This window comes from Ceratotherium simum, chromosome 13 (assembly GCF_057802395.1).
Source record: "Ceratotherium simum simum isolate JZ-2026a chromosome 13, ASM5780239v1, whole genome shotgun sequence".
Classification (NCBI taxonomy): Eukaryota; Metazoa; Chordata; class Mammalia; order Perissodactyla; family Rhinocerotidae; genus Ceratotherium; species Ceratotherium simum.
In genome coordinates this window covers 23,933,632-24,050,446 of record NC_141912.1, presented here as the reverse complement: position 1 = coordinate 24,050,446, position 116,815 = coordinate 23,933,632, and the positions used below count along the sequence as shown (strand labels likewise).

The window sequence follows — 116,815 nt, the reverse complement described above, 5'->3', positions numbered from 1 at the left end:
TTTGTCTCTAGATAGAACACTCTGGCCCAATTCCAGAATCAGGAAGACTAGTTAAATGACCATCTGTGCAGTGGTCCACACAGCATTGGTAAGGACTTAACTAGCGTAGGAAGAGCTAAAATGGAGAGGAAGAGAGACATGAAAAATGTTTAAGAGGTAGAATTGAAAGATCATGGCATTTGGTTAGATGGATGCAGGAGAAGAAAGCAGTTAAGGAGTCTTGGGTCTCTAACCTGAGAGACTGGATAGAGAATGGTCTGAACAATTAAGCCAGATAATGCAGGAAGAGGCGTCCTTTTCAGAGAGAAGATAATGAGTTGACTTTGGGGCACATTGTGTTAGTGGTAACAGTAGGATTATCGAGTGGGCATGTCTATTAGTTTCCTGGGGCTGCCATAACAAAGTACCATAAACTGGTGGCTTAAACAACAGTAATTTTTGTCTCAGTTCTAGATGTCTGAAATCAAAATGTCAGCACAGTTGATTCCTTCTGAGGGCTGTGAGGGAGAATTTGTCCCATGTCTCACTTCTGGTAGCCTCAGGCATTCCTTAGCTTGTAGATGGCTTTCTCCCTGTTTCTTCATATCATCTTCCCTCTGTACATGTCTGTCTCTCTGTCAATGTTTCCCGTTTTTATAAAGATGCCAGTCGTATTGGATAAGGGCCCACCCTAATGACTCCATCTTAACTTGATCTTCTACAAAGGCCCTATTTCCAAATGAGGTGACATTCATAGGTACAAGGAGTTAGGACTTCAGCATCTTTTGGGGAGACACAATTCAACATAAAACAGCAAGCCCAACGAAGAGCCAGACCATAAATCTGAAACTTGTAGAAAGACACTGGGCAGGAGACAAAAATATAGAAGAAAAGTGCAGATGTTTATTACTAAAGACCGGAATGTTTAGTGCTCAGAGAGTCTGTGAATGGAAAAGCACCAGGCCAAAGACAGAATGCCAGCATTAAAGGAGTGAGAAGAATAAGAAATGCCCTCATATAGCAGAGATGAAGGGGTCTGGCTTATACATGTGAGGAACAACAGGAGGATACAATTACCATAGAAACTCATAAACATGGCCTTTAAGAAAGATGGAAGATCAGTGGACAGCCCCATGGTGTAGCGGTTAAGTGTGCGTGAGCTCTGCTGCTGGCGGCCCAGGTTCAGACCCTGGGCGTGCACCAATGCACTGCTTGTCAGGCCATGCTGTGGCAGCATCCCATATAAAGTGGAGGAAGATGGGAACAGATGTTAGCCCAGGGCCAGTCTTCCTCAGCAAAAAGAGGAGGATTGGCATGGATGTTAGCTCAGGACTGATCTTCCTCACAAAAAAAAAAGAAAGATGGAAGATCAGCAATAACAAGTATAGTGGAATTCAGTTAGATAAGGTCAGGAAAGGAACCCAGTCATCTTGTGATTAGTTCATTGGTGGCTTTTTCATGGCACATTTAGCATAGATGTGGGTTTGCAGGTCAGTTTGCAGTTTATTGGTGAATGAATAGGAATGAGAGAGCAGAGAAAGCAAGAGAAATATTTTCACAAAGTTTGGTTGGGAAGAGGAGGGGATGGGGATATAGCCAGAGAAGAATACAGGAAAAGGAAAAGTGACCGAAGGGGGAAAGGGACTGGCCCACAGGAGGCTTTGGGGAAGAAACAGTGGAGTGGGAGTGAAGTTATAGAAGGACAGGGCAAAGAGATGGAGCAAGGTCGTAGAGGAGGCAAAAAGGATTCAGATGCAGGAGTATAGAAAAAAATATAAAATCAGAAATGTAAATTTTCTCTTTAAGAAATAGACTCCAGAAAACCATCAACAAAATGAAAAGGCAACCTATGGAATGGGAGAAAATATTTGCAAACAATAAATCTAATAAGGGGCTGATATCCAAAATACATAAAGAACGCATACAACTCAATAGCAAAAAAATAAATAAAAAAAAATTTGATTACAAAATGGGCAGAAGAACTGAACAGATATTTTTCCAGAGAAGACATATAAATGGCCAACAGGTACATGAAAAGATGCTCAACATCACTAATAATCAGGGAAATGCAAATCAAAACCACAATAAGATATGACCTCACACCTGTTAGAATGGCTATCATCAAAGAGATAAGAAACAACAAGTGTTGGCGAGGATGTGGAGAAAAGGGAACACTTGCACACTGTTGGTGGGAATGTAAATTGGTGAAACCACTATGGAAAACAGTATGGAGATTCCTCAAAAAATTAAAAATAGAACTACCATTTGATCCAGCAATCCCAGTTCTGGGTATATATCCAAAGGAAATGAAAATAGGATCTTGAAGAGATATCTGCACACCTATGTTCATTGCAGCATTATTCACAATAGCCAACACATGGAAACAACCTAAGTTTCCGTCAACAATGAGTGGATAAAGAAAATGTGAGATATATATATATGTATCATGTGGAATATTATTCAGCCACGAGAAAGAAGGACATCCTGCCATTTGTACAACATGGATGGATCTTGAGAGCATTATGCTAAGTGAAATAAGTCAGACAGAGAAAGCCAAATACTGTATGATATCACTTACATGAGGAATCTGAGAAAGCCAAACTCATAGAAACAGAAATTAGAATGGTAGTTACCAGGGGTTGAGGGATAGGGAAAAAGGGGAGATGTTGGTCAAAGGGTACAAACTTCCAGTTGTAAGATGCTATACTAATGTATAGCATAGTGATTAATAGTTAATAATACTGTATTCTATACTTTAATGTTTCTAAGAGAGTAGATCTTAAATGTTCTTACCACAAAAAAGAAATGGTAATTATGTGACATGATGGAGGTGTTAGCTAACACTGTGGTGGTAATCATTTTGCAATTATATAAGTGTATCAAATCAACAGGTTGTACACCTTAAATGTACACAATGTTGTATATCAATTATATCTCAATAAAGCTGGAAAAATAAAAAAGGAAAGGGAATCCTTTTTGTTCTCAGTAAAATGCCTGCTGACTACACTTGTTAATCTAGATTGAGTTCCAAAGCAGATACATTTTTGTTTGATGAAACCTCTGTTCCCTATGATCTTGATGTCCCAAAAGAAAAAGAAAATTCATCTGGTGCTAATGAAACCTGTAAGTTTTCCCTGTTGTGCATTATAACCTAAAAGCTCCATATGCTTATATCAACTATAAGATCTTGATTATCAAATATATAATTAAAATGTCTACTGTGAAAAAGAAACATGATGGGCAAGGGAGCCTTCCCCTTCTGTTTTTTATATGTGCTCATCTTTATCATTTCTAAATTCTGCAGTTTGGGTCATTTGGCCAGAAGTGACCAGTTTCCTCTGTAAAGGATTCAGCCATATGGCCTCCCCGCTTGAGCACATATCTGACCAGAGATGCACTGACTTAGGATGAATTTCTGCTAGTTTTTCTTTTCTGTACCCTTGCCTTAAGTCTATATACTCTGATCTCCCTTCCCATGATTTTATGTGCAAGCAATTCATTACCAAGCATACACACAGCCTCTAGTACAACATATTTCATACACTAATTTTAGTGTAAATTTTTATAGACATAATCTACATGATACTGGAAGTGAGCTGTTTAACTGTAACTACTGAGCTATTTCATGAAGATAGGAAGTTTTCAGGTGATATTCAATAAATAAAGACATGAACTGTCATGTCATTATTTCAACTCTCATGAACTGTGAAACTTTTATTTCCCCAGGCAATACCAACCTGGGGTAGAAGTGGGGGGAAATGATTCACATTTACGGGGGAATAAATTGTGTTGATCTGACTCCAGCCACAACCTGCTCCTATCAAGCCTTCAGCCTCCAATAAAGCTCAAATATTTTGGGGAATCCCAATGAGGAACTTATGAGTTTTGTGTTATCATTGCAATGTCAATATTTTGTGTCAAATCAACAAGAAACTTAAAACGATTTCCAATATGGTCATTTTATTTCCTCCTTTTCATTATTTGGATATTCCATTACACATGTGAATAGGCACGGTAGATGATATAAGTATTTCAGGAAGCCGTTCCTGTACCAGGGTAGCTAGCAATAATTTAACTATACCTGTTACCGACCCAAACTACATAAATGTATTCTAATTTTTAGCCCAAACTATATTCCCACTTAAGCTTTGCCTTAGCTATATTAAAAAATTTCCTCCACCACTCCGTTACCCAAAACTAGAGGGAGTCCAACAGAATGCGGATAAATAGTGGCCTTACACAATTGTGGTTAAACAGTGGTTAAAATCATCAAACACATAAGATTATGTGAACACATTACTAATGTTCTCCCTCCACCCGGCCCTTGGAAATGGCCCATACTGTTGACAAGTTCTTAATCTTGCCACTGAGAGTACTAAATAAATATGACTGATGTGCTGAGCCCCTGACATTCCGAGGCTGTGCCATGCTTCTTTGAGTCTTCAGTGTATGCACTTAATAAATATCTAGTAAACTGAATTGAAGCACTGGTGTCTTCCAAATGTCCATTCTCAATTCATTGCATGAGTTTCCAAGACGAACTGCCTTGTCCACAACGTCTTAGAGAGATTTTGGTAGAACTGTCCGTTTTGTTTTCACCTGCAGGCCCCTCTCTCCTCTGAGGTCTTAGGGGCTGAATCACACTCACTTTTACTCTCCAATTAATTGCTTCTCTTCTCCATATACTGCACTGTTGTTACTGAATCAGCAATATTGATATTGTATGCCTGCCTCCATCAACCTTTTGGGTAAGGTTTTTTTTTTTTTTTTGGTTTTTCATCATTCCCAGGGGGTCTTTAGTCACTTATGAAGAGGTTTCTGGTGAAACCTATCCCATTGGATTCCTCCATAAACCAGGCATATCCAGATTTTACTGAATATTAGCGATTAAAAAAGTTTAGGTTCAACCTGAGACAACCCCCACCTTAGATAACCGTGTACAGATATACAGAAGTACAGGAAGAAATAAACCTAGGGATGATTTCCTATCAAAAATAAGAATCTTCAATTACATTCAGTAATTGCAATACACACCCTCAGTTCTGTGAAAATGAACAAAGGGAACCTAAATCAAAATGGAGCCATGAAGGGAGGACTCTCCTGCACGTCTAACTCACCACAGCTTACAGACCCCAGCAGGAAGAAAGATTTCCTTCTGACCCAGCAACAGCAAGCTGCCCACTGCTGCCAGCCAATGAAAAACCACCACGGCCCTCCCCAATTTCCTCCTAAAACCTAATAAAAGCTGACTTTCCCTTTGTCTCTTCAGACTTGCCTATGTCTCACCATAGTTTGTTTGTTCCAAATTGCAATTCATCTGCTATTCCCAAATAAACACACTTTGGCTAGCTAAAGACCCTGTTATTTCATTTTCATTTTTAAGGTTGACAGTTTCCTTTACCATTATGCTGCATACCAGTTCCTAGTGAGTTTTCATTCCCAACACCTGGAACCTATTTTTCCTTGCTTGACGGCTGCCCTTAGGCTAGAGGAGCCTGTTTTGCCTGCCAACATGGACTTGCCTGGGAATTTATGTCCTCCTGGGACATAAATTGGCTTGTAGCCAATAACTCATTGCTACAGAGATATAAATACTCCAGCTCCCTTGCTCCTGCCTGGGACAACTCTGAGGCAAAACCTACATTGTCTCCCAAACTCTGTAAGAATTGAGCTGGACCTTGCTTGATATCCCCTCCAGATCTTACATCTCTTCTCTGCCAGTTTCTCCTGGGAATGTGTCTAACAGATCATTTTCACAGGAATTCCCATCTCAGGATCTGCTTCTAAAGAATCTGATCTAAGACAGTTGTTTCTACAAGGGAACCTAAGATGCAGACTCTCAGGATAGACTTCTGGAGTTGGATCATTCACAAGCCAGAGGGCACAGGGACACACTTGATGTTAGTAAGAGCAGTGGTAATAACGCTGGCCTACTACAACCCTATGATTGCTAAGACTCTCTTCTGTGGAATATTGGAATGGCAAATGGGATACAGATGAAAGGGAGTGCACTGTCTTGGTCACTACTGCTAGCACTGATAGATATAGAGAAATGGCAGTTATAACAACTTTGAAGTTAGCTGTTTGTTTGTCAGTACCACTGAGGTGTTCAAACTAGAGAATTACATCATAGATGTATGAAAGTCAGAAAACTTGCCTGGCAGCATTTAAAGATATCATGATCTCCAATAGCCAGAGAGAAGACCTGTTTTGAAGATCAGACTCGGGATTTGATTATCAGAGTAGCAGAAACAAAAAGGAGGCTAGATTCAAAGGCACTACAAGTCTCTTATGCTAAAGTCAAGTCTTGGGTAGACCTGAAATTTTTCCTGCAGGGGTGGCCGATACCTGGTGCTGGTGGACAGCAGCCTCCTTTTACCTGAAGACTACTACACAGAAAGGACAGTTGTTACAAATGCCTTGCAAGAAAATATTTGCTTAGGTAAGTTCAATCTTCACTTCCTCTAATACTAGACAAATAACAAAATACTACACAAATAACTAGGTCAGGTCTTAGTATGCTCCACCTAGCATAGTGCTGGTCCTACTGAGGGAGGGAAGGGATTATTCACCAACGGCATGGTTGGGACAAGGAGAGCATGCCTGGAATAAAGGACCAGGGTTTTTTGGGTAGAATATAAGGCTGGATAAGGGACACTTTGCCAATATGGGGATACAATGCTGTGACTCAGGATTTAATATCATGTGAGCCTAAATGGGAACTTCTGAAATGGTCCACTCCTGCCAAATTAGTAATTCAGAAGCAACACTGCATCCCAGGTGGAATGGCAGAGAATGATGTCATTTTAAAAGACTTACAAGATGCTAGAATGATGGTCTCTATCATATTCCCATTCAACTCACCAGTGTGGCCCCAGCAAAAATAGATTGTAACAGATGATAGAGGCCTACAACAAACTTAACATGATGGTAGCCTTACTTACATATACTGTGCCAGATGGCATATCTTTAATAGAACAGACGAACACAGGCTCTGTTACTTGGTGTGCAAGTACTGATTTGGTGAAGGTGTTCTTTGGAATAGCCATCAGAAAGGAGGATCAGAAGCAATTTGCATTAACTTGGGATAGACAACAGTACACATTCATAGTCTTACTGAGGACTACGTTAACTTTCCAACCCCTTTCACAATATAATCTGAAGGGATCTTGATTATCTAAAACATCATATTGTTTCACTATATACATGAAATCATATTGAAAGTACCTGAATGGTAAGAAATGGTGAGGATTCTGGACGCCCTGTAAAGATATGCACACTCGAAAGGGAGGGAGAGAAAGTCTACAGAGTATCAAGGACTTGTCATATAAGTGAAGTTTTCAGGAATCCAGTGGTCTGGAATATGCCAGGATATCCTCTCCAAGTCAGAGGACAAGTTATTGTGTCTTGAAACTCCTACCACTAAGAAATAACCACACAAAGCTTGGTAGAAAAAAGGCATAAAATTCATCAGGTTTATGAGGCAAAATATACCACACTCAGGAAATACAATACTGTCCAATTTATCAGGTGACTCAGGAATGACGCCAGTTTTGAGTGGGGTCCAGAAAAATAAAGGGCTTACAGAGGAACTAGCTGTATCACAAGCAGTCTTGCTGCTTGGATCATATGGCCCAGCAGATCCCATGGTGCTATGTAGAGGCTCCATCAATTTCCAATAGGAGAATCATAGCTCAGATCCCAGAGATTCTGGAGCTAGATCATGACAACTGAAGCAAAGCACTATATTCTATTCAAAAAGAAGGTCCTGACGTGCTACTGGTAACGTGGAGCATCTGATGATGAGATCAAGTTACTCTGCAACTAGAGCTAGATGCTTTCATCAAGTCATATGAGTTCAAGCAGGCTCAGAAGCAATCCATTTTACAATGGAAGTAGTTCATCTGGAATCGGGCTTGAGCAAACTCAGAGGGCACAAAAACATTTCATGATCAGTTGGCCCGTTACCCACCACTGTTGCATCAGTGCTTGACAGGGGGTGATCTATGACCAACTAAGGGAGGAAGAAAATACTGAGGCTTGGTTCACAGATATGTTGGCTCAATATATTGATGCAAGCCAAAAGTGTACAGCTGCTGCACCACAGCTGCACTCAGGGAGTGACTTTGAAAGGAAGAGTAAGGGAAACTCTTCCCAATGAGCATAGGTTTAGTTGATGCAACTTATTATCTCTCCAACTTTGAACAGAGAGAGAGATGGCCTGAATTTAGGATACATCCAAACTCCTGGGGAGTGGCACATGTTTTGCTGGTTGGAGGAGCAAGACAGAGATCAATGACAGATCTGGAGAAGAAGTGTGTGGATGGAATTATGTTTGAGGAGCTTTGTATCACACGTTACTTTGTACCAGGGACCATCCTCTGCAGAAGAGGCATTAAACAATCAGAGGAATAGGATGACTCAGCCAGAAACATCAGCCACTCTCTGTCCTTGACCACTCCTGTGCTTGCAAATGGACTGCTGAAGAGATTAGCCTTGGTGGGCATGGGGGAGGCCATGAGTAAGCCCCAAATTCTGGGATTCTTCTCCCCAAGGCTAAACTAGCTATAGTCACTGCAGAATTTTCAAACTATAAGCAGTAGAGACTCCTGTTTAGTGTTCTATATAGCACCATCCCTGAAGAAGACCAACCAGCTATTTGTTGGCAAGTTGATTATACAGGGTAGCAATTTGCTGGAAATGGGTCTGCCATCCTTGCCCACAGTGCCTCAAACAGCACCACACTCTGAGTACTCAGAGTGTCTGAGTTATGGACATCAGATATGCACGACATTGCCTCAGACCAAGAGACTCATTTGACAGCAAATGAGCACTTGTTCATAGGATCCAATGGTCACTTCACATACTGCAACATGCTGAAACTGTAGACCTGACAAAATGTTCTTAAATGCCCCACTAAGGGCAACCACATTAATGTAATGGGCGTTACCTATTACAGCAACCACATCCAGACAAAAGCATGACCTCATGCGCAAGAGATGAATGATCGAGTCATCCCATTCTGCAGGCAACCCAAACCAGCAGAAATACCAAGGCCAAGAGAGAAGGACACCTGAAATAGGTGAAAGAAGAGAGATCGTGGATATCAATTAAGTGCTTCGGACTGACTACAACAGTAGGAATGTAAATGTTTCACTAACTCTCTCTTTTCCTTCTGAAGAATCAGTGCTATGAACCTAATGTGAAGAGAGAATGGAACTGAGCAGTGTGAAGAGTAACAGAAGCTATCAGTGTTCTGCTCATATCTGCTGGGATCCTTTATTTTTTGGTGCACATGAGCTCCCCTTGTGCTTTCACTGTCAAAAGCCAGCACACCTATCATTTGGTCTGAGGGCTGCTCTTGGGCTGCTGGAACCTACATTACGTGTGTTCACTGAGTGCCTGGGAACTCAGGACCTCCCTGAGGCAGCCCTCAGCCAGTGATCAATAGATGCTGGCATATAAATACTCTAATTTTTTTAGCTTTGGTTAGGACAACTCTGAGGTGTAGCCTACACTGTTCCCAGTGCTTCCTTGCAGAATTAACCCCAAATTACTTTCCTCCAGACTTAGCTTGTTACCACATTCTTTTTTGGTCTCCCTCCTTTCCCTGCCCACTTCCCCACTTCCCTACTGTTTTTATTGTTTTGCTTTGCTGAAAACACTATTAAATCACTTTTACAGAAATCTTAATCTCAAGGTCTGCTTCTAGGAGAGGTAGTAAATTTATTTTGGTAATAATATTAGTGTTATTTTGACATTAATATAGGTATATTATAATAAAGCAAAAAGTAATTATATTCATTAGAAACCAAGACATTCAACATAAGAGAAAAATGTAAGAGTATAAAATCAAAGAAGTTTTAAAAATTACTCTAACATTCAATTTGAATTAGAAATATCAGACAGAATTTATAATTATTTTTCTTAAAAAATACTTTTTTCAAATTCTTTCACTGAAAAGTACCTAGGAACAATGAGACCCAGGAGCAACGAGCACCCTAATGCCCAGAAGGTGGTCTCTAAATGTTGTTTTCTATTGAAAGGAACCAGCACTCCTTAAGAAAGTCCGGATCTGGGAACCAGAAATATATACTAGGAGCCTGAAAATTTTTTGGGTGTCCTAGAAAACAAAGCAGCTATCCAAGACCACTAGGGTCACATCATAATGATATAGGAGCCATCTTGAAGGAACTCCCACTGGACAGAGAAGAAACAATTTGAGCATCAAAAAAGAAAAAGGATTGTGACATTGAAACACATGAAACAAAATCCATAAGGTCATAATTTTACTTGGTCATCTCTGCTAAGGCACTAAATTATTGTATTACTCTGAAATTTTATAAAGTATTTATCCTAGCTTTTCTATTAAATCTGTATTTCTGGGTAACCAAATATTTGATTAGGTAAATTTCCTATTTTGTAGAAAATTACACCCCATAAATGAAGAAGGCATAATAGAATTAGAAAATCACCATTTTCAACTTCTAATGAAATAATGGGTCTAGGCAACATTACTAACAACTGCTATAAGCCATAGGTGAAAGGTTGATGAAAACTTTATTAGTGGGTAACTCAAGCTGAGAATATCTGAACCCACTGATCAATCTTACCTCAGTAAAAGTGAGACAACCTGCATCATGAAAGTATCCAGCACGCCTATGAAGTATTCTTGTCCTGAATCTAACCAAGCCTCTCTATATACCTAATAGTTTGCAAGATATAAGGGGATAAAGAAAAATATCAAATGACACTAAAAAGAAGCAATTAACCAAATCAATTATGAGAGTCACTCTACAAATGACCCTGTTTTGTTGTTATTATTGTTGTTGTTGTTTTTAAGTAACAGTAAGTATAAAATGGAGAAAGCAATTGTTATGAAATTAAAGAGATATGAGGGGCCGGCTCCGTGGCTTAGCGGTTAAGTGTGCGTGCTCCACTACTGGTGGCCCGGGTTCAGAACCCTGGACGCGCACCGTCGCACAGCTTGTCCTGCCATGCTGAGGTGGCATCCCACATACAGCAACTAAGAAGGATGTGCAACTATGACATACAACTATCTACTGGAGCTTTGGGGAGAAAAAGGGAAAAAAAGGAGGAGGATTGGCAATAGATGTTAGCTCAGGGCCGGTCTTCCTCAGCAAAAGGAGGAGGATTGGCATGGATGTTAGCTCAGGGCTGATCTTCCTCACAAAAAAAAAAAAAAGAAAGAAAAAAAGAGATATGAGAGTCATAACAATTAAGTGCCATATGTGAATCTTGTTTCAATCCTTGCTTAAATAAACCAAGTATAAAAGGATAACTTTGAAGCAATTGGGAAAATTTTCATAATGACTAGATATTAGATGATATTATGGATTATTGTTTATTTATAAGATGTGCTGATGGCATGTTAGTTATGCTTTTAAAAGTCTTAATTAATTATATATCCATGCTGTACTCTTTATAGGAGACATGACATAATGTCTGAGATTTACTTTAAAGTACTACAGAAAACAACCATTGGGTAAATGGAAACTCAGACGGCCAAATATTGAAAATTGTTGAAGCTGGTTAATGAATACATGGTTATATTAAACTCTTTTACTTTTTTTATATGTTTGAAAATTTCCATAATAAAATATTAAATTTAAAAACTCAATAGAGAAAACAGAGAATTCAAATGTAAAGAATTCAGAAGTGATTTCGGAGAGTATTACAGAGCAACATAGAGCTTTGAGGCCAGCAAACAGAAAGATGGTTCCTTCCTGGGTAATCAGTACCCAGAGCCTGGGACATTGACATCAGATGGCAATGTTGTTTATTTAAAACACAGGCATTAAATAACTGCTGACCTGGGTCTTTCAATCACTAACTGGGTCCTTGTACCAGAAAATGCCAGAAATTGCCAGCCTTGGTGCCAAACAGGACAAATAATACAAACATCTGAGAACAGCCAGAAGAGGATCAACAGAATCTGGACTTCTGAAGAAGAAAAAATCCAACTGAATATAACAACACATCAAAGCCTCTTGGGCAACAGATTAAAGATTTTCAACATTTATTTAGAGAGAAAATAATTGGTTCAACTTATAGAGCATCTACTATGTGCCAAACATTTATTAGGCATTTTAAAAGCATAATAAAAATTTAGAAAGCTAAAGTATATAACAAACTATCTATAGTGCAAAATCACTGATTTAAGGGCTTAGATGTTCCTTTCTATTTATTTTTTTCCCCCCAAAGCCCCAGTAGATAGTTGTGTGTCATAGCTGCACATCCTTCTAGTTGCTGTATGTGGGACGCGGCCTCAGCATGGCCAGAGAAGCAGCGCGTCAGTGCGAGCCCGGGATCCGAACCCGGGTCGCCAGCAGTGGAGCGCGCTCACTTAACCACTAAGCCACGGGGCCGGCCCCTAGATGTTCCTTTCTGATCAGTAAGTTGCCTTCAACAAGTACCAAGGTAAAATGCTCCCAGGTGTTGCTATAGACAGATGTCTGAACGAGGAGAACTTACAGTCACTGCAGGAGAGGCCATGAGGGAAGAGGGAAGTCACACCCTTTGGGGGACATGCCTTAATAAAATGTACTTCTCTCTGAGTATCTTGAATGTCAAACAGATGTGACCTTTGCAAGAGAGAGAGAGGAGAAGGGAAGGGAAGGGAAAGGAAGGGAAGGAAAGGGAAGGGAAGAGAAGAGAGGAGAGGAGAGGAGAGGAGGGAAGAGAAGAGGAGGCAAAGGAAGGGAGGGGGGAGAGGGGAGGAGCATAGAGAAGGGAAAGAAGGGAAGAAGAAAGAAGGGAGGAAAGAAGGAAGGAAGCAAGGAAAGAAGGAAAGGAAAGAGGGAGGGAGGGAGAGGGGAAGAAAGGTAGGGGGAAAAAAAGCCAATAGGGCATTTATAGGGCATTTAGAAAACCATAGCGTTCCTGTCAGAATAGTACTGTGTACCCAGAGCAATCCTCAATAAAAAAGTCCTGAGAGCACTGATGGAGCAGGCGGGTTCTACCTCCCAGCAGGGAAAGAGACTACCGATGTCTGTCTATTACGGTCATGAAATTACTAGCAGATTTCCAGCAGGTTTCTAGTTCATCGGATAATTTCTAAGACTCACACTCCTCCCCTGAAGATTCAAGGTAATGGTGAAAGTGAAGTTAAAAATTAAGCTTTTAGCTTCGTCATGGTGAGGTTGAAGGATTCGGTGAAGGATTTACAGGGCCAAAATTAGTAAATCCAAAAATACAGTATCTTTCCAAGTTGAGAGGCAAGTCTTCACAGAAAAAGAAAGAATCACTTTTCCGTCCTGAATCAGGTTAGTCTTACTCTTATACACTACTCATTTTATGAAATTAACAATCAATTAATTCCCCAGAGGCTGATAGAGGGGCCTTCTCTGTTAGAGATCCTATCAAAAATATTTAGCAATCTGGGGAAATGTTCGGGAAAACATATCTATTTTCACAGCTTTTTAATAAGAGAAAGAAAAAAGAACATATTCCTAGGGATGAGTGTGAGGTGGACAGTTGTGTGAATAGATAAGGGAAGAGAAGTATGTGTTGTGTGGTATAGGATGCTTGTGTATCTGTGAGTGATGTGGTGTGTCTGTGGTGTGTGTGGTGGAAGGTATGTATAAGTATGTTTGTAATGTGTGTGATGTGGTATGTGAATGTGTGGCTCGTATGTGTGTGGTATATGTGTGTGGTGTGTGTAGTTTGTGTGTACACGTTTGTATGGTGTTGAGATGTGTTTGTATGTGTGGCTTGTATGTGTGTGGAGTGTATTGTGTGGTGAGTATGAAAGGAGTTTGTGGTATATGTTTGTACTATAAGTGGTATATGTATATGTGTGGTGTGTATGTGTGTGTTTTGTGTGTAGTGTTGTGCTGTGTTTGTATATGTGGGTAAAGTGTATGTGTAGCAAGCACGAGGAGGGTTTGTGGTGTGTGTTTATGCTTTGTGTATGTGTGTAATGTGTGTGGTGTGTTTGTGTGTGTGTATTGAAATAAACAGCAGTCCCAGAAGATGTTCCAGTGTGTGATAAGGGTAGTTGACAAAATGCTCATTTAAAAATACTTTGCAAATCCAATCTTAGGAATTTCAAGTATCTTTTGAGTGTCTGGTGTCATATAAACTGATGTGGTCAAATCTCAAGATGTAAACCAGCACTTGACCAGAGCATGTTGGTGCTGAACTCCTATTGAAAAGGGCTGCCTGAAATGAGACTGCTTCCTTCAATTCACCCATTTTGCTGAGTTTCCCACCAGCAAATGTAGACCTGGCAGCAGTGGCCACTCTGTCCAGGGGAGGGGGGAGTGTGTGGAGAATGATCTGCCTATCTTCATGACAGTGATATTAATAATCAGATAGTTATCTTTCAGAGCTGTTATGATATAAGGAAAATAAAAGAATTTATTTTACCTTTATTTATTCCTTTTCTGACATTCTTTCTTTCTTTTTGTACATCCAAGTTTCTGATGTTTAGCAATCTCCTCCTGCCTGAAAAACTTTTAACATTCATTGCGGGGCAGGTCTACTGGCAATAAATTCCCTCAGTTTTTGTTTGTTTGATAAAGTCTTTATTTCTCTTTCGCTTTTGAGGGATATTTTCACTAGATACAGAATTACGGGTTGGAAGAGGTTTTTGTTTGTTTTCTATAGTTTTCAGGTTTTCTGTATATATTTTTTATTGATGTTTTAATAGTTTATAACATTGTGAAATTTTGGGTTGTACATTTTTGTTTGTCCATCACCATATATATGTCTCCCTTCACCCCTTGTGCCCATCCCCTACCCCCATTGCCCCTGGTAACCACAATACAGTTTTTTAATCAACCAACAAATCATTAAAGTGAAATGTCAGAGGAAGTGCATGATGGAGTTGAGTGGGTACTGGTGTGACGAAGCTCGTTTCCCTTTGACGCATGTTTTAAATCAGAGAGGACTACTAGGTGGTTTGGGGTCATTTCCTTCCCGTGTTATTCTGACATCAATATGTTTTGCACTTGCAGTGGATAGAGACCAAACCCTTCAGCAAGAAGAGAAGCATCAGGAACCCCTATGCAAATGGATAACAAGTTCCCTCCCAGGAAAGGTAGAAATTATTCTCTGTCCCATCACATAGGCTTTCTCCTTCTTAACTATGACACCATAGATTCCAGGTGAGAGGATTTTGCCATCAGGACATATAAGGCATCTTAGAAATGTTCAGGAAAGGAGGTGAAAAAAACGGTCTTGCTATGGTTTTCCATTAGAAAAACCCTAAATAAAAAGAATCCGTGTACCCTGGTTGTTCACACTTTAAGTAATTTAGTGAGACGCACTGCTTCTCCAGCCATGCTGAGGCCGCGTCCCACATACAGCAACTAGAAGGATGTGCAACTATGACATACAACTATCTACTGGGGCTTTGGGGAAAAAAAGGAGGAGGATTGGCAATGGATGTTAGCTCAGAGCTGGTCTTCCTCAGCAAAAAGAGGAGGATTAGCATGGATGTTAGCTCAGGGCTGATCTTCCGCACAAAAAAAATAAATAAATAAATAAATAAAAGAGGAGAAATTACAATGGATACCACAGAAATACAAGGGTTTAGAGAGAATACTATGAAAAACTATATACCAACAAATTGGAAACCTAGAAGAAATGGATAAATTCTTAGACTCATACCACCTCCCAAAACTGATTGAAGAAGAAATAGAGAATCTGAATAGACCAATCACAAGTAGAGAGATTGAAACAGTAGTCAAAAACCTCCCAAAAAACAAAAGTCCAGGACCTGATGGCTTCTCTGGAGAATTCTACCAAACATTCAAAGAAGATTTAATACCTATCCTTCTCGAACTATTCCAAAAAATTGAAGAAGATGGAACACTTCTTAACTCACTCTATCAGGCCAACATTACTCTATACCAAAACCAGACAAGGACAGCACAAAAAAGGAAGATTACAGGCCAATATTGCTGCTTAACGTAGATGCAAAATTCCTCAACAAAATATTGGCAAATCAAATACAGCAATACATTAAAAGGATCATATACCATGATCAAGTGGGATTTATACCAGGGATGCAGGGAAACTTCAACTTCCACAAATCAATCAATATGATACACCACATTAACAAAATGAGGCATAAAAATCACATGATTATCTCAATGGAGGCAGAGAAAACATTTGACAAGATCCAATATCCATTTATGATAAAAACTCTCAATAAAATGGGTCTAGAAAGAAAGTACCTAAACATAATAAAGGCCATATACGACAAACCCACAGCCAATCATACTTCACATGAAAAACTGAAAGCCGTCCCTCTGAGATCAGGAACAAGACAAGGTGGGAGCACTGGGGGCATATAACTTGTCTCTTTAGTTCCACAAGTCCACAGGTATAGAGATATTGTGCCCCAGGGTGGATTACTTCTAGGAATCTCATCCACACCTGTTTTAGATGATGTAGATGATGAGATTTTGATGACACTTTGGACTTGATACTGTAATGAGATAAGACTTTTAGGAACCTTGGAATGGGATGAATGTGTCTTGCATGTGGGATGAAAATGAATCTTTTGGGACCACAGGGTAGGCTGTGGTAGGCATAATTCTAAGATGGCCCCCAAGATTCTGGTCCCTGATGTACAGGCATCTTCCTCCATTATTTAAGCAAACACTAAGCTAGGCTCTGCTTGAAGGGAGTTTGCAGGTGTAATTTTGGTCCCAAATCAGCTGATCCTAAAAGAGGGAAATTATCCAGGTGGGACTGATCTAATCATACAAGACTTTAAATGAGTAGAGGTCAGAGACAGAGCAGTTAGAGAGATTCAAAGTGTGAGAGGGATTCAACATAAGGGGAGATTCCTCCTTGCTGGCTTTGGAGCTGAAGGGGGTCGTGTGGCAAGTAACATGTACAGCCTCTCAGAACTGTGAGCAGCCCCCAGCTGACAACCATGTTCATCCATTCCAAATATTCAGCTATTTTGAATAAAGCTGCTATAAACATTTCAGTACAAGTCTTTTTGTAAATATGTTTCTATGTCTCTTGGGAAAATGCCGTTTGTTGAAAAAGACTTTACTTTCCTCCATTGAATTGTATTAGTATGTTTATTTAAAAGCATTTGACCATATACATGCATCTGTTTCTGGACTCCCTACTTTCTTCCACTAATGAATTTGTTTGGCCTTACACCAACACTACACTGATTACTCTAGCTTGAAACTACTTCAATAAGTACATTACATACTTTTAAATGCAATTTTTCTCTGCAATGTGCATATATAAGTTTCTCAACCAGACTATTCATATAAGTTTGGAGAACAAAGCAGTTTCCTTGTCTTCGTTGTTATTAAGGGGACTTACTTCCAAGAGTAACCCAGACGGGCCAGCCCCGTGGCTTAGCGGTTAAGTGAGTGCGCTCCGCTGCTGGCGGCTGGGGTTCAGATCCCGGGCGCGCACCGAAGCACTGCTTCTCCGGCCATGCTGAGGCCGCATCCCACATACAGCAACTAGAAGGACGTGCAGCTATGACATACAACTATCTACTGGGGCTTTGGGGGAAAAAAATAAATTAATTAAAAAAAAAAAAAAAAACATGTCCATGATTAAAGTATGCCTCAATATTGTGAAAGGCTTCATTGTATGAATCCCTCTATGTGAAGAAGAATAAAAACCAAAAGTTATGGCCTCTTTAGAATTGAGAAGTTTTGACAAGACAAAAAAGGGAAAGCATTTTAAACTAGAAGTGAAAGTCAAGACACATTCTCAGGGTGGCCTGGTGGCGTAGCAGTCAAGTGCATGCACTCCACTGTGGCGACCCGAGGTTCGGATCCCAGGCACCGAACCACCGCTTGTCAGGCCATGCTGTGGCGGCATCCCATATAAAGCACGAGGAAGATGGGCACGGATGTTAGCTCAGGGCAATCTTCCTCTGCAAAAAGAGGAGGATTGGCATCAGTTGTTAGCTCAGGGCTAATCTTCCTCACAAAAAAAAAATAATAATAATAATTAATTAATTAATTTAAAAAAAATCAAGACACGTTCTCTTTTTTAAGTTTCTGAATATGCAGCATATTTACATGTTTAATTTCATCTCCAAAAGGTAATGAGTTGTTATCTGCCAGAAAATGTAGTCCAGGAAAAAATGGAAATGAGTGGGAAGAATACTTTTTCCCTTTACTCTTCCTATGTTCCTTTGTGAATGCACAGGCAAATATGAACATATTTCCTTCCTTTTTACATTAAAAATAACACTCTATATGCAATGTACTGCACTTTGACTTTTTTTTTACATAATCATCAGAACTAGGCTCACATATGACACATATGTAGGAATTCCCAGACAAGAAATTTAAAATAACTGTAATTAATATGTTAAGGGCTCTAATGGAAAAAGTTGGCAACATACAATACCAGATAGGTAATGTCAGTAGAGAGATTGAAACTATAAGATTTAAAAAGAAACATTAGAAATCAAGGCAATAGAAATGAAGAATGCCTTGACAGGCTCATAAGCAGTCTCAACACAGCTGAGGAGAGAATCAGTGAACTTGAATATAGGTCAATAGAAACTTCCCAAGTTGAAATAAAAGAGAATGAGAAAAAAAAAAATGCTTAACAGAACATCCCAGAACTGTGGACAATATCAAAATGTATAACATATGCATGGCTGGAATAGCAGAAAGAGAGAACGGGAAGAAGAAATATTTTTAAAATTAATGGCTAAGAACTTCCCAAAATTAATGGCAGACGCCAAATCACAAATCCAAGAAGCTCAGATAACAACAAACAAGATAAATACCAGAAAGAAAAATAATTAACAACAAGAAAAACCACCCAGACATACATATTTAAGCTGCAGAAAACCAAGACAAAAAGAACATCTTGACGAAGTCAGAGGAAAAAACAACCTTACCTACAGAGGAACAAGGATAAGAATTACAGAAGCCTTCTTATCAGAAATCATTCAAACAAGAAGAGAGAAACGAAATCTTTGAAGTGGTGAAAGTAAAAAAAAACAAAAAACCTGCCAACCTAGAATTCTATATCCAATGAAATTACTTCAAGAGTGAAAGAGAATAAAGAACTTTTCAGCCAAAAACAGAGGGAATTCATTGCCAGCAGGCCTGCTATGCAAGAAATGTTAAAAGATGGTAGATTTTAAGCCAACTATATCAATAATCACTTTAAATGTGAATAGTCTATACACACCAGTTAAAAGACAGAAATTGTCAGATTTGATAAGAACTAAAGAGCTCCAAATATGGGGTCTGTAAGAAATCCTCCCTAAATACATAGATTCAGATAGATTAAAAGTAAAGGGATGAAGAAAGATGCAAACATTATGCAACCATGCAAACACTAATCAAAATAAAATTGAAGAAGCTATATTAATTTCAGACTAAGCAGAATTTATAAGGAAGATTATCAGAGATAAAGAGAGCATTACTTAATGACAAAGAAGAAGACATAATAATCTCCAAGAAGACATAATAATCTTAAGCATGTATGTCCCTAATAACAGAGCATCAAAATATAGAAGGCAAAAACTGCTAGAACTGAAAAAAGAAAGAGACAAATATAAAATTGGTAACTGTTTTCTGTTTGTTACATTTGTTTCTAGTTTCCTTTCTTTTTTTCATTCCTTTTTTTGGCTCTTCTGAGTTTGAGTATTTTATATGATTAAATTTTATCTCTTCTTTTGATGTATCATTATACTTAAAAAAAACCTGATTTAGTAATTGCCTTAAGGTTTACAATATACGTTTTTTAAGAATCTAAATCCACCTTCAAATAACAGTATCCTGCTTCATGTGTAGTGCAGATACCTTAGAACATGGTATTCCCAATTCCTCTCTACCATCTCTGTGACACTGCTGTTATTCATTTCACTTATCCGTATGCTATAAATACCCAATACATAATTACATTATTGCTTTAAACAAATAGTTATCTTTATATCAATTCAAAATAAAATAATTTACACCTTCATTTATTCTTTTCTGTTGCTCTTCCTTTTTTATGTATATCTACATTTCTGAGCTATATCATTTTCTTTTTGCATGAAGAAATTCTATCAACATTTCTTTTGTAGGTTGTGCTTTTGTTTGTTACATCTAAGAAATTTTTGCAAAGCCCAAGGTAAAAAAAATTCAGCTATGTTTTCTTCTAGAAGTTTTATAATTTCAGGTTTTACATTTAAATATATAATTCATTTCAACTTAATTTTTGTATATATTGTGTTGAAGATCCTTTTTTACATATGGATATACAATTTTTCTAGCACCATTTGTTGAAAAGACTCTTCTACCTCTGCTGAATTGTCTTTGAATGTTTGTCAGAAAATCAGTAGTTGTAGGATTAACACGACCTACCTGATTTTAAGACTTGTCATAAAGTTGTAGCAATCAAGATGGTGTGGTAGTACCATAAAGACAGAAAAACAATCAATGAAATAAAGTTCAGAAATAGACTCGCACACATATGAACTACTGATTTTTTCATGATCCAGAAAAGAACAAACATAAAATTGGACTTCATCAACATTCAAAAGACACTGTTAAGGGAATGAAAATACAAACCAGAGGGGCCATCCTAGTGGCATAGCGGTTAAGTGTGCGCACTCTGCTTCGGTGGCCGGGGGTTCGCAGGTTCAGATCCCGGGCACTCACCCACGCACCGGTTGTCAAGCCATGCTGTGGCGGCGTCCCATATAAAGCGGATGAAGATGGTCACAGATGTTAGCCCAGGGCCGGTCTTCCTCCACAAAAAGAAGAGGATTGGCATCGGATGTTAGCTCAGGGCTGATCTTCCTCACAAAAATAAATGGAAGGAAGGAAGGAAGGAAGAGAGGAAGGAAGGAAGGAAGGAAGGAAGGAAGGAAGGAAGGAAGGAAGGAAGGAAGGAAGAAAGAAGGAAAGAAAAAGAAAAGACAAACCAGAAACAGGGGTAAATATTTGCAAATCATATCTAATAAAAGAATTCTATAAAAATAATACAAAATACAAAAATAATTTTAAAATGATAAAAAATAATACAAAAACAGAGAAAAGATGTGAACAGACACTTCATCAAAGAAGATATATGGATGGCAAACACTCACATGAGATGATGCTCCTAATCATTAGTCATTAGGGGCAAGCAAATTAAATCCACAAAGATTTATTCCAAAACACCAGTTCAAATGGCTAAAATTATAAAGACTGGACATACCAAGTGTTGACGAGAATGTGGAGGAACTGGAAGTCTCCTACACTGCTGGTGAGAATGCAAAATGGTATACCCACTTTAGTTAAGCATACACCTACCACATGATCCAGCCATTCCACTGCTAGATATTCACTGAAGAGAAATGAAAGCATACGTCCATACAGAGACTTGTACATAAATGCTCACAGTAGCTTTATTTGTAATCGTCCAAAACTGGAAACAACCTAAACATTCATCAATAGGTGAATGAATGTACAAACTATGAGACATCCATAAAATGGAGTACTACTTAGCACTAAAAAGAAATGAACTATTGATACACAGAACAACATGTATGAAACTCAAAATAATTATACTGAGTGGAATAAGCTAGACAAAATAAATAGTACATACAGTATGACTGCATTTATGTAAAACTTCTAGAAAATGAAAACTAAGTTATAGTAAGAAGCAGCAGCTCAGTGATGGGGAGGAGCAGGAAGCAGCAATTATAAAAGGATTAAGGAAACTTTTGGAGGTGAAGAGTATGTTTATCATCTTGATTGTGGTGATAGTTTCACGAGTCTACCTGTATTTAAAAATTTATCAAGTTGTATACTTTATGCCAAAGACTAAATGTGCAGTTTGTGTCAATTGTATCTCAAAAATCTGTTAAAATCTATATTATTCAAAAACTTTTTCCTGAATTGTATTCTTAAATATTTTAATAATCCATTGTTTTAGTTTAAATAATGAGAACCCCATTTTCTAGAGAAACGGCCACTCACAGGGGCTGTATTTTAGATCCTTCTCTGTAGCAAGAGCGGAGGAACCTCAAGCTGTGGAGCTTGGAACCTTTCTCTGGAACATTCACTCCCCTATGGAACCTCCTGCTATAATCCAGGAAAACTGATCTCCTTCAAATATGAGTCACAGAAGAGGAATTCTGTTTGCTGCTATACAAAGATACTAGATGAAGAAATAGAGCACATAAGTATTCTAAAATATGAAAACTTGTCAGAAAATTGTTTCCATGAAGCAGATCTAAATCATAACCTGAAATTACAAAATGAACCTAAAAGCTAGCAAAGCAATTATAGCTATGGAAGGAATACCACAGGGCAGCATATGCAGGAGCTCAAAGCAGAGATGGTCAGGCTATGCTCAGATGGAGGCTATGCTCAGACAGCAGATGAATGAAAAAAATGAAATTGACTGAACTCAGCAAAGGATTATGAAAAAAAAAAGACAGAACATTTTAGAAATGAAGACAACAGGGAAAACAAGAGAATAGAAACCACAGAGAGCACAGTAAGGGACACTAAGTATGGAAAAGGAAGGGAGATGAGAAAGAAGGTGATACACATGAATAAGGAATATTCTGTAATCAGGTTTCCCTCTGCCACAATAGCCAAGGAGTATGTATCATTATTCTATTTAAAATTTACCAATCTGATAGCTAGAAATTCTGCCACATCGTTAAAATAGTCTATTATTATTAATGGACTTGCACATTTTTATATTTCTGTGACCTATATTTATTGGTCATTTCCATTTTTTTATCTCATAATTTATCTATGGATACCCTTAGTCCATTTTACGTATTGGGGCATCATCTATTTGTTATTTATTTGTATGACTCATACAGATGTGTATATATATTTTTTCTTCCTTTTTTTTTTTTTGTGAGGAAGATTAGCCCTGAGCTAACATTTGTTGCCAACCTCCTCTTTTTTGCTGAGAAGGATTGGCCCTGGGCTAATATCCGTGCCCATCTTCCTCTATTTTATGTGGGACGCCTGCCACAGCATGGCTTGATAAGTGGTGCGTAGGTCCGCGCTTGGGACCCAAACCTGCAAATCCCAGGCCGCTGAAGCAGAGTGCGCAAACTTAACCACTACACCACACGGCTGGCCCCTAGATGTATATATATTTATTCCTAAGATTTATATGTATATATATTTATATGTGGAGTACTTTGTTTAATGACAACTAGTTAATGCATTAAATAAATGAAATATCAACTGAGGTTTTATCCTTCTGGTATGGAGAATTTCAGTCTGAGCTCAGTGGTTTTAATCCAACTATGGTGGGCTCTTTTTCTTCTTTCTCTAAGAAGAAAAGGAGTGATGGCTCAGAAAGAGGGATGGCTTTACACTATAAGAAAAACAACCCAAGATTTTGAGTGATCTCTTCACGTACACAGCGAAAGTTGAATACATGTGTGCTGGACCACCTGATGTAAGTAAGGGTGAGTATTGATTTCCTTGGTGCAGCTCCTGTGATTTTAAAAAACATGGCAGAGCATTCTCTTCCACCCTCTGGGTAGCCTCCCACCAAATATCTGGAGCTTCCATGCCCCTCCAGCTACTTTATGGATGCCTCTCCCTGTTATTATTCTGTATTCTCAGTCGTACTCCTATCAGAGCTCTCGTGAAAGCTTATTTCTCTCAGAGACATTACTCTCCAGAGGCCACAGCCACAGGATGACAGGGATTTGAGAAAGGGAGAAAAAAAGAGGAATGAGGGGGACAAGATAATACTGATGAGAGAACAAACACATAGATTCCTCCTATTTCCTTATTTCGTATTCAACCAAAAATACCACTTGGACCATTCACTCTTTATTCAACAAAATCCTTCATTACTTAATATATTCCTCCTAATTATGCAACTAGCAGAGAAAGTTTAGAGAAGGGGACTATCTTAGATGCTTCCAAAGAAGCTTTATCCTGCCCTCACCTACTACCATGAAAGTTTCTCCCTGTTCAGTGAGTCCAAAAGCATATGCAACCTCCTCCGCGTAGTCCCAACCATAAGTTCAATATTCAGAATTTCTTGTATCAACTTTAACAATGCAACAAAAGTACAGAAGGCTCTCTAACCTGGGAATTGACAGAGAAATCCACTCCCAGGAAAGACAACAAAACATGCCACATCTGGGGCTGGCCTGGTGGCTTAGTGGTTAAATTCGCACACTCTGCTTTGGCAGCCCGGGGTTCATGGGTTCAGATCTCGGGCATGGACCTATATACCGCTCATCAAGCCATGCGGTGGCAGCGTCCCTCATACAAAATACAGGAAGATTAGTTCAGCAACAATCTTCCTCAAGCAAAAAGAGGGAGATTGGCAATAGATGTTAGGTTAGGGCCAATCTGCCTCACAAAAAAAAAAATATCTATGCCACATCAAAGCCAAGCAAAGGAAGAGAAATGGCCTTTTTCTTTCACTGTCTCATCCAATTATTTCCACAGTTCAGCCTGAGAACTTCTCTTCATGATTTGATCTTCTCTCTATCACTATTTTTTTTCCTCTGGGAGCAGTGCATATGTGGGGAAATATTGTTTAAGTTAGTAGGCTAACTTAATGGAGGAGTTAGAAGAAGAGAAGAGGGAAGAGGAAACTAACAATTGCAGTAGATGTGTACCATGTAGCACTCTACAGAAGCATTTACACATAGTTTAGCAACATTCGAGAAACAAGTCTTAAATGTCTATGCTGTGACAGGTACTGGGGATACAGATGGTGCCCTTGGCTTGCAAGGACTTTACATATAGTTGAGGATACCAAAGATTAAATGTAACTACACACAGAAAATAATGTTATAAAGGAATAAAGAAGGTCCTGTGACAGAGAATATTAGGCTAAGGGGAGCTACTTGACACAGGGTGAGCTGGAAGACCAGTTTTACCACATCCCTGATTATCATAGTAAATCACCAACATTCAGAGTGGCTAAATGTGTCTCCTCTTTTCTTTCAGAATCCCATGTATAACTGGAGCCCTGAAATCCAGGGGATCATCTCCAGTTCTATCTTCTATGGTTCAGTTATCATCCAAATTCCTGCTGGATACTTATCTGGAATATATTCCGTAAAGAAAATTGTTGGATCTACATTATTGCTTGGCTCTCTTTTTAACCTGTTCATCCCACTGGCAGCTCAAGTCGGGGGAGAAACTTTGGTCATTGCATGCCGAGCAGACCAGGGAGTAGCCCAGGTATTAAGATAATGCAAAAACTGAACAGAGTTTAAATTCACAGAAAGTATCAGATATCAAATGTCCTAATCCTTCTCGTTTCGGGGAACAGTAGTGACAGCTCAGCAAGTAATATGGGTCAAGTGGGCTCCTTCCTTGGCCGGTCAAGAGGCCGACTTACCTCTATTAGTCTATCAGGTAATGATTTAGGGCCTAGGATGTTTGAATCCCATTGTCATTTCATTGTATCATGTTATTCCCTAGAGCCATAAGTGTTCTGAACTGTCAAGAGCTTTGGAAACCATCTATTCCAGCACCTTCACTTTAAGGATGTGGAAACTGTCTAGAATAGAGAAGAAACTTCCTTATCTCAAAAAGTAGAAAAGGAGGAAAAAAGCAAATGTTTTATTCCTTTCTTCTGCTCAATGTTGTGCTAAAACAAATTTATTTCACTGAAAATTGTTCATTGCTACCATGAGGCTACATTATGTCTACTTTCAGATACCTGCATTCATTAGGGATGTGCTTTCTGATTAGGATTTATGCTGGGACCCTTCATTATCATCCTTGTGACTGGATTCATCTGTAATTCTCTGGGCTGACCCATGGTCATCTATATTTTGGATGAGTCTCTTTCTATAAAATCCCAGTCATTATTCAGAACTTAAGAAAAAATTAAAAATAGAAACTGAATATAATGTAATAATTTATATAAAGTTAATGAAATTAAAAATCATGAATCCCATCGAAGAAAAGATATGTCAACATTCACTAATTTCTTATTACAAGCAAGGAATCATGCTCATAACTATACATGTATTATTGTATGTCACTTTCAAAATTCTATAATGTAGGTGCTACAGATCCATACCTCTTATATGAAACTCTTACACAAAAGGATGATCAGAGTAGATCACTTTTCAGATTTCAGAAAGACAATATGATAAGTATACTATTTATACTTAACACCCCAAGCATGATCTAAAGCACCATCTCATAATCAAACACATTGATCTCTGAAGTAAAACATGAAATTCTCACAAATTGGAATAAATAAACAGCTATAAAGAATTGGAGTTTCCAAATAAATTAGAAAATCACTTGTCACTTTCAGATCTTGGTTTCAGATTTATGGATAAGGGACTGTGGATGGGCGGTATTATGCCCATTTGATAGGTGAGGAAATTTATAGAGGCTTAATTCAGAAGGACTTATTTACAATGTGATTAATTAAAAAAGAAGGTAAGAGATACTGCAGAATCACAAGGATAATACAGTAATCTGGGGCTAGCAATGTGGAAGCTGTTACCATCCCCAGGTCCAAAGGTGAAAGCAAGGGAGTAGTTAATGAGAATCCATTAGGAGAGACTCCCATAGAGACGGCTGCCTTAAGAAGACTCATGATTTTTCATAAAAGGGCATATAGACTGAGGCAATGCTAGGAAGGTGATGACTAAGGGAAGAGACACACTAACCTCATTCAACTCTCTCTCTCACGTCTTCTGCTTGGGCTTTCTGTTGGCCAGGTCCATCTGGAAAGTAGAGGACTCGGGGGCCTGTTGATATTCATTCAAGTCAGCCATCTGTGGTCAAAGCAGGGTAAAGAAGGGTGGAGAGTGGATCTAGGGGGACAAACAGAATACACACAGTGAGCAAATGGCAGAGCCATAATGTGAAAACACGTCTTCCATCCTCAAAATTTCATTGCTCTTCATCACTGTGTTAGTCATCACTAGTAAGTGACGGTCGGTGTAGTGATGGTATGCAAACCCTGTATCAGGAAAGGGGCTGAAAAATCTGGAACTGTCTAGCCTGGTGAAAAGAAAACTTGAGAGACTATGCCTTGTAGGACTGTCATTTAAGAGAAATGCATACCTGCTCTGCATTACAAAACTAAAACTAATATGTAGAAATTATAGGGAGGTGAAGTTTCAGCCCCATGTAAGAAAAACTTTTTAATAATTAACGCTGCTCAACATTGCTGATCAAAGTTTGGATGAGCTCCAACATTCATATTGCATACATATTTCAATGTCATATACATGTGTACAGCAACATGTGTCATTTGCAGTTACCCTGAGTGGCTCCATGAACCTCAAAGAAAGGGTCTACACTTTATGATAGCAGCTTTACTGTGAATTGCCTCATACACTTTTTGAATAGAGGAAAAGTGCCATTACTTAAATGGCAGCGGTATAGATTTAAGTATCTTCCTCCACAATGAGTGTTTTTTTACTGCCTCAATCTGCCTCTCTTACAATGAGTCATACAATGCCCATAGATGTGAAATGACCTGCCCACGTTAGTGGCAGGATTATTTTTTTTTACTCTATTTAATGTTCTTCTTAATAAAGTTAAATAAATCTAAATGGATACTGTTTTAAAGAACAAAATATTGTCTGCCGTTTAGCAGCTGATAATTGCTGAAGAAAATTCCCAAACAGAGCAAATTGGATCACACATTCACATTTGCGCTTAAAATGGCCTGATTGTCCTGCTGTTTTTCTCCACAAAGACTATTTCAAACTTCTCAAAACTTCTCTCCTCTACTCAAATCTCTAAAATGGCTCCCTTTCCCCTGCCTGCTGTTTTAAGTCACCACCCTTTTTAACAGTCAAAATTATTGTACAACCTGTCTGTACCCACTGCCCCCATTTCCTAGCCTCCCACTCTCTCCTCAACTTACATCTAACTAGTGTCTGACCCATTCTCTATCAAGGCAGCTCTTGCCAAGATCACTTATGGCTTCCATCAGAGCTGCTCTGAGCCCCAGCCAAGAGGGCCCTTGTCCTAGATACCACACTGTAGATAGCCCATTCTTGCCCCCTTTCAGCCAAGACCTCTTCATAGGGTAGAGAGTCTGTGGCATCAAGATTATAGGTGCATCAGAGCCCATGACTCTCCTTCTAGTCATCACTCCCAGAATTTTTTACCCAAATACAACCAAAGCTCTTTGAGACATGACAGGACTCTTCCCCACATTCATTGAATTGAGGCTTAGCCAGGGGGTGAAGGCAAAACCATTTGCAGAGGATGTAGACAGAGCATGATGGAGAAGGCAAGATTTTCTACACATATCCAATTAAGACGCGTAGTGATGTGGGAATGAATCTGGGTAGGAACAGAAGAGGCCAAGCCTTATATCAGTGACCAGAGATTTTTGGCCAGTGGAATCTAAAAATTCTAAATTTAAACCCAACTCCTCAGGTCATTTTTTCCCTCACGCCTCTTTCAAAATTTTCTCTTTGTCTTTGACTTTCTGAGGTTTGAATATGACATGCCTAGGTGTAAATATTTTTAGTATTCATCCTGTTAATGTTCTCGGAGCTTCTTATATCTGTGGTGTGGTGTCTAGTGTTAATTTTGGGAAATTCTCAGTAATTATTGATTCAAATATTTCTTCTGTTTCTTTCTCGTACTTCTGCTTCTGATATTCCCATAACGCATATATTACACCTTTTGTAATAGATCCACAATTCTTGGATATTCTGTCTTGCCTTTTTTATTCTTTTTCTCTCTTTACAATCCAGCTTTGGAAATTTCTACAGACACCTCTTCAAGCTCAGTGATTTTTTTCCTCAGTCATGTCTAGTCTAGTGATGAGCCCATTAAAGGCATTCTTCATTTCTGTTAAAGTGTTTTTGATTTCTAGCATTGCTGTTGAATTTTTTATTCGCGTTTCCATCTATCTACTCAGATTACCCATATATTCTTGTATGATGCTCACTTTTTTCATAAGAGGTCTTAGCATATCAATCATAGTTGTTTTAAATTCTTGATCTGATAATTCCAACATCTCTGTCATATCTGAATCTGGTTCTAATGCTTGCTCTGTCTTCAAACTATGTTTTTTGTCTTCTAGTGTGCCTTGTGATTTTTTTGTTGAAAGCTCAAAAAGATGTAATAGATAAGAGAAACTGAGATAAATAGCCCTTTAGTGTGAAGTTTTATGTTTATCTGGCTTGGCTAAGGGTTGGGCTGTGCTTATTGTTCTCTGTAGTTGTAAGTTTCAGAGGCTACAATTTCCTCTGGTGTCTTTGTCTTTGTTTTTCTAGAGACTTCTTAAATAAGGTTTGAGACATGCAGTTCTTCCATTTGTATTCCCATTTATATACAGGGACCCTACTGATGTGGTAGTAAGGTATGTATGTGGGAAGATAGTGTTCTATAGTCCTATGATTAGGTCTCAGTCTTTTAGTGAGCCTGTGTCTCTGTACATATAAGAGAGATTATATGGTATTTGTCTTTCTCTGTCTGACTTACTTCACTTAGTACAATGCCCACAATGTCCATCCACGTTGTCACAAATGGCAAGATTTCTTTCCTTCTATGGCTGAATAATATTCCATTGTATATATATGCCAGAATTTCTTCATCCATTTACCCATCAATGGACACTTATGTTGTTTCCGTATCTTGACTATTGTAAATAATGCAATGAACGTGGAGGTGCATATATCTTTTTGAATTAGTGTTTTTGTTTTCTTTGGATAAATATCCAGAAGTGGAATTGCTGGATCATATGGTAGTTCTATTTTTAATTTTTTTGAGGAACCTCCGTACTGTTTTCCACAGTAGCTGCACCAATTTACATTCCCACCAACAGTGCGCAAGTGTTCTCTTTTCTCCACATCCTTGCCGATACTTGTTATTTCTTGTCTTTTTGATAATAGCCATTCTAACAGGTTTGAGGTAATATCTCATTTCAGTTTTGATTTAGGATCTTCTTTATATAATATCATGTCATCTGCAAATAGTGACAGTTGTACTTCTTCCTTTCCAATTTGGATTATTTCTTTTCTTTTTTGTTTTTTTAAAAGCATTTATTTAAATTTTTTTGTATGTGTGAGGAAGATCAGCCCTGAGCTAACATCCACGCCAATCCTCCTCTTTTTGGTGAGGAAGACTGGCCCTGGGCTACCATATGTTTCCATCTTCCTCCACTTTATATGGGATGCTGCCACAGCATGGCCTGACAAGTGGTGTGTCAGTGCGCACCTGGGATCTGAACCCAGGCCACCAGCAGCAGAGAGTGTGCACTTAACCACTATGCCATGGGGCTGGCCATGTTATTTCTTTTTCTTACCTAATTTCTCTGACTAGGACTTCCAATACTATGTTGAGTAAAAGTGGCAAGAATGGGCATCCTAGTCTTGTTCATGATCTTAGAGGAAAAGCTTTCAGCTTTTCACCACTGAGTGTGATGTTAGCTGTGGGCTTGTCATATATGGCCTTTATTATGTTGAGGTACATCCCTCTATACCTGTTTTCTTGAGAGTTTTTATCATAAATGGACGTTGAATTTGGTCAAATGCTTTTTCTGCATCCATTAAGATAATCATATAATTTTTATCCTTCATTTTGTTAATGTGGTGTATCACATTGACTGATTTACAGATGTTGAACTATCCTTGCATTACTGGGATAAATCCCATTTGATCCCGGTGTATGATCCTTTTAATTTTGTTGAATTCAGTTTGCTAATATTCTGTTGGGGATCTTTACAATTATGTCATTAGGGATATTCGCCTGTAATTTTCTTTTCTTGTGGCATCCTTGTCTGGTTCTGGTATCATGGTAATGCTAGCCTCATAAAATGAGTTTGGAAGAGTTCCCTGCTCTTCTATTTTTTGGAAGAGTTTGAGAAGGATTGGTATTAATTCTTCTTTGAATGTTTGGTAGAATTCACCAGGAAAGCCATCTGATCCTGGTCTTTTGTCTGTTTAGGAAGTTTTTGATTACAAACTCAGTCTCCTTGCTAGTAATTTGTCTGTTCAGATTTTCTATTTCATAATGATTAAGTCTTGGTAGGTTGTATGTTTCTACAAGTTTATCCATTTCTTCCACATTGTCCAATTTGTTAGCATATAATTGCCCATAGTAGTCTCATGATTCTTTTTATTTTTGTAGTATCACTTATAACATCTCCTTTTTCATTTCTAATTTTATTTATTTGAATCTTCTCTTTTTTTTTGTTTTTTTTGGATGAGTCTAGCTAAAGTCTTGTCAATTTTGTTTATCTTTTCAAACAACCAGCTCTTAGTTTCATTGATCTTTTCTACTGTCTTTTTAGTCTGCATTTCATTTATTTCTGCTCAAATCTTTGTTATTTCCTTCCTTCTACTAACTTTAGACTTCATTTGTTCTTTTTCTAGCTCCTTGAGATGTAAAGTTAGGTTGTTTATTTGAAACTTTTCTTGTTTCTTGAAGTAGGCATTTATTGCTATGAACCTCCCTCTTAGAACTGCTTTTGCTGCATCCCATAAATTTTGGTATGTTACATTTCCTTTTGTTTTGGTATGTTACATTTTTTGATTTCTCTTTTGATTTCTTCTTTGACCCATTGGTTGTTCAGTAATAAGTTGTTTAATCTCCACGTGTTTGTGAATTTTCCAGTTTTCTTTGTGTAATTAATATTTGGTTTCATACCACTGTGGTCAGAAAAGATGTTTGATATGATTTCACTTCTCTTAAATTTACTAAGACTTGTTTTGTGGCCTAAGACATGATCTAGCTTGGAAAATGTTCCATGTGCACTTGAGAAGAATGTATATTCTGTTGCTCTGGATGGAATATACTATAAATATCTAAGTCTGTCTAGTCTAAACTATTGTTTAAGGCTGATATTTCCATATTGATTTTCTGTCTGGATTATCTATCCATTGATGTAAGTGGGGTATTAAAGTCCCCTACTGTTATTGTATTGCTGTCTTTTTCTCCCTTTATGTCTATTAATACTTGCTTTATATATTTAGGTGCTCCTATGTTGCGTGCATAAATATTTACAAATGTTATATCTTTTTGTTGGATTGACTCCTTTATCATTATGTAATGCCCTTCTTTCTCTCTTTTAACAGTCTTTGTTTTAAGGTCTATTTTTGTCTCTGATATAAGTATAGCTACTCCAACTTTCTTTTGGTTTCCATTTGCATGGAATATCTTTTTCCATCCCTTCACTTTTAGTCTGTGTGTGTCCTTACATCTAAATGAGTGTCTTGTAGGCAACATATAGATGAGTTTTTTCTCTTTTATCCATTTATACACTCTATGTCTTTTGATTGGAGAACTTAGACCATTTACATTTAAAGTAATTATTGATAGGTATGTGCTTATTCTTTTCTAGCTGTTCTTCTCTGTGTGTCCTGTGTCCATGTGGCCCTAGGCAAGTAAGTTGGCCTTTCTGAGCATCAGTATTCTCATTTTGAAAAAAGGCTAATAGCATCATATGAATTTTCTGAGGATTGAATAAAATAATATACAGAAATATATATATTGCACATGTATTTATTAGGTGCTCACTTTTATCCACTTGCATTTCACCTTAGGATTGTGTTCTCAGGTCACAGAATGAGGTTGAAATATTATATTGTCAAAATATCCTTTTAATGTTGTTTCAAGTGTGCTGTAACAGTCTAAGATCTTACAATGACTCCAGGTTTCCACATGGTCTGATCCCATTATCTCTCATCCTCATCCATTTCTTTTTTTTTTTTTTTTTAATTTTTTGTTTATTGCGGTAACGTTGGTTTATAACATTGTAAAAATTTCAGGTGTACATCATTGTACTTCTATTTCTGCATGGACTACATCATGTTCACCACCAAAATACTAATTACAACCCATCACCACACACATGTACCAAATTATCCCTTTCACCCTCCTCCCTCCCCCCTTCCCCTCTGGTAACCACCAATCCAATCTCTGTCCCTATGTGTTTGTTTATTGTTGTTATTATCTACTACTTAATGAAGGAAATCATACGGTATTTGACCTTCTCCCTCTGACTTATTTCACTTTGCATTATACCCTCAATGTCCATCCATGTTGTCACAAATGGCTGGATTTCGTCGTTTCTTATGGCTGAGTAGTATTCCATTGTGTATATATACCACAGCTTCTTTATCCATTCGTCCCTTGATGGGCACTTAGGTTGCTTCCAAGTCTTGGCTATCGTGAATAAGGCTGCAATGAACACAGGGGTGCATGTACCTTTACAAATTGGTGTTTTCAAGTTCTTTGGATAAATACCCAACAGTGGAATAGCTGGATCATATGGTAGTTCTAGCCTTGATTTTTTGAGGAATCTCCATACTGTTTTCCATAGTGGCTGCACCAGTTTGCACTCCCACCAGCAGTGTATGAGAGTTCCCTTCTCTCCACATCCTCTCCAACACATGTTGTTTCCTGTCTTGTTAATTATAGCCATTCTGACGGGGGTGAGGTGATATCTCATTGTAGTTTTGATTTGCATTTCCCTGATAGTTAGTGATTTTGAACATCTTTTCATGTGTCTGTTGGCCATCTGTATATCTTCTTTGGAGAAATGTCTGTTCAGGTCTTTGCCCATTTTTTAATTGGGTTGGTAGTTTTTTTGTTGTTGAGATGCATGAGTTCTTTATATATTTTGGAGATTAAGCCCTTATCAGATGTATGGTTTGCAAATATCTTCTCCCAATTGTTAGGTTGTCTTTTCGTTTTGTTGGTGGTTTCCTTTGCTGTGCAGAAGCTTTTTAGTTTGATGTAGTCCCATTTGTTTATTTTTTCTATTGTTTCTCTTGCCCGGTCAGATGTGGTGTTTGAAAAGATGTTGCTAAGACTGATGTCGAAGAGCGTACTGCCTATGTTTTCTTCTAGAACTTTCACAGTTTCAGGTCTTACATTCAAGTCTTTAATCCATTTGGAGTTAATTGTTGTGTATGGTGTAAGGTAAAGGTCTACTTTCATTTTTTTGCATATGGCTATCCAGTTTTCCCAACACCATTTGTTGAAGAGACTTTCTTTTCCCCAATCTATGTTCTTGGCTCCTTTGTCAAAGATTAGCTGTCCATAGATGTGTGGGTTTATTTAGGGGCTTTCGATTCTATTCCATTGATCTGTGTGTCTGTTTTTGTGCCAGTACCATGCTGTTTTGGTTACTATAGCTTTGTAGTATATTTTGAAATCAGGGAGTGTGATACCTCCAGCTTTGTTCTTTTTTCTCAGGATTCCTTTAGCTATTCCGGGTCTTCTGCTGTTCCATATAAATTTTAGGATTCTTTGTTCTCTTTCTGTGAAAAATGTTGTTGGAACTTTGATAGGGATTGCATTGAATCTATAGATGGCTTTAGGAAGTATGGACATCTTAACTATGTTAATTCTTCCAATCCAAGAGCACGGAATATCTTTCCATTTCTTTGTGTCTTCTTCAATTTCTTTCAGAAATGTTTTATAGTTTTCGTGTACAGCTCTTTCACCTCTTTGGTTAAGTTTATTCCTAGGTATTTTATTCTTTTGTTGCAATTGTAAATGGGATGGTATTCTTAATTTCTCTTTCTGCTACTTCGTTGTTGGTGTACAGAAATGCAACTGATTTTTGTATGTTGATTTTGTATCCTGCAACTTTACCATATTCGTTTATTACTTCTAAAAGTTTTCTGGTGGATTCTTTAGGGTTTTCTATATATAAAATCATGTCATCTGCAAATAGTGACAGTTTCACTTCTTCCTTTCCAATTTGGATCCCTTTTATTTCTTTCTCTTGCCTGATTGCTCTGGCTAGGACTTCCAATACTATGTTAAATAGGAGTGGTGACAGTGGGCATCCTTGTCTGGTTCCTGTTCTTAGAGGGATAGGTTTCAGTTTTTCACCATTGAGGATGATATTAGCTGTGGGTTTCTCATATATGGTCTTTATTATGTTGAGATACTTTCCTTCTATACCCATTTTATTCAGAGTTTTTATCATAAATGGATGCTGGATCTTGTCAAATGCTTTCTCTGCGTCTATTGAGATGATCATGTGATTTTTGTTCTTCATTTTATTAATGTGGTGTATTACGTTGATTGATTTGCGAATGTTAAACCATCCCTGCATACCTGGAATAAATCCCACTTGATCATGGTGTATAATCTTTTTAATGTATTGTTGTATGCGATTTGCTAGTATTTTGTTGAGGATTTTTGCATCGATGTTCATCAGTGATATTGGCCTGTAATTTTCTTTTTTTGTGTTGTCCTTGTCTGGTTTTGGTATCAGGGTAATGTCAGCTTCGGAGAATGAGTTAGGAGCTTCCCCCTCCTCAATTTTTGGAAGGGTTTGAGAAGGATAGGTATTAAGTCTTCTTTGAATGTTTGGTAGAATTCACCAGGGAAGCCGTCTGGTCCTGGACTTTTATTTTTGGGGAGGTTTTTGATTACTGTTTCTATCTCCTTACTGGTGATTGGTCTATTCAAATTCTCTACTTCTTCTTGATCCAGTTTTGGAAGGTTGTATGATTCTAAGAATTTATCCATTTCTTCCAGATTGTCGAATTGGTTGGCATATAGTTTTTCATAGTATTCTCTTATAATCTTTTGTATTTCTGAGGTGTCTGTTGTAACCTCTCCTCTTTCATTTCTGATTTTACTTATTTGTGCCTTCTCTCTTTTTTTCTTGGTGAGTCTAGCTAAAGGTTTGTCAATTTTGCTGATCTTTTCAAAGAACCAGCTCTTGGTTTTATTAATTTTTTCTATTGTTTTTTTGGTCTCTATTTCATTTATTTCTGCTCTGATTTTTATTATTTCCCTTCTTCTACTGATTTTGGGCTTTGTTTGTTCTTCTTTTTCCAGGTCCTTTAGGTTCATTGTTAGATTGTTTATTTGAGATTTTTCTTGGTTGTTGACATAGGCCTGTATTGCTATAAACTTCCCTCTTAGAACCGCTTTTGCTGTATCCCATAAATTCTGGCATGACGTATTTTCATTTTCATTTGTCTCCAGGTATTTTTTGATTTCTTCTTTGATTTCTTCGTTAACCCAGTCGTTGTTCAGTAGCATTTTGTTTAATCTCCATGTATTTGTGGCTTTTCTGATTTTCTTCCTATAGTTGATTTCTAGTTTCATACCGTTGCGGTCAGAAAAGATGCTTGGTATTATTTCAATCTTCTTAAATTTATGGAGACTTGTTTTGTGGCCTAACATGTGATCAATCCTGGAGAATGTTCCATGTGCATTTGAAAAGAACGTGTATTCTTCGGTTTTTGGATGGAATGCTCTGTATATATCTACTAGGTCCATCTGTTCTAGTGTGTCGTTTAAGGCCAATGTTTCCTTATTGATCTTCTGTTTGGATAATCTATCCATTGGTGTAAGTGGAGTGTTAAAGTCCCCTACTATTATTGTGTTACTGTCTATTTCTGTTTTTATGTCTGTTAATAATTGCTTTATATATTTAGGTGCACCTACATTGGGTGCGTAGATATTTACAAGTGTTATATCCTCTTGTTGGATTGTTCCCTTGATCATTATGTAATGCCCTTCTTTGTCTCTTTTTACAGTTTTTGTTTTAAAGTCTATTTTGTCTGATATGAGTACTGCTACCCCAGCTTTCTTTTCATTGCCATTTGCGTGGAGTATCTTTTTCCATCCCTTCACTTTCAGTTTGTGAGTGTCTTTAGGGCTGAAGTGTGTCTCTTGTTGCAGCATATATATGGGTCTTGTTTTTTTATCCAGTCAGCCACCCTATGCCTTTTAATTGGAGCATTTAGTCCATTGACGTTTAAAGTAGCTATTGATAAGTATGTACTTACTGCCATTTTTTAACTTTTTTTTTTTTTTCTCAGTGTTTTAGTAGTCCTTCTCTGTTCCTTTCTTCTTCTATACAGAATTGATGGTCACTTTAGTTTGACCTCTGTCTGAAACCTGTACTCTTTAACTACCCTCCTCCCTCCTTTTATGTTTTTGATATCATATCTAACCTCTTTTTTGTGCATTTGTGTCCATTACGTTCTAATCGTGGAAATAGATAATTTTTCCTATTTGTGGTCCTTTCTTTTCCCCTTAAATCAGTCCCTTTAACATTTCTTGTAACACTGGTTTCTTGGTAACAAACTCCTTTAATTTTTGCTTATCTGGGAAAATTTTGATCTCTCCTTCCATTTTGAACGATAACCTTGCTGGGTAGAGTATTCTTGGCTGTAAGTTTTTTCCTTTTAGCACTTTAAATATATCATGCCATTCTCTTCTAGCCTGTAAGGTTTCTGCTGAGAAGTCAGCTGATAGCCTTATGGGGTTTCCTTTGTATGTAACTTGACATTCTCTTGCGGCTTTTAGGATTCTCTCTTTATCTTTAATTCTGGACATTTTGATTATGATGTGTCTTGGTGTGGGCCTCTTTGGGTTTATCTTGTTTGGGGCTCTCTGTGCTTCCTGTACCTGGATGTCTGTTTCCTTCCTTAGGTTAGGGAAGTTTTCATCTATTATTTCTTGAAATAAATTCTCTGCCCCCTTGTCTCGCTCTTCTCCTTCCGGGACACCTATAACACGGATGTTAGTGCGCTTGATGTTGTCCCAGAGGTCCCTCAGACTGTCCTCACTCTTTTTAATTCTTTTCTCTTTTACCTGTTCACCTTGGGTAATTTCTTCTAGTCTTTCGTCCAGCTCACAGATCCGTTCTTCTGTATCCTCTACTCTGCTTTTGAGTCCCTCTAATGAATTTTTCATTTCCAGTATTGTATTCTTCATTTCTGATTGGTTCTTTTTTATATCTTCCATTTCTTTGTTGACATTCTCACTGAGTTCATCTATTCTTCTCCCCAGATCAGTGAGCATCCTTAACACTCTTAGTTTGAACTCTCTGTCGGGTAGATTGCTCATTTCTGTTTCACTTAGTTCCTTTTCTGGGGTTTTGTCCTGTTCCCTTACTTGGAATGTATTCTTTTGCCTCCTCATTTTGCCTCTTTCCCTGTGCTTGTGTCTACGTATTAGGTAGGTCAGCTACGTCTCCTGCTCTTGGATAGGTGACCTTATGTAAGTGATGCCTTAGGAGGCTTCCAGTATGCTTTCGTCAGTTCTCAATGTTCCAGGGGTGGCCCCTATGTGGGCTACGTGTGTCCTTCTATTGTGGCCTGTCAGCTCTACCTATAGGCGCCCAGGGAGGCTGAGTTATGCTCCTGGCCAGCTGTTGTAATGCTCAGCTGCTTGTAGTTGTTGTGGGCCCTTCAGTCTCTTTATCAGGTGTGGGGAGCCCCAGCACAGTTGGCTGTAAGTTCTAATACCACATTTGTGTTGCAGTATTTCTTTTAAGTGAGTAGGCCCCCAGTGTGGCAGGTTGTTAGGCTCAGGGCCTTAGAATTGCTGTAAACCTCTAGCCTATTAGGTCTCTTGTCAGCTCTCTGAGGATTGCAGCTGGGTGGGGCTGGCCTCAGGCACAGGAGCACCCAATTGTTTCAGGCTTTGGAAGGTGGGGCAAACCTCCTATGTGGGTCTTTGAGAAGCACAAATCTTCTGCAGCTGACAAGCCCTGTTGCCCACAGGTCCACACACACAGTCAACACAGTCCTGCCCCGTGTGAGCGCCCCGACCTCCCCAAGCGGACCCAGTCTCTCCAAGGCGGGAGCCCCACACACTCCGCCACCACCCCACACTCTCCACCCGCTCCTTGTGCACACCCTGCCCAGCTCAAGTCAGCTCAGTTGCCAGGCTGCAGAGCATCCAGTCACCAATCTATGCAGGCCCACACGTTGCCTGAGGGCTTGTTGTTGGGTGGGGCCAGTCTCTAGGGTGGGCTGCCTGCCCTGGCTGAGCTGGATTAAATCGGTGCTCTAGTGGGTGGGGCAGACCTGGGCTAGCAGGTCTCAGGGAAAACTCCAATGGCGTCTGTGTCAGCACGCTCACACCAGGCCACAACAATGGCCGCCGCCAATGTCCCAGTCCCTGGAGAGGTCTCACCCCTCACCGAGATGCACTCAGGGCCTATTAGGTGAGTCTCTTGTCACCGAAGCACTGTGCACCTTTCTTTCTGGTGATTTTAGGATGCTTTCTAGAACGGGTGAGTTTGTGCGCGGGCCCTTTAAGAGCCAGTTTTAGTTTCTTTGTGAACCGGGTTTTCTGGGGGTGCTACTCATTGCTTTAGTAGCAGCAAAGTCAGATATTATGCCACTGGTGTCGATTGTGCTGGGTCCACAAAATGCCCACAGCGGGGCGCTCCCCGGCTCAGGGCCCCGCGCCTCCAGGGAGGCTGCGTACCTGTGAGCTGCTCCCGGCGGCCGTGAAGCTGGCGGCTTGTGAAGGCGGCGTTTTTCCTCTCCGGAAGGGAGTCTCTGCCTCTTCTACCCCAGTTAGGATTGTCCATTGTTGCAGGAGTTCCTCTTATCCAGTTTTCAGTTCTGTCTCAGGGGTAATTTTTCCACGGGTAGTTGTAAATTGGCTGTGTCCACGGGAGGAGGTGAGTTCAGAGTCTGCCTACGCCGCCATCTTGACTCCCCTCTCTCCTCATCCATTTCTACCCTCCCCATGCTCCCTCTCCAGTCACACTGGCCTCATAACACAGGGCCTTGGCACTTACTGCTTCCTCTGCCTGGAATGTCCTTGCCCCACATCCATGTCACAGCCTTCCCTGAGCATGGCAGTCATCACCTCGTCCCCCCATAACTTCTCTCCATAGTTCTTGCTACTGACATTTAATATCTTTTACTTACTTACTTTTTATTATCTCTCTTGCTATCCACTAAAAAGTAAGCTCTATGAAGGCAAGGATTCTTGTCTATTTTATTCACTGCTGTATTCCCAGTACCTAGAAGAGTGCATGGTACATAATGGCGTTTAATCAATATTTGTCAAATGAATGGATACATTTTGGGAAGACTGACTGATGAGCACTACCTACTCCTTGTCCTAACAGAAGATTCCCTATGATTAGGTCATTAGCTTATAAAACTGAAAAAAAAATTAATTTGGCAAACATTTTTTAGGATTTGAACACTCTCTGAGGCCTGGACTGTATCTTAAGAGCATGGCTAAAGCCTATCTCTCAAAGCTGAGTGATTGTCAAGCCCTGTGTGGGCTCAGCTGTGCCATACTTTCATGGTGGAACATATTAGAAATACGCAGAGATGAGAGCCTAGAGCAGGGAGGCCCAGTTGTCGTGAATGGAGGGATACAGAGGCTAGGAGATTGGGAGAGGCCAGAGGGCTTACCACCATTTCTGTAAAATTCATTCTGTATGGAGAGGCAGCTGTGGATACAGAGAGTCCTGTCAAAAACAGGAGCCTTGTTGCAAAGTTTCAAAAAAGGAGAAGGTATAACACAGATACTCCACTTTGGTATCTCCCAGATTCTGCACCAAATGAAATGTGTTCCAGCTTGTCCTAATGTGCTAAGAATTAATGGGTTCCTTTCCAGGTCAGCTCAAGTAGACACTCTCTGCCCATCAAGACTATGCTTAAGTCTCTTCCACTCTAGGCCATTTGCCTCTGTAGTTTTGCTTTTTTGTGGACAAATACCATCATAATTTTCTATACTCCAACGTTTATCAACTCCAAGCTTCATGTTGATATAAAAGCAGTAAGTATACTTTCCATTCTCCTTTTAACTTTATGAAGGACTCTATGCTCATTTCTCTGTCTCTCATGACTCTAGTCTTAGCTCTTGCCCAGCCTTACACTGTTTAGCTGATGTTCTTTCCCTAGAAACTCACTGTTGCCAATTTTTATGTCAACATTGCACAGAACAAAAGGTGTAGACACAGTATCCAGCACTCCCACAACAATGCATGCTTACCCATGTTCCCACAGGTTCCCTACCTCCCATTCACTGTATGATTGCCCTTGTGTATTAAGGCTCAACACCATCATTCCCTACAGGAACTGGGATCCTTCCCTGAAAGTCACTTGGCCAGGCCCTGCCACCCTCCCCAGCTCCTACCAATCTTCTCCCCTGGGGTAAGGCAATGAGTCCTGGGTTGTGAACCCATGACTCAGGTCTTGCTCTGAAAGGACTGGTACTCTTATTGCTTCTCTGACTTGGAGAATCACTGACGCCTGGAATCTTCTGTTGTTTGATGCCACAATAACCAGAAAAGACTCTTTTAGAAATGGAATCTGGGCTTGCCACTTTAGGGCATTCTATAATGAACCTCCAGTAACCCAGCCTAGGGGCTAGCGTAACTGTGAGATTATTTAAGCTCTCTCTGACTCAATTTTATCTTTCATGAGACCATAGAGTTGTTGCAAGGATTAACAGCAGCTGGTCCAAAGTAAGCACCATATGAATGTTTGCAGTTATCATTATTATCTCTATCATTTTCTCCAAGGCCAGCATTTCCCATTCCCAACATAGTCTTCCTCTCTACTACCCAGTCCTTTCAGGTCCCATAATACTAAAAATAGAAAACTAGACAGATTGTGACAACTGTTTCTAACCTCAAAACTATTTTTCTCTTTCTTTTGGGTAGTGTGGCCCCAGCAGCAATTCTAGCGATGTATGTTGATGTTTTCCTGCATGAAAGTACAAATTTTAGATACTGAATTTCAGTGTAGGGATTACTCTACCTGTTATATTCACTCTCAAAATAACATTTCCTCCTTAGCATGGGCTGCTGTCTGCCCTCCCCCATTTGTTTGCCCGGATCTTTAGTATCCTAGCAGGTCAAGTGTCAGACTTCCTCCTGTCCCGGAATATTTTCAGCATAGTTAACATCCGAAAACTCTTCACCATGTAGGTAAGGAAAAGCCAGAACATTCAAGATTTTGGTGTACTTCACCTCCATCTTCAGGATGCACCTGACTGTGTTGTCTGAATCACTTCCCAGGACTTCTCCTGCCTGCCCTCTTCTGTGTGTTCGTGCTCTACCTGAGTTCCAGCTTCTATAGCACTATCATTTTCCTGATACTTGCTTGTGCAACAGAAAGCTTTTGTGTAGCCGGAATATTTATAAATAACTTGGATATCACTCCCAGGTAGGGTTTTAAAAATCTCTTTTATTTTTGTATGCCAGCTTTCCAGGGTTTTTTAAGATTTCAACTATTTTGGAGCCCATGGCCAGCAGGCCAAAAGTTCTGAAGAAGCATCAATAGGTGAGACATATAACTTAAGTAATAATTATGTAGCTAATGATATATGTAAATGTATGCAACTCTCATATATATATGGAGAAGTATAGCCCAGTGATTAAGAGCATAGATTCTAGAGTCAGACTGTTGAGTTTCAGTAATATCACGCTTATTTTCCTCAAGCAAATTGCTTACCTTCTCTGTGCCTGCTTCTCATCTGTTAGATGGGAGTAACAAGAGAATGCTTACCTCATAGAGTTATTAAGAAGATTAAATAAGTTAATATAGGTCAATAAATAGAATAGTGCCTGGCACATAGCAAACACTGTATAAGGGTTTAGCTACTCCATTATTATTGTTGTTGTATGAATGTTTATATATTATTAATCCTCATGACAATTCATCAGTTAGTAATATTTATTTTATAACTAAGGAAACTGAGGTTCAGATACTTAATCGTTACAGTAAGATCTCACCACTGGTTTGGGATCTTACCTAGGATTTTAATCCAGAGCTGTTTGGCAAAAAAGTTTTTCTCTTTTTACTATGTTATGCCTCCTTTTTTAGATATAATAAGTGTGACTGATGGAAGCAGCTCTGCCATTTGCACAACTCCAGGGGATGCTGTTCACATCATACTTTGTGGGGCTAGCACTCCCTGGAGAACATAGACCCACTATGAACAGCATTCTCTGAAGTTTTGTAAAGCAGTGGCCCTGAGGTAGAGAGGCAAAATCAACCAAGAATAATCCACTTTGTCACAGTTCTGTAAAGAATCTTGCCCATCACATCCACACAACGTGAGTGCCAGAGTAATGAAGACATGTATCCATTTGATTTATTCAGTTCTGAGACCTTCTTTAAAAATGGCTGTAGGTGTTCTGATTAATACTTGGAATTGTATAAAGATGCAAAAGAATCATTTGATAATAGAATGCACAATACCAACTGAGCTATATGCACTTTGAAAACCAGGTAAATTAAGAATGTATGCACAAATAGATAAAGGAAATTATAGGTAGCTGCTATTTATTGAGTATTTTTTATGTGCCTGTCATACCCCAGTGTGAGTGAAATAATATTATCCACATAGTGTGGGTGAGGAAACAAAAGACCAGGGAAATGAATTTATATCAAGTCACATGATTAGTAATAAGTAGAGTGAGGGTTCATACTTGGATATGTCTGCCTCCAAAGCTGATTAGCTGTAGTCACTCCCTTACCAGTGTTATTTGCCAGCACCTGGTCAATAGGATGTGAAATTATCTCAGCCAGCAATGATTTGGGTAACACAGGACTTGGCCTGAGTTGCATCATTCCAATGGGCCCAAATTCCATGATAGCCAAGTAATTTTGTAGAGTCAGAGAGAATAAATACACTAATATAAAATTTGGAAAAAATTATTAGTCTCTTAACCTAGTTCATCCTCAATCTTTAGGGCATATATATGCTATATCTCAACCATATCAAGTTTTATTGCTTAAACTATTTTTTATTAATGGGATGGAGACAAAACTTATTTAAGCAAGAATGTTCCTAATCATATACCTCCCTTCGCTTTTAAAGAGAGTTCCCTTAGAGGATAAATTTCTAAATTATCCTTTTAGGGGAATTTGGTCTTTGTTAGAACTGAAGAGTAGGACAAGAGATTTCATTTGTATGAGCAGAACAAAGGTGGCAAGAAAGAAGGTCTGGAAGGAAAAAGAAGAGACATACAGATATGGTTATGTGAGAATATTGTTTGGGAAATGGGATTGAGTGAGACAGAGAAGACCTGAGAATGTAGTGGCTGCCATCTCTTTGAGGGGTAGCAAGAGTAGAAACGTATAAAGGGTTCTAAAGATGCTTTGTGATGCATTAAGAAGGCACTGCCATCCCCTTGACATTCTTTTTTTTTTTTTGCTTGAGGAAGATTAGCTCTGAGCTAACATCTGTGCCAATCTTCCTCTATTTTGTATGTGGGTTGCTGCCATAGCATGGCTGATGAGTGGCGTATGTCCATGCCTGGGATCCAAAACCCTGAACCCAGACCACTAAAGCAGAGCATGCCGAACCCAACCACTACGCCACAGGGCTGGCCCCAACCCCTTGACATTCTTAAAGGGAGGCTCCGAAAGTAATTTTAATTGCTTTTAAATATTTTTGACTGATGAATGGATCGTGAACGCTTGAATTTCGCTCCATGTGGGACTAAACTATAATTCAGACATCTGAATCTTATTCAGGTTCTACTAAATCATATTATGCCAAAATATAAAATCAATAAAATTGAAAGTCTGCTTTGGTGGCTATTTACACTTCCAAAATGTTTTTTACCATGGGCTGTTGCAGCTGAAGAATAAGCAATTTTAGAGCTGATTGTTGCTCAGAAAATTGCCCTGCCTGAGAACAACCTCAAGGTTATTTTCATTGCCCATATCAAATACCTACTGTTTGGGGATTGGGTGGCATGAGGGATGGAGCATAAAAAGCTCTCACCTTGCTACTCACAGATAAGTTTACCTCTCCATCCTGTGGATGTGTAATGGGTTTCAGAGGAATTGTCATGGCACTCAGGATTCTTGACACTGGGAATTCTATTTATATCTCTGAGTATGTAATAAAAGCATCTCTTGCAGTAAAAATAGGTCATATCCTTTCCACAGCCACAGCACACTAAAGACTTCTGAAATTGAGAAGAGCATAGTCATTAAAGATGTCATAGTTACAGAATATATATAATAGGATAAAAGGAAAAAACACTATACCTAGATTTGTCGTAGTAAAACTGCAAAAAATGGCTGGTGGGTGGGGACAGGGGAAAGAGAAAGAAAGAGATCTCTTAAAAACAGCCATATACAAAAGGCACATTAGTTTCAAAGGAGCAATAATGACTGACAGCTGCCTTCTCAGCAGAAACAATGAAAGCTAGAAGCCAATCTCTAACATGCAAAAAATTGCTGTTAACCTAGAAGTCCATATCCAGCAAAAATGCCCTTTAAGAATTAAGGTATGTAAACACATTTTCAGGCAAACTGTGAGAATTTATCAGAAACAGACCTCTAATGAAAGAATTATTAAATGAGAATGCTTCGGGCAGAAGTAAAATAATCACAGATAAAGCATAGAAGTATAGGAACAAATGAAGAGAGATGGAGAGGAAAAATATCAGAGTAAATCTAATAATTTCTGAATTCACAAAACAAAAACAATAATACCTTATAGGGTATAAATTATATGTAAATGTAAATGCACATCAATAGCACAAAAGATGAGAGAGTATAAATGAATTTAAGTGTTCTAAGGCAATTTCATTAATAAAAATAGATAAAAAAATATTAACATATTAGACTAAAATAAGTCAAGGATATGTGTTTTACTCTCTAGGGCAACTACTGAAGGATAGTAAAAATGTAAAGGAGATGATATTTTTAAAAAACAATTAATGAAAAAGAAATCAAGAATGAAGTTAAAAAGGAACATAGAATAGATGGGGAAAAAATAGAATGATGATCATTTTAAGTCAAATGTATCAGAAAAACATAAAATATAAAAGGAATAAATCTTCCAAATTTTAAATTAATCTGGATTAAAATAAAAGCAAAAACAAAATATAAATTAAAAGGAAAATAGATCAGACAATGTAGACTTTAAGGCAAGATACATTACTAGAGACAAAAAAGGATATTTTAATAAGTATTTTAATCCACTAGAAGATATAATGTTCTAAATTTCTATGCATCTAACATTTTACAGCCATAAAGCAAAATTTGAGAAAACTGTTAAACTTCCACATGGGATTGAGCAAATTGTAGATGATTGACATTCGAGCTGGGAAAAACTTGAAAAGGCAAGATAAAATATCAAAAGTATTCACTAAAAGGCATCAGACAGCAGCAGAGGCAAATAAGAGCAGACACCAGAGGCTAGCACCTCCAAGAGGTGAGCTGACAGTCCCCATCAATTTTTCCTTGGCATCATTCGCTAATTCTGGGAATTGGAAAAGGGCTGGTAATCCAGGTTTGGCCCTGGTAGAAGTCTGCTGCTCTGGATAGAGAAATTAGCCAAGCATTTGGTAGTTGCACAGTGCTGGGGTGAAAAAATTGAAAATTTAAGAGAACTTAAATGCAAAGTAGTTTTTCTCCTTGAAATATTTGTTGAATTCTGAAATTTGATGGGGCAAAGGGCAAAAAAATCTAAGCTAAAAACCTATGAGAAGCATGGCAGAATTTCCCATACCAACTATGCTGAGGAGACGAGATTTACCAGGGCCTGGAGGGATCCGACTGAATATACTGAGCTCTCTGTTTAACACACCCTGGAGGGCTGTACCCAAGGAACAGCGGGGTACCAGAGGTAAACTGAGTCTTATCAAAATAGAAAGCTAGCCTCATCTCAGTTCATTCCCTAATTAGATTAAAGTGATCAGTTCCCTCCCTCCAAATCCAGATACTATTAGAGAAAAGGGTGAATCTTTTCTGGCAAAGCATAACATATTCCAGAGTCCATATACCTTCTTATTCACAATGTCAAGCATTTAATAAAAATCACTGGGTATCCCAAGGGATAGGGCCATGTGATCAATAACCATAAAATGCTGTTAGAAACAGTCCTACAACTGATACAGATATTAAAGTTATCAGGCAAGAAGAACTTTGAAATAACTATGATTAATATATCCAAAAACCAAAGGAAAAGCTTAAGAAAACAAGTGAAAAGATAAAGAATTTGACCAGTGTTGGAATCTATAGGAACAAGCAAATGGAAGTTCCAGAATTGAAAAATAAAATGTCTGAAATTAAGATCTTAATAGATAAGTTTAGTTACAAATTAGCCAAAGAGGAGACAGAAGTGGTAAACTAAAAGACATATCACAAGAAAATATCCAGATTGAAGTATCTAGAGAAAAAAAAAGAAGAGAAAATACACAAAAGAGAATAACAGAAATGTGGACTGAAGTAAAAAGGCTAAGAAATCTGTACTTAAGTCTCAGAAGGAAAGAAGAGATAAATGTGACATAAGCAATATTTTAAGAGAAAATAGCCCCAAATAATGAAAGACAACAATGAAAGACAGTAAACCACACGTGCACAAAGCTCTGTGAATTTCAACTATGATAAAATGTTGAATATATATATATGTGTGTGTATATATATATATATGTATATGGTAAGAATGCTGAAAACCAAAGACAAGGTCAAAAATCTCACCAGGAAGTAGAGAGAAAAGACATGATACTTTCAAGTAGCAATAGTAAGCCTAACGTCCGACTTTTCAACAGAAACCTTGAAAACTAGAAGATAATGAAATGAGCTCTACAAATTGCTGAAAAATTAATAAATGCCAGCCTAGAATTTTATGCTCAGTGAAAATATTTTTCAAAGATCAAAGCAGAAATAGAAAGGTTTTCAGGCAAACAGGCTAACAGAGAAATTGTCACCAGCAGATCTTCACTAAAAGAAATGCTAAAAGGAATTTTCAGGATTGAAAATGCAAGAAGGACTGAGAAGCAATAGGAGGGTAAATATGGGCATAATTACAGATACTATTGATCTTTAAAAACAACAGAGAGTACCTTGTGAGGTGAAATGCATATGGAAATAAAATGTGTTAAGGAATTAAAATATAGGATGAAATAATGCAAAGAGCAGGAGGAAGATACATAGAGTTAAAAATGTTCTAAGATTCTGGCATTATAGAGAGCATAGTAAAACTACAATTTATGATACACTGAAGTAAAGAATGCATGTTATAATATTTTCAGTGCTTGAAAAGAATAACAAAATAATGTAGAAGGAAAAATGACATTAAAATGGATGAATCTAAAAGAAAGAAAAAGTAGAATGTAAAAGAAGAGATCAAAAAATAAATAGTAAACAGATAAAGATAATCACAAGTATATCAGTAATTATACTACATAAATATGAAATACTCAAGTATGAGGATTGTCAAACTGAATAAAAAACAACATGCAGCTCTACGCTGCAAATAAAAGACACACATTAAACATGAAGATACAGAAGGGATGAAATAAAAGGATGGAAAAAGATATGCCAAGCAAATATTAACCAAAAGAGACCTAGAATAACTATGTTAATATCAGATAAAATAGACTTTAATGCAAGAAGCGTTACTGGAAATAAAGTGTGATATTTCATAATGGTAAAGAGAAAAATAGCAGAATTCTACATCTATTTGAACCCAATAATATAGCTTCAATTTATACTCATCATGAGTTAGGAGAACTCAAAGAACTAGACAAATTTACAATGAAGGAGGGGACTTCCACACACTTATTTCAATAACATGCACAAAAAAAAGAAGCAGAGAAAAAGTTAGTAAGGATATCGATTATTAGAACAAAAAAAATTAACAGAGTTGACCTGATTGACATATGAACACTGCACTCAACAAGGAGAGAATTCACATTCTTTTCAGTTGCTTGTGGGACATTTACTGAAATGGACAATATGCTGGGTCATAAAGCAACCTGCAATTAATTTATTATGACTGAAATAATTCAAAATATATTCTTTGATCACAGTGAAATTAAGGTTACCATCAAAAGCAAAACATAGATAACCCCCATTGCTTTGAAACTAATGTTTAGGTCAAAGAAGAAATCACAATTGAAATTAGAAAATACTTTAAATTATAATGAAATATAACATATCAAAGCATGTGGGATGCTTTTAAAATCATACCCAGAGAGAAATGTATAGCTTTAAACATACATATTGAAAGACAATTAAATCTTAAAATCAATAATCACGTTTCTATATTAAGTAGGTAGGAAAAAAGCAGCAAATTAAACCCAAAGCAAGTAGGAGGAAAGAAATTAGGAAGATTAGGACAATAATATGTAATTGTAAATAATTACATGTATAATATGTAATAATATAAAATATGTACTTTTTACATATGTAAAACCAATAGGGTCAAAAGTTGGTTCTTTTGAAAATTAATAAAATTGATGAAATAAAGAAGATTGATCAAGAAAAATAAAGAGAAAAATTATCAAAATCAGTAATGAAAAAAGGTGCATTATGGTAAGTCCTAGCACATAATGAAGAAAATAACAGCATTTCATGAACAACTTCATGCCAATAAATCCGACAATTTAGATGAAATTGGAAAGTCCCTCAAAACACACACACACACAGTCATAAAAATATAATTTTTAATATTTTTATAGGGACTCATTAAGGCAAAAGGAACAAGGGTTTGCAAAAGGCGTAAGTGGCCCTATTCCCACCAAAACCCCAGGGGTTCTATTGCCAAAATGAAAAAGAGAACAATGAATTGTGGGGACAATTGACGGTTTCTGCCCAAATCTGCACCTGTTGCTGCTCATAACCATATATGTTCTTCTTCACATGTTAGACCACACTCTCCAGCTCCCTAAAAAGAGAGAATTCAAATTTCCACCCAGTGACTGCATACAGCTCAACATCCAGGGACTCTAGGTCCAGATATGATGCCTCTCTGACTAGGGACCCATAAACTAATAAACAAACTATACACTCCCCCCCATATTCAACACATAAAGGCAGAGAAGGAATGGAGTCGACCCAGGGAAATAAAACAAAAGGAACAGAACAAAACAAACAGAAAGCCCTCCCTCTCATGAAAGGGAAGAACTGAAAACACAGAACATTTAACTGTGAAATCTGTTGGGCAGGAAAGGCAAAGACTCTCTCCTGGAGTGAACCCGTTTCTTGATTAGACACGACTCTGCTCTCCAAAAGGCACTCTTTTGCTCTGTGTGGTTCATGGATTGACCTCTACTTTATCTATTATTCTCCATGGCTTCCCTGCTTTTGTAGCTCACTTTCTGTTGAAATTGGTTTGGGCATCCAGGATTGGATAATTACAGTTTCTTGTAAACTAGGCTTCTGGTTTCCTTGCCTGAGTATTGGGAGCAATCGTTGGGGCCAGAAGCTCTGGGACTGTGTGAACAGACCAGGTGAACAGAGTCCTTCAATTCTGTATTAACCCTAAACCAGTTCCTACTACCAACCCACATCACCTTTTGAATTTCTCAGCCGTATTTATAGATTTCCTAACTCTGCTGGCTTTCACTCTAATATGGTCTCATTTTCTCAATATTTTACTATCCTTTACTGCTAAAGCCAAGCTTTCTGATTCTGTAGTGCAACCAGAAAGTTACTTATATCCACATACTTTTTCTGACATTTTAATGGAATTTAATAGAAATAAGAATGGGAAATTCAGGAAATCAGCAGTTCTTTCTCTTAAACCTCATTTGATTAGGTTGGCTTTTCCTGCAGCATTTGTATTACTTGACATCTGTTTATTCTCATTCTTTGCTGTTATTCTCATTCTTATTCTCTTTTTGCATAGATATTGTGGATTTCTTAATGGAGTTGTGCTTGTAATTGGAACGGTAGGAGGAATAATTTCTTCCGCTCTGACTGGAGTAATTCTTAATCAGGTAAGGAACATCTAGACATGGGTAGTTATTTTTGTGATATTAGTTGTACAGAAAAAGAAGGTAATACATATACAAAAAATTGCAGAGGAGACATCAGCAGGAGGTGAGTTATGAGTTTTTGTGTCATATTAAACTTGGTCCAATCAGGCATCCCCCCAAACCTACAGAAAATACAATTTCTTTCTCATTATATGTCAATTAGTTGTGACAGGAAGTCTTGAGTCATTGGTCATTGGAACGGAAGTGGTTCTCTGTGATTTTTAATAATGAATGCGTGGCTTGATCAAAACAGGTGTTTGGGCGAATGGTAATATAAGTAACAAGATACAGTTTTTTCAGAAAAGGAATGAAAAATCAGGAACAAATAGAATTAAAGAATGACCAAAAGAAACACTTCTATGAAGGCTGATTTCTGTTTCTACAAGTGTTGTGGGTAAGGTTACCTGAAATCCTCCTCTTAAGAACACTTAAAATGCCCTATAAAGTTTTAACAATCATTTTAAATGCACACCTGATCTTGAAAAAAAATTTCAGAGAAAATTTCAGAGATTAAAAACGAAGGAAAAGTTTGATTCCAGAGAGGGAAAGGATCATCAAAGCTACTGGCTTCCTTGGGAAAATTGCCCATCCTGGGTAGTTTATAGCTTCAGATGTAATGGACAAACAGAGAATAAGAGATAATATCCCAAAACCACTCATAAAAGAAGAGTCAGAATGGAAATGCTGGCATAAATCTGTAATCATCAAGGACTACACCCTCACTCCACTAGCATCATGTAGCTCGTACATAAACTTGATTTATTTGGAGGAAAACTTACAAGCTGAGAAGTAGTAGTGTGCAGGCAATTCCTCCAAATGCTCCTTATCCCATGTCTTGGGCCAACGAAAGATAGTTTGCATTCATCATGGCCAAATTTCTCATAGAGAGGAGCCCTCCATGATCATACTCTATGTACTTCTGGTATCAGAAAGGCAAGAAATATCACTATAACCATGGAAGCTCCCTGGTCAGAGAAGTGGTCTCACTGGAAAAGAATAACTCCAGGAGACCAGGGTATGTTTTATCCCCTGAGCATAGAACCCACTCAACCTGTTCTTCCATTGAACTCACTCAGATCTGCTGAGCTGACTTCCAGAAGTTCTTAGATGAGCTAACTTCTCTACTAACTTCCAAAAGGTGGAAGGAAATGTGGCTCCACAACTATCAAAAATTGTCTCTGCCCAGTAAGGAAACTTGTCTGTCTCAGCCTCAGCCTCAAAGGGAGAGGAAAACTTGAATAAAGACACTTCTGAATATTTGAAACAATAAACCAGTTTTACAAGTGTGAGGCCCAAATTCTAACTCTATTTGTTCCAAATGCCATAAGCCAAGAATTGAATTTCAAGTAGTCCACAGATGCCCGGTGGAAGCAGATAAAATTTTTCTGGAGAAACTCACCCTAAATTCATACCCCAGAATTTCCTCATGTATAATGTTTTAGAGAATATGATTTCACAATCTGTCAAAAATCACAAAACACTTGATGAAAAAAGGTGACGTGAGAATTAGAAAAATAAAAAACCACAGAATCAGATCATCAGAGATATTGGAAATCTATGCACATGTTTAAAGAAGTGAAAGAGGATTGAAAATATAAATGAGAAACATAAGATTTGACCAAGAACCAAATCTAACCTCTGGCAATTAAAGTAAAAAAACTAAAACAAAAATTCAGATTAAATACAGCTAAAAAGAGAATTAGGGAGACTTCTGCTTCCATTAATGGCAGAGTAAGTAATTTGGGCTAACCCTCTTAAAAAGACCATGAAAAAGGCTGTAAAAATATAAAAAGAATCTTCTATGAAGCTTTAGGGAAGTAAAGAGATAGAAAACTTTAACAGGCAAGATCTGGGAGAAGCCAGGAACTGAAAGAATTGAGCAAAGGACTAGGGGTTATTTTCCTGCTGGGGTGAGAAAGCTGAATTTTTTTTTTTTTTTTTTTGCACTGCTCTCCAGTACCTGCTGAGGATGAGGAACATGGTAAATTAACTTACGTTTAGTCTGAGACCTTCCAAGAGCTGCACTGAAGGAGTGAAGGTGAACAGAAATAAACTAGTCCTCACATGGCCTACTTTGAGTCATTCAGGTAGACCCTAAAATATCAAATCTTAAATTAAAGGGATTCAGGGGTGCTAGTGCCCTAAATGAGCCTGGAAGAAGCAAACAAAAATGCTACTTGGAGGAAGATGGCATCACCCATCAAATTGTCCTTAGAAATAATTATTTAAGTACAATCTTCTGCACACCACAAAAGATAACCAGGCACATTGAGGAGGCGTGACAAAATGGGGGAAAACCAGCAGAATGACAAATAAGAGCAAACAACAGCAGCAACAGAAATAGACCCCAAGGACAACAGATAATGGAATTATCAAATTAGACAGTAACACCAGTATGCTTACTCTGTTCAAAGAAGTATAAGCGAAGCTTGAGAGTTTCTGTACAAGGCTCAAAACTGTAATGTCACATAGAATAGTTGAAAAAGTACTACTAAAAATAAATTTTTTAAATGGAAAATTTAAAAAACAAAATTAGGAACTCACTGAATGAATTTGACAGACACAGCTGCGGTGCCAACAACCCCAAACTTGAGTAGCGAAAATTTACAAGTGTTTTTTTCTTTTTCTGTTGATAGATCTATGACAAGTCAGCTGGTGGGGTTAACTGGGGAGAGCCCCTTCTCTAAGCATCCCCAATGGCCAAAGCAGAGAAAAGGGACGTAGTGAATTGTGCAATGGCTCTTTAACCTTCTGCTCCATTTCATGGTCCAAAGCAAATTTCATGGCTAAACTTGACTTTAAGGAAGCTGTGGAGTGCCACCTTATCCTGGAAGGAAGACCAAAAATGTTTAGTGAACAACTTATTGATTACCTCAGCTCACTTTTCTAGTCACCAAAAATTCAGTTTACTCTCCTTCCTGTATGTGGAACAACTTTACTCCTTCATAAGGGAGGCAACACAAACCCAAAGTCCCACTTAGTTATGGCACCAAGTTCAAAGTGCAGAATGTGTCATCCTTTCATTGGGGGATAATGCACAACAGTCCTCTATATCAAGGGTTACATGCTCCGTACTATTACATACTATTGTAGCACAGTAATCTGGTAGCCACTCTAAATACTTCCTTTCAGAAAAGGAAGATTGGGAGACAAACAGCAACCACTGGCCCATAGTAATGCTGACACTCTGCTACACAGACATTTTGAAAGTTACCTCTTGGTGAATGTTTGGATGTTTTTGATTAGGTCTTGAAGTGGCTGAATGTAGGGACTGGAGGGTTAAATTTGAAAGCTTGAATTTTTCAATGATTCTATAATTATTTACTTAGGAAAACCAACGAAATCAATAAAAACTAAAAAATAGAAAAAGTAAATAAGAATAGAATTAAGTAGGTTTGCTCAGAACAAAACCAACATACTTAATAGCATTTATAAATACCAGAAAGACCATCTAGGAAAAAATAAATGTAAATAATATGCTATTCACACTAGTAACAAAAGTTATAAATATCGTGGAACTAATGCAACCAAAAATATGCAAGACCATAATGGAGAAGTTTTTAAAACTACTGACTTTATTAAAAACTATTAATAATATTATATGTAGAGTTATAAATAAAAACAAGATAGAGCTAATGTATAAGAAAAAATAGTGTATTTAATCTGAGTGAGACTGATGGGAAAAGAAAACATTCAATATTTTTTAATGAATCAATATTCATTCAGAGGCTATAGAATTCTCTGACTTTCTTTTTTTAATTTTTTTTATGTGGTAAAAGACATAGATTTACCCTTTTAACAATTTTTAAATGTACATTACAGTATTGTATAGTTAACTATATTATTAACTATATGCACATTGTTGTACAACAGATATTTAGAGCTTTGTCATCTTGCGGAACTGAAACTCTATGCTCGTTGAACAACAAGTCCCCATTTCTCCTTCCTCCCAGCCTAATTTTTTTTAATATAAGGATTAACATAAATTTTTTATATACATGCTAATTTGAAGGGTAACCATTAAAAATAGACATAGAGTGTGGAACTTTCAAACTGGAAGAGGCAGGGAAATGGAATGAGAAGAAAGAAAGCAAAAGCAAAAACCCCTCAATTTGAAAGAAGGTAAGAAATGGTGTGGGGTGTGGGTAGGAATATAGGTAAAATACAGGACAAATTGAAAGCACAAAAAGAGATGGTAGAAATAAATCCAAATATAACAGTGATCACAATAAATATAGATGGACTAAACTCTGCAGTTAAAGGACAAAGTTTGTAAGACTGGATTAAAAACAAAATCCATTCATATGCTATTTATATATAAGATACATACCTAAAATAGATAGAAACATTGAAAGTTGTAAGGACAGCATAAAAAAATGAAGCAAACATTAACTGAAGAAAGATGGTATTATTATATTACCAGGAAAAAATTTTCCTTTAAGCAAAAATACTAGAAACAATGAGAGTCAGCTGCTTAGCAGTTTACAGTGTGTATTTCTCTGGTGAAACTATCTTGTTCAAATCTTAACTCAGCCACGTATAAGCTGTGTAACCTGGAAACATTTCTTAATCTAACCCTCAGTGTCTCCAGCTGTAAATGGCCAAGATGACACAGAAACCTCACAGGGTTAAGCTTATTACCAAATCAGATCTGCATGCAAGTGTCAGATGCTTATGTGTTCAATGCATAATGGCTATTAGTATTATTATTTACACATCCTTTTAAGTCAGGAAAAATAAAAGTGTGTTTGGGTCTATCCTATTGTTTAGCATTCTGAAAACGCTGGCAAATACAATTAGTCAAGAAAACTAAATTACAAGTATATACAATGTAAATGCAAAGAAAAAATAACATTCTGTACGGAGAATATAATTGTCCTCTTGGGGAAAAAAATCAAAGTTAGATATCATACTGTGGAAAACTCTAAAGCACAGTAGCAACCAATATTGCAAAATATCTATGGGGAATAGAACATTGATAATTGTGCAAAGTCCATATGAAGGAAACCACACACCTATTGAACAATGTCAGTGAAAATATATGGAGGGAGAGGCACGTCAAGTTTCTAGGTTGGACTTCAATTCCAAATCACAATGAATTCTATTAACTTAACAAAATTATTGCAAGCTTCGTTATTTATCATTAGATTTCTAAGTACCTCTTGGTCCTTTTCCTAACTTTCTGTTTGCCAATGACCTGTCTAGTTTGGCATGTTTTAATTATAGAACTCACTACAATTAAATATAATTAATGTCTAGTCTGGCAGGAAACATTTTTTTATTTTTTAAATGTCTACTCTTAATTATATTTTAAATTAAACTGATGATTATTTGGTCAAGTTCTGAAAAAAATACATTCTGAATAATAAAGTTTAGTTTCAAACCAGAGGAGATTGATTGATTTTTTTAAAACAAAGTGGCAAGCCTACTTATAGAAAAATATAATTATGCTCTATTCTCATATCTTACCCCCAAATTAATTCTAGGTGATTAAAATGTAAATGAAGAAAGGAAACAATAAAGATACTAAAGTAAAATCAGAGTTAATAATTATATGAAGTTTAGGCAGGATATCCTTCAAAAGTATGGCACCAGAGAACAAAACGCAATCACAATGCATTATACATTTAACTACATAAAATTTAACCTCCGCTGATGGAAAAAATAAAGGGCAAAATGGTAAAATCTGAAACATAATTGAAATTTATTGTAATCTTTGAATACAGATGCAAAAAATGAAATAAATTACCTGTGCATAGAATCCACCAGCATATTAAAATATATTTGGTACCATTGTTAAGTAGGCCATTTTCTATGAAAGTAAAAGAGGCTCAATATTACAAAATCTATTAAGGAAGCTGATCATATTGATAGGCTGAAAGAGAAAATGTGTCAACCATTTTGATAAATAATAAAAAGGTATTTGATAAATTTTATTCAAAAGCATTGATATGTATGTAATTAACCACCAAGACATTCAAATTTGCAGCAGCAAAGAGCGAAAAACAACATAAATATAAAGAAATAAGAGATGTGTTCATAAATTTTATAGATCTAAACTCTGGATGACTAGTCAGTAAAGGTTATGATACAGTTAAATATTTCTTGATATGCAAACATGTTTACAATATATTTCTAAATGAAAAACCATATGCAATCTTGGCTTTAGCACTATGTACATTATAATGTCATTTTTATACGTGAAAAGTTGTATGTACATTGACGTGGGTCAAAAAGCAGAAAGACAAATAGCAATTATCTTTGTGGAGTGAAGTTATGACTCTTTTTGCTCCTTATGAGTGTGTTTTTCCGTGTGTGTTAAGTGATCTGTGGAACCTATATTAATTTTAATATTACCTTTTAAATATTACAAAGTACAACAACAAGGCTAATAATTTATAATTACTTTGCATTTTAATCCCTCAGGATCCAGAATCTTCTTGGTTTAAAATCTTCTTCCTGACAGCAGGCGTTAACGTGATAAGCACAATTTTCTACCTTATATTTGCTAAAGCAGAAATTCAGGACTGGGCTAAAGAAAAACAACACACATGCCTCTGAAGGTAAGAAGTGATAGATTAAGGACAGATTTTGAAACTGGGGATACATGAGAGAGAGGAGCTGAGGGTGACCCCTGAGCAAACTGTGGTGTTGCTGACTGAGATGGAGAAAAATAAGGGGTGCAGGCAGAGGGAAGAAGAGTAGACCATGTGAAGTATGAAACTATTTGACTTCCTGTTGGGTATGGCATGCAACCCAGAAGATGTGCTACTCTGGAATTCTGGGGAGATACTGGGACTAGAGATATAAATTTGGGATCCTGGGCCTCTCTAACACCTGAAGGTGAGGAAGAGAAGGAGAAGTTTGCAGGGAAGACTGGGAAAGGCCTTCAATGAAGTAGGAAGAACAGCTGGAGAAAGTAGTATCTCAGAAAAGAAGTGAAAATGTGGTTAATAAGTACCCATGGCAAATGCTATCAAGGGGTCAAATTATATAAGGTCTGAAAATTTACTAATGGGTTTGGCAAGAGGTACCTTAAAGGTTACCATGGCTAGAATGATTTTCAAATGAATGATGAAGACAAAGGATCCATTAAAGTTCAAAAGAGAATCTGATATTGTGTCTTTCTTCTCTAAACTTTGTCAGTGGTAAATAGAAGGAGAAATATCTTTGTGTAGAATTATTTCAGCTTATACAGAAGCAAGAATTGATTGATGTAGAATATCCCCCTTTTGCAAACCCCAATGAATTAAGGGATCCAAGTATTGTGCATCAACAGCTGTTAACACCACAGAAGAGAGACATAGAGACATTGTGTACATCCTGATGGAAGAACATACTACCGCTAAGGTCTTGCTAAGAAAATCAAATTGAATATGATCAAGCCTCTGGGAACAGCTACTGTTTTGGAAGAAATACAGAGAACAGGGAATATGTTGAAATAAAGCCTAAGGGTATCATCAGCAAATATAAATGGTAGGAAGGTTACAGGTCAAAAGACTCAGATTCTTTAACAAATAAATTATGAGGGAAAAAAAGATGAAGGGGGAATCTCTAGATTAAAACAGACTTAAAAGACAAATTTTTAAAAACTGGCAAAACTAAACTCTGTAGGGATACATACGTAGGTGATTAATCTATAAAGACATACAGAAGACATTACTCTAAATGTCAGGATAGTCATTACTTTTAAGGGGGTGGGAGAGGTTGTGATTAGGATAGATCACATAGAAAATTTCTAGGGTCCTGGTGATATTTTATTTTTCACATCCAGGCAATTAAAAGAGTGTTCATTGAGTTACACATTTGTTTTATGTGGTTTTCTGTATCTGTATATTATAAGAAATGAAGGAAGAAAGAAAGGGAGGAAGGAAGGAAGAGAGAGATGGAGGAAGGGAGGGAGGGAGGGCAGAAGGGAGGAAAGAAGGAAGGAAGGAAGGAAGGAAGGGAGAGAATGTGAGCTGAGGAAATGGAGACGGCCAGAATAGATAGCCCTACAAAGGAGAGCAGAGAACTGGCATGGTGCCTATAGAGGGATGTGGCATTAGGGAGTTTTTGTTTGTTTGTTGTTTGTTTTAGAATTGGGTGCAATAGTATTTAAGCTGATGGTATAATCCAATAATGAGGTTTCACAATGTAGGAGAGAAGGTTCACGGGCAGAATTAAAGACTTGAGTCATCCAGAAGGGATGATATCCAAGCACAGTGCAGGGGTTGGCCTTGGATATGAACCTAGAGTTTATCCAAAGTAGTGGAGAAAAGGTAGAGTTGATGACACACATGGTGGGTCAGTATATGGGCTGGCATTTTATCTCTGCAATAAGCAGCAAGGTTTTCATTTAAGAGGGAGGAGTTGAGAGAGAAAGACATAAAGGAATTCACATTGGAGAAGGGTAAAATTACCATTATGAGCAGATGATATGATTGCGTACCTGGAAAATCCAAGTGGGTTGATTGGAAAGCTATAGAAACAAGAAATGCATACAGTAAGTTTCCTGACTAACTCGTTAACACAGAAATAAATCTTTTCACGTTACACAACAATAACTAGTTAGCAGATTTATTGAAAGAAATGGTCCAAATGACGGTTGGAGGAAAATTTGATAGTATCAATCAAAAATTAAATTGATTCAGTATTGCCAGTACTAAGAATTTCCACAATGTTGCAGTCACAAAAAATCACCAAGATATATATACACTCAAGATTGCTGATTAAAAATGGCAAAAATCTGGATCTAGAATTAAACATGTTAATAAATTTTGTGTAAGTGAATGGAATATAACCAATAGTTGGAAAATATGGGAGCTCGAACAAATATTTTAACATATAAATTGCTGAGATTGTCCTTATGAATAAGCACATAACAGCACTAGGAAATATTCCACAGGCATTAGCGAAGGGTTATCCTCTATTTCCATGGTATAGAGTTGGGCACAGCCATGGCAGCAATCATATTACTTTATTCAGACTCTATGAATCTTATTTGTTTCTACATAGTTGCCTATTAGATACTAAAAGTTACACTAAAGTTTTCCATTATTATTTCTATTAATTTCTGTTTATGTCAAAGCAGTTATTATTGAATATTCTGATGTAATATTACAATTTCAAAAAGATTTTGACAAGTATAACTTAATTGGAAATTTAATTTTGATTTTGTAAAATATCGGCCTTTTCCATAATATGATTTTTACTCTTAATTGACTTTCTGATATTGATAGCACAACATCAAATTTTTTGTGTGTGCTTCTTGTAGATTCCATAGAATACTTTTTCATAGCCTTTAAATTCCACCTTTTTGAGTCATTTCATTTAATATGTGTTTCTTACAAATGGTACATTTTAGGGCTCAATTATTTCACCCACTGAGTGCTGTCTCCCTTGTATAGATGAATTTAATCCAACTGCATTCATTATCATTACAAATATCTTCATTTTCTGTCATTTTATTTTATATTCCCTTAAAAAATGTCCTCATTATCTCTGTGGTCTTCCTCTTCCTCCTGCCCCCTTGCCTGCCTCTGTAATTCAGAAAGTTTATGGAATATTTTAAATTTTGATTGTGCTTACACTCTCTAATGAAATCTTCTTTGAAAATGTGTTCATTTTTCATTAGCATGCTATATTCTTTTTCTGCCTTCTTTTTCCTTCCAAAATATCTAACACATTCGACTTTTCTAATTACTTTTCTCTGGCTAGGACTGATTCTACCTGAGCTTGTAATTCCCCAAACACGGTGTGGTAGAATTTCCTCAGTTCTTCTCTTTGTTTACCTGGTCACCATTTTCATCTTCCCATCAGGCTGGAGCTGGAGGGCTGGAAGCTTTAAATCCGTCTTTCAGATCCTAGGCTAGGTGAAAGCTCAGGGAACACCAGCACAGGTAGCACGATAGTTCAGATGTTTTCCTTAGCCTTGCTTTTTGTTGTCCTGGTGGTTGTTTCTTCAACAACCTGCATCTTCAGGGCTGTCAGCCATTAGGCAGTACAGAGGCATTTTGTTTGCAGCATCAGCAATATTTTTCCCATCAGAGTTAAATTGATCCATTGTTGCAAAGTTGGTCAATCTCAACTTTCCATCTTTTTTTTTTTTTTTTTTTTTAAAGATTTTATTTATTCAGTTTTTTCCCCCCAAAGCCCCAGTAGATAGTTGTATGTCATAGGTTCACATCCTTCTAGTTGCTGTACGTGGGACTCGGCCTCACGTTGGACGGAGAAGTGGTGCCTCGGGGCGCTCCCGGGATCCGAACCCGGGCCGCCAGCATCAGAGCGCGCACACTTAACCGCTAAGCCACGAAGCCGGCCCTCAACTTTCCATCTTGATTTAAGAAGCTGGGGGAAAATAAGCAAGGGCCGAGTCATAACCACATATTTCTCCTCTAGCCCTGAGGTCACAGCAAAAGGGCCTGGGACACCAGAATTGCAAGGGTTCATGTGGTTCCCAGATGCACTTCCTACTGCTTCACTTCACTCTGGTGGAAAGATCGTGGAGGCCCTGGCCTAGGACACTTCCCTCTTATTTCCTGAGGAATGCACCCAGCCCATGAGTCTGGTAGGCAACTGGAAGTTGATTCCCAATGTCATCTTTTCATTTGGCCCTCATTGTTTCAAATTCAGCAAATAGTCCTTGTTGGTTTTGGCATGAGGCAGTTCCCTAGTTTTTGCAATTTTCTATTTTTGCTTCTTTGAGTTTATTTCAGTGGCCTCCAGAGACAATAGCTGTGTAAAGGAACATGCATTCTGCCTCTGGAAGTTCTTTACAGCAGGGCTTCTCAACTTCTTTTGTGTAATGGACCTCAATTCAGAATATAATGCAGAGAACTCCAAAGGAGAACGATTATGTTGAAATACTTATTAAGATATTTTAAAAGCACATTTATGATAATATATATGCTTCTTTATTAATTCATTAAATAATGAGAACTAACAACAGGTCTAATACAACTATAGTAATTTTAAAATAGTGACAAGCAAAACAGTGTATTTTGAGGTATTGATAATAATAATAATGCCATAAGAAAATATCTGTGACTTCTTATGGCATCAAAGTCATATTAGTCACTGGTAATATTGCTATGGTTTGTCGCATATATTCATCATGGAAAGAACTGTTAAATTTCAGTCAGTAGTTAGGGATATAAAGATGTTAACTTTTTTTTCTATATAAGTTCACAGACCCCAGATTAAGAACACCTGCTGTCTAATATTCAGGTGCTGGGATAGGAAGTGAGCGATGCCGTCAGGACTTCTATCCTTAAAAGAGCTTTATGTTTTGGTGTGTGTGGCGGGGCTGGGAGCAAGAGGGAGATGAATGATATCTATATTAAAAAAGTTAAGACAACTCCAGGTACTGATATACCATGAAGAACATGAAGTAGGGTAACATGATAGAGAGTTCCCTGGGAGAGCAGCTGTAGCTGGAGGAACAGGAGGTGACATCTGTGTTGAGACTTCAGCAATGAGAAGAAGAGTCATAATAAAATCAGGGGAGAGAGTACTCCACGCATAAAAAACAACCAAGGTAAGTACCCTGAGATGGGGATGAGCTCAGTCCACCTAAAAGGGAAAACAGAGGGCAGTGGGCTGGAATCTAGTGTTGACCTAAAAATAAAGCAGCCAGTTACTTTATCAGCAAAAATGAGTTCATTTGGAAATAGCAAAGGAATTGCAATTCGAGACAAGCAAACTATAGCAAAAGGCGTGGGTAAGTCCAGAAAGCAAAGGAAAGGAATGTTATTTTATAGAGAAAAAGGAAGAAGTTGGGAGGGGTTGTTTTGAACAAAAGTCCATTGGTGGAAAGCGAGAATTCAGGGTGGTGACGGTTTCTCATTGGCTGAGTTGCTTGGGTGGTCGATTTTTTGCAGGGGATACAATGTACTTCTCTGCCTTTTGGGGTCTGTAAATGATGATTCTTCCTGTTGAGGAGTTCTTTCTGTTGAGGTCTATAATTGACAATCCTTCCTGCAATTGACATGAGAGGTAGTACTGTGAGGGCTCCCCTTCTGGCCTCCTGACTCCATTTTAAGTGAGGTTTCCCTTTATTAATTTTCACACTAGTGAGTGAAGAGAATTAAGTTTGGGAGCTAGTTATGGGTCAGATCCCATAGGGCTTGCAGGTATAGTAAGAGCTTGGTTTGAATTTAATTCTGTTTATAACTGAATCTATTAAATGCTTTTGAGGAGGGGAGTGACTTGCCTGATTAACGCTTTGTAAAGATCCTACTGGCCACCTTCTAGAGAAAGGACTCTAGGGGACAAGAGTGGAGGCAGGGAGAACAGGATAGAGGCTGTTTCAGAAGTTCAAGTGAGAGATGCTGGTGGCATGGACTAGGATGGAATCAGAAAAATGGTGAGAAGCAGTCAGATACAGACCCATTCTGGAGGTAGACAGGGCTGGCAAGACAGGGCAGGGAGATTACGGACTGTGCAGAAAAGAGAAGAATCAAGGATGGGACCTAGATTTTGGCTTTAGCAACTAAGTGAATCAGGATGTTAGTTACTGAGATTGGAAAGCTTTTGAGGGAGGAGGACTGGTGTGGGATTTTGTCCACATTAAGTTGGAACTGCTTGTTAGGAATCTCATACAGCTATCCAGTGGGCAGGGAGGCATATAAGCCTGGAACAAAGCAGAGAGGTCCAAGCGGGAGAAAGACATTTGGGGTTATCAGCATGTAGTTGAGAAAACCTAGGAAAAATTCTGTGCACAAAAATGTGGGCCCAGGCCCCATGGCTTAGCGGTTAAGTGCACACGCTCCACTGCTGGCGGCCTGGGTTCGGATCCCGGGCGCGCACTGACGCACCGCTTCTCCGGCCATGCTGAGGCCGCGTCCCACGTACAGCAACTAGAAGGATGTGCAGCTATGACATACAACTATCTACTGGGGCTGTGGGGAAAAAAATAAATAAATAAAATTATTAAAAAAAAAAAAAATGCAGGCCCAGTGCCCGAGCCCTAGGACACTCCAACATTTAGAGACCTGATAGAGTAGGTGGAAACAGAAAAGGAGACAATAAAGTGGCCTGTAAGGTAGGAAGAAAACCAGGTGAATGAGGTCCCTCAGGAACCTGTGTCAGGAAGGAGCAAGTTCCAGCCCGTGTGTGAAATTCCTCTGAGATGCTGAGTGAGAGGGAGGTCAGGGAGAGGAGCATTGGCTTTGACAGTTGGTACACTCTGAGAGGCTGAAACATAACTATATACATTATACAGAGCTCTCAGCATTTCACTTCATGGTGTGTTGTCATAGTGGCCTTTGTTAGGGGGTGAGGTGGGGTGGGGCATCAGTATCAGTAAGGCTATTCAGTAGTTCATATAATGATAAAAAACTTAATTGGCTAGAGGGTTTATAAATTAAAAGGTATAATTATGTGGTCTTAAGTTTTTTAAACTTTTGTGTGTTATGTTTTATTGATATAAGTGGATTTTCTTGAGCTGATAGACTTAGGTGAATGTGTCTGGATCTGTAAAGAGAAATAGACTGTAAAGTTCTGCCTCTCCCTGAAGCTGGTGGCAGAGAAAGAAGCCACAGGAGTGATAGAAAAGGTTCCCCTTGCCTGTGCACCTGCCAGTGGACTCAGTCACTTAAGTGTGTGACTTCTCCTCTGACATGATCACAGCCACATGGCCTGTGGGCAGGAAGGACAACAAGGACTGGGATAGCAGAGTTTAATCTCCCACGAGCTTTTTTTTTTTTTTTGGTGAGGAAGATTAGCCCTGAGCTAACATCTTGCCAATCTTCCTCTTTTTTGCTGAGGAAGATTGGCCCTGGGCTAACATCCATGCCCATCTTCTTCTGCTTTATATGTGGGATGCCTGCCACAGCATGGCTTGATAAGCGGTGAGTAGGTCCACATCCGGGATCCGAACCTGCAAACCCTGGACGACCAAAGTGGAGCACGTGAACTTAACCACTACACCACCAGGCTGGCACCCAACTTTTTTTTTTTTTTTTGCAGAGAAAGATTTGTCATGAGCTAACATCTGTTGCCATTCTTCCTCTTTTTCTTTTTTCTTCCCCAAAGCCCTGGACATGATTGTATATTCTAGTTGTAAATCATTCTAGTTCTTCTATATGAGCCGCTGCCACAGCACGGCAACTGACGGATGAGTGGTATGGTTCCACTACTGGGAAGTGGACCCGGATGCTGAATCCTGCAAACTTTTAAAATCAGCTGTGCCAACCAATTAAGGCAGTTGGTGGCCTTGCCACTGTCAAGAATTTTGTAAGCCCATACAGAGGGGAAAGGAGAGAAAGAAGTGAGTGCATATAGATCTTTCCTTCTAGATGATTCATGGTTTCTTTTAAGTGTCTTTACTTCTATCTACAGACCTTTATTGAATGGCTTAAGTAGGGATTTGGGTTTGCTTTCCAAATAATTGAATTTTACCAACATCATTTTTTTGAATACTTCATTTTTGTTCCTCTAAGTTAAAATACCAACTTTTAGTAAAATAAATTTCCATATATTTATATCTGTTTCTGAGCTTAATATTTAGTTTAATATCTGTTGTTACTGGGACCTGTTATGTAACATATTGATTAGTTTAAATTTTTAACATATGTAAACATCAGGCAGATCAAACAATCTTTCTCATTTTTATTTTTGAAAATGTTATTATCTAGTATCAGCTGTTTATTCTTCCAGGAAAGTTTATAATAATTGGGCATCTTTTAAAAGACCTGTTGAGGTGTTTAAATTGCCCTAAATTGCAATTTAATTGCACTAGATTGTGCTAAATCAATTTGGGAGAAATTAAAATAGCTATAACAGCACAATCTGTTAAAAGAACATAGTACCGTCCCCACTGCTGAACTTGGGTTCAGTTCTCCTTCGGTCAAGTCCTGCAGTTTGCTTCATATACTTCCAATGCATTTCTTATAAAATTTAATTTATACTTTCTGAATGTGATTTTTATTTATTATATTTTCTTAAAAGTTTGGGCTTGGATGTAGGAAAGATATTGTTTGAATATATTTATTTTTTTAACTGAAAAACTTTACTATGGCTATGCTATCTTGTTAGGATAGTTTGTGAGTTGATTCTTGGATTTTCAAGTAGATAAGCATATCATTTGCAAATAAGAATAATAATTTTGTTTCCTCTCTTTTGATATTTAAATCTCTTTTTTCTTTTTTTCCCCTTGGCTCATTGCCCCTAACAGAATTTCCAGAACTAACTTACCTAATGGGTTATTATTAGTGTTCCTTTATTTCTTATGGCTTTAAATGCATAGACTCTAGCTCTACTCCTAAGTAATAAATTAATTGTTAGTTTAAAATAGGTATTTTATTATGGTAACAAATTGCCTTTCTGTTCTTTTTGAGTTTGAAAATCGAAAACCAAGAATGGACATTGAGTTTTGTCAAACGCATTTGTAACTTCTATTGAGATGATTGCATATTTTTCTCCTCTATGAATCATTAATATAATGCATTTTTTAATATTGAAAACAGACTTACATTCCTGACATTAAACTCTTTAGATCAAAGAAAAGGTTAATATTACAAGGAAACTGGGATGAAATTTATATGGTAACTGAACATTATATTTAGTTTTGAGTTTCTAAGTATCAAGGATAAACTAGGAAATGCAATTTTGCAAGTTGTGAGGATCTTTGTCTGATAAAAATAAATCACCAAGATGAATTCCTTAAGTGAATAGTGCTATGGACAGAACATAAGCAGGAGTAGGATATTCTCTGCCGTCTTCCAGACACATGGCTCTGGGCTTTATTAACCTGTTAGGGTATTAGATCAGATGTTTATCAAATGCCTGGATGCACATTATTAAAATCAAAACCAATAAGTTGAACAAATATGACTTGAGGAATGTAATCAAAATGCAGTTATACTTTTATCTCCTACCTCTACTATTTAATTTGAAAAAAAAATCAAAATTACGGAAAAGTTACAAGAATAGTATAAAGAACTTTTATTCCTTAACCATTTGAGAGTGAGTTGCTAGCATGATGGCCCTCCCCGCTATCCCCTCCCCTGCCCCAATATGTTAGGATGTGTTTTCTATCCTACCTAACCACAAAACAACTATCAACATCGGGTAATTAATATTGATACATTTCTACCTAATCCTCAGATCCCATTAACATTTCACCAGTTGTACCAGGATTCTTTTTTTTTGGCAAAAGAATTCAGTTCAGAATCTCATGTTGCATTTAGTTGTCATGTCTCTTTAGTCTCCTTAACTCTGGAATTGTTCCTCAGTCTTTCCTTAACTTTAATGATATGATTAAAGAGTACAGGTCAGGGCCAGCCCGGGGGCGTAGGGGTTAAGTTTGCGCACTGCACTTTGGCGGGCCGCGGGGGCTTCACAGGTTTGGATCCTGAGCGCAGCCCAACGCACCACTTGCCAAGCCATGCTGTGGCCGCATCCCATATAAAGTGGAGGAAGATAGGCACAGATGTTAGCCCAGGGCCAATCTTCCTCAGCAAAAAGAGGAGGATTGGCATCAGATGTTAGCTCAGGGCTAATCTTCCTCACAAAAAAAAAAAAAAGAGTACAGCCCAATTATTCTGTAGAATGTCTCTCAGCTGAGGTTTCTCTGATGTTTTCACATGATTAGATTCAAGTTAGGCATCTTAGATAAGGATACCACAGAGGTGTCACTGCATCCTTCTCAGGATCCTCATATGACAGTCACGTGAGGCTGATATGCACCCTTCTTTTTTCTTTTTGTGAGGAAGATCAGCCCTGTGCTAACATTTGCCAATCCTCCTCTTTTTTTGCTGAGGAAGACTTGCCCTGGGCTAACATCCGTGCCCATCTTCCTCCACTTTATATGGGATGCCGCCACAGCATGGCCTGACAAGCGGCACGTGGGTGCATGCCCGGGATCCAAACCAGCCAACCCCCGGCCACCGCAGGGGAGCATGGGCACTTAACCGCTTGCACCCCCGGGCTGGCCCCTGGACCATTCTTTACGATGTTAATTATCTTCTCTTGATTTAGATGGTGTCTGTTGGGTTTTTCCTCAGCAAAGTTACTCCTTTTCCAATTAAAATTAATAAGTAGTCATGAGAAGATACTTTGGGACTGTGTATGTATTCCATTTCACATCTTATTTATTTGTTCATTCACTTATTTATTTATTCACTTATTTATTTCAGTGTGGACTCATAGGTTCCTGTTTTATTCAGTGTTTATAATATGTTACCATTATTTTTTACTTTGATGCTCAGCTTGTCTCAGATTTGGCCAGTGGGGGTTTCTTCGTCATTCTTTGAGCATTTCCTTACTTTCTGGCACAACATGTCATTCTAGGCTTATCTTGTATATTCCTTGGCCAAGCCCTGGAATCAACCATCTCTTGAAGAAGCCCTGGTTCCTCTTAATGTTTGAGAATAATATTTAGAAACCAAGTTCAAGTTAGGGACTATATATGTATACATACTTTATCTATCTATCCATCTACTTGTCTTTCTATCAACACCCATGAATTTACACCAGTACTTCCATTTCACTCTAACATCACAAGGTTCATTCTAGTTTTCTACTTTACCATATTTGTAACTCTCTTTTTCAGCATGAGCCCCCATTATCCTTTTTAAAAATTTTTTATTTATTTATTTTCTTGCAAATAAAAACGTAAGGTGTACAATGTGATATTTTGATATATGTACACATTGTGAAATGATTATCACAATCAAACTAACATATCCATCACCTTGCATAGTTGGCATTTGTGTGTGTGTGTGTGTGTGTGTGTGTATGTGTAGTGAGAATATACTTAATCAATCCGTCTACATATCACCAATCTCTCATTGCCGTTGCTATCCTCTCACTTCCACAGATGCCTTCCTCATTCCTCTTCTGTTCCTGCACCCCTCGCTATGGTGCCACCTGTAGATGCCTTCTTTCTCTATCCATGCTCTGACACTCTACCCTGGGCCACCCCTTCTGGAGCATGGAAACCCTCCTCAACTCTCTTGGGTGTTGACATCCTACAGTAGTGTCAAAGATAAATAAAGCTGGACACTATTTACCGTGGTAAGGACAGATTTTAATCAGTAATACACTATTGCACTAGGGGAACAAGTCTAGCATGATCTGAACTTAATTTTGATTTGCACAGAGGTGAGGGGCATCTTAAAGGGAAAATGAGGGAACAGGGAAGGGGATGAGCAAGGGCTCAGTAGAGTCAGAGAAGTGAAAAATTACAGAAAGCAGGAAGGAGGTTGGCTCCTAATGAAACTCATCTGGGTTTGCCAACTGGTGCTGACTGAAGTTAGGCTCCTACCCTCCCCCAGAGGCTGGGAGACAGGAGTCGTATCTTCAGATGTTGGCTGGAACAAATGGCAAATTCTTTTAGCAGCTTTGAGTTTTCTCAGGCAAGCACTTTAAGAGGGGCTTCCTAGAAATGTGGCCTTGAGCTGTTAGAAACTATATTAGTGTTTTGTTTAAGTCTTCATAGACCTAGGTGGAGGCCTAGTTGAGAAGAGGGCTCAGAGGAGCCTGGCTAGAGTTTGGTCAAGGGGAGAATCTTTGTCAATAGGTTGCACATCTCTGCCTAGAAGCCTTCCTCAACTGGCTTTGGCTCCAAGACCCTGTGCCAGGCTGTGACCCAGCACAGACACCCTCCATACTCTGATCAGGCTTCAGCCTCCTCTACCAGGCTGTCCTCCTGCATGAACGGTCCTTACCCTGCATGGCCTCTGACGCTCCTCACCGTGCCCTGCTGGGGCAGCCCTGGATTAGCCATTAGGCAAAATAAGAACATGTTTAGGGCACCAAGAGAAGAGGTACCACAGAGTTTCTCTCCTAGCTGTCATGTCCTTAACTCTTTCACTTCCACATTCAACTTTAATAGAATTTTTTGCAATTGTCTTTATCTATGGTGTTTGATTTTAATCTAAATTATTTGGGGGAAAAAAGTTGTCTTTGACATGGTGAGTGACTAAAGTTTAAAAGCTTGATTTGAAGCTTAGTCATCAGGTACCACATTTGTTTCCATTTCATGGTCTGAGAGTGTCACATCCCTGACAGCTGGCTGGGTCTGCCTAGCATTTAACTCATCACCTGATTTGTAAAAGAGACCCTTAAGCTCTTTCTTTTAAGCAATGGAAGGGCCAAGGGGACAACCAGTGTTGGGCTGTGCTTAGGGCATCAATTGGCCTTAATCCATCTTTGCAATGGAGCAGCCTACCTTGCCAATTGTTTCCTCCTCTCCCCAATAACTTCTGACGAAAGTCATTCAGGAAATGAAGAGGAGAGGGGAAGGGCTTGCACTTTCCCTTTGAACCTGCTCAGTGAGGAAAGAATGAAAAGTCTGGATTCCCCCATCCCCTTTTTTAAAGCACTGTGGTCATATAAAAAGTCCTGTGGTCAAATAAAAGTTCCTATGGTCACTTTAAATAGCAAGCACACATTCCCCGTTAGGTAATAGAAAATACTCATTCCAATATATAATTCAGCGCATCAATTATCATTCAAGTATGAGACTCCTTCTCTGTCTCTCTGGCCAGGACGTAGTTGCGGGCAGACCATCTCCTTCATGCAAAGGGTGTGACCATTTTCTTCTTTCTCCTCTCCTCATCCCGCAGTTTGCTGACCCCATTTCTGGCCTCTCCTGGGTATAATAAGTAGAGGAAGGAGGGGAAAGCAAGTAGAGAAATTTCTTGTTTACCTGGTTCTGTTGTCAGATGCCTCATGCTCCCTGGGCTGGCAGATGACGCAAGCAGACTCTTTCCTTTGTGCACAAGAGGCCTCGATGCAATCTTCTTTGGCTCCTCGCCGCCACTCCACACAGGTCGCTCTTTGTGGATATTCTGTCGCCCTTCCAGGTAGTCCCTTGGGGCCAACTACCTCTCCTGTGACCTGCGTCTGGTCCACAAGAAACACTAATATACCCTCTGGCCTGACAAAATCGAGTACAATCCACTTCCAATGCAGCGCTCACCTTTTTGTCTGCCCTGCCCCTCTGGTGGAAAGCCACAGCCCCTCGCTATCAGGTTCCTCAGAAATCTACTCCGGGGCTGGCCCCGTGGCTTAGCAGTTAAGTGCGTGCGCTCCGCTACTGGCAGCCCGGGGTTCAGATCCCGGGTGCACACCGTGGCACCACTTGTCGGGCCATGCTGAGGCCGTGTCCCACATACAGCAACTAGAAGGATGTGAAACTATGACATACAACCATGTACTGGGGCTTCGGGGAGAAAAAGGGGAAAAAAAGGAGGATTGGCAATAGATGTTAGCACAGACCCGGTCTTCCTCAGCAAAAAGAGGAGGATTGGCATGGATGTTAGCTCAGGGTTGATCTTCCTCACCAAAAAAAAGAAAAGAAAGAAATCTACTCCAAGTGCTTTCGTTAAAGGCTTATCCCAGCTATAAATGTGGGATCGAGCAACCATCCACCTACCCTGGAGGGAGGCAGGGTGGATTTATTCACATAAAGAGTATAATTCACATACCGTATAATTCACCTATTTAAACTGTACAATTCGATGTGTCATAGTATAGTCGCAGATATGTGCAACTATCACCACAGTTAATTTTAGAACATTTTTATCACCACAAAGAGAAACCTTGTATCTTTACCATCACTCTCCTGTCCCCCCATCCTTCCAAACCTAAGCAACAACTAATCTGATTTCTAATGCATCTTCTCTATAGATTAGCCTATTCTGGACATTTCATATAAATGGAATCATATAATACATCTTGTGTGACTAGCCTCTTTCACTTAGCGAAATGTTACCAAGGTTCATCCATGGTGTAGCATGTAGCGGTACTTCATTCCTTTTTGTGGCTGAGTAATATTTGATTACATGGATATACCACATTTTGTTCATCCATTCATCTATTGATGGACATTTGGGTTGTTTCCACTCTTTGGCTGTTGTGATTAGACTACTATAGACATTTGTTTACAAGTTTTTGTGCGAACAGTTGTTTCAATTCTTTTAGGTATACACCTAGTAGTGGAAATACTAGGTCGTATGGTAATTCTATACTTAACTTTTTGAAGAACCATCAAACTGTTTTCCATAGTGGCAGCACCATTTTACATTCCCACCAGCCATGTGTGAGGGTTCCAATTCTTTACCTCCCTACACTTATTGTTTTCTGTTTTGTTTTTGTTTTATTAGAGCCATCCTGTTGGGTTTGAAGTGGTTTTGATTTATGTTTCCCTAGTGACTAAGGATGTTGAGCATCTTTTCATGTGCTTATTGGCCATTTTTGTATCTTCTTTGGAAATATATTTATTCAAGTTTTTTGCCCATTTTTTAATTGATTTGTTTGTCTTTTTGTTGTTAAGTTTATATATTCTGGGTACTAGACTCTTATCAGATATGTGATTGGCAAACAGTTTCTCCCATTCTGAGGTTGTCTTTTCACTTTCTTGATAGGGTTCTTTCATGCACAAAATTTTTTTAATGTTTGTGGCATTCACTTTATCTATTTTTTCTTTTCTTGCTTGTGCTTTTGGTGTCATATCTAAGACACCATTGCCAAACTTGTGGCTGTGAAGATTTACCCATATATTTTCTTCTAAGAGTTTTATTGTTTTAGCTCTTACATTTAGGTCTTTGATCTTTTGAGTTAATTTTTGTAAATGGTGTGAGCTAAGGGTCCAAATTCATTCTTTAGCATGTAGCTATCCAGTTGTCCCAGCACAATTTGTTAAAAAGACTATTCTTTCCACACTGAATGGTCTTAGCATCCTTATCAAAAATCAGCTTTCCATAAACACATTGGTTTATTTCTAGACTCTTAATTCTATTCCACTAGTCTATGTATCTATCATTATGCCAGTACCACTCTGTCTTGATTACTGCTGCTTTGTAGAAAGTTTTGAAGTATGAGTCTTCCAACTTTGTTCTTCTTTTTCAAGACTGTTTTGGCTATTCTGGGTCCCTTGCAATTCCACATGAATTTTAGAATCAGCTTGTCAGTTTCTACAGAGAAATCAAGTGGAATTCTGAGAGAGATTGCATTGAATCTATGGATCGATTTCAGGAGTATTACCGTTTTAACAGTATTAAGTCTCCCAATCCGTGAACATGGGATGTTTTTCCATTCATGTAGATGTTTAATTTCTTTCAACAATATTTTGTACTTTTCAGAGTATAAATTTTGCACTTCTTCTGTTAAATTTATTCCTAAGTATTTTATTCTTTTTTGTGCTATTTTAAATGAAGTTCTTTTCTCAGTTTAATTTTTGGATTATTTGTTGCAGGTATATAGAAATATGACTGATTTTTGTATATTGATCTTGTCTCTTCAAACCTTGCTAAACTGACTTATTACTTCTAACTCTTTTTTAGTGAATCCCTTACAATTTCTATGTAGAAGATTATGTCATCTGTGAATATAGTTTGACTTCTTTTTCAATCTAGATGCCTTTTATTTCTTTTTCTTGCCTAATTGCCCTGCCTAGAACCTCTATTATAATGTTGAATAGAAGTGGCAAGAATGGACATCCTTGTCTTGTTTTTTGCCCTGGGGGGAAAAACACACATTTTTATATTCTTTCAAAGCCTTTATCCATCTCCATTCTCCTGAGGCTTTCACTTTTATGTAATCCTAAATTGTTTTAGAACCATATTACTGTTCTTTTTAATCACACCCTGAAGAATATCTGTAAGTTACCCTTACACCTCACTTTGGAATTCTATATCTGTTGTATATTGCCACGTATATCAAAGTCTCCCGTGTAGGTAACATTGTCATACACCCTGTTTCAGAATTATTCACCCTAAATTTGGCCAAATGTAGGCCATCCCAGAAAAGAGGAGAAAAAAAGATACTTTTCTTTCTTCTGATGGACTATGTGCACTTAAAACAGTGACATTTTGGCGAAAGATGTCCAATTTTCTCTCTGTGCCTAATGAAAGGCCAGTGTTGTGTAACATTTCACCTCCGTTGGATAAAATGCATCATGATTGCCTATGATAAGAAATGCTTATATACAGCTAACATGTAGAAACACATCTGGAGTACTTATAGACAGCTATTAGGCAATGTAAGTAGCTGTTTCTATTGGGAAACCCAGAAAATGTCTATTAGTATGAATGACATGTTTTAGTAACTAATAAAACTGCAAACACAAAAAAGTATAAAATGTTCAATATAAAGGAAAGATAGTGTGTGCCTTCCTCATTGTTACCCCAGATAGGACCCTGGATTAATACACCAGTTTAGCACCTTGGCCAATTCCCCCTTTTGGATTTTGGAGAATACGACACCAGATGAGTTAATATGGACACCTGCCAACCAGGTGAAGCTGAGTTTCAGTCCATTTTACCAGATAGCACTGTTCCAGTTGCCACAGGGTACGGCAGTTTCTTGGGGATCCTTCTGAGCAGGGCCAGCGTGTGTGGTTGGTGTAGGATCACAAAGGGAAGTTTTACTTTCATTTTCTTTGTAACAAATTGATTACAAAGAATGGGAATTTAGTAAAATACAAAAAGTGTGCCTTGTTATTGCTGTGGATAAAATGTATTCTTATTAGGGAGAGCAGCAATATCAAACTACCTGAGTTCCAAACCCCATAGGTGTCCAATGTTTTTTTGTTTTCAGGATACAGCATAGATATAAAGCAAATGGTAGATGGTTTCATACCATGTGCCTGGACCTAGCAGGATGTTGGAATTGTTCAGACCTTTTACTCATAGACTTTTGAGAGTAGGGAAGAAGAAGGATGATAAAATTGCACCAGTCATATATATTTTTACGTCAAGAGGAGAGACATGTAACAAATGCCTAGGATAACATATCATTAGGACAAGGAATACAACTTGAGAAAAATATGCTAAGCTGGACTATTTCTTTAAACTATTTTAAAGCTTTCTTATATCCACTGAGTACAAGGACTCACCAGTGACATTTGTGTGTACTTTTTTCTTTCTCTACAAAACTTAGTGTAAAACAGAGCACTAGGAGAGCCTGGGACCAACCTCCTTATTGAAGGGAAAAGGAACCAGCACACGAGCTAGAACTGAGGGGCAGTCACCAGCCCAAAGAAGAAGACGGCATGTGGATTCCTAGGAGGCCAGTTTCCCTGACAACACACCCTGTGTGCATCTCTTCTGTATCATGTTTTGTTTGTAACGTGTCTGAATTTTAAATGCAGGTTTATTTGTCTTCCACTCTGCATCAGTTGCTTTATGAATTATGTTAGATAAACAAGCACAATAAGATAAAATTTTACTCTAAGACTTTGTGAAAGAGCTTTTTCACAGTTTTCAACTTTCACTCCTGTGTGTTGTAGATGTGTGGGCCAGTGGAAAATCTGATATTTCTGTACAGTTATGTGTCACTTAACGATGGGGATACATTCTGAAAAATGCATCATTAGGCAATTTCATCATAGTGTGAATATCATAGAATGTACTTACACAAACCTAGATAGTATAGCCTTCTACGCACGCAGGATGTATGGTATATAGCCTGTTGCTCTTTGGCAAACCTGTACAGCATGTTACTGTACTGAATACTGTAGGCAATTGTAATACAATGGTAAGTATTTGTGTATCTAAACACATCTAAACATAGAAAAGGTACAGTAAAAATATGGTATAAATGATAAAAGATAAATGATAAAAATGTATGGGGCACTTACCGTGAATGGAGCTTGCAGGACTGGAAGCTGCTTTGGGTGAGTCAGTGAGTGAGTGGTGAGTGAATATGAACGCCAGGACATCAATGTACAATACTGTAGACTTTATAAACACTGCACACTTAGGTTACACTAAATTGATAAAAAAAAATTTCTCTCTTCAATAAGTTAAACTTAGCTTACTGTAACTTTTTAACTTTATAAACTTTTTAATTTTTTAACTTTTTGACTCTTTTGTATTAACAGGTAGCTTAAAACAAAACACATTGTAGAGTTGTACAAAAATATTTTCTTTCTTTATACCCTTATTCTATAAGCTTTTTTCTATTTTAAAAATTTTTATTTTTATTTTTTACTTTTTAAACTTTTTTGTTAAAAACAAAGACACAAACATATGCATTAGCCTAGGCCTACAAGGATCGAGATCATCGATATCACTTCCTTCCACTTCCACAGCTTGTCCCATTGGGAGTTCTTCAAGGGCAGTAACACACATCGAGCTGTCGTCTCCTTTTGTAACAATGACTTCTTCTGGAATACCTCCTGAAGGACCAGCCTGAGGCTCTTCTTGAGGAGGTGTCACTCTTTTCAGAAAAAAGCCCATGGTGGTTTGCTTGGTTTGTTTGTTCCTTTCATCATAGATTTGCTTGTAAGCAGACAATGCACCATGAACGTTCCTCTCTATTAATGAAAACCTTTTGGTGTTGGGGTCTATGTTTTCAGACTTTGGAAGGAGCTTGTTGAAGTCTGCAAACCTTCTGCTAAATCCTCTACTATGAATTTTCTGGGGGGTTCTTCCTCTTTTTCCCTCTTCTGCAGTTTCCTTTTCTCTTGCCTCATCTTCGGCTATGTGTTTCTGTCCCTGTCCCAACAATTCCTCATTAGTCAATTCCTCAGGAACCACCTCTAGGAGCTTCTCAATTTCATCCTCATCCACATCCAGGCTAAAGTTGTTTGCCATCTCAACCATAGCCTTGTTGAATTTGCAACCTCCTCATCCTTGGCAAATCCTTTGAAGTCATGGATGAACTTCTTGAGTGTCTTCTTCCAAATGCCATTCATACACTCCTTGGTGACATTACTGTAAGCCCAATCAACATTCTTGATACAGTTATAGATGTTGTAATCCTTCCAGAATTGCATTAGTTTCTTCTCAAGGTCTTCCTCAGTTGCAGCAATAGCCTGGGCAAAGGTCCTCCTCAGGTAGTAGGTTTAAAAGCTGCTATAACTCTTTGATCCATTAGTTGGATCAAAGGGGTGGTGTTTGGAGGGAGAATTACCATTTTGATATTGGTATGAAGATCACCAATAAAAGAAGGATGTCTAGGAGCATTATCAACAATAAGCAAAATCTTGAAAGGTATGTTATTCTCCCAACAGTACTTCTCCATTTCACTGGCATGGCAATTCAGGAGGGCATCTTGGAAGAGGAGCTGGGTCATTTTCCTTATTATTGCTCCTGTGGGTTGTCATGGATTCTTATTGCTACTCTAGTACATTAGCAGTGTGTGCTTATTGATACCCTTGAAAGCCCTGGGGTTCTCACTGTGCCAGATCTAAAGAGTTTCAATTTGTAGCCTGTAACATTGACCCTAGCAAGACTGTTATACTGTCCTTAAAAGCCCTGAAACCTGGCATTGACTTGTCCTCCTTATGGATGAAAGCCTTTAAGGCATCTGTTTCCAGAATAGGGAGTTTTCATCCATATTGAATATTTGGTCTGGCAAGTAATATTCCTCCACAATTAGGTTATCCAGAGTTTCCAAAAATTCTTCTGCTGCCTTCACATCAGCACTCACAGACTCACCACTCATTTTCACAGTATGTAATGAATAACAATTTTTGAATCATATAAACTACCCAGAGCTAGCAGTAAATTCAGCGTTGTAGTCAAGTCTAGTCTTCTCTTTCAACGTAGCAAGAAATCCTTTTGTTTTGGCCATGACTGTCATGGTACTGAGAAGGATACATTTCTGTGTCTAGTCTTCAATCCAGGTCATTAGAAGTCTCTCCATGTCTGATATAGGTCCTTCTTGAATTTTTGTTAGTCTCATTACCTTCCACGAAGCAGATCCTTTAACAGCTTCTATCACTTTGTTCTTGTTCTTCAAGATCACAGCTGTGGTGGAATGGGACATGCCTGACTGACGAGCAATAACCACCACTGATTTTCCACCTTCATAGTCCTTAATCACTTTTAATTTTGTTTCCAGGTCAATCACTCTACGTGGCCTCTTACTGGCAACATTAGCAGTGGATTTTGTATGCTTAGGGGCCATGATGAAGAAAACAACATGAGAGTAAATCAAGTTTAAGAGAAAATGATGCAATTAAGAGATGTGGTAAACACAAGATATATGAGGCTTACCGCTGGCTTAACACAGCATGTTGTTTTACAGTCAACTTTTTTTAGTAAGTACAAAGAGTACACTCTAAAATAACAGTAAAAAGTATAGTATAGTAAATACATAAACCAATAACATAGTCATTTATTATCATATTAAGTATTATGTACTGTACATAATTGTATGTGCTATACTTTTATACTACTGGCATCACAGGTGGTTTGTTTACACCAGCATCATCACAAACACGTGAGTAATGCCTTGCACCATGACTTTACAATGGCTACGACATCACTAGGCAGTAGGAATTTTTCAGCTCTATTATAATCTTATGGGGTCACCCTCATGTATGTGATCTGTTGTTGACCAAAATGTCATTATGTGGTGCATGCCTGTACTTTAAGGACAGCCCATTTTGGGGGAACTACTAATCAGGCCCAGGGAGACATCAAACTTGTTTTCAGATGCAACTAAAAGTGACAGATTAGGAAGAAGCAAAAGGGTCCAGAGAAGGAAAGGAGATGAATAAATGCAGATATGGGTGGCTCAGAAATAAGCAAGAGACACTGTGCCCCAACTGGCAAATACCTTAATCATCACTGTTAAGAGTCTGGGGTTGGCTCTGCAATTGTTACAGAAATGGAATGGAGCAGACCTAGTCTTTCAATATCTTAATACCAGATGAGATAAGGAAAGGAATTCATAGGTTTAGATGATTTTATGTTCTGAAAAACAAAGGGAATTAAAGAAAAATTGGGTCAATATAGGGTCCTTTGCGTCTCACCCATTTCTTCTCTAACTGGTCTCCCACACCACCCCAGAGCCATTCTGTTCATTGATTCATACTGTGATTCAACAAGCATTCATACACATACACACACAAGAATCTATTGACACTTACTGTGTACAAGACACTGTTCTTATATTAAGGATATTATAAAATGACGAATGTCATGGTTCCTGAACTTTAGAAGTTTACAATCAGAATAGGTAGAGGAAACAGTCATAAATGAAGCAGTCGTGGGACAATGTGAGTTACTGGAGTTACTGTACGGGAGATGATCACCCCTGCTTGGCAACCTGCAGGTGTCTTGCCAGGTCGCTCCCCTCTTGTCAACAAGAGCACTTCAGACCTTTCTCTTATCCTACAAACTGCCAGTCGTGCTGCCCACCCCTCTTGCAAGTAGGAGGCAAGATAAACAAAATAAAACCACACAGCAGACCCTCCCTGGACCTCTCACTAGCGGACATGGACATAATCATGAGCCGTCTGGTGAAAAGGCAGGAGCTGCCCTCACTCCATCTCTCATCTTCCTCCCAACTATGCTTTAGGTCATGAAATTCCTCCCTTACCTCAGCCTTCTCAAGAATTTCCATTAATGTGTGTTCCTTAGCATACTCAATTTTTTTCTCTCAACTAGATTCTTCTCACAGGTTTTGAACATGCTTATTTTAAACTCCTTTCTTGATCCCAAATCCTTCTGCAGCTACTCTCTTGTCTCTTTCCTCCTCTTTGCAGCCAAACTTCTCAGCAGTCATCTCTTTTTTCTACTTTCTGCTCACTCCTCATCTTACCTGATCTGTGCAAAGTTGACATGGGACACTGTTCACTTCTTCTTGAAACATATTCTCTCTTTCCTTTCCTTTCTTAGCACCATATTCTCTTGGTTTTCTTTCTATCTTTTTAGTTGTTTCTTTCTTCTCTCTTTTTTTTTTTTTTTTTTTTTTTTTTGAGACTAATCGGCCCCTAGCTGGCCATTAAATGTTGGGGTTCTTCAAGGCTTGTTCCCAGGCTTTCCCTTCTTATACCATCTTGTCACCCTGGGCAGTCTCAGCCATGTTAAGAATTTTAATCACCACCTATATCTAGGTGCTTCCTAAATCTATAACTGGAGCCCAGATCTCCCGTGTGAAATTCAGAGCTGTGTATCCATTTTCTTTCTTGTCATCTTCACTTATGATCTCTATCTTAATGAAAGGCATCCCCATCATCTAGAAGCAAACCAAAACCTAGGAGTCACTCCAGACACCTTCCACTCTCTCATTTAGTCTCCAAGTCTTATCAGGTTTATCTCCTAAATCAAATAGTCTGTTCACCTTTCACCACATTCGCTTTCTCCTGCCAGGGGCCATGACTCTCTCCTGGACTACACAGTGAATTTCTACTTCAACCTATTCCCTCATGCAGAAACCTTTGAAAAATAGAACCTTGATTACATCGCCTCCCACTAATATACTTCTTATTGATTTCAGGAAAAAGACCAATGCACTTCCCTGGACCACAGTGTATTCTTCCTCTACATACTTTTACAGCCTCCTCACAAATCATGCTTCGCTTATTCTCTATACTCTGGCCATACTTGATTACTCCCTCCTGCCAGCAAACTTTTGCTTTTCCTGTGTCCTCTTCCTAGAATGTTCTCCCCATATACCTCCTGCATCAGTTAACTATTGTCCTTCAGATCCCAGCTCAATTGAAACTATGTAGTGGTGGTCCTCCCTCACTCTCAGACTCAGGCATATGCTCTTATCATTCAGGCTTATAGCCAAGTATGCCCCTCGTTATTTTATCTTCCATAGTTTTCATTGCGCATTCATCTGTGTGATACTTTGATTAAAAGTCATCTGCCCTCCTGATATGGTAAGCTCCCTGAAGCTGTGTCTGATTTTGGTTTCTACCAGTCCCCATGTTATATGTTCATTAATATTCCTTTAGTGCCTAATGCTTTTGCTTTCTTTCATGATCCTAATACTGCCCATTTGAGGGCTTAATGAAAAGCAGACACACTATACACTCTCCAGACATTTGGAATGGGGTCAAGCCAGCGTAGGTCTTACACACATTTTTGAAAAATACATTAGGTTAATGAGATGAATATTAAATGAGGCTTACTGAAGGTGGGTAGGATTCCAAGAGTCAGAGAAGCAAAGGAAGGGCATCCAAGACAGGAGTGGCAGCATGAACAAATGTTTGAGGGGGTAGGGGAAAAACTGAACATTGTCTGTTCACTAAGATAGAAGGGGTCTGCATGGATCCACAAACCAGATGTGGGGCAGAGCTCAAGATGGCCAGAAAGAAGGTAGTTGTGAAAGAGTTGATTCTGAAGAGCGCCTGAGCACTACTGTATTATAGAGGTGGTTCTGAAAGCAAGAAAAGCAAGATGTCTGAAATAGTTGTAGTTTACTATCCCACTCTCATTAGTTCCAGGCACTAATGAGTAACAAGTTCATTACTCTTGTTACAATGGATTCAGTCTTTATTGTCCTTTCCTCCTTGGCATTTTTGACCTGGGCGTCTTGCCTGTGCCAAGCTTCAGAATGGTCCTGTATCACTCTTCACTTGATGTGAGGGTGACTTCAGATGCTCTGGCCTCCTGCCCAGGACTTACACTATGGCTTCCATTGTTTAGGGCTTTCTTTTCATGATAGTTCTCAGGGTTCATCTTTTTGATGTTTGGACGCAATCCCTCTCGTAATTCTCAGTTCTCACTCCCATGGTTCTGGCTTCCTCTTTTGCTTTGGTGAGAAATTGTCCTCCAGCCCCTGATGCTTTTGCCAGGATAACTAAAGGAAAATTGTTTCTACACTCACAACACTTCTGACATCAAATGTGTGGGTTTTCCACACCAAGTAGTTCTCCAATTCTCTGTGAACACCAACTGCGTGTCCTACAATTTTACTCAATTCTGACACTAAATACCCAGAGTTAGCGCAGACCCTATAGGTTAAAGGCTCAGTCCCACAACACTTCCTCACCTTCAGACATCAATCAAAGTAGTGGGTGCCCAAGATACCCAAACTTCTGTTTGACTTAACTACAAAGTTGGGGGTTCCTATGACCCCCTCCCCAGGTTTGATAATTTGTTGGAATGACTCACAGAACTCAGGGAAACAGTTTACTTACTATTACTGGTTTATTATGAAGGCTACAACTCAGGAACAGCCAAATGGAAAAGATACATAGGGTAAGCATGTGGGAAGGGAGGCAGAGCTTCCATGCCCTCTCCATGTGTGCCACTCTCCCAGCACTTCCATGCGTTCATCAACGTGGAAGCTCTCTGAACCCCATTGTTTAGGTTTTTATAGAGGTTTTATTGTGAAGGCATGGTTGATTAAATCTCTGGCCATTGATGAGTTACTCAATCTCTAGTCCTTCTGCCCTCCCTGAAAGTGGCATGGTGGAGCTGAAAGTTCCAACCTTCTCAGCATGCGTTGGTACTTCTGGTGACCAGCCCCTCATCCTGAAGCTATCTCAGTCCCCCAGTCACCAGTCACCTCATTGGTATACCAAAAAGACACTCTCATCACTTCAGAGATTCCAAGGATCTTAGAATCAGGAACCAGGAACTAAGACCAAATATTATAACAAAAGATACTCCTATCATTCCTATCACTCAGGAAATTACAAGGGTTTTATGAGCTCCGTGCCAGAAACTGGGGGCAAAGACCAAATGTGTGTTTCTTACTTTGTCACAATAACAGTGGAAAGAGTGGAGAACACATATACATTCAGATACACCTGTGCTTTCAGGAGCTCCTAGTTAAATAACTAGCCCCCTAGCCCGCCACCGCCTGTAAAATCTCCAGACAGAAGCTTCAGAATTAGACAGCCAGGACCTCTGAAGAAATATTGGAAACAAAATCAATTCAAATTGAATGGCTATTCAAGCAGCAAGGCTAGTCAGGCAGGCACAAAAGGGGTATGTCCATGAGGGCAAACAATGAACAACTAAGCATCAAGATCTAAGGCATCACTCAATTTGCTCAGAATTGGGTGAATGTCTGTTCTTTAGCCCAGTCCTGGACCTCTGCTTGGCCGAAGATGAGGTAGAAGACCAGGCCTGATATGTTAATAGCAGCTGAAAGCAAGAAGACATTTCTCCAACCAAACTCTGAGTCCTGGAGGCAGGAAACTACAAGTTATTAATGGTCTTCAAGTTCTTATCCTTCCTGGTTCAGAAAGGCTCTGGCACCAAGTCCTACTGCCCCCACCCCCAACTCTGCTCCAGCCTCTGTGGGCTTCCTGATTGTTCCGGGAATATGTAGGTATATTTCAGGTGCACTGGCCTTTCCTTCTGCTAGAATGTTCCTCCCCCCAGATAGCCATTTGTCTCACTCCCTTACTTGCTTCCAGTCCTTGCTTAAATGTTACTTTTCCCATGAGTCCTTCATTGACTACCCTATTTAAGATTGAAATCCCACACCTTCTTATGTGCTCTATTCTCCTCTCCTGCTTTATTCTTCTCTTAGCACTTACCACCATTCAATATACTGTATATTTTACTTATTTCATTAGCATTCTATCAGTTTCTTTCCTACAATATAGGTTTCACAAGGGCAGAGATTTTGATTTGTTTTATTCACTTAAACAGTGCATGACACATGCTAATGTTCAGTACATTTTGTTTAATGAATGAACGGAGGAACGAACGAATGAATGAATGAATGACAAGGGAAACAAGGTCAATTTGAGAATTTCCATTTTAAACAATCATTTCTTGACAGTGTGTTAGTCAGTGACTGGAAGGGAATTGAAACTTCAAAAGAGAAAGGACTTGATGTCAGAAAGAATACCCTTTCTTTGTTATCTTCCATTCATTTTCCTGACTTACTGGTGGAAAATCACAGGAACTTAAAGAATGATATTCATATGAATGTCATATACATCTTTCTTCACATAAAGTCTATATCAATGAGATTCTTAGGAAATGCTCAAGTTATCAGATGAATTTGTTTATTCTGACAACTTTAAATGCATCTCTCAGGATGGAAGGCTCACAAATGTAAAAACACCATGCAAGCAATACTGGTCAAAGGAATTTCTGCATTAACCACTGATGTAAGGTGCAAATTGCTCCTTCACTCTGTCATTCACTCAACACCTCTCTCATTCATTCTGTAAATATTTGTTGGGTTCCTACATAGGGCAACCAACTCTTTCTAGATTGTCTGGAACTTTCAAGGTTTTGGCATTGAAATTCCCACATCCCAGGAAACCCCTCAGTCCCAGGTAAACCAGAAAGGTTGGCCACTCTATATCTTACAAAAAATGCCATGAATATTGATAGAAAATTTGATGATTAGCATGAGAAATTCATCTTCTAAGAACTCATAAAACATAGACTCATAAAATTGAGCATTCTCCCTCACTCCATACCCCAAACATGCGGTAATTTCCCTGTGTGAGCTGAGCCTAGGGTGAAAATGACAGCATGTGGGGTGCTCGGGACCCTTGAGCTTCAAATTCAGCCACATTGAGGAGGGAACAAAAATACCCTTAGTCTGACTTCTACTGTGTGACCTCTATAGGTTTCTCTTATGAATATTTTCATAACATTCATAACAACATAACAATATTTTCACAACATTTTACCTTACCTGACTGAGGAAAATTCCAGTAACAGTGGGAGAGATGGCTCCTGATATAAGAGAAAAGACCTGCGATAGTCCCCTGAGAAAGCCAACATACCTGAAAGAGAGAAAGAAAGAAAAATATTCCAAAGTACGCAAAAGGTTCATCTCAGCTGATCTGTTGCAACTCAGTGCTTATCTCTGAGGATGCCTGGAGTTGTGCTGACCCTTAGTCAGACCTGAGTGAAATGTACTGACTAGTGATTAGTATAATCCCATGCTAAGTCTGAGACTTCCAAGGGATAACCTGTAGTAACTTGTCAATATTGTTTATACAAAATATACAGATTGATGGTTTGCACCTAGTTTATGTTCTCTTGGTTTCTGCTATGGAGCCTGATGTTGCAGCCTTGTCTTGGGGTATAAAAGACCCCTCACTGAATGAGACATTGGCTTCCCTGAGACCAAGGTACCTCCCATGTATATTGGTGATTCATTATCTGAAGATGAAGTGTGTTGATTATGACAGGACCCTGAGAGCTCAGTTTGGAGTTGCGGTCATCTCTGATATTTGCCTGTATCAGAGGTAAATGTTTCCCCTGCTCTTCTATGTCCATTACCTTTATTAAAGCTTTACATGAGCATGGCCTGTAGTTTCATGAGTCCTTTCAGTGATCCAGCCCCCTGTAACTGCTGCATTCCCCAACGGAAAGAGATTGGTGTGGGTCTCCCCTAGTTGAGCTGTGAGTGTGGCCACTGACTACTCCTGTTTTCACCTGGAAAAACTAAGTTCACAATGATTGACCAGCTTTGCATCCCTTCCAGTAATTATTTGGATCCAGGGCTGGTGCTGACATTTCCTGTGACCTCTTGCACGTGTCACTCACATTTTACCTATGCGTCAGCATAGGTCTAGGGCTGCTGGACCTGAACTGAGCTTCTGTAAGGATGAGGCAAAGGGATCCTACCGAGGAGCAATATCCAAGATGTTAACAAGTGATCCTGCTTCACAGAGGCTGCTGAAGGCAGAAGACAGTACCAAGAAGGCCATGGTGGTGATGTGGCTGGAACTGACCGAGGGCAGAGACACGCAGAGCAAAGATGAGAAGATAACCCCTGGAGCAGAAGGACAAACAGAGTGAATAGGAGGCTGACCTGAGCTTCCCCATGTACCAGTGTAACCACCTTGGTTCTTACCCACTGCAGTGAAGAGTTTCCTGATCGTGATGAGTCGGAGGATTTTTCTGGAGAGGAGAAAATCTGCCAATAGACCTCCAAGGATAATGCACATAGAGCCAACAACAAATGGCAGGGCTGACAGGATCCCACTCTGAGGACCAGAGATGAGATGAGATATGTGCTTTACCACATCACCATGATAGTGAGTGACCCCTGGATAGATTGTCTACATCTATGGCATTTTTGTGTGTGTGTCTGTGTAAGGAAGATAAGCTCTGAGCTAACATCCGATACCAATCCTCTTCTTTTTGCTGAGGAAGATTGGCCCTGGACTAACATCTGTGCCCATCTTCCTCTACTTTATGTGGGATGCCGCCACAGCATGGCTTGACAAGCGGTGCATCCGTCTGCGCCCAGGGATCTGAACCTGCGAAACCTAGGCCACTGAAGGGGAGCACAGGAACTTAACTACTACACCACTGGCCCGGCCCCTATGGCATTTTTTAATATACACATCACTTTTAATACAAAGTCTATGTTGAATGAGCCAATATAATTTTAGTGCCTGGGGAAAAATATGCATGTAGTTCAATTTGCAAAAAAAAAAAAAACGGACTAATGCTCTCTTCATATATAAAGATCACCTGGAAATAGATATTAAAGAGAGCAAATCCAGTAGAAAAATAGGCAAAGGGTATTAACAATTTATAGAAAAGGAAAAAAAAGTGATTCCTAGACATATTAAAAGGTACCCCAACTCATAATTATAAAACTACTGTGAAATACCGTTTTTCATGGATCAAATCAGCAAAAATCCAAAAGGTTTTGACATGATTTGTAATGATGCTGTGAGGAATCAGGTACTTGCAAATATTATTAGTGCCCTATGGAGGGCAATTTGACAATAAATATATAAGTTTATACTGAATTTACCTTTGACTCAGATATGCAGAAATTCACCCTGCAGAAATAGTTGCACAAATGTATGACAAATGAACAAGGTTTTCACTGCAGCACTGATCAAAGATTGGAAACAACCCAAATGTCACCCAGTAAGGTTCTCATGTACTAATATGAAGAGATCCCATGGTATAGTATATAAAGAATAGCAGCATAAACAGCATACGTTCTGGGGGGAAAAAAAAGTTGGGGTAAATAAGAATATACATTTGTGTATGCTTGCATTGTCATAAAGAAACAATGGAAGAAATACACAAGAAATTAATAAAAAAGAGTATTAGGTATATGGAGAGGGCAGGGAGAACAGGGTAGACTGGGGACAGGAATGGGAGTAAGATTTTTCACTCTTCACTTTTTTATATAGTTTTATATAGTTTTTAAAATGTTGAACCCTTGTATTATCAATTCAACCTCTAAATTAAAATGCTATTAAAGAAAATGCAAGGAAAAGGAGACCATCCTTTGTTGCATGTAATCCAAACAATGGAAAAGATTTAACTGTCACCTGGTCCAAGCTGTTCATTTTATGGATGAGAAAACCAAGGCCATCAAGGTTATGTGACTTAGTGAGAAAATACTCTGAGAGCAATGGGAGTCTAGGTCTCTTGACTTCCCAAGCTGGGAAAGTCTACTCTCTGGTCTCAACTTTTCTTTCCAATCATTCTCCCATCCTCCTCCTTGGCCTCCGAGGGTGGAGAGCCCACCTGGCCTCACATCAGTGACATCACTCCCAACAGCCAGCCTCAGGCTGTCTATCTCTCAGCACTGGAGTCCTACTTCTCTGGATGTCCTGTACCCTGATTCCCTGGCCTGAGGTTCTGGTTTCATTGTCTGCTTCTGGCTCTTCTTCTCCTTTGGGAAGACCCATAGCCACTCTATCCTTGGGCTTTCTGATCTCAGTACCTCTAGCCTGTTTGCATGCATGCACCCCATACTCTGACCTCTGCTAAGAAGGTCAGATCTCTGTTGGCCAGTTAGCATGTTTTCACCAGAGAAGCCCAGTCAACACGAGAACACTGCTTTTTTAGTACAAAGGGCAAAAATGTAATGGTATTTCAACGACCTTGTGAACTGTCACTAGCAGACTTTGAAATCTGATACACTCTTTGCCACTTTTAAGACATCCATCCTGTAGGAATCGAAAGGCTCCTGTCAGCCGATCAGAGCATCTGTTCATTTTGTGAAAAATCAAAGAGCTGTACACATGTGTGCACTTTTCTCTATATATGACATACTTGAATAAAATGCTTATTTAAAAGAACATTACCCACAAGTTTTTGATATGTCTTATTTGGGACTTTATATCCTATTAATAATGTCTTATTTTCAGCATACATTGTTTATGCTTCTCTGTCACAGCCTTCTCAAAGGCAGAATTTGTTTTGTTAATGCTTTATTGTTTATGCTGCAGAGTGTCTTGTTTATAAACATTGATTGGACTGAACATAAAATTTTTACATTGATTCCTTAAAAAATATGACATTCTGTGAATGTCAAGCTGACCGAGAACCGTAGCAGTCTGCCCCAATAAGCAGTAGGCCACACTGAGATGAATCAAAATTCAAGTGAAACGTGTTGCATTTCCTTCATGAAGGTCTTGAACTTAATCCTCTGATTTTGTGACCAGATGATTATATGATGGAGCATTTAAATGAAAGAACAGATTGAGCTCTCTCTGTACTTACATCTCTGAGGTTAGCTTGAAGTACAGTGTTGATGTATGTTGGTATATACGCCATCAAGATATGAAAAAGCCAGAATTCACTGAAATAAGAGACTAAAATGCCCCAAAGTGGTAGAGATTTGATCATAGCCATAACGGGAAGAGACCAGTCTGCCGAACAGTCCTGGAAGAAAGCACATATCAATATCCCCTCCATCAGAAGACAAGGGCTTTTCTCTACTGCACTCTTCACCTCTGAGACATACAGACAGAAGTAGGGAAATGGCAGAGGAGTTCCTCAATGCACCTGTTGAGCCAGTGAACACACGATGTAGTCCCTCTCACCAGTGCTGATAAACGGATGATTCACGGGGTCATCATAAACAAGAGGAAACCAGAGAAAAGAACAGGCACAGCCAATTCCACCTAGGAAGAGGATCTAGTTAGCACAGGAATGGAGTTCTTTCAGTTTGACTCTGCCCTGAGATGATTCCTAGGGTTGACAGAATGACTGTCCCCAATACTCCACTCATCCCTGCATCTATACCCTTGTGTGGCCCTATCATAGGTGGAGGGTACTTCCCCGCCACTTGACTTTGGCTTTGGCCGTGTAACTTGCTTTTGCCAAAGTCTAGGCCTTATGCAGCACTGCGTTTTTTTTTGCTTTTTGTGTTTTTTTGGTGAGGAAGTTTGGCTCTGAGCTAACATCTGTGCCCATCTTCCTCTATTTTGTATGTGGGATGCCGCCACAGCATGGCTTGATGAGTGGTGCATAGGTCTGCATCTGGAATTCAAACTTGCGAACCCCAGGCCACCAAAGCAGAGCATGCAAACTTAACCATGAGTCCACCAGGCCGGCTCCACACTGCATTTTTTTACTTGTCCTCTTGGGTCTCAGCCATTGGCATGGGAAGAACTTGCTCCAGCTAACCCACTGTCCAAGGCAGATAAGAGACACAGAGAGCAGAGCTGCCCAGCTGTCCCACAGAATTAAGAGAATAAATTGTTGTTTTAAACAACTGAGTTTTGGGAGGCTTTGAAATGCACCATTATTAAGGCTATAGCTCATTGTTAAAAGTCATTAGTGTGTTTGTTCCACGTGCTTGAAAACGCCCTCGCTGTTGAAGTACCAGTTGGCATCCTTTCTGCTAGTCATGCTTCTGCAAAGTTCCTTTCATCATTAAACCTTTCCATATCTATCTCTGGCACTTAAGAGTTAGCAGCAGTACATATGTGCGACTGATTACCCAGACAATTTCTAGACATGAAATGAAATTAATTCTTAGCAAAGGAATTTTCTCTAATATATACATTATTACAGTGTTGGACAATGCAACATTATTAGTATTGAGTGGAAATACGATTCTTCTTAAAATTCCCTTTTTAGAATCTTAAGAAAGTCTTAAGAGTTTTCTTCACTTGCTAGCTTGTTTTTTACACCTTCTTTCACCAATGTAGAGCAGCCATCATACACCAGGCAGTTTGATAAATTTTGAGAATATAAGAATATAAAGACACAACTTTTTTTTTTTTTAATGAGGAAGATTAGCCCTGAGCTAACACCTGTTGCCAATCCTCCTCTCTTTGCTGAGGAAGATTGGCCCTGAGCTAACAGCCGTGCCCATCTTCCTCTACTTCATATGTGGGATTCCTGCCACAGCATGGCTTGATGAACAGTGCTTGAGTCTGTGCCCGGGATCTGAACCAGCAAACCCCAGGCCTCTGAAGCAGAGCACGCTAACCCAACCACTACGCCACAGGGCCAGCCACCTAAAGACACAATTTTGCCACCAAGGAACTTAAAATCAGGTGGGGAGGAATAGATACGAAAATTAACACTGTTGCACACTGAGAATGGATTATGTTAACATTGGTTCAACAAATATTTAGTGAGTTCCTATCTTACTTATACTGCTTACTGTTTCTCAAATTCATGAGCATGGTGAGCCTCTCTCATTGCTTGAATAATTTTTGTAACCTGCCCTTTTGAAGTTCCCATGACAGAGCCTTTGAAGGTTGATGTACTGTAATAATCAATCTTCATACATTTTTTTTCTTCTAGTGAATATATTGACCTAGTGTTATGTTACAGGAACACTTGATCTAAAGGGTATTATTCTGTAATGAAAACACTTACTGGGACTTACTGGTCCCACTGGAATCAGGTGGTTTACAGATGGGATTTCAGAGAATGTTTTAGAAATCAAATAAACACAAACATTAGCTGAAAGTAGCTGAGCAGATCCCAACCAAGGCTAGGTGAAGGCAAAATTGTGAAGTAGTAGAATATTGCCTCCAGAACAGTTCACGTGTCTTTGGAATCTTGTGACATGTTTCTGTGTGTTATGTCCACTCTTGAGCCTTATCTGGTCTGCTCTGTCCTGCAGCCTCTACTGGTTGATTCTCTCCTCCAATCAGTATTTTACTTATGACTAGGTCACATTTGCACAATTTTCTGGTTGTAGTGATAATGGGAGAAATTTAAAAGAATGTATTAAAAAATAAGCATAACTAAAAATATAATCTCACCAAGATAATGTTTTCAACATCTTATGAAAGAAATCCCTCTGGGGTCCCTTGTGGGTTCAATTTAGAAGCAGGAAGGAATATAGTGATAGCTTTAAAGTCATCAGGTTATCCTAGCTACACACTCAGACTACTGAAACTTAAATGTCGTTTTGCAAGATTCACAACATGACTGGCTCTGAACATTATCAACCTTAGTTATATAAATATCCATATCTGTTAGGATTTGGTTAACCATAGATGAGTTGCACCACAGAAATCATGCCCAGCATTCTCTGTCGTAAAACAAAATTCTGAGATTTGAAAAGCACAAACTCACCAAAGATATAGAAGATATAAGGCCATCCTATGGTCTGGCAGAGGAGACCACCGATGAGGAGGATGACAAAGGACCCCACCACCGATCCTAAACAGAAAATGTGAGGGTGTCCTGGGTGAGAGGGTCAGGTTTGGGACTCTGTGTGCTTCCTACAGATTAACTCCTTCACAAAGCTGAGTTGCACAGTAATTAGTCTACTTCTGTCTCAAATTTCCCTATGTGTGACATGAAAATAATTATATATAGCTGAGTTATAAGATTGTTCTGAGGCTAAAATGAAATTAATATGTACAAAGCACTTGCAATAATGCTTGATGCACAGTAAACATTCAATTATGATCAAGAAAGATAGTAGAAGGTAGGGCTTTAGAGCAAGCAGACAGAGTAGTTGGATGTAAGGTCTTGCTTCTGTTGACAGGCCATTGCAGAATACTCTTGGTGGTACACGTAAGATGACGATTTGGGTATCAATTACCTGACATTGCAATGGTGACGAGTTGACTCCTTTCCAGTGGGGGAGCCCATTTGACCCAAATTGAATACTGACTTGTGGTTACCATAACCTGAAAAAAAATGTTCCATTCTGGACTACCTGGGGTCGTTTTGGAACCTGTATTCCCCTCACACTAGAAAATCTCTTGGTACCTGGGCTATGCCTTGGACAATCCGAAGCACAATGAGCAAGGTCACTCCAGCATCAGTTGCCAGTGGAATGAAGAGGGTCAGGACTGAGGAAATAAACATACCAGCACCAACCAAGTACTTGGCTCCAAATACTCCAGCCACATAGCCACTAGGGATTGGGGCTAAGAAGGAGCCATAGTTGAGGGAACTGAGGATGATTCCCTGGATTTCAGGACTCCAGTCATACATAGGAGCCTAGATGACAAAGAGAATCTTACTGTTTATCTTTGGCTAGAGAGTTGACAATTTTTATTGTGAAGACTTGAGAGGCAAAAAAATAATTGGCAGTTTTCTTTCCTTTTATCTCTCTCCAATTCCTCCAATCTACCAATTTCATCAAGAAAACCTAAATATATGCTCAACGTACTCTTTCCCCCAACACAATTTCCCCAGTTACACAATTAACTGACCAATTAAAAAATAAGAGAGCCTGTAAAGAAAGAAAGCCTATAAAGAAGAAAGCATCATAGGCAAGGTAATAGAAAAATACATGAAGGAAGAAAGAGAAAGCAGACATAAATCTGTGAAACTTATTTTGTGATGATTTTCATCATTGTAGAGGAAGAATTTATGTCCACTAAATGATAAAATCTGTTTCCTTCATTCTATCATGGTCCCTGGTTACATTTACAGACACTAAGTAGGGATATAATCTCCTTAGATACATACTATGTTCTTGTGTAATCGAATTCCTTGAATATAGTAGATGCTTAATAAATAACCCTTTAGGGCAAACCATTTGAGTCAAAGAAAAGGTCTGGAGTCTCATTAAACTTACCACTGCCTTAAATTCCTTTAAAGTTTCCTTCCAGTTGTCCTGGGAGTCAGTGGGAGGCCTTTCTGTTGAGGCATTGGGCGAGCTGAGCAGGGCTGTGTTGTTCACCATCGCTGGGATGGCAATGCTCAAGTTCATTTGTTGGGTGAGAATCAAAAAATTACAGATATGCAAGATGAAGGCCAGCCCATGTCGGACTGAACAAAAGCCTGAGATGAGAGAGCACAGAAAGTCTTATAATCAGGGTGCTTTTCTCTCATGCTTCTTAAGTCTGGAAGAGGGAGAAGATTGCAGTTTGTCTGTGGAGCAGAAATATAGAGAGAGCAGACGTTGCTCTGTAGATGTCTGACGGACACCTTTTCCCCTGGGAAGTGAGGGGACCAATAACTCCCTCAGAACTATTACTCAAGCTGATACTTGAAGGATGTGTGGAATTGGCCAGAGCTAGCATTAGGAAAGAGTTTTCCAGGCAGGGCCCTGGGATGAGCTGATGAGAGTAGGAATGGAAAGAGGTGGATTTAGAGAAAGAATTGGTTGGAAGCAGTGGTTGACTGGATATGGATAGTACGAGAGAGAAGTTGTTGGAAATGACTCTCAAGTGCCCTGCTTGGGCAGCTGGGATGGCTTTCAGTGCCATTTTTTGTGTGTGTGTGTGTGAGGAAGATCAGCCCTGAGCTAACATCTACCAATCCTCCTCTTTTTGCTGAGGAAGACTGGCCCTGGGCTAACATCCGTGCCCATCTTCCTCCACTTTACATGGGACACCGCCACAGCATGGCTTGCCAAGCGGTGCCCGGGATCCGAACTGGCGAACCCCAGGCCGCTGCAGCGGAGGGCACGCACTTAACCACTTGCGCCACCAGGCTGGCCCCTCAGTGCCATTTTTAACAGAAGAACATAGCAGATTAATATGTTTGGGGGCTGGGAGGAGATAAGACTTGAAAAGTAGCCTGAGCTAAATTATAGAAGTAGTTAAACTTCATCTTGATACTGTAATCTACACTTGCACAAAATTTGCCAGGGATACATGGGAGCTCTGGGGTTATCCCTGAGGTTGTTGAGTCCAGATATATTAGTTTGACAACAGCTGGAAGGATTGATTGACTATCTATGTAGAGAAATCCCAGAGGTATAATATGTGATCACTGTCCTCAAGGCACGTGGGTGCCCCATTTCTTGGCTTCTGCAAGGGGGTAAACGCAGTGGGAGTGGCCAGCACTGTTTTCCGTGGTCTAGTTATACCCCTGTTAAGCTCCAGGAGTCAACAGACAAATTCTCACCTTTGGTTTAACTCTGGGAGCATTTAGTAGAGACTTTCTCCTCCCCCATTCACAAAACTCTACTTTGGAATTTTGGTCAATATCATAATGATACAGCAGATTAAATTAAGTGGGATTGCCACATTTACTATATTGCCTTCTCCCAGCCAAGAACAGGAATGCCTCCCCATGTGTTCAAGTCTTTTTCTCTGTCCCAAGGTGGAATTTTATAGTTATCTTCAGTTAAGTCCCACACAAGTTTCTTAAAGTACTTTTTATTGTTTCCATAACTGAGTCCTTTTCCCTATCATTTCACCTGTATTTGCTCTTGGCTTTAGACAAAAAAAAATAAACAAACACATACACACATTATGTACAAATAATGGAAAAAGTAGGTGATTATTTTTGCCATTTGTAACATACGTTTCATTTTCTTGGGCAATTTTATTCACTGGCATTTTCAAAACAATGTTAAATAGGAATGGTGAGAGTGGGCACTCCTGCCATATCTGAATTGACTGGGAACGCTTCTCACATTACACCATTAGATATGCTGCTGGTTGTTGGTGGGACTTGTACTTTTATTGTAGTAAGCTATCCTATTCCTATTTTTTATTATTTTTATGGATATAAAATGGAGTTTTATGGAAATAAGATGGAGTTTCATCAAATGTATTTTAATGCTGGAGTCAGACTCTTGGATCCTACCTGCTCTGTTTACAGCTATGTGTTCTTAGGCAAGTTACTGAGCTCTCCATGGCCTCAGTATTTCACCTGTAAAATGGGGTTAATAACAGAGCCTAACTCAAGATGTTTTGATGAGAATTGAATAAGTTTATGTAAGTTCATTATAATTATTATTTAATGATATTTTATTACCCTTACATTCTTGGAATGATCTCTTCTTAATAGGCTGTTTTAATGAAAACACATGATTTATTTTGCTTATATTTTAGCTAGAATTTTATAGTAGCATATATAATTGAGCTTAATTTGTAATTTTGGGAGGTTTTTTGGTGAGGAAGACTCACCCTGAACTAACATCCATTGCCAATCTTCCTCTTTTTTTTTTCCGCCTTGAGGAAGATTAGCCCTGAGCTAACATCTGCACCAGTCTTCCTCTATTTTGTATGTGGGTTGCTGCCACAGCATGGCTGACAAGTGGTATAAGTTCGCACTCAGGATACAAACCCGCGAACCCAGGCTGTCAGAGTGCACCAAACCCAACCACTATGCCACGGGGCCGGCCCCCTAATTTATAGTTTTTGATTGTGTGTGTCTGTGTGTTATTTTTGCCATGCTAGCTTTGTAAAGAAAGGAAGTTTTAAGCTTTCCATCTCAATCTATGATTTGAAGTATTTTAGGTAGTCATTTTCTTTTTTTCTTAATAAATTTATTATTTTAGAACAGTTTCAGACTTAACAGAATTATTGAGTTCCTATGTACCTCATACCCACTTTCCCCTATTATTAATATCTTATATTAGTATAGTACATTTGTCACAATTAATAAACCTACATTGATGTATTATTATTAACTAAAGTCTGTACTTTATTCAGACTTCTTAATTTTTACCTAATGTCTTTTTTCTGTTCCAGAATCTCATTCAGGATACCATAGTATATTTTATTGTCATGTCTCCTTGGGTTCCTTTTGCCTATGATGGTTTCTCAAACTTTCTTTGTTTTTGATGACCTTGACAATTTTGGAGAGTACCTGTAAGGTATTTTGTAGAATGTTTATTAATTGGAATTTGTCTGATGTTTTTCTTATGATTAGAATGAGGTAATGTGTTTTTGAGAGGAAGACCATATAGGTGAACTGCCCTTCTCATCACATTATCTCAAGGGTGCATACTATGAGCATGATTTATCACTGCCGATATTCGCACTGATCACCCGGCATGAGGAAGTGTTTGTCAGGTTTCTCCACTGTAAAGTCACTCTTTTTTTCTCCCTTTCCATACTGTGCTCTGGAAGAAGTCACAAGCACAGTCCACACTTAAGAAGTGAGGAGATATGCTTTGCTTTCTTAAAGTGAATATTTACATAATTTGGATTTCTTCTGCACAGGATGCATAGGCACTTTCTGAGGGTGTTATGCTAAGTGACATAAGGCAGACAGAGAAAGACACCATATGATTCCACTCATATGTGGAAGAGAAACAAGCAGACAGACACATAGACAGGGAGAACACATTGGTGGTTACCAGAGGGGAAGGAGGTGGAGAGGGGGCAAAGGGGCTAAAGCGGCACATATGGATGGTGATGGTTAAAAACTAGACTATTGGTGGTGGACACGATGCAGTCTATACAGAAGCTGAAAGATGATAATGTACACCTGAAATTTACACAATGTTATAAACCAATATGACCTCAATAAAATAATTTTTTAAAAAACCTCACAGAATTTTTCTTCTACTGAAACTACCAGGATATAATTTGTTTGTTTATTTTAAAAGGGATAACGTTTTGACAACTTTCTCCATTTTTTTACATGTTTACATGTTTTTTGACATGTATAATTTTAATTTTTTTATTTTCTTTATTGAAATTTATAAATGTAAATTATATTTTCATAGAAAATCATGTACTTTACCTAATTTCCCCATACTTAGCCTCTTATACACTTTAAATGCTTCTGTCTCCTTTTTCCCCGTGATTACTTGAATGTGTCGCTCTGCCTGATCAATCTGAGTAGTGGATTGTTTGTTTTATTGCTGTCAATGGCATCTTCAGCTCTTGTACAGTTTCTTCATTTCACTTTTCTTCATGATATAAGCTTACATTTTTTTCTACCTTTAAGTTGTCTATTTTGTTTTCCCACATATTTTCCTTGAAGTTGTACTCAGTGAGTTGGTTGCTTAATTAACTTGCTTTCATTTATTCTTGTATAATCTGTTTTCTTCCCATCTTCATATCATCATCTTTTGATCCACTATCTTGCTACCCCTCTGCATTTTCCACGACTTTTTCAAGCCTCGGCTCTATGTCAATGATTTGATTTTCTGTAGTGATCATTTCTTTCCTTGCTACTGTTAATTCTGTTTTAATTCTGAAGTGACATTTTTTCCCTTTTAGTTTCCTTTCTCGTCTATGTTGGGTTCTTCTATCATATTTTCCTGCTGATTTACTTCATACACTCTAAAATTTTTTATTATTATTATTCTTGAGAACTTGAAGAAATTGGAAATGAAAATATTCTTCAATTTCCCCAGGTAAAATCAGCATAGCAGTGTAATATAATGGCTAACAATCAGACTGTTCCGGTTTGAATCCAGATGACACCTCTTCATGCCTGAATGACTTAAATGAGTTACTTAATCCCTCTATGCTTGAGTTCTGGCTCCTGTAAAATGGAAATGATGCTAGTAGCACCTTCATTGAAGGATTGTTGTGAGGATTCAACAAATTAATTCACATAAAGTGCTTAGAATGATGCCTGACAGAGCATGCACTCATTATGCAATGATCTCTTTTATCTAACACATTCCTTTCCTTTTTTTTTTCTTTGTGCTCAAGTATTCACATAGGTCCCTCGGAGTCCACTCCTACAGTCTTGGACTGTAAAGGCCCGTTGTGTGTGATTTTGTCCCCATGTGTTGAAACCCTTGCAAAGGGCCACCTTTGTTGGCTTAAGGCCTGCAGTTTTGTGGCAGTGATAGCGTGTATGTGGGAGGGAGGATGGTGTCTTGGAATTCTTCCACCAATTCAAGAGAAGCTAACTACTCTTCCATTTTAATTCTGCAATGATATTGCAGAATTTGATGAAAAGTCTCCCAATTTCCAAGTTAATTTCTACAATCACGCATATTTTCCTCTGCTCTGTTGCACTGGCTCCCAGATGCTAAGTTGCAGATCTTCAGAAAGACTGGTGAGCCATTGAGGGGAAAACACCAGGATGTGGGCATATGTTAGCTTCACCTCCACATCCTAGCACTGCAGACCCTTTGTGGTCTCACCTTGCCTGTGGTCTACCCAGCCTCTTAGACACTACCACTTCTAGCTGGGTGTGTCCTCCCCTTTCTTCCTGTAACACTGCACCGTGCTCCAAGGATGGGAGTTTTGTCAGCTCCTGGCATCCTCACTCAATTTCATCCAAATTGTATTAAATCTATCAGTGAACCTTAGAGTTTGTAGTTTGTGGTAAGAATAAATCCCTAGTGTCAACCTAGATGGAGATACTTTCTCAAAGTCTTATGCTTGTTTTATTTATTTCTGTGGCTTTCAGAAAGGGATATTGTTGTAGAATGGCCTTTAGGTAGCATTCTTTCCATAGACTGGGGTATATTTACTCCATGTGAGGTTTTGATAGAAAGAAAGCTGTGCCTGATGTGGGTTATTAATTCTCACTGCCATCCCTCCCCTTCTAAGTTCTCCACAGTAACAGAGGGGCAAATATGTGGAAACTACAATCCTCAATCTACCATGCAAGTGGGATTCCAATACAGATCCTATCAATGACGGCATTCTGGCAAGATTCGGAAGGCTGAACACCACGAGAAACCATTATGCTGCAGAGGCAGCTGCAGGCAGGGGTATAACGATCAGTGATGGTAGACATGGGATTTTTGCTTGTGACCTTTGGGTGTTCTCCTGAAAATTGCCCACTCTGTGTTGCACATGATCATTAGCAGTGTCTCATCCATCCTGCACTACTGGATTTCCTGAAAGTAGCTAACCTCACTTTTGCTACCCTAGCCTTCCAAAGTCTGTGGAATCTTCCAATCTCCTGTATTAAACCTCTTTCTTCTTGAAATACCTAGAGTGGCTTTTGTTTTTCTGATTGAACCCAATAGAAGCTCACAGTCTCTGGGAGAAACGAGAATAGGAAGGTCAATTTGATGTCTGTTCCCCTCCTGGCCCCAAGAACCCTTAACTGAACCTGTTAGAGAGAGACCACTTACCTTCTGGCAGAATCTGGAGGTCCAGCTTTTTTCACCCAGAGTTTCTAGAGATACAGGAGCATAAGCAACTCTACTATGTGGCCAGGTGACCAAATGTGACATATAATGGGGGAGGGGGCATTTCCCAATGTCCCATGGAATAATTGAATTTCGTTCTGTGGGCATCTTAGAAGCACAGCCATGCCCAGCAAAGATGTCAGTAGCCTTTGGGGGCACTGCCACCTAGAGAAAGCCCCAGCAGTGCCCAGTGAGTGTGGGCCAGAGAGAGCAAAATGAGAGGAAAGTTAATGTTGGACACTATGGCTGATGAAGCAGCCAACAGGCTTCATTCATAAGCACCTGTGAGAAATACTAGAAGATGCACCAAAATAACCAGGTGGGACTTTGAGGCATAGTTAGGGTTCTGCCTTGTCAGATGGGATAAGAGCCAAAAAAGGATTAATATTGTAAGCATGATGTGACAAGCTGGGGTCAAGTGGGTTACCAAGATATTGCCTGATACTGCTGTAGCTCCTAGAGCGGTCACCAGAGGAATGAGCAGCATAGTGGGGTGGATGCCCTAGAAGGCAGTGGAAGAAACTGTAAAGACCACATATGAGTCCCCCTTTAGACAAATTATCACAGAGCATTCCAATGACTGTCAAAAAGTGGGCTGAGGAGGGGACACTGTGTGAGAGATAATAATGATAGCTGAAGTTTACGTAATGTTTACTATGTTCTAAATGGTTTACGTATTATAACTAATTTAATCCTCATGGAAATCCTATGAAGTAGGTACTGTTATTATCATCCCATTTTTACAATAAGGAAACTAAGACACAGAAAGTTTAAGTAACTTGCCTAAATTGTCAAGGTCATCAAAAACAAAGAAAGTCAAACTATGGCACAATATAGCATGTGCCAATAGACTCCTAAATATTTAGAAATGGATGAGATCTTAGAAATATAAGTAAGTCAAACTCTTCCATTTTACAGATGAGGAAGCTGAGGCAACGGAATAACATTCATTCCAGGTTAACTGGTAGTCAACTGTAGAATGAGTATTAGAATGAGCATCTTCTGATTTCTTCTTTGATGGATAAGGTTACTAGAACCCTCTTTTCCTTAAGACATGCTCACTTCCCAGCAGACATTCTGGCTAAAATGTTAAGCATTGCAAAGCATTCCATCTTGGTTAGTGTTTTACTTTTTAAAGGCATTATCTTATGAAAAGCCTATGTCCTTAAGAGAATTAATGAATCACATAGTTAAGAGTCATTAAGAGTTGACAATAAAATAAGGTGTTCAACAGTTTTCTTTAGGACATATTATAGAAAAGCACCAAGTTGTAATATAGATGAGAGGGAGAAGGAAAAGTGGCTTCTATGATATATTGTAAAGGAAAAGCCCGTTCTCTTTGAGGCAGGTCTAGATCTAACACATGCAGAGCTAATGGGATGCTCTCTGGACTTAGAAAAGCAAATATTAGTTTCCACATTTTCTACTTAGCATCTGCTCTGAATTTTTCCCTTCATCTATAAATAATGTCCTGATACCTACCTATCCTATATACCTTCAAAGTTTCTTGCAAGAAATGAAATAATTCTTAGTAAAAATGCTTTATAGTTATATAGAATTCTTGGCAATTGGTGGTAGCAAGAAGATGCTGTACATCACCAAAAGGGAAGTCAAGGTGACATAGATCCAGGGTGTATCCACAACCAGTACGTGATTTTACCTTTCCTGGAGGTTTGCACTTGGGCCATGTTTAAATTACCATCATTGGAAATATCTCCCACTGTGGCCTTGACTTCTGCTCTAGCACACATTTTGGTTCTCTTCTTCCAGGGACTGGCATTTACCAACTGAAATAAAAGAATGCAAAAAACAGAATAGAAAAATACAGAGAGAAAAATGTCCTATATCATATGTGACACTGCCTCAATTCTTCTCTCTAAGAATTAGGAGGAAATATTTGGTGGGAAAAGTGCTAGGTTAGAGTTCAGGACATCTGGTTTGTCGTCCAGGCTCTACCACTAGCCAATTGTGTGGACTTGGGAAGGTCACAGTTAACCTGGGTCTTAGTCTCTGCTTCTCTAAAGTGAGGGATCTGGCCTGGATTGCCTTAATGGATTGTAATATTCTTTCCAGCTTTATGTTCCCATGTCTCTCAACCGATATCAGCATCAACTGGATGTTAAAACTTGACAATCTATTTCAAATTTCATCTGGAAGATTCCAATAAAGTTACCTACATAGTAAAAGATACCCCCACGCATGTAATGAAAAGTTAGAGGATTGATCTAACTCTTCAGTGACCCTGGGACTGGAGTGTGGGGTAGGCATCAATTTCAGTGATGCAGGTGTTTGAGATCCGGGCCCCTGTGGGGGTGAATGATGAAGCCTCGGGCACATGCCAGGAAGGCGATTATAGTGGAGACCCTCATTTAGAGCCAGAAGCCTCAAAGGGGTTCAAAACTGAGTTAAAGAGGCTCTTCCCCTTGTAACAGTGAGACGCTGACAACTCTCATCTACATTGTCCTGAGCTCTGGTTTGAAAATAAAAAGCCTCTCCCAAAAATTCCAAAAATGCATAACTATGTTATGGGGAGTTGGGGGTTAGAATCCACACTGTCTTCATTGTCGGAGAACTCTTCTTCAGCTGAAAAACTGAATTAAGAATCGGGCACAGGCTGATTTGTTCAACAGAGATCATCACACAGAATTACTGAAGATGAAGCTCCACTTAATATGACTTCAAGAATCAAAATTATAACCACTTAAACAAGTGGTCATCAAGAACAAGTCCTCAGCCTCAACACACAGCAGAATTAAAGTGCTGAGAACTTCCAAAAATAGAATAAACTGATAAATACATTATATAGGCATGCTTAAAATAATTGAGGAAATAAAAGATAGACTCTAAAACATAAGAAGATACTAAAAAGAACAGGCAGATTTAAGAAAGATACTACTTGAAATACAAAAGACAAATTTAGGCATTGAAATTGGAAACTAAGCGACTAGATATAGCTAATGAATTAGTGAAATAGAAGGTAGAACCAAGTAAATTATACAGAATAAAGCTCCCTGGGATAATGAGGTATGATAGCAAAGTTAAGAGACCCGGAAAATGGAGTGAAAGATCCAACATATGTTGAATAAGACTTTTAGGAGGAGAAACTAAAGAGAATTGAAGAGAGGCAATACCTTAAGAAATAATGAATAGGACTTTCCCAGAAGAGATGAAACACAAGATTTCTCAAATTCAGCAATCACAGTGAGTCTCAAGCCAGAGAAACGAAATTAAATCTACACTTAGACATATTATAAGGATACCACAGATACAAAAAGCACAAAATTAATTACAGTATGAAATTAATTACAGTATGATATCAGATAAGGGAGTAGTGTTTTTTAAACTTCAAGGTAATAAAAAAAGACAAAATATAAGAAATCGGATAAAGAGTAGGTAACTATTAGAACAGTATATAAATACAAATGAAGAGCAAACATGGGAAAATGCATTCTGCCTTACTATCAAGGACATGGAAGTTAAAAGAACAAGATCTTATTATTTCTTACCCATTATCTTTCATAAATATTTAAAAGACTTTCATCACCAAGTTTAGGCAGAAGTGTAAGGAAATAAGCTGTTATTTGTGGGAGTCAAACTGCATCCTTCCATTTGGTATTACTGCTTCATGGTGTCTGCCAAAGAATAATATGCACAGCCACACAAAAGAATATGTTTTGTGACACTAATGATCATTAATATTTCAATAGTTAAATAAAGTACATGTAATTTTTGGAATACTATACAGCCACCAAAAAGAATTAATTGGATCTATACATAAAAGCACATAAAGATTTAAAAGACATATTAGGTAAAAAAAAAGCAAGTTGTAGAATAATAAGTAAAAGATAATAAAACGGGTAAAACATATGTACACATAATATTACACTATGTAATTTATATGTTTATAAGTGAACAGAAAATTTTGAAAAGAAAAATTGTAGCACTGAAATAGTGACAGGTCTCATCTACATTGTCCTGAGCTCTGGTTTTAAAATTAAGATGCATTAATCTTATAACACTGGCCATATCTGTAGAAGAGAATGGAGAGGGCCAGTCCCTCGGAGAGGAATGTCCACATGGGAATTTAATTTTATCTTTTGTGTTTAAATGTGTTACAGCAATAATGTGCTTGTGAATTGTTACTGTGATTTAAAAATACATTTAAAACAGCAACAACAAAAAGCTGTCACAAAAACCGTGGTTACAATATGCAGAGTGTAGGACTGTTTCATCCTGACTGATACTTTCAGAAATTGTGTGCACGTGTGTGTGGTAACATATGTATAAGTGTAACTGGATGTTAAAATAGGACTCTTCTGACTCTAATTTGACTGAACCTATGCTATTTTGAGAAGAAAATAATGTGTTACCTCCATTCCAAAGTGATGAGAGACCACCATCCAGGACTTGAGGAGGGGGAGGCTGTTGAGCCCACTTTAAGGGCACAAACTGACTGAGATGAAGAAGTTAAGAGAGAATTTATTTAGAGAATCTTTCTGGTATGCTCTGTCACTTATTCACCCTGCCTCCACGAAAGAGGAGAGGAGGGCACTGCCCCTAATTTCAAGACAAATGATAGGGGCTGCCTGCAAGAGGGTCATCCAGAGAGCTTGGCTTATGTCCCCTGGGGATTGTGTGTGTGTGCCTGTGTGTGTTTATTTGTGAGAAGGGGACTGCTGGGTGACACTTGCCTCAGAATCTAAGGGCATGACTCTGTGATTATTGACCTGAGGCTGCATAGCAGAGACAGAGCCCATGTCACGCTGAGAGATCATGATACCTCCCACAACAGCAGGTGCAAAGATGACAAATAGAGACCCGCAGGTTCCTTCTGAACCGAATATAGATGATACAGGAGAGGTCCAGTTTACAGCTTTTTAAAATCCTGCCAAAAGAACTGTCTAGAGGGGCAACATGACACCAAAAGAGGTGGGAGGGACTGCAGGATACTCAACAACTGACGGAGGACTGGTAAGGGCTGAGCAGTGGACGCACATCTCTCATGACATGAGAGAGATGAATGCGTGTTCTCAATGGGGAACCCTCTAAAGGATTCAGCATTGAACATCCACCCAAGCCCAGGGAGCACCAATGCCAGATCACAAGAATCCCACAAAACCACACTTTCTGCCTTTTACTGACCACCCCTCTATCTCTTTAACCACCAGCTCTAAAAGGATCAGAAGCCTCAGCTAGCAAAAGGGGTGAGGGGAAGAGCTGGCAGAGAAAGAGAACAAGAAGCCAAACTAAATGACCGCCCCCACTCCCAAGGCCCAAGTTGGAGATGGGGAGAAGCTCTACTTTTAGATCAAGTTTGGAGTTTTGTGCTTTTCATTGGACTAGACCTATTAATTATAACATGAGATTATTCAGAGGTTGAAAATAACTGATGGACTTTTTTACTCTCTGAAAATGATCAGAGAAGTTATGGGGCCAAGCAGATGTAAAGGGAAGTGAGGGCGGGGCAGAAGATGCTGGTGAAATAAAATCATTTCCACTTCCTCTCTATGGAGTACTACTTTTATTAATATAAAAGCAAATATACTTCTGATTCTTCGATGGTGTTGTTTTTGACTGCAAGTGGAAACATTGTGTAATGTCTGTGCACATCACCACTAAGGTTGTTCAGTGGCTAACAGATAGACAAGTTGCCTCATTACATCATTCAAAAGCACAGATGGTAGACAAAGGAGCCCTCCAGTCCACACTGGAACTCAGAAACAAACTGCAAGTTGAATTGAAATCCAAATCGATGCTCATTGGCAAAATAGAATGGCTCTGGTAACCCTGAGAAGAAACCTATCAAAAGAAGAGACTGGATATTCTGCTGTGAAAGTAATTTATCATGTCTGACCACACCTTAGCACAATCAGTTGAATTGAAAGGATTATATCAGTCACAGGAATTGAAGACGTAGCTTTGAGAGGAACGTTTTTTCCCAAGGGTTATAGCTATAAGGACTCTTCTAGCGTACTAGTTTCTAAGAGTTCACTGACCACTAGTTCATTCGTTGGTTCAGTAAATATTTGTTGAACCAATGAATGGAATGTTCTGCTTCTTTAGCTCTTTCTCTTGTATTTATGACTGGAAGACTCAGTTCTCATTATTACCCCCTCTCTATACTTATTATGACAGAAGCACTTGTGGTTTTCCTGGTAACTAGCAATAATTGTTACCTGACGTCTCACATGTTGTCCGCAGCTGCACCCCTTGCCCTACTCAGCTTTGTCCTACCTTCACCCTCCACCACCAACTTCCACAGCCTTGTTAACTCTAGCAAAGCATGCAGGAGGGGCACAATATGAAAAGAAAGAAGTAAGAATGACATTTGCTATGAAGAAAATGAGAATAGTAGTGACAGTGACTAGGTAACTAGCATAGCAAGAAGTGGGCGACTACTTTGCCAAGTCTAACCACTTTACCTGGTTGTATGAAAAAGTTATTTTTACGCTGAGATGGGAATGATGAGAAGGGAGAAGCTCCGAGCAAGAATATTCCAAGCAAAGCAACCAGCAAGTTTGTCCAGTGTGTCCAGTGCAGAGTGAGTGAGGAGGCTAATGGTGGGAGATGAGATAAAAGTGGTGATCAGAGGCTACACCATGTAGGGTCCTATAGGCCAGCTAAAGGGACTGGATTTACCTTGGCTGTTGTGTGGTTCATGGTCTATAAGAAACAAGGCTGAGAACCAAGAGACTCGGGAAGAGGCTGCTGTAGTCACCTGTGCAAGAGTTGATGGTGTCTGAGCTAGGCTGGTTGCAATGTGAAAGACTAGATTGGGGATCTGTTTTAGAGCTTGAGCCAATAAGAATTGCTGATGAGGTGAATAGGGCGATGAGAGGAAGGGGGGAATCATCGGAGACTTCTAGATTTATGGCTTTAGCAAATGAGTAAATGGTGTTGTGGTCAATGGAGACAGGGAAATGAGCAGGATGGGAGCAAGTTTCCTTTGGGACATGTTGGATTTGAGATGCCTGCTAAACCCGAAAGGGAATATTGCCAAGTAAGCATTGGGTCTATAATTCTGTAGCTTGGGACAGAAGGTGTAAGTAGAAATATAAATTTGAAAGTCATCAGCCTTATCTATTTGTTTAGAGACTAGGTAATGAGAAAGAACCAGCAAAGATATTGAGTCATTCTTATATCAGTTTACTGTCTGTCTCCTTAGTCAAGACTGATTCTGTGTCTATTCCCTTCTCATTAACTTATATCCTGCTCTTCTGCTATTTTCTAGTTCACTGTAGAATGAGACTTTTCCTTAGGATACCATGCAGAGCTATTAATAGCTCAAATATTATCTCTCTCTGGTCTCAGCTTTTAACATTTCCTCCATATAAGAAGCAGCTCAGTGATCTTATTCATAGCTCCAAAATGAAAGTCCTCTGCCCCAAATTCTTCACCCATTAATTATTTTCCAAAGCCACGGCATTTCATTTTGTTTTACTTTTTCCCATACATAAATTCATTGGAAAGATCTGGTCTGTTTTGATTAATTTGATCTTTTAACCCTGATGAAAATCTTCCTCTGCCAGAATTCAGCATTCACATTTATTGTCTCACCGTAGATGTAATCAGCGGTGTTTTTTTATTAACACATCTCACAAAAACAAGTCCAATATACGAATCTTGAGCTGCAGGTCATCTAGTCTAGCACCAATATTTGAATGATATTAACCCTTAAAAGTATAGTTTAAAATTGCTAGTTCGCCTCCAGATGCTTCAGACAATTCAGACTCTCTCTTTCTGTAGCTATTCTTTGGATGATTTTATTCCCTGGAGTTTTATTTCCTGGAGTTCTGGGGCTCTTATTTCTTATAGGAAAAAGCGACAACCTCTCTCACTTTTCAGCATTATATCAGGTGTTCTTATTCCCATCCCCACAATCTCTACCCCAAAATAGCCAATTAAGCTGCTTCCTATGAGAAAAAGACCCATTCCCATCATCTCAAAAGCAAAATATTAAGGGGAAAAGATTGAGGCTAACCTGAGGGAGGTAGAGCGCAGGGTCCTCATTCCATTCAAATAAATTTCTCTAAGCTTTTCAAATTTTTCTAATCGCCAGGAGGTAAATGATTACCCAAAACCTTTAGCACTTATGTTATCAAATGGGAGGATTTTATTGGCTCAGTGGTTTAATTTTTAACTTTACTTTTATTGTTTTACTGACAACTAGATCAAGCTTGTTAAATCTTCCTCATGTTTCAAACCCAGCTGGGGTCACTTACCTCTTCCCTGAAATTCCAATCAGAGTCAGTTCCTCTTATAGGATTCTGACACCCCACGCCCTTGTTTACAGCACTGCCACTTTCTGGGGTCTCTCAGGGTTATTATATTCTTCGTGAGGATGGGGTATGTCTTGTCCCTCTTAAGTCCTATCTCCACCTTTTAATAGAATTAGGCTCCACGCAGAGCTGAGATTTAACATATTTTGGTTGACTTGAATGGTTTTTGTGGTTTTCTGATTATAGCTATTTGCACAAAGGCCATTGAGTTTTCTATGAAAATCAACACCCTGTGATTCTGCTCCTTTTTGTAGTGAAATATTTCAGGAGACTCATGCATACTTGTGGTCTGTTTCCTCACCTCAACTTCTCTCTCGAGCCCACTAGAGACAAGATAGGCCTTGGCAAAGCCATCACCGACCTTCATGCTGGCAAACCCAATGGTCACTTCCCAGGCCTTATCTGTCAATGCTTGACAGCTGTCATCACTCACTCCTTCTTGACGCCTTGTTTCACTTGTTTGTCACACACCATTCGGGCCTGATTTTTCTGATCCCTTATTGGTTGCTCCTTCTGAATCCTTTGTGCTGAATCCTCATCTTTTCTCTAACTCTTAATGTTGGTGTACCCAGGACTGCATCCTTGAACTTCTTCCCTATCTAAATTGACTCCCAAGGTGATCCCATACGGTCTCCTTTCCTTACATCCGCTTCCTCTCACCTCTTCCCTGAGCTCAGAACTTCATCTCTTCAGCTGCCTTCATCTCTTATTGAGCTTGGATTTCCAGCAAGTTCTGTAGGCACAAACCACAGTGACTTCTCTGCCATCTAGCGAGCTACACACAAGCCCTCCCCAGGAAGGTCTGGATCTCAGTCGTTGGTGCTCTCCTTCAGCCTAAGGGGTAGTAGCTGCCCCTTATCTCTCCTATTCCTCTATTATTTAGAGTTCTCTTTACTTCTTCCTAGCCAATTTCTCTTTTCCCCAGTCCCCTGAGTTAACAAATCTTTATATTAAACTTTCCCTATTCAAATAACTGTGTGGTTTCTCTCTCCTGATTGAATTGACTGATACAACCATAGACTTGTCTTTTTGCATATTACTGAATATTGAGCCATTTGGGTCAACATTTGGCCTTGTGTTTTACTTATTTAGTGTTCTCCTAGAGTTGACTTCTAAAATCTAATGTAGGAAATAGGGTCACTCACGCTGAACAATTTTGAGCACGTTGTCTTCATTAGGTTTCATCATACTATTATATTTTCTACATAAATAGAAATAAATGTATTTTTGTATAATTTATGTGGTTCAATTTTCTCTCCATATTTTCAATAATTTTTCTGCCTCTTCTTGGTAAAAAGAAGCCTGCAGCCAGTATACACACACACACACACACACACACACACACACAAAGAGAGGGACAGAAATCACGTGCGCTTAATTCAAGGAATAATTGACTTTCATAAACTTGATTATTCTTAGCTATCAAATTATGGAATTTCTTCAAATCTTATGTTAACCTTTTTAAAGAGCTTTAGACTTTTCTTCACAATATTATCTCACATTTCTGTTATTTTTGTCGCAAATCTCTGGAGCTCTTGTATGTGTATGATAATTAGCAGGTATATGGATTACATTGTTTTATCTCACAACCTCATAGTTTAAAAAGAGCTTTTATTTTTTTACAGTAATGTATTTGGATTTCTGTTTTCAGTTATTTCTGTAGATGTTTCTCTATATCCAGTGCAATAAATCAACTGCTTGGAAAATACCTTGACTAACATTCCTGAATATAACACAAAACATCATCAAATACTGATGGTGATATGAAGATTCCTTGTCCTGTTCCTGACTCTCCTGGGAATGGTACTGATATTTCACCATCAGACATGATATTGGGCTTTAGGTTGATATATATTTGGCCTATATGTTAAGAATCCTATTAGTCTTGTCTTACTAAACACTTTCTTAATGTAAAATAACCAATAATTATGCACATATGCTGTTTTAGCAAACTTTAAATTTAACACACCTTTTTTCTGTTTTTTGAGGTTTTTTAGGACAAATACAACATTTAATTTGAAAACAAAAACTAAAAGCAGCCATAAAAAAATTTGCAGAAAATGGTGGAAATTTGAAAATAGACGAGTGTTAGGGAATTATTGTTAATTTTCCTAGATATGATAATGGTATCAAGAATATCCTTTTTTAGGGGATGCACACTGAAATTGAAGTAAAATGCCATAATGTGTGCAATGTGAGTGTTCATTATACTATTCTTTCAAATTTATGTTTTAAAAATTTAACAATAAATAGCTGAAAAATGAATGAAATAACATAAAAAGTGAATGATAGTCTTGGGAATGAGATATTATTGATAATAACATTTACAGATTAAATATAATTTTTTTAGTCTACTCCTATTTTAAATTTCCATGTAAATTTTCTATATTATATTTATCTAATTTTGTTTACTGGAAAAAATAGACTAATTACTATCAAGTGAATATTAAATTTCCTGGTATTAAAAAATATAGCACTCCTTCATTGAATAATGGGCTTCAGGAAATTGTATTGGAAGGCAATGAAGTAAAGAAATGATTTATTTATGTGCAATTGAAGATGATGAGAAGGGTATTCTGAGGAACTATAACATTGGTGTGAAAAAATGGGCAAATACTTTTAAAACAATTTGTTAAAGTGAAACAAACAAAATCTATGAATATGTTTGTACAAAATATTAGTTTTAAGAGAAGAATTGAGAAGTCTTTGTGCCTGCTAGTCTTCCCGTGGGTAATAATGTATCAATCTTGCCCCTACTACTCAGCTCCCTAGTCACTTCCCTCTCAAATGAGATTATGTCAGAGAAACTACTGTCATAAGTTTAAATAAAAACTATTTCAAGTTTTTAATAAAATGGATTCTTTTTTAAATAGCAAAAAAGACAATCTCATTAAGGAAAAATATCACTTATGTGGCATATATTGTATAAATCTGATTTTACACTCACTTTAGCTTTAGAACCAAGTGTGATAAACCAAAATCACACTACAGTCACTGTGATTTCATTGCAGCTCTTTACCACTTGTAGGGCTTTGCTTTTTCTATACCTTGGCTTCTTTTCAAATCATTAATTTTTTACATTTGCTCTCTCAATGGAAAGAAAGTAGATTTTATTTACATAAATCTAAAGTCATTTAAATATAAGATTATCTCTCAAACTTGAAAATTGATGACCAATATGTCAAGATTACAAGTTGTTACATTCTAGTATTTACCTAGAACAAAATGTTCATATAATTCACTTGACCTCTGTCTCAAGAGCCAAAGGCCAGAGCAAAATTAATTTTTATGGAGAATAATAATGAAAAAAAGGAATGAGGATGAGTTCTAGGTTCTCAGTACTGTTGGCGGTGGATTGGAAGAAAGGCATTAACACTTTTTCTAAATCTTTTGGCTTGGTATCATAAATCCCATATTATAGATTTCCCAATGTTAATGTATCCTAAGTTTCTTGGAAGAGTATTCCTGACTAGAAGATATTAAAGAATTTATACAACCTTGGAGGTGTGCTGTTATTTGTCCCGTGGGCTTACTCTTTTATCAGACTGTTGAGTTGAAAGCTCAAAGTTTACATGCTTCCTACCAATGCTTTTAACCCAATCAGCATTTAAGCCTAACTCCTTACATCATTGAAATACAAGCTCCAAAATAAGATTTCTTCACCTATCCACTACAATCTACATATTTATTCTTTTTTCTGAAGAACTGTGTTGTTGTCACAATGGCCAAACAACTGCACTTTGCTCCTTTACCCTAGAATAGCTTCACAAATGCCCCAACCAAGAAGGCTGGCAATGTTGCTGCAAGACCCTGCTGTGGCAAGACAGCTGCTCTGCCTACCAGCAGAAGGTGCTCAAGTAGATCCACTTTCATGCCTGCATCCCTGCAACCATAGGCATCATGGGTTCCTCTGTTGGTGATATTCTCAGTGAACTGCTTTGGGAAGCCCCTGTGGTTCAAATCAAAGATTCTTTATACAGTACTGTGAATTTGAAAAAAAAATGTGACAGACTAAAGTATCTCTTTTGCTTGGCAGTCTATTGCTGAGAATCAGTCAATTGCTAGGTTTACTCTGTCTCCCACGTTGTGCCTAAAGGAAGCTGTATTATCTACCAGAACTAATCTCTAAAGTGGCATACCATCACTTCTGCCATATTGTATTCTATTGGTCACATAGACTAACCCTGGTAAATGTGGGAGGGAACTACACAAGGGTGCCAATATCAGGAGGCAGGGAAAATGGGATGCCATCTTAGAAGCTGGCAACCACACTGCAATTAATTGCAGGTATGCAATTAAGTCATCCAAAAATATGATATTGTCTTAGAGTTGATCATGGTTAAATTTATGCTTAATAGGTTTGTCTAATATTCCACAACAACACACATGGTGGTGATAAGGGCTTTTTTTTTTTTTTTGGCAGGTTCCTGACTCTAATGATGATAAAACTATTATTCCACTATTGAACATAAGTGCTGAGCCTTCTTTTGGGATATATCCATCCAAGAATTTTTAGAATTTATCCCATTATCCTCAGTTTACTAACGGTTTTTAAATTTCAAGTACCTACAGCAAGTATTTTCAAATGCATTTTTAGTAACTGTTGTTATAAATATAATGGTTTATCAGTATTGACATACTAATTTGGTGAATCACCTTTATGGATGTCCCCATATTGAATCATCCTTGTATTCTGGAGAGGAACCCTGTGAGGCAGTCATCAAGGACTCCAGCTGCAAATAAGCTGCTTAAAGATCATCAGATACCAAAGTATTTTCAGAACAACTAAGTTTCCAAAATGAGAGCTGTGATTAACTATGTTTTCCTTGTTTATATGCTAGTGGCTCTGAATCACACAGTTGGTTTGGTAAAACATAATGCATATTTTCTTGTTAAATTTATTTTTTGCAGATGTAGTAAGCATTCAGGTTCACCAGGTTGATTACAGATAATCCCATTGATTATTAGGGTTGCAAAATCTGCTCAGTGGTGATCCTCTCTAAGTCAAACATGCAAATTTATTTCCAGGCATGTCTATTACGACTTCTGAAGCAATCTTGCGCAATGGCACTGTTTCTAGAAAGCCTGTGAGGATTTGTTAACTGGATGGAGTATGGAAGAGGCAGTTTTTCAAATAAAGGAGGAGATCTAAAGAAACAAAGTAATAAATGCCCCCACAGTACCGGTGTGTTTTGGTCTTTAGGACCTTTAAGCTACAAGCTCAGAGTATTGTGAACACTGAGTCAGTCTTTTCTGGAAAGATACCAGATGATCTGTTTTTGTTACTTTGATGATTGTTATCCCACAAGTCTGAGATAGAAGGATCTGGAGCCTGAGGAAAAGCCTCCAACTTAGGAAAGTCTAGAATCAGAATAACGAGCAAGTTTTACTTTCTCTGTATTTTCTTTAGTGCAAGTAAGAGGAGGCCCATGATCTGGCCTCCCTCCCCTAGGAAACATGTTGGATTTGAGGCCAAAGAAAAAGTGAACATTAAAAGTATTCCTTTGCCTCTCATTGTCCTCAACAACAGTGTTACAAAATCAGACTGCAAATAACTGCTTGATTACTATCCATTTCATCCCAAAAGTCACTCACACCATTGACCAATGAGTATAGTCCTAACATAAAGTTGATTCTTTTCTTTTCTTTTCTTTCACCAAGTAAGAAAAAAGTATGTCACAACATTGCTCAGATATCAGTGACATGAGCAAGTACTTTGCTGAAGCAGATAATAGTTTTTGAATACTGGAAGAATATTTCTTTAATATTTCAGGCTATTCGTGGTCTAATAGCTACAGATATATCACAAATTTAATCCATGTTTTCTCGAAGATGTCTTAAATTTACATAATAAACAAAATCTTAAATCTAGATAATCAACAAAACAATAAGTAAAGTCCTGATTTACAGTATCTGTTGATTTCCATGGTGTAAAACATCCCACCAGGCTGATTTCCCATTACCAGCACATTTCTGAAATCAGAGCTGGAAACAGATGCACAATTGCATGCCATTAAATGGTATTTCTACCATTCAGATAGAATTTGATGTAAATAACCTCAAAAGCATAGACGATAGTAAATGCTGATAAATAATTAGAAAGTGATGATATTTTCACCTGTTCTAAATTTATTTATTGTAATTTTATATTATTTAATTTTTAATACTGGTGGTATTTATCAACCAGCATGCAAAATTCCCCAGAATTTAACAGTTGGCCCTTGCAAGTAGGTTTTTACTCACTAGAGCCAGCTCCAGCAAACACTAGCTCTGTGGGTGACCACTTGCAGGAATTAAGAACAGGGTTCTGTGCTTAAGAGGATCCCAAGTATTTGGCTCAAGCAAACTGAATAGGTGTGTTTCCTCATACTTCCCTATCTCCTCACTATAATCCATCCACATTGTGTCAACTGTTTCTCAATAACTCACACATCTGACCATTTTAGTCTCATACTCAGAAGCTTTGAACATCTACCCTTTTGATTAAAGGTTCCAATCTCTTTAGCATTCCACACAAGGTTTGTGTCAGCTGTCCTCAAGCTGCCATCCAGTCCTGTTGTTACCAAACCAAGTGGGCTCGCCTCCTGGTGAGTTAAATAAGACTCTACACCAGTGGAAGTTGTCTCACAAAGTCAAGTGTATTTGCAGCAAATAGGTGACCATGAGGAATCATTTCCAAAGTCATAGCATCCCCCAACAAAGGAAAGTAGGACCTTTTATTTGGTTGGGGAATGAATATTCAAAAGGGAGAGGAGAGGATTCGCTTGCACAGGCTCAGTTGGAGAACATGCTTCCACATAATGAGGCCTAAGCTCCTCCTGGAAAGATCTTTGTGTTAAAAATAAGGCAAAGGTCAAGGGAGTAGCTCCTGTGGCCAGGCTCTGTCAGTTTCAGGATGGCTGGTGGTTACATCTCCTTAACATACAAAAGGAAAAGAAACAACTTGGAGAAACAGTTAATTGCTTCCAAACACAGCTTTGAGTTTCTGATGCACCTAGTTGGTGACAATATCTCCCCACTGCATGCCTGTGTTCTCTAGTCATAATAGATTACTCTTTATTACTCAAAGAAGCCATCTTGGCTACACCTAAGTGCCTTTGATGATTCTCTTCTATCTCTGGTGAATGGAACTTGCCCTTTTCTCTGCACAGCCTGGCTCACATAGTCTTCTCTTTGGAAAACTTTTCTCATCCTCTTCTCCCTCCAATCAGAACCAGACTCCGAACACAGTTCATAAACTTTTCTATATATGTTATAGCAACAGCTTTTTTTAAACACTTAGGATTTTCTGAAATTATCTAGTTCACTTATTTGTTCACTTCTTTACCCATAAGCTCCTTGAAACATTGTCTATTTTGCCACTAATTCCCCAGTGCTAAGAGCATATCTATCTCCTGTGCATGTTCAGTAACCCTTATTTAATGAGTGGGTGGATGACATTTTAAGTCCTTAAGTATACTGGCATTCCAAGGTTAAACTATATAGTTTCACAATGTAATTTTCCTTAATAAACTGCTTGACTCCACTTTATATTATTCTGTTTAGGACTTCTGCAACTACTCTAGTAACTGAGATTAGCTTCAACTTTTCCTGTGCTACCTTTGCCTAGTTTTGATTTCAGAATAATGGTAGCTCATAGAACCCCACAGAAGTTGCTACATTTTTCTATTAGTTTACAAAATCTGGGATTAGTTTACAAAAGCTGGGATTTTTAATTTAATTTAATTATTTTTAATTTCTGATAGAATTAGACGGCATCCCATGAAGAATGCATCATCAGAGAACTGTGTTCAAAAGTCACCAGAAATAATCTGTTCTTTGTGTGTTCATGTTACCGATATGATATACAATTCACTTCATTCATGGCAGTTTGTTTTCATTTTCAGAATTTGCTTATTTTCCTTTTGATTTAATTTTATTTCTGGAACCTCTGACACATTAGCAGGATTCAAATTTTCTCTCCATTTTATACAAAAGTAGCACTTGATACATAATTTTTCTACCTTTCTTTCTTCACTTCACAATATATCATGGAGCTCTTTCCCTACCAGCACAAGATGGTTAGCATTCATTTCCATGGCTTCACTGGAGCCCTAGTGTGGGTCTGTTCTGGAGATTACTCAACCTTTCCCCTATGGATGGACATTAACATTATTTCCAATTTTTAATATTATAAATAATGCCACATGAGCAACTTTGTACATTTTTGCTAAATCATATATGTAGAATTATACTTTCAGAGTAGATTATTAGAAGTGGAATTCTTGGGTCCAAGATTAAAGCATATATTATTTTGTTAGATTTACTAAATTTCCCCACCATCTGTACTATATCATGTTATACTCCCACCAGCAACGTATACGTGTGCCCATTTCTCCTTAGCATTGTCAGCTGGCTGGGTTGTAGGATTTTTGACCATCTAATAGGCAAGAATTGATATCCCAGTGTAGTTTTAATTTGCCTCTTATTTTGACTATAAGTAAATATCTTTTCATGTATTTAAGGGCCATTTGCCTTTTTTTATCCCCTGTGAACTTTCTTTTCATCTTTCTAAATAAATAGGGTTATGCTGAATTTGACATCTTTAAGATGTTACATCATTCTGTCCACAAGAATAAGATGCCTTCTTATTTATTTAAATCTACATTTGAGTCTTTTTGGAGTTTTAAAATTTTTCTTATATAGATTTGGCATATTTCTTGTTAAGTTTACTCCTAGATGTTTTACATATTTTGTTTCTTTTGAAAATTTGGTCTTTTCCTTTTTTATATCTTCTAAATGGCTATAGTTTATAAATAACACTATTGATTTTTGTGTTAGTTCCACAACCTGCCACTTTACTGAATTATCTTGCTTTTCACTGGTTCTCTTGGGTTTCCTCCAAGAAAGTTGTTATCCTGTTCCCTACAGATAGAGTGTGCCCTTATTCTTTGCAGTTCCTGGGCTTACATTTTCTCCCTTTCTGGTGCTCCTTTTGAGAGCACTTATACATTCATGTGCTGCATAATGATGTTTAGGTCAATGATGGACAGCATATATGACATTGGTCCCATAATATTATAATGGAGCCGAAAAATTCCTCTTGCCCAGTGACCGTGTAGCTGTCATAACATCACATCTGGGTGTAGATGAGGATGACATTGAGGAGCTCCTAGAGGTGGTTCCTGAGGAATTGACTAATGAGGGGTTGTTGGCACTGGAACAGGAATGCATAGCTGAAGAAGAGGCAAGAGAAAAGGAAACTGCAGGAGAAGAAAAAAAAAGAACCCCCAAGAAAATTCACAGTAAAGGAGATTTAACAACAGATTTGCAGACCTCAACAAGCTCCTTCCAAAGTTCAAAAACAGACCACAACACGGAAAGGTTTTCATTAGTCAAGAGGAATGTTCATGGTGCATTATCCATTTACAAGCAAATCTATGAAGAAAGAAAGAAAGAAACCAACAAACTACCATGGACTTATTTCTGAAAAGAGTGACACCTCCTCAAGAAGAGCCTCAGGCAGGTCCTTCAGGATGTATTCCAGAAGAAGCCATTGTTACAAAAGGAGATGACAGCTCCATGCATGTTACTGCCCCTGAAGACCTTCCAGTGGGACAAGATGTGAAGGTGGAAGACAGTGATATTGACGATCCTCACCCTGTGTAGGCCTAGGCTAATGTGTATGTTTGTTTCTTAGTTTTTAACAAAAGTTTAAAAAGTAAATAAATAAAAAAATTTTTAAATAGAAAAAAGCTTATAGAATAAGGATGTAAAGAAAGAAATATTTTTGTACAACTCTACAATGTGTTTGTGCTTTAAGGTGAGTGTTAATACAAAAGAGTCAAAAAGTTAAAAACATTAGAAAGTTTATAAAGTAAAAAAGTTACAGTAAGCTAAGGTTAATTTATTACTGAAGAAAGAAAAAATTTTTTTATAAATTTAGTGTAGCCTAAGTGTGCAGTGTTTATAAAGTCTGTATATTTATAAAGTTTACAGTAGTGAATAGTAATGTCCTAGGCCTTCACATTCACTCACCACTCACCCACTGACTCACCCAGAGCAACTTTCAGTCCTGCAAGTTCCATTCATGGTAAGTGCCCTATACACGTGTACCTTTTCTTTATCTTTGGTGAGAAAGATTGTCCCTGAGCTAACATCTGTACCAATCTTCCTCTGTTTTGTATGTGGGATGCCACCATAGCATGGCTTGATGAGCAATGTGTAGGTCTGTGCCCAGGAACATCTGAACCTGTGAACCCCAGACTGCTGAAGTGGAGCACGGGAACTTAACCACTAGGCCACCAGGCCGGCCCCCAGGTATACTATTTTTTTTATACTGTATTTTTACTGTACCTTTTTTATGTTTAGATATGTTTAGATACACAAATACCATTGTGTTACAATTGCCTACAGTATTCAGTACAGTAACATGCCCTATAGGCTTGTAGCCTAGGAGCAATAGGCTATACCACATGGCCTAGGTGTGTAGTAGGCTACACCATCTAGGTTTGTGCTAGTACACTCTATGATGTTCACAATGAAATCACCTAATGACGCATATCTCAGAATATATCCCTGTCGTTAACTGACGCATGACT

At 38.5% G+C, this 116,815-nt stretch overlaps 2 protein-coding genes across 2 annotated transcripts; one reads left to right on the top strand and one right to left on the bottom strand.

Moving 5' to 3' along the window:
- Positions 1–13,133: 13,133 nt before the first annotated feature.
- On the top strand, positions 13,134–75,112 carry SLC17A1 (solute carrier family 17 member 1). The gene is given in 14 exon segments (XM_087437896.1): positions 13,134–13,154; positions 14,961–14,995; positions 14,997–15,043; positions 24,838–25,117; positions 25,202–25,265; positions 25,268–25,301; positions 25,641–25,731; positions 29,159–29,174; positions 40,242–40,403; positions 41,428–41,553; positions 41,643–41,797; positions 50,235–50,325; positions 56,791–56,927; positions 74,236–75,112. Coding segments are annotated over 13 exon segments (1,257 nt in total). The 3' UTR covers positions 56,926–56,927; positions 74,236–75,112.
- A 6,916-nt stretch (positions 75,113–82,028) lies between these two features.
- SLC17A4 (solute carrier family 17 member 4) lies at positions 82,029–91,887 on the bottom strand. The gene is given in 11 exon segments (XM_014788705.2): positions 82,029–82,067; positions 82,069–82,176; positions 83,656–83,746; positions 84,597–84,744; positions 84,826–84,958; positions 87,453–87,614; positions 87,738–87,856; positions 90,276–90,362; positions 90,751–90,838; positions 90,921–91,154; positions 91,738–91,887. Coding segments are annotated over 11 exon segments (1,344 nt in total). The 5' UTR covers positions 91,873–91,887.
- Positions 91,888–116,815: the final 24,928 nt, after the last annotated feature.